At 45.7% G+C, this 102,607-nt stretch overlaps 4 protein-coding genes and 1 long non-coding RNA gene across 22 annotated transcripts; 2 read left to right on the plus strand and 3 right to left on the minus strand.

Moving 5' to 3' along the window:
• The first annotated feature begins 1,409 nt into the window (after window positions 1–1,409).
• gphnb (gephyrin b) lies at window positions 1,410–51,916 on the plus strand. 15 transcript variants are annotated; one of them, XM_052053117.1, is made up of 26 exons: window positions 1,410–1,617; window positions 19,799–19,877; window positions 24,849–24,906; window positions 24,993–25,085; window positions 26,766–26,860; window positions 27,145–27,211; window positions 28,748–29,020; window positions 29,364–29,498; window positions 36,855–36,896; window positions 39,342–39,416; window positions 41,625–41,765; window positions 42,799–42,855; window positions 44,369–44,411; window positions 45,307–45,444; window positions 46,795–46,887; window positions 47,559–47,614; window positions 48,046–48,165; window positions 48,463–48,533; window positions 48,731–48,884; window positions 49,138–49,259; window positions 49,368–49,455; window positions 49,554–49,627; window positions 49,741–49,808; window positions 49,928–50,031; window positions 50,147–50,243; window positions 50,612–51,916. In XM_052053117.1, exons 1-26 carry the CDS (start codon window positions 1,554–1,556, stop codon window positions 50,743–50,745), a joined length of 2,541 nt encoding a protein of 846 aa, XP_051909077.1. In that variant the 5' UTR covers window positions 1,410–1,553; the 3' UTR covers window positions 50,746–51,916. The 15 variants fall into 15 exon arrangements, 14 of the variants coding, with proteins under 14 accessions (XP_051909077.1, XP_051909073.1, XP_051909075.1 ...); XM_052053113.1 differs by having other exon boundaries at window positions 1,487–1,617; window positions 49,741–49,805; XM_052053115.1 differs by having other exon boundaries at window positions 1,487–1,617; window positions 48,475–48,533.
• A 505-nt stretch (window positions 51,917–52,421) lies between these two features.
• Window positions 52,422–62,746, plus strand: pals1b (protein associated with LIN7 1, MAGUK p55 family member b). Of its 3 annotated transcripts, none has more exons than XM_052053148.1 (14): window positions 52,422–53,105; window positions 54,098–55,226; window positions 55,437–55,645; window positions 56,586–56,663; window positions 57,255–57,374; window positions 57,562–57,723; window positions 58,029–58,106; window positions 58,207–58,390; window positions 59,311–59,379; window positions 59,467–59,538; window positions 60,240–60,401; window positions 60,480–60,682; window positions 61,403–61,513; window positions 61,617–62,746. In XM_052053148.1, the coding sequence occupies exons 2-14, from the start codon at window positions 54,899–54,901 to the stop codon at window positions 61,791–61,793; spliced, it is 1,953 nt and encodes a 650-aa protein (XP_051909108.1). In that variant the 5' UTR covers window positions 52,422–53,105; window positions 54,098–54,898; the 3' UTR covers window positions 61,794–62,746. The 3 variants fall into 3 exon arrangements, with proteins under 3 accessions (XP_051909108.1, XP_051909107.1, XP_051909106.1); XM_052053147.1 differs by having other exon boundaries at window positions 54,758–55,226; XM_052053146.1 differs by having other exon boundaries at window positions 52,422–55,226.
• A 7,770-nt stretch (window positions 62,747–70,516) lies between these two features.
• On the minus strand, window positions 70,517–74,690 carry LOC127592433 (uncharacterized). The gene is made up of 2 exons (XR_007960127.1): window positions 74,586–74,690; window positions 70,517–71,460 (listed from the first exon to the last, which is right to left on the minus strand). It is a non-coding gene; the product is annotated as an uncharacterized LOC127592433 (long non-coding RNA).
• Window positions 74,691–74,715: 25 nt separating this feature from the next.
• LOC127592424 (protein lin-28 homolog B-like) lies at window positions 74,716–84,243 on the minus strand. Of its 2 annotated transcripts, none has more exons than XM_052053182.1 (4): window positions 84,031–84,243; window positions 83,334–83,500; window positions 76,273–76,460; window positions 74,716–75,180 (listed from the first exon to the last, which is right to left on the minus strand). In XM_052053182.1, exons 2-4 carry the CDS (start codon window positions 83,409–83,411, stop codon window positions 74,868–74,870), a joined length of 579 nt encoding a protein of 192 aa, XP_051909142.1. In that variant the 5' UTR covers window positions 83,412–83,500; window positions 84,031–84,243; the 3' UTR covers window positions 74,716–74,867. The 2 variants fall into 2 exon arrangements, with proteins under 2 accessions (XP_051909142.1, XP_051909141.1); XM_052053181.1 differs by having other exon boundaries at window positions 83,944–84,241.
• A 9,320-nt stretch (window positions 84,244–93,563) lies between these two features.
• prep (prolyl endopeptidase) lies at window positions 93,564–98,823 on the minus strand. The gene is made up of 14 exons (XM_052053135.1): window positions 98,559–98,823; window positions 98,246–98,320; window positions 97,917–98,050; window positions 97,690–97,820; window positions 97,399–97,608; window positions 97,159–97,280; window positions 96,956–97,061; window positions 96,612–96,803; window positions 96,329–96,526; window positions 95,832–95,935; window positions 95,529–95,760; window positions 95,267–95,398; window positions 95,016–95,172; window positions 93,564–94,255 (listed from the first exon to the last, which is right to left on the minus strand). Exons 1-14 carry the CDS (start codon window positions 98,697–98,699, stop codon window positions 93,961–93,963), a joined length of 2,229 nt encoding a protein of 742 aa, XP_051909095.1. The 5' UTR covers window positions 98,700–98,823; the 3' UTR covers window positions 93,564–93,960.
• Between the last annotated feature and the right edge of the window lie 3,784 nt (window positions 98,824–102,607).

A 102,607-nucleotide genomic window follows, 5' to 3' on the forward strand; every position in this document is an offset into this window, starting at 1 on the left:
TTTGTCGTAACAACATTTGCAGTTTCCCTCTCACTGGCTCTTTTCTGTCATGACATCACCCGGGAAAAAAAGTGTTCAACTTCAAATTTGACCACTTTTTAGGTCGTTCCACTTCGGAGGTTGACTGTATATCCCCTCAGGATCCCCACCCCCACCCCCCGCCCGCCCTTTTTTTTTCTTCCTCCTGTATATTGTGGAGATGACAACCCCTGACATACAGCATGTCACGTGCCTATAGATCGGGCCCTCTCTTCTTGCCCTTGGCCTTACATCTGCATCTCGTGTGGATGGGAAAGGAAGTGAATCACCAGCGGGTAGAACAGGTTTACTGCTTCCTCCGTCAGCTGGGGGCTCTCCTTATTATTGTGATGGATGGTAAGGGGGGGGGAAAAAGGGAGAGCGATGGCCCTCGTCTCCTCATCACCTCTCGGTGAGCGGCAAGCAGCTCATTTGACACTGAGGTAATTACACCGCCATTATGACGCGCGGCCCCATGCAAAACTCCAGAAAAGAACGTCCATTTTGTGCTTAATCTACTGTAGGTTTCTTGTCTTGCAGGTTGAAATGAAAAAAAAAATGCGTCAAGCAAACCCGTCTTCTATCCTCATGCCCGTCTGATTTAACGGGACTAATGTCAGTTTCTTGGTCGGTTCATCTGAGACAACATGCATGAAGCGGGCCAATCAAGCTGCCCCATTTCTTCCATGTACGTGTGTGTGCTCGTGCTAATGAATTTTGTATATTGATACCGAAGCTCGAGCATGGACACTTTTTTTTTTTCCATGAGAACAAACGAGAAATTATACACAGTGGAGGCGTGCAGCAAGTCTATTAATAGCAGCACAGCCTTTCTAGCCGGGGGGATGCGGTTGCATTTTTTTTTTACAGGTCAGACTGTGATCTTCTCCCATATATCTCAGCTCTGGGACAGAGCAATGAAAAATGTCAATAAAAATCAACACATCTAATTTGCCTCCGACCAGAAGAAAAGGGGGAAAAAATGTTCTAATTCAGTCTCAGTCTGTCTCTGGAAAGATCATGACGTCAAATATGGAAGGTTTCGGAATCCAAGCAGGCTGCCATTGATGAGACTAATTCAGTTACTCGTCATGCTTGAACCTGAGATGTGTGTCCACCAATTATGATAAAAATGAGTTATTACAAATGTATAAACCGGTAATAAACCAGACAGGTCGCTGTTCCTCGCACAAGTAATTAAAAGTGACCGAGGTACCGCTAGCATAAGGACTGTCTTAGTTGTTCCCTCCACAGTAACGTGTCTAATTCTGGTACTGTGTCAGTGGGCCAGCTGAGTGATGCACGCCTTCATGCGGTGATTGCTCGACATTCTACTCATCTCGTCTGTCCCCCCCCCCTCTTCCCCCTCCCCTTTTGCTCCATACCACCACTCCTCGTCCTCAACCTCCTCCCTCCTCTTTCTCTTCTTCCTCCATCCCCGCTTTATCCTCTTCCTCCCTCTCCCCAGCAAGTTCGATGCGATCGGCTCTGGGCCCTGCCGTGAGTTGTCGGTGCGGGCGACAGCGCTGCTGAACATGGCGTCGGACGGGATGATTTTAACAAACCACGACCACCAAATTCGGGTCGGAGTCCTGACGGGTAAGAGGAGAAACGCCGACCGGCGATCGTGTGTCGCCTTTTTTAAAAAAAATTTTAAATCACAACCGAAGCCGCTTGAATCTTTCCCATGTTTGCTGATGTCGTTGAACCCCGCATGTTCCGTCTCTTAATTAAAGACGAGCACTTTGTACGGTACGGTCCATTCCATCCAGCGCCGTGGATTTGCGGGGGTCTCAAGGTGGGCTCGTGTCGATTCCCTTAAAGGAGCGGAAAGAGGTGGCCGGTTGATATGTCTTGAATAATTCATGCGCGGATCTGCTTTGGCTAAGCTGCAAATTACAACGCGCGGGCGTGTTGCGTTCGCGTTTCCTCGTGCGAACGTATGTGGACACCTGCCGGTTTGATTGAATTCATTATTTGGCTGGAGGTGTTGCTCAAGGTGGCGGAGCGGATGAGCGCATCCTTGGCCTGTGTCGAAAATGCTCGTGTGTGTCACATGTGAGGGGGGGTGGTGGTGGGGGGGGGATGCTCACAGGACACATGTTGGATCTGTGGGGGGGCTGCACACGCATCGTGCATGTTGGATGCCGGATAAGACGAGTATGCGTGAGTGTGTATGCGTGTGTTTGTGTGTGTGTGTGGGGGGGGGGGGATCCTCCACCAGACACGATGACTGCGCGTCTCTCAGCAATGTTGGGAAAGGGATGTGTCGGATCTGTTGGCCGTCGTCCTTCGTTTTTTTACGCGTGTATAGCGGTGCTTTGTCATGTTATCGTGGGCTTGTGCATGACACCCCCCCCCCCCCCAGACCCCCACCCCGCAGCTAAATGCTATTTCAGAGGACGCGCGATCAAATCTGTCCAGAGGAATATCCTCGCTATCGTCCCCCAGCCCCCCTCCCCCATCTCTCCCCCCCCCCTCTCCCACTCGTTCTGTGTGGGGCTGCCTCGATCAATATTTCAGGAAAAGCTGAGATCACACACACGCTGCAGACTTTATTCCCCCCCCCCCCCCTCCCGCACATGGATTGCAGTAGTGATGGCAGCGGTAGAGCTGTGGGCTAATGACCGTGTTCTGAAATTCTGCCAGGGAACCCTCCTCACCCAAAGAAAAAGAAGTGGGTGGGGGGTGGGGGGAGCACCAGTGCAGCCTTTCGCCCCCGCATCATCATCACATCCTCCACCCCTGGCTGGAAACAGACTGACCGCGCTGAAATCGGGCTGCACTGACCTTAGCATGCTAGTAGCGAATCAGTCGCGGAGAGCGCAATAAACGCCCATGTGCTTCAATTTGGATCCACTTTCACTTAGCGGAGGTGCTTTCATTGCGCGGCCAAGTAGGTTATGTTTTTATTGATCTTGCGTCGGGTGGGCGGCTGGGTATTTGAACACCGAACCTCAGAACTGTGAGGCAAACGCGCTATCCTTCCAACTCTTGAAACGCAAGAATGCACATCTTCACTCGGTCTTCTTTGTTGCGGGAAGGACACAAACAGATGGACTCAAAAGGCATGGCATCAGTCACAGAGAATCAAAATCACAGTCCTTTATCCAAATCAAAGTCTTTTGCTGCTATTTGAACACTAGATGAGAGTCCGAACAAGCCAGTGGGACAGGGGAGCACAAAAAAAAAAAAAACGGTAACATTTTTTGCTCCGTTTAAGTGACCATTTCTCTCTCTCGTGACATTAGAACACAGTGGACGCGAGGAAAAAAAAATCAGAGTAATAGTTCTCCTATAAATGAAGCAGCTTAAGGGGTGTGCACTATATCCGTTTTGGAGCCCAAAATGTTTTTTGCTTGGTCACAGCAAATGGCAAAGTTAGGTTTAATAGAGGGCGGCCCGGTAGTCCAGTGGTTAGCACGTCGGCTTCACAGTGCAGAGGTACCGGGTTCGATTCCAGCTCCGGCCTCCCTGTGTGGAGTTTGCATGTTCTCCCCGGGTCTGCGTGGGTTTTCTCCGGGTGCTCCGGTTTCCTCCCACATTCCAAAAACATGCATGGCAGGCTGATTGGACGCTCTAAATTGTCCCTAGGTGTGAGTGTGGGCGTGGATGGTTGTTCGTCTCTGTGTGCCCTGTGATTGGCTGGCAACCGATTCAGGGTGTCCCCGCCTACTGCCCGGAGACAGCTGGGATAGGCTCCAGCACCCCCCGCAACCCTAGTGAGGATAAAGCGGTTCGGAAGATGAATGAATGAATGAAAGGTTTAATAGATTTTTTTTTTCAAAGCAAATAAGCAATCTGTGTTGCATTTTCCAGCGTCAAAGCAACAAGACAAAATGATTGGCCGGTTCCCACCAAACTTTTGCAGTATGGATTACAAGCCAAAGAAGAACCCGTGCGGATTTGCATTTTCACATTTGGCAGCGTTGCGGCGAAGGCGCTTTTCAGCATTTTCCTCTCCTGATCCAAATTAGGATTGTTGGCCTTTGGTGGAGTGTTGTTCTAATTCCTCCATGTGTGGGCGGCTCTTTGCCTTCTCACCTACTGGAGGGTCTCGGTATACCCTTGGCTCTTTTCTCTCCAGGCAGGTGACATGGAAGCCCAGGGCCCCATCTCTGTTTGGACCCTGGACACGCAGTGCGGGAGAGCGTGGCTCTCGTATAATTGATCAACATCGGCGCTTGTTTGAACAGAAGGTTTGGTTTGGTCGGTTTATTTGCACGGAGGGTTGGGGCGGAGGGGGCGTGCTTTCATTTGTCAAGGAGGTGACGCTCAAATTGTGAGCTTCTCTAACGGAGGATGAAAGCCTTTTTTTCTGTGAACCTGCATGTTGATGTCCGGTCTTCTATCTGTTCGACTTGACTTTTAATGAGCTTTAATTAGGCCACGTTTATCTCCCCGGCTCTCAATGTGACATTCAGTCACCTGAATTTGTTGGCCTGCACTCGGTGCCGTGAGCTGGCGTGTAAGGAAACGACGACAAAAAAAAAAATGAAGGTGTTTGTAATGTGTCGAGGCGCTTCCAAGTCGAATGTACCATATTTATAATAACGTAGAGACAGTATTCTTAAAATGCCAAGCTGTTAGTTTGGTGGACTTCCTGTGTACATTTTACCATTTCCAAACCGTTCCTATTCTGCCTCCCTGCTTGATTTTGTTCCACACGGACTGAGCATTGAGCAGGAGGCCCACTACCACAAAAAAAAAAAATCACCTCCACCTCCCTCGCGTTCAAAATAAATATGGCTCTGATTGTCCGGTTGCATAGACAGGTTGTCAAAGTAGCGCTACGTTGGTCAGAAGCTCTTTAGCCCCCCGCCCCCGTGGAATTAATGAACATATAATTCCCCCCATAGTTTTGTATTACGCTTTACTAAAAGTGGAATGCAGTCACGGTTAGCAAGGTGCTACTGGAAAAGGATTTCTTTGGCGCTAGCTGCCGCGCTAGGTCTAAGCGCGGCAGCTAGCTTGATCAGACCACACGGTTAGTTGGCTAAATAGCTACTAATTAGCACACTGGTGTCAAACTCGAGGCCCGCGGGCCTCATCCGGCCCGCCGCGTCACTTCATTGGGCCCGCGAAAACAAAATCAAGCCTGTCGGCATCCATGATTTCTTGCCAAAAAGTTTGAACTTGTCATATGTCATAAATAATGGCGAGTTTGTGTAAATCCATCGTGTGTGTTTGGGGGGGGGGCTTGTGTTGCACGATGGCTTGATTTTTATTCCATGCAAAGCCAGCCCTAATGATGTACGGCTGCGCTACACACTGCAGACGTGCACCATTAGGGCATCGTTGTAAGTAAACTCCCAGGCCATCCTCACAAAAAGTCACATTCCAGGGAGCAACCCACCAGCCAAACGCCACACATCTTTCCCTCCCGACGATTAAGGCACTGCTCTATCACAGTGAAATCTCCCTGCACTGTACCTTCCTCTTCCTCGGTGAGCAATTTGGGGTGGGGGGGATGTCAATTTACTGCATTGTAATATCTGCGTTTTGGATCTGTGTCTTTAAGAGGTGTGGCCTCATGGGTGTTGTCAGGAGCTGAAGTTGGTCTGCATGTGAGTCAGTCTGTGTGAGTCTTGCCCCGAAGCTCCTTGCGGTTGTTCTCATTTGACTAGTTGTGTGTTTGTGTGTTTGTGTGTGTGTGTGAAAAACTCCTCCTGTTCATAAATGGCTCAAATTGTCTCGGGGGACTATGGCTCTCCTTGCCCACATTTGAAGACATCACAGCACCTTAGCTAGCATACCTTAATTGCCATCCCCCAAGGCACTGCATCATTTAGCCGGTGACATAAAGTTTATGACGCTTGCCTGTAACAATCGTTTTTGGCTCACAACACATCCCGCTCATCTGAAGACATTGTTGGAGTTTGAATTGGGCACGCTGGCCACATTTTGACCTATCACCTCACATATTGGCAAAGGTCAAATGTGACATCATAGCTGGCTAACATATATATCCCTTGTGTGCTCCAGATTAAAAAGGCCTTAAGTTACGCATTTTACAATTTTTGTAATGATGTATTTTGTGTTATAAAAACATTATTTTTTTTTTCAAAAACTCAAAATGTTCAGCGCCACAAGTCAGATTTTTGTACCTTCTTGTTCTTCTCCTCCACTCTGACGTGACGCCGTTCGTCTGCGTATCCCCCCCGAATCTCATTTCAGCTCCGTTTCCCTCTCAATGACACCCTTGCATCTGTTCAACAATATGCCACGTCGACAAGACAATGGAATCCTTCCCAAAATCTCACTTGGTGCCTTTTTGCGTTTTGCCACGAATCGAATTGGCCATGTAGTCAAACGGGGGGGGGGGGGGTGTCCACGTGAGCCGAATAGACAATGGCGAAGCAGGGACGCACAAACAGAATAAGAATTAAGTCCTCTCCGCGAAGGAATTATTTTCAGTGCTGAATCAGCCAAAGTGGAGCGGATTGTCGCTGTCGCGGCAGAGAGAACATCTCGGCCTCGGCTCCTCCCGTTTCTTAGCACGCAGCCATCACTCTCCCCGTTCTGCCACAGTCCGCGCAAGTAATCCCCCTGGCCCCAAAACCGCGTCGCAGTCCGTCACTCAGGCGAGGCGTTAAAACTTGTTAAGCTGCCGTCGCCGTAGACGAGAAGGTTGTTTGATATTCTTCTCGGGAGGTCAAAATGATTAAGTGAAGCTTTTTAGTGTCAATATCTGGCATGGTTTGATTGATTAAAAAACAAACAAACACCAAAAAAAAAAAAAACGCATTGGGCAGTTGGTGCTAGATGCTCTTTTCATACTGGTGATAAATTCATGGTGCATCAAGGAAGGAAAGGATGGTACACATATTTCACATACGTAAATTCAAAATGGAGAAAGATGTGAATGAAGATGATGTAATATGTACATTTTACATGACGCCATCACAACTTCTTGACTCCTGCTTTTACCTCTGACCTTCGTTGTACTCGGCCCACTTTTTATTTTATTTTAAATTTGTTCTAATCTACGTTAGTTAATTTAAAATCCAGAACTATATGAGGTGATCTTTTCCCATCGCAACTGTAAATGTTCTTGGTGGTTCCCTCCATGTTATTGTTGAGATGTTAATTACAAAAAGGTTCATTAATCGTGTGCCGTTTCGGACAGAGTGGCATCTCATGAGGCATTATCTGCATAACCACAAACTCCATTGTATGACTGCAACATCTGGAGGGAATTAAAAGGGGGGAGATGGGGGGGGACCCACCTTGGTAAACGGAGGTCCACTTAGTGGGTTACGCTGAACTAAAGTGAGTGTTCACTGTAGAAGTCTGTCAGGTTTAAATACGCCCGCAATTTCTTCTGCATATTTTTCTCTTCCCGCTTTCCTCTCCTCTTTGCACCGTTTGACCCGTTTCGGAAAAAGTCCAAGCCAAACTCAAGCGGAGTTGATCTTTTGAGGTGTCTGTTGAGTCCGGTGAGGTGCACCAGTGCAATATGCTGAGGATAACTCAATGTGATGTGTGAAAAATATGTGGCAGTTATATGTTAGGGGGTGGGGGGGTCCATAATGGGGGTCAAACGCTGTTTGTTCCTCTTTTTTTTTTGCTGAGAGAAGACAAAGATTGAGTCCTTTCCTGTCCCTCCCGATAACCCGCACGAAGGGGGAGAAACTGTTGAGTGATTCCGATGAAGATTTAGATAAAAGATACGGTACTTGGTTTTAACTGATTACTTCCCCTTGTGGTCTGCAGCCACGGCAGGATCCTCAGCCGAGGTGTTAATTAGACCTGGGGCGTGGGGGGGAGTGGTGGAGAATGCAAGAGGTGGTGTCAAGTCAGCGGGGTTGGGGGACTCGCGAAATGTCCGCTTAGCCGCCTTGCTGTTATCATATCCTGGTTGCCAAAAAAAATGATCGCTTTCCTCTTGACGAGAAGACAAAAATTCACGTTATCTCACTCGCGTGCGCCTTTGCTAAATTAGATACTTTGTCGAAGGGTTTGTCTACATCAGGGGTGTCCAAACTTTTTGCCAAGGGGGCCAGATTTTACGTGGTAAAATGTCGGGGGGCCGACCTTGGCTGACATTCTTTACATTGAACAACAATATTGTTCAACAAATTTTAGTAAGCCAGTCTGTTTCACATTTCCATTTTTATTTTAATTTCAACAATCTTAAGAATTTCTTTTGGTTCATTTGAAACAGGAATTTGAAATATGACATATCAGTCAATATAAACACGGAGTGATGTCTTGTTAACTCGTGAGTGATGCCCTCTAGTGTCTAAATGCTATTACTCATTTAGTGAATGCTATTACTCATTTAGCCACTAGAGGGAAGCAGTACTCTATGAAACATCACTCACCAGTCTACGAGACCTCAGTCAATGCAACACGTGTTCCATTGCGCCCAACCTGCGGGCCAGACGGCACTGATTTTATGACGGGGGCCGAGGGCCGGATGAAATTCGACCGCGGGCCGGATTTGGCCCGCGGGCCGGACTTTGGACATGCCTGGTCTACATTGTTCTCTCTGTCTAACGCCCCTCCCCCCCAAAAAAAATATTAAAGTGTAAATTAAAAAATCCGGAAATTCCTCTTTACTACAGTTTTCCAATTCTTGTATTGATGAAATGTTTCCAGATTACGATGTAAATTCCTTGCCTTGATTGTAGCTGTTGACGGTCAATTTTTGCAATACAGTAATACACTTGTCCCCTCCCCCCCACCCCACCCCCTTCCACAGAGAGTGCAAGGTAACTACTTGTATTTCCCCCGCTCGTGTTTACTGTTGCCATGGAGATCGCCGACATTGCCTTCGTAATTGACGGCGATTGCTGCAGTCGTTGGCCCGCTCACATGATACATTCGTAACATCGGTCGCCGTAATCACACCCGTATCAACGATGATTAAAATCCGGTTTGACTAATCCGAATGCATGTCATCGCGAACCTACCTCCTCCGCCCAACCCGCTTGAAAGTCCCCATTTCATCTCCTACATATCCCCCCCCCCCACTTGCTATTTCTGTTGCCATTGCCTCACTGCTCTCACCTTCCTTTCGTACACCTTTCAAACTTTTTTTTTAATACCTACTTGCTGTCTGTCTGCACTCAACTCCTTCGTGCCTATAGGTGTGAATAATGGAGGTGCGTTTAATGGATGACCTCGTGTGTTTGCACGGTAGTGCGTGTGTGTGTGTGTGTGTGCGCATGGTCCGGGTGTTCTCACGCACTCCCTCAATTATTCAGCATCGCACCTTTCCCGATTCTAGCAGCATGTCGTGGAAAGTGATTTATTTCCGGATTTCTACTTTTAAAGACATCAAATGATAGATTCTCACCTCACCGTAGGGGTTGAAGAGACTAGTCGACTAGTTGAGGAGTGGACGGCAATGTCAGTTAGAGCTTAAAGTCAGTGAAACAAACGCTTTTGTGATTTTTTTTTTTTTTTTTTGGCATCTCGGCTTGCAGTCGGATGATTTGTGGAGGACTTCCAAGTTGCTCGTGTGTTCTTTATGTTACACAGATGCAATACAGGCTCGGTTCTCATGTTTGCCATTCTAAATTTGAATTTGAATTGGCTGTCGTCTGCCAACATGACTCATTTGAAGTCCACAAAGATCTGCCCAATTCTTCCCCGTCAAACCACAAAGACCCGAAATGCACTTGCTCCCCTCTCCAGGGGGTTTCCCTCTTGCTTGTCCTTGCGCTGTCTTGTACATGTGTGAGTGTCTCCGCGGGGATAAGTGATGAGATGTGTGAAACAAAGCAAGTGGAGCACTCTATTAGGCAGCTCTTGCCTGCAGGCCACCAGACAACTCCGCTAGCCACACTGGTTCCTCGGTGAAGTCAAACGTCACAGTCTGACTTGTTTGGGCTTCCGTGACGTACGGCTACTATTTGTTATGGGCAGTGTGTGTGTGTGTATGTGTGTGTAAGTCTCTCTCTCTTTATCTATATACACACACACACGATAGCGATCATCACAAAAGTATCTCACTGGTTGTCTGCCAATGAAATGCATGACCAAGAGATGAGGGTGTGCAAGATCGAGCGCGAGTGTGTGCACTTGCTGACATTGTCCAGAGAATTGAACGTAATGAAGGGAGCTGCAATGAGGCTGCATCATTAGCACAAGCCGGCCTGGGGTTCTCGGGGTGTGTGTGTGTGTGTGTGTGTGTGTGTGTGTGTGTGTGTGAGAGAAACTTTGTATCTTGGGAAATAAGACGAGCCGAATGCTTCACGCACACCCATATGCTCTCTCTCTCACACACACACACAGACACACACACACACACATTACCAGCCACCCACTCACACACACAGCAACAAGCCTTGTAGTTTTTGCGTGCAACTTCAATCCGTAAATTTCCTCTGTGCGTCTCTCAATGACGGCCGCACTACTTTCGAAGACGGGAGTGCGCTACAAAGAGCATTGTTTTTTGCCGCGCAAAGCGACAGCGCATGGTTTGAAGGCCCCCCTCTGTGAATGGGGGCTCGCTTCAAGCGGGTATCGATGAACGGCCTTTCCGAGTGACGTATCAGACTGAAATGAGGAAGCGTCAATTTCGGGAACTGATCATTTGCAAGATTTGCATATTGCTTCGAGCTGTTTCGAGAGTGGCCGGTCCCATTGGATTGAGGAACGTTGACTCGATGGGCCGCATGCAGCGCATCAGAGCATTGAATCTGGTCTGCCATGAAACTTGGAAAAATTACAAAAATCAAACCCTGGTCGATCCAAAAATGGGGATGATATATGCCTCTTTTTTTTTTACCTCATGAATTCATCACGGCTCGCAGAAGACTGAAATGGGTTCTCAACCCCCCGCTTGAGATGTTTTTCCATCATTTGGAACCTTGCAGAGAGCCTCGTGTGAAGCAAACGTCATTTTAGCTTAGTGTCGTCTTTCACGTCAGACGGAGCACTCAAGATAATCTCGCATTAGCTGATTGGCCCCCCGTCTGATTGATTCACGCCGTCTTATCCCGGGTTACTCAAAAAACGCTTGGTATCCGACCGGAACCGTCCACCCGTCGCGCACTGCCGATAGACTTCTTCTTTTTCACGTCCGTATATCGAAATCAATGAAATGTTTCTGCATAATCCTGCGAGTGTGTCACTAACCAGCACAAAGGACATGCCAGGCGTTCTGTTGCCTCGCACGCTGCACTCCGGTGGAGGTATTTAATAATGGAGTTGTTGTTTGGACGTGACCTTCACAAGAGCGTCTTCCCAGTTTTCATCTCCTCCCAAGACGTCACACAGTCAGAAAAAGTGTGCGGTGGCTCCTCTGAAAGCTCCTGCGTCATTCCGGGCACAACTGAGTTCCCGTTTCGCTTTGTTGCCCCCCCCCCCCCCTGTATTTTACAATGTTTGTGGGCAGAGCGCTCTGAAACCTCAGCTGTGTCGGACGGGCTTTTGTTTTGCTCGGCTGGCATGAAATCGGATTTGCGGACAGTGAACCGAGGGGTGGGTGACGGGGAGGGCATTGAGTCGCTGAAATCCCACCAAGACGCGGCTGCCGTCTTTAACTTCTCACCACTGGGTGGGATTGACGACGCAGGTTTCACTTTTATCAGCGGCCCAAATTGAATTCGACATGCTGGCGGTGGGGCGGCCCGGTAGTCCAGTGGTTAGCACGTCGGCTTCACAGTGCAGAGGTACCGGGTTCGATTCCAGCTCCGGACTCCCTGTGTGGAGTTTGCATGTTCTCCCCGGGCCTGCGTGGGTTTTCTCCGGGTGCTCCGGTTTCCTCCCACATTCCAAAAACATGCATGGTAGGCTGATTTGACGCTCTAAATTGTCCCTAGGTGTGAATGTGGCCGTGGATGGTTGTTCGTCTCTGTGTGCCCTGCGATTGGCTGGCAACTGATCCAGGGTGTTCCCCGCCTGCTGCCCGAAGACGGCTGGGATAGGCTCCAGCACCCCCCGCGACCCTAGTGAGGATTAAGCGGTCCAGAAAATGGATGGATGGATGGATGGATGCTGGCGGTGACTCCGGAGCAGAACTCTCAACCCTACCGTGACCCTTGACCTCTTTCACTTTGGATCCTCTTTCTCTCCCTCCTCCTTTCCCTTTGAGTGAGCGATCACAGAGTAACCATAAGAACGTTAAGTCTCAAGTGAGGGCGGGGTAGCCGGGGTGGGGGGGGTGCATCGAAGCAGGTAGGGTAAGTTGCGTGTGCGTAATTTGCAAACTGCAGGGCTAATTCGAATGATGGTGTGGGAATTGAAAATTAGGAAGCGGGGCCGGTAAAAGAAGTTTAGGGTGTCGTGTTCAAGGTCTCCGCTTTCCCTCGCGCTGTAAATTGTCCCCGGAGCTTTGCGCGTGGCTTCATTAGTAAGTGTCTTTTCAATATTTATGGCCTTATTAATAAAACATCAATACAAGAGAGGCCTTTGTGAAGAAATGCGGAGCGCTGCCGTCTCAAAGTTGGGACGTCGGCTGGTTGTGGACGGAGGCTCCACGGCGCGACGCGGCGCTAAAAAGGATTGCCGGAGGTCATACAAAGGACATTTGGAAAGAGAAAAGCTCGGATGGGGGGTGGGGGGGGGGCCTCGTTTGTGAGCGATTGCTCGTTAATTGGGTTTTTGAATGAATTTAGTGGTGTGGGAGTGTGGATTGCTTTCGCCGGTGCTGCGTTTAAACCTCAAGCGTGTTTTATTCATGGTGGGCCGGCAAAGGTGCTGGTTGGAAAATGGAAAATGTTGTTCAACTGGTGGTCAAAATGGTGGCGACCGCGTGGGAGGTTTGCAAACACGGATTCTCTCCCTCCTTTAACTTCATTACCGTTTCCCCATCACCTGATTATGCCTTCCACTCTCATCTTCTTGGCCCCCCCTGCTTCCCCCTCCTATACATTTTTATTAGTCCCCTGTGTTACATCTTCTCTCCCTTCCCTCTCTACCTTAACCCCTTTCCAATCTTTTACCACCGATGCTGCTCCTCTTCCCCCGCTATGGTCCCCCCCCTTCCTCTCATCCACTGCCAATTGGTCTCCTCCACAGCATGCCGGGGTTCTTTCCCACACCACCCTCCCTCAGGGGCATTTGTTACCCCCCCGCCCCGCAGCCTGTGCTGGAGCTGCCTCTTCACTCTACGGTCGTGCTTGCCTGAGACTCGGCTGCGAAGAACAGAGCTGTCTGTTCCTCTTTGTCTTTCTGTCTCTGCACATCTGGCGCCTGTGTGTGTGTGCGTGTGTGTGTGTGTGTGTGTGCTGGAAGTGGTCTTGCCGGTGTGTCGAAGGTGCATTGGAGATGCCAGATTTCAGCCCGCATGAGGTTTGCACTCGGGATCTGTCTCGGGGCCACTGCTGAATCCAAATGGATGGACTCATTTGGTGTTGAAGGAGAATCCCAAAGGTTGAACGCCATCCATTTTGTAGCGCCCACATAATGGGCACATGTTAGCCTGCTCCGTTCTGCCCAAACGTATCCGGCCCACCGACCGTTTAAATTGGGAAGGATCGTTTTCATATGTGTTGCTTTCATTTAGCCTTTGTATATTTATCAATATATTTTGTCATTCGCTTATCTCATTCAATTCAACTGGTTAGTTATTCATTCATTCATTCATTCATCTTCCGTACCGCTTGATCCTCACTAGGCTCGCGGGGGGTGCTGGAGCCCATCCCAGCCGTCTCCGGGCAGTAGGCGGGGGACACCCTGAATCGGTTGCCAGCCAATCGCAGGGCACACATAGACGAACAACCATCCACGCACACACTCACACCTAGGGACAATTTAGAGCGTCCAATCAGCCTGCCATGCATATTTTTGGAATGTGGGAGGAAACCGGAGCACCCGGAGAAAACCCACGCAGGCCCGGGGAGAACATGCAAACTCCACATAGGGAGGCCGGAGCTGGAATCGAACCCGATACCTCTGCACTGTGAAGCCGACGTGCTAACCACTGGACTACCGGGCCTCCCACTGGTTAGTTAATTTTTTGTAAATAGCAAAATATCAGTCCCCGTTAAATCAATTCTAAGTCTCTATGCATGTATTTTTTTTTCATACCGCTTTTCCCAAACTGGAGCCTATCCCAGCTGATTTTGAGCCAGTGGCGGAAAACCCCCTCGACTGGTTCGTTGCTAGTCAATCAAATGGCTAATTGTAACTCATACTGTCCCAAAAAGACCCCCACCCCCTCCCTTTGCATTCAAACAAAATATTTGACTTATTTCACATTTAAACTCGTTGTTCTTCATCTGCAAATAAACAAATCGTTATGTCTGTAAATAGGACTGCAGGAAGGGCCCTCAATGGCAGTTTAAGGCTACGAATAGCATACGGCTTCAGAATACTCCCCCCCCCCCCCACAAAAAAAAAGGAGCGGAATTCTATCATAAACTGAGGGTCCAATCTACCCAACTGATAATTATCTCAAGTACTGTGCTATTCACGAATGTCTCATTGATTCCTTTCGTTGCCTTCTGCAGTGGCCGACCCACAGCAGTCGCAGTCAGGTGGAATGTCGTTCTCCTTGCGTTATGTAACATCCCCCCATACCCCCCCTCTCCATCCACCTCCAACTCCCCAAATAAGCTCCAACTTCAAATAAATGAAAAGTAACCCGCTGGTTGCCCCCCGCCCACTCCCCCCATCCCCCTGCAGATATAAATAGCATCCTCACATCTTATCTAGAAACCGTGTTGCGGAGAGGAGAGGCTTTGAAACGCGGCCCCGACGATTAGGATCCCATTGTTCCACTCCGCACCCATCCTCCCTTCCCCCGGCTGCTTACAGTAAGGCCCCTTGCGCGCGTGTGCGGATGCAACGTCTGAGCGTGTACGCGTTCATCTGCATCGTACTCTCGCGGAGAGATAGCGGCCATGATGGTGCGTGTCGTGGGTTGGCGAGTAATTGGCGTGCGAGTTGCTGCTGGGTGTGTCGTTGATGCCGGGTGCCGCGCTCGCGCCGCTTACCCCGCTGATCCTCTCAGAATTAACAAGGTTGCTAAGATACATTGGGTTTATATTGGATGACTTTATCTGCCGCGATATTTTAGTCAAGACCGTCAAGCCTTTATTAATTTGGTCATGCACGCTGCCTCGGAATGCAGATGTACCGCTCTCCTCCACCGGCGTGGAGGACGGCGCAGGTTTTAGCCCTCCAGTTAGACGACGTCCACCCCACCCGCATTTACAATCTGGAGGCGGATCCACCATACCTCACATTTATCATGACATCGTTTAATCCAAGTCCTCGGGCCCCCAGTGTTTGTATTCAGCGTGGAAAAAGCAGACAAGTGATCTCGCTCCGGCTATGAGGCTTATTGGCGTGATGAGATGTCATCCCCTCCCACCAGCAGATGTCATCTCAATCTCATGTCTGACCTCTGTAGCGGCCTGTCCGGGCTGGAGGGCCATTGGCGCCGCTGTTCGATGATAAAGGGCAGAAAACGGTACAAGTGGGCTGCCAGTGCTCTGCATGGCCAGTTTACATGGATGCTTTCATTTCCCCAAATAATGGCCCCTGACTCCAATAGAAGCGCTGTGTCAAGTTAACACCTCTGGACAAATACTGACGATGCCTCTCTTTGACACGTGCCAAAAAAAGAGCAGGTTAAATCTTCTGACCAATCGCGGTGTGAACTGAGCGCAGAGGAACCAAAATATAGCTCATCGAATCATGTCAACAGTCAGACAAATTGGGATGATTTTACAATCTTTGATGGTGGTGGTGGTGGCGAAGTTTTTTTTTGTTCCCCCCCCGCCCCCCTGAAATGGTGCCATGCAAAACCCTTTTAGAGTCCAGTATGAGTGTCCCCCTCCCGCTGTATAGGAGCATCATCTTATGACTTGCCGCAATTTCAGCATGCATTTAGCGTAGCTTGCTAGCTAGCTATGCTTGGACCCTGAAACGGCATCTTCCCTTTTGGATCTTGCACTGCTGGGGCAACTTTTTGCTTTAATATTGCGCTGTGACTTATTTGCAACTTCCAGTCAGCTTCAATTCATTACAGTCCTCCAGACATTGACATTTTGGTTTAATTTTAAACCCCTTGCTTGCCTTTGACAACTGTGTTAGGAATTGCGATATTTGACAACCCGCTCATCATTTATTCGACAAAACAGTTTAGCCCATTTCATTATATTTTTTCCCCAAATTCTTGTCTCACAACAAGACTTTTTCCACATCTGCCCACCGTGAGGAGCAGTGATGATAGACAACCGTTCAAATGTACAAAAGATGATTAGGACATTTATCTTAGGTCTCCGTGCTTAAATTTGACATATGTGTGTGTTTGGGGGGGGGGGGGATGTGCTTGCCTACTTTGAGGGGGAAAACCCCCATTAGTGTAGGTTCTCGGCAAGATAATGAGCGCTGACTGCTTTATGTCCCGGAAATGATGGAGTAGGCAAGACGTACTTGATGAATGCTGCTAGCTTGACAGCCCGTATAACTTAGCAAAGAAAACCGGATGGATAGAACCGGGGACCGTGCCCGTCAGTCAATTGTCACGGAGGACATTTCCACGCGGCAACGTTTTGTCCGAAAAACGACAGCAGCCTCCTGTAAGGTAAAGGTTGAACTTGACGGACCTCTTTGCGGTTCTGACGGCAAAAATGCATCTGGAAAAGTATTTCCGAGTGGCGCGACGCGGGGTCTTGTGTGCTCTGTTGTTGCGCAGACTTTCCGACTTGGTCGTTTAAAGGAGCATCAACAAGCTTGAGTACATCGAATTGTTTCGAACTAAGTCGGGAATCGCATTTCTCATCCAGCATATGCAAATTTTATGCAAAACTTGCTCTGTGTTGTGAGGATCGCGTCATTTCATGAAGGCCAACTTGGCAATAATAATTATAATAATAATACATTTTATTTATAAGCGCCTTTCAAGACACCCAAGGACACTTTACAATAATAGAATTTAGTGTTGATTATTTCTGCCAAAAATGACGTTGACCAATGTGATTTCTTTTATTTTTTTCACCCCCACCCCAAAGCACGCACAGTTGGTTTCTTTGCAGACGCTGCCGTTTTTTGATCCCTGCCCGCTTGCGGCCTGATCTCCTTTGCTCCGGCACGGCTCCGTGATTAACACTTTAACAGCGAGTGCGCGCTGGCGTTTTTGTTGTTGGGTGAGCATCCGCGTCTCATGTGAAGCACTTCTGGCCCGAATCGCACTTCTGACAATCAGGGCTGGCGCTCTCCTCCCACTGCCGTCGCCTAGGGATATCCGGGCTGCTGCTGCTGCTGCTGCAGTCACTCACACTCGCCGGTAGCGCTCAGACATCACAAATCGACTGGCTCATAAAATACCTCCGGCTTGGATGTTGGATGGAATTTCTCAAGGAACTCCAGAGAAATCCTCCTCCTTTCCAAAAAAAAAAAAACCCCGTTGGAGCTTCAAAGATATTTGTCTTTGGGGTGGAAAAAAAATACAGCTGATTGATAATTTGATGGCCTCAGCTGACTGATCGTGGCAATTAACAAGCTCATGGATGGATCTAACTTTTGGGATTGCGCCATCACGTCTTTCATGTATTTTCTCACAGCTGAAAAGAAAGTTGCTTCAGCGTTTCACATCCATTGGGGCGGTCGATGGCGTAAAAGCAAACTGATGGAAAAACTCAAAAAGGAATACTTGTGGACCAAAAATGTACATTGTTTTGTTTGTTTTGTTTGTTTGTTTATTGAACATAAAACATATACAGTAATAATTTGACAGAAAATAAGGTAGATAAAAAAGTTAAAAGAAAGAAATCAGTCTTCATTCAACACAGTTATTATGTTCAAGGGAGTAGGATGAAGTAAAAAACGTATCTAATCGTTATGTGTTTATATCTACTAAATCATTTTTAGATCAATCAGAAAAGAAAAAGTAAGAAGTCTCCATTAAGGCTCATACTTTACCCTTTTTACAACTTTTGGTTTGTATCGGGATTATATACATCCTCACCCTGACACTCTTGTGTCAATTTTCTCTTGTATTCATAATGGATATTTCAATACCTTTTTTTTTACATGAGATGCAAAGCGTGTTGAACAATCAAAGTAGGAGGGTGATAAGCACCCCCCCCCCACCCCATAGATCTGCCTTCTGCTTTCATGCTCCCTGCATGTTCTTTATTTTATTTTAGCAAACACTCATCTGAATATTCCTTTGAAGCTTCTTTCAACTGGAGAAAAAAGAGAGTCTGGTTCGGGGGGAGGGGGGGGGGCACTTTCTTTCGTACCTTCAGCTAGGGGTTCCCCGTGTTGCACACGTGGAAGAGGCGGTGGGGCACGCATGGCTTTGACAGAAAAACGTTGATTGGTTCGGAATGGTTGCTGCCTCTTGTAGGAAAAAAGGAAAAGGGGGCTATTTTTAGATCAAGGGGGAGCTGGGAGAGGAAGGCGGAGGAAGGGCTATACATGCGTGCGCGTGCATGCCTTCGTGCGTGTGAGGAAGACTGGAGTCATGCAGGAAGTTCCCCTTCTCTCTCTCTCTCACACACACACGCATGATGCCCCCCCCCCCCGTTTCCTCTCCTTTCTCACCCCTTTTGTTCTTCCTTATCTCTCCCTCCGCAGTCTCCCTCAGTGTCCTTCTTTCCCAGCTGGCCCAGCGTGCAAATGTCAGCACTCTCCCGTTTATTTGCCCAGGCCCCAGAGCAACATCCTGCACACTCTGTCTACCTCTACATAGCTGCTCGCTGCCACCCCCCACCCCCACCCCCTCCCATTCGCTCAATTCTCATAACTTTTCTCTTTCGACGCATCCCATCCACCCTTTTCACACCGTCTACATCCATCCCTCTGCGCAGTTTCCATCTTTTACACCATTCTTGCTTCACCTGCCTGCGCACCCCCCCCCCCCCCCCCCCCCGCACCCCCCGCCCCGGCTTCCCTTTTTCACGGATCACAGCTCTCCATTGGAGCACCGCAGCCTCGTGTACAATGTTACCCCCCCCCCCCCCCCCCCACCCGCTACACCGTCAGCAACCTCCCCTCTAGTGAATGCGCATCACCGTGCATCTATTTTGGGCCTATGTGCACATTTCACGGCGCACCTCGTCGCGCCACTCGCCCCCACCGTGTCATCTCGCCTCTTTCGGTCTTCTTTTCTCGCCGTGGTCGTCTCCCATGCTGTCGCACGTGGTGACTCATGTGGCTCACACCTGGTCCGCAACGATGGGACCACACAATGTTAGTGTCACCGTGAATTAAAAAGGGAGGTGGTGTGGCGGGACTATATTAAATTTCATGCGGTGGAGACAGATGAAGACCCCCCCCCCCCCTCCAAAAAAAAAAGTATAATGTTTCAAGGCCAATGTGACAGCGGCCCATGGTGACCATGGCAATTTTCTTTTTCATAATACTGACTCTCAGCATAAATAGATACGTATTCCACCCCCCCCCCCCCCAAAAAAAGTCCAGTACGCAGGTAATAAAATTATAAAATTACTCCACGCTGATCTACGGGGTTACCTTGTCTTACACATTTAATTTAATTCTGTTACCAAGCTCATAAATACATTTGCTTGTACATCAAATCCATTTTCCTCCTGAAAATGAATAGTGGTGTCATTAATCCGGATGACGCCGCCATTTTATTTTTATTTTTTTTACCGTTTTGACATCTGGAAGTGAGTTGTGGCTTTACTGCAGTTCCCTGCGAGTGGTGGTCGTATTTTGTATTTGACCGTTTGTCCGGAAATTTTGTCGAGGTTTCCCGTAATGTCATGTCTGATCCAATTTACGTAGATTTTGATCGGAGTTGTCTGGCTGCTCCAGTCTTCCGCAACAATCCATTTGATGTCTTGCTTGCTAAGTAGCCCATCACGTGTAGTGCTTTAGTTTCCCTCTTTTCCTGTCTGTGCAGTGAGCGACAGCTGTTACCGAAACCTGGCAGAGGACCGCAGCGGCGTAAACCTCAAAGATCTCGTCCATGATCCATCCTTGTGAGTATTAGTCTCATTGATGACTCATACAGACGGGAAAAGAAAAAAAAAAGGACACCTTAAATTAAATGGGCGCATCTCCGTGTCTGCATCCATTTGATGGAGGGAGCCTTTTTCTGAAGGGATGTAACAAAGGGACTAAAAATATCTCTCGAACGCAACATGTTGGGGCTCAGTGTCGCCCTGTGGAGGGAAATTCCCAGCATGCACGGCGACGACAAAAAGCGCTCCTCTGTCTCTCTGTGTCTGCAGGAGTCGTTCATTTCACAAAGAGGAGGTGAAATCTGCAATAAGGATGTGGAACATGAAAAGGAGCAATTAAAAAAATCAAATCATCCTCATCAAAGTTTTAGTGAAACTGAAAAAAGATCCAACGCACTAAATAATTGGGCCTGTGGTTTAATTTCCTAAAACACACGTTATACTGTAGATGGAACAGGAAGTCATGTCCTTAAATAGAATTCAAGACACCACACATTGCCTTTTTCGGTCGTAATAGTGGCGTAAGATTCCCCTCCCGTTGCCCGGGTCATTTTCATTACGTCCATTGATTGACTGGAGCGAGGGGGTCGGCATCAACGCGTTGTCCATGCCCTCCTCCTGGGAGGGGCCATGAAGCGCTGCCTCCTTGTCATATCTTTGGCTACGTGTCCACTTTGCAAAATTCTATGTTGTAGACCAGGGGTGCCCAAACTTTTTGGATCGAAGATCTACTTTTTGATCAACTAACCTCACGGGATCTACCCTTACCGGCGCACGCACACACACACACACACAAATTTAAGATTTACCTGCTTTATTTTATTTTTTAAATTTTTTTTTTTGTGAAAATGAGACTGATTAGTGTGCAGTGTATATTAACACAAAAAATATATTACTAACATGTACAAAGACAAACAAATGGTTGTTTGTTTTTTTTTTCTTCTCGACACTCCTCGGATCTACTTGGGACCTGTCTTAGATCTACCGGTAGATCAGGATCGACGTAATGGGCACCCTGTTGTAGACGGTCTGTTGTTGTGACTGAGATGAAGTTTTATGACCGGTGTGTGTGTGTGTTTTAATTGTAAAGCGTGTACAGCTGTAGCGATTGGACAGCCATTGCCTAGAAAACGCAACGGTCCGGATTTAAACCAAACCTGACAAAGGGGTTGAGAGGAGGGTTAAGGAGGGATTTATCTGCACACGAACAAAAACACACACACATTTGGGCTGGCTGAGATGTCGCAGGTCAACGATTCTAATGTCGGATAAATGTCAGTGAGTGTTTCACTTTCTGCTATTTGGCCTTGGCGAAGGGAGGGCGGGGGGTGTGGTGGGGGGGTCACCTTGCAACCCCGGATGGTGTCACACTAAAATGCACACAACCACACATCGCGAAAACTTGACTCGGTATTGGCCCAGCGGCTTATGACGCGGCGTATACAGACGCTCCCTGGCATTAGTTCAAAATGGTTAATTTCAGGATGACAAGAAAGACGTGGAGCTTAATTCATACACACGATATTTGATTTGATGGTTAAAAAAACTCAAATGGAAATACTGTTTCGTCAGATATTTCCCAACCCCATGTCGAGTGGAATCATGGGAATTGCAACCCCTCGCTGAGCACTCGGAGCTCGTCAGGGATTTCAAGAGGTGGGCTTGTCGAGTCCCTCCCTCCTTCTCTCCATCAGTGGAGAGATGACCCCTTGAGAGCCCCTCTACATATGGATGACCTTTAATGGCTTCCATGCCACGACGAGGAGCCTTGTGTGTGTTCTCGTGTGTGTGTGTGTGTGTGTGTGTTCTCGTGCGTGTACGCGTGCCCCCACAATGCACTGTCTTGCAAGCAAAGAGGAAAGAAAAGGAACAGAAGAGTGAGTGCCCCTTGCCGAGAGCTTGTTTATTATTAATAAAAATCACCCTGGCAGATGGATTTCGTCTTAAGTGTCCCACTACCACCGAGATTTTCTGTACACACACACACACACACACACACTTTCAGTCAGTGTACCCCTGACGGTGTATCTCTTGGTGCTCGCACTCCTTTCACTCTGTCTCATCCTTCCTTTATCCTCTTACACTGCTCGTCTTTTATTCATAGAAAATTTGAAACATCCAGGCTTTCAGGCCCAGACTACTACCACACGAGACCCTTTTGACGCACACCTCCCATTGAAATATAAAAAACTATTTCTCCTTTTGCTCACCCCTCCTTTGTGAGGATGTTATTTATTTTTTAAAAATTTTTTTAGACCTGCGGCTAAAAGGCCGCACCTTGCCCTTCAACGCGAGCTTTGCTCGATGTCTTGTTCTTCTGGATGAATTTCATTCGAGGGAGATTTGTGTAGCTGACACGCAATGGTGGGTTAAACGCTCAGTTTAAAAACTTGGCAGATTCTGTATTGTGCAACCTCAGGGGTGTGCGACATTCATCCACACTCGGGCACGGCGCTCCATCAGGGTTACGGGGCGCTCTCGCACTGTCACAAATCTGTCTCGTCCAGCAATTTATTTATTTATATATTTAAGTTTGAGTTTAAAAACACTGAAAAGGTTACACGTAGCCCTTATGTTCAACTACAATTCCTGTTCCCATGTTTGTGCTGTAGCTGTACCCCGTCTGAGGTCCGGGAGGGGTGGCGTACCTCTTTGAATTACTTCCGCGTCTATTTAGATTTAGTAGTGGTACACGTATTTACAAAGAACGTCCAAACGTATTGATAAATTGTAGGCTAAATGCTAAAAAGTGGGGTGTGGGGTTTGTGATATTGTTGGTCTACCTGTGTTGCTGCAATGTTTGTTTGAATAGTCTTCAAGCTTAATACCACTGCCAGAGGTGCTATTCATTAGTCTGTCTATGGCAGGGGTGTCCAAACTTTTTGCCAAGGGGGCCAGATTTTATGTGGTAAAATGTCGGGGGGCCGACCTTGGCTGACATTCTTTACATTGAACAACAATATTGTTCAACAAATTTTAGTAAGCCAGTCTGTTTCACATTTCCATTTCTTTTGGTTCATTTGAAACAGGTATATCACATGCAACTGCTTATTCACTTGACTTTTTCTTAAACAGAAGTCTCCTGAGTGCAAATTGATTGATTTGAAACATAAAATGTATCACCATGACCTTTCAATAGTCACAAAACCTTTGACTCGAACAACAGGGAAATGAACAAGCAATACACATATCCAAGGATCATTTGAAATATGACATATCAGTCAATATAAACACGGAGTGATGTCTTGTTAACTCATGAGTGATGCCCTCTAGTGTCTAAATGCTATTACTCGTTTAGTGAATGCTATTACTCATTTAGCCACTAGAGGGAAGCAGTACTCTATGAAACATCACTCACCAGTCTACGAGACCTCAGTCAATGCAACACCTGTTCCATTGCGCCCAACCTGCGGGCCAGACGGCACTGATTTTATGACAGGGGCCGAGGGCCGAATGAAATTCGACCGCGGGCCGGTTTTGGCCCGCGAGCCGGACTTTGGACATGCCTGGTCTATGGCATTTCCCATTATGTGTTAGCATTAAGCTAACAACAAAGAGATGTGTTTGTAGCCGTTTCTTGCCAACATACAGCATGTCTGTGGCATCTTGTGAACCGTGTTGGATTTTTGGAGGTTCCGCTGCATATGTAGCGTGACGTGGTCCTGTTGCCCTTGAGTGCACATGACGGTGGCGTATCATGTATTGATCACAGAGTAGTACGAGTAAAATGCGTGGGCCAATCAACAACGTCCTCACCCAAAAATAACATGATGATCGCAACCCAAAACAACGAGTAAACATTCAATGGTGGGCGCGCGCGCGCGCGCGCACACACACACACACACACACATACACACACACACACACGCACACATACGATGAACAGCGTAGCAAGTAGAGGCTTCAGATAGGAGGGGTTGCCTAGGAAACAGTGGGAAGGAACCCTCGTTATGTGTTGAGCATATTTTCATTTTGGCTGAAACAGAGCGCCATAAAACCCCCAGGAGAGAGAGAGACAGAGAGAGAGAGGTGATTTGTCTTGACAGCTCCTTTACTCTCCTGAGGTGTAACACGCCCCCCCCCCCACACACACACACACGCACGCACAAAAAAAGGACGAGTGTACATGCTTGAACATGCACGTGCACATGCTCAGCTGCACACAAACTTAAGTACGGAGATGACGGAAACCATCATCCCTCCCCAGCATATCAGAAAAAGTAAATCTCCTGTGCCATCACTGAAATGTCAGCAGTGGCGTGTGTGGAGAAAGGTGGTGGGGGGGGGGGGGGGGGGGGTAGCCAGGCGAGGGAAGAAGTGTCATGTTTACAGATCACCTTGAATGTTATTTGCAGTGTGCGGATTTTACACTTGCGTGTGACAAGTCGGCTTGTAAATTGGTAAAAACGTCTAAAATGATTATTAAAAAAAGAAAGAAATACCCCCAGAGTTGGTGGGTATCACGGCGTTTAAGCGCCTGTCAGTCACGCAGGGGTGATGCAGATCACTTCCAAAAATGACTGTCCTGTGTGTGTGGGGAGGGGGGTGGGGGGGGATTACATAAAACGTGTCCGTTTTGAGCCTTCACCTTGAGCCTCGGGTTATTTGGGGCGGAAGTGCCCTACTCAATTTGACCACTGGAGGTCGCCAGGGATCGGTACCAGCAGCAGCAACTTCCTCTTGAGTGGATTGTCCTGTGGAAAAGTCCTTCCAGGAGATGTTCAAGGGCATTGCGTCTCTCCTCTCATCTCCATTCCTCTTTTCGGGGCACATTCTCCCATTTGCTTAAGTCAGAAAAGGCGTACAAGTGTGTACACCTTGCTGGTTGCGCACATTCTCCCATTGACTTGAATGTGCCACTTACGCTAATGGATGGTACACCGTCTGGGTGGCGCAAATCTTACCCACGTAGACGCCAAACGTCGACATATTGTATCATATAAAATGGTGACAAAAAAAATGAAGTTTACTGACTTTTCTTTCTTTCAGGTTGGGTGGTATGATTGTGGCTTACAAGATAGTGCCAGACGAAATAGATGAAATCAAGGTACACTTTTATTTATCACATGATTTGCAGCAACTCCCCCACCCCACACTAAGGTCCTAACTACGTGTACGCTGGCGTTTCAACAGGAGACTTTGGTGGACTGGTGCGATGAAAAGGAGCTTAACCTCATTTTAACCACCGGAGGTACCGGCTTTGCTCCAAGAGACGTCACACCGGAGGTGGGTTCACTCTCTCGGTCATTGGAACACAGAATGCTGAGCAGTTCAGGGCATGCCGCATTTCTCACACAAAGTCAACTGGCATAGGCACCAGTTTATCCACGATCCCAATTTTTGCATGTCGGACGGCGGAGGGAAAAAAAAAAGTCAGCAAATACAATCAAAACACAAAATCCTTTTCTCACTTCACTGTGTCGCGTGATGTCATTCCGGCAAATTCTTCTTTTTTTTTCTGTGCAACTTGAGAGCTGTGTTTCCAGGCATCCTCCCCACTAGAAAATGAGACTGCAAAGACAGACAAACATCTCCTGATGTTTTGGACTTTTTAGCATTTTGCTGACACAAACGTGTTTTTGGTGTGAGCGTGCATGTGTCTGTCTGTGTGAGTGATGATTAACATACAGTGTAATTAGCCCCGAGGTCTCACGGGAAATAAATAGGCTGCAGTCAAATCCTTACTGATTATTTTTTTTTCCTTAATGTGGGATCGTGTAAGCAATTAAGAGATAATGGCTGGCAGGTGTCAGTACATGTGTCGAGCCATTCTTGGATTTTTTTTTTTCTCTATTTGTCTTCTGCTCAGGAGATTGAGTTTGTTTATTAGTGGTCAGCATTAAAAAATGGAACGGGTTGTTTTTTTTTCCCCCCTTGATTAATAATACATGACTCTTAAAATCAAAATTCAGACACATGCAAGAAATGATTGTGGAATTTTGCTCTGATCCAAAATAGGATTGTTCGACCCTGGTAGATGTTTGATATGGGTTGCGACTACGATCAAGTGACATTCTTTGTCTTTTCAAAATACAACCCTCGGTTACGCATACACTTGCTGGCGAGATGACGACAGCCCGACCGCCCCCATCCCGTCAAGCTTCTTTCATCAAAAAGCTCAAGGTCCATCGCCGGTTCTCACGGTAACAAAAGCCAGACTCACTAGAGGCCCAGAGAATCTAGCTGATTTCAGCAAAATAAACGAGTCAGAAAAAGTCGGATTCTTCAGTTCATAAGTGCCACTGTTAGCCCGCGGACTCCTTTGCTAACCAAAACCGCACCGGTTTGCTTGGTACCGATTTCCCACCGCACACTTTGGCCGTACCTGAGCTTCAATGGCCCTCATCAATCATGTGAGACAGCAGCAATCTTCCTGGAAGGGAAGCCCAGGAGGGAGAGGCGAGTGGTGGAAACGTGTACACGCTGTCCGATAATACCTTCTATCTGATTTAACCCTGAACACTGCCGATGAACACATCTATTCGTCTCAATGTGTGCTCTGAGCCTTTTCGAGACACCGTGTGACTGTCGAGAACAAAAAGCTGACAGGACAAACTTGTTTCCTGGACATTTTTGTCACAGGTACTGCTCAGCGCAGGTCTTACAGAAAGGAAAGTGTAACCGTACGCATGGATGGCGATTTCTTTCTATTGGCATTTTTGTTGATGATTAGAAATGGGCGCTTGCGCCGTTGTGAGTCTGAACACGGCCGACTTGATTCCCCAGGCCAATCGAAGCGGCCCTTCATGGCCTTTAAATTCAGCACAGGTGGGACCTGCGTTCTACTTGGGAGAAGCAAAACGGACTCGCTGGCATCCGGATCACGTGTCTGTCGTTGTTAGCGGACTTGAGATGCATACGCCGTCTGCTGATGATGATCTGTTGGAAAACATGTCATTTCTCCAGGCCACTAAGGAGGTGATCGAGCGTGAGGCTCCGGGGATGTCGCTGGCAATGTTGATGGGCTCTCTCAACGTCACGCCGCTAGGCATGCTGTCCAGGTCAGATCTACTCTTTGGCTGACTTGCTTTATTACCTCTGCCAAGGCTCTTTGTTTGCTTTAGCATGGGTCTGTTAGTGCTCACCGACATAGATTGCGGCTCTTTTTTTCTAGGATGTACCACTTTGGTGAGATATGGATGATGGGGAAAAAAACACTAATAATAATAATAATACATGGAGATGTTTTACCATATATTCATTTCCACAACTGCAAGTTTATATGCCTTGGTGGAGGTCTGTGCTGCGTTCCTCATAATCGGCCCGTGTGTTTGCATGTTTCCAGACCTGTGTGCGGAATTCGAGGGAAGACACTAATCATTAACTTACCAGGAAGCAAGAAAGGCTCCCAGGTAGGATGAGACGAGGGCTTAATTTAGATTGTAAAGATGCTTCAAAATGCAGCTGGAGCACATTGGCGTTCTTAAGAACGCTGGTAGAGTCAGACGTGTATAAAACGATTCTCTCATTACATTTCGGGGAAAGCTGAGTACTGTACTAGATTGAAAAAAAAATTCTGACTATGCAAGTGCTACATTTTATATTGGAAATCCTGTATTTAGTTCGCATAGTGAGATTGTTGATAGTTCATTTTATTGACCAGCGCTCTCTCATAACGCTTCACACTCAGACTCGCTCACCTTTCACCCTGCCTGGCACTGCCCCTTAAAGGCACATGCATCTCTCGAGCAATAACACGACAATATGTAAAGTATGTTGTGTACTTGTATGCGTGTACCCCACTCAAGGAGCTTGGAGAGTGCGCTTCTGTGTGTGTTTTCATGTTCACTGGAGTGATTCATTGACTGTTATCTCCAAAGGCATAGATCACAGTACATGTGTGGGCTTGTGTTTTGCCCGTGATGTCTCCGACGCGAGTATGTGTGAGTGCGTGCTTTCCGCCCGCTCGTCTTATTTTAATTTTTCGCACCTCCCTCTCCGCTGCGCTGACCGCACCGTCTGTCTGCATCTCATTGCGCACTAGCATGCGCGCGCGCGCTAATCGGCCTGTTGTCGTTCACACGAACGAAGTAGTCGTGGCTTCCTGCGAGCGCGTCATCTTTTCTTTCAGTTAAACAGATCCAGATTTTACTTAGCTTAGCTTACTTACTTACTTACTTAGCTCCAAGCGGAGGTACTCACGGACACCTCACAACGCAGTGAAAGCACAAAATGTGGCGGGAGGAATGTCTGTCGTCATTTTCCTTCACTCCAGACAGGACACTTGAGTTCTAGTTTTTTCATCAATGTTCAGACGGCAACGCATTTGAATGAAGGTTACATTAATCGCGACTGCTCATAAGACCATGGTGGAGAAATGATGTTGCGGAAGCCCGTTTTGCAAGCCGTGTTGATACAGTAAAGCTTTGGCGTGATTAATAATGTATCTTTCCAGTGCTTAAAATATACAAGATGATAAATAATTTCACACATTAGCTCTCGTCTTGGGAGAGAGGAGAATGGACCGTTTAGCATAGCGGCGGAACCAAAGGCACACTGACATACTAAAAAAAGTGAGGGACCAGAAAGCAAAAATGCCGCCAAGATGGACAGGCTAATTATGTTAACGCGTGTTTATTTGAAACATCTGCAGGAAGTGAAGACATTCTGTGTTAGGCATCAGTGGAATGTAAATAAGTTTTATTTATTTTTTTGTTACTGTACTGAAGTGGATGTTTCAGTTTTGTTGAGCCAAACCAGATCATATCGTTAGCTAGCTCAATGCTAGCATGATTAAGCGAAATGGTATAGCGAAACATAAACTGCTACTGCGGAACGAATAAAGATAATTCAATTTCACGAGAAATGTTTATTTTTCCAACTTTGCGCTCTGCGTCACGGTCCAATCTATGAACATTACTGATCTTCGTCGTCTGTATCCGTGACAGGAATGCTTCCAGTTCATCCTGCCAGCGCTGCCACACGCCATCGACCTCCTGCGTGACGCCGTGGTGAAGGTTAAGGAGGCGGCGGACGAGCTGGAGGACCTGCCGTCGCCGCCGCCGCCTCTGTCGCCGCCGCCCAACAGTTCGCCACGGCGTCAGACGGAGGACAAGGGCGTGCAGTGCGAGGACGAGGATGAGGAAAAGAAAGACAGCGGCGTGGCGTCCACGGAGGACAGCTCCTCCTCCCACATCACCGCAGCATCCATCGCCGCCAAGGTAGCCAAGCGAGGGCATCGATTTGACGAGGGTGTTGACTAAACGGTGTATTTTAAGTTAGTTCCCACTTTCACAAATGTGCTTTTAAAATAATGCTTTTTATAGTCTTGATTCATTTCTGTGGTTCACATAATCAAGTTAGCTTTAGCAAGTAAGTTTTTTTTTTTTTTTTTTTTGAACTCCCCTTGAGTGTGGCTTGGTATCGATTAGCGTGTCGGCTTGTATTTCAGGAAATACGGTACATTGCGATCTGTGTTTCTAACAGGTCTTTTCACCATCACGATCGTATAATTTGGGTTTTGATGGTGTGTGTGTGCGTGTGTGTGTGTGTGTGTGAGCTCAGATCCCAGACGCCATTATCTCGCGGGGTGTACAGGTCTTGCCCAGGGATACGGCCTCTCTCAGCACCACGCCCTCGGAGTCGCCCCGTGCCCAGGCCACTTCACGCCTCTCTACCGCATCCTGCCCCACCCCTAAAGTATGTCTACACACGCACACACACACACGCATTGTACACTCGCACACTCTCGGCTATGTTGGAGGGTACTCATTGCTAACGTGACCATACCTACAAACGACATGTAAAACAAGTAAGTTGCATCTCAACAATGCAAAAAAAAAAAAAGGATAATTAATAGATGACAGATGTCTCCTGCAGGATTAAAAAAATATAAATACAAAGTCAATGGGCATTCCCTGTTTCTCGCACGCTGTCCTCTCTCTCTCTTTCTCTCTCTCTCTTTTTCACCTCATGTGTCAGTGTCACGACGCCATGTGTCTGGCGGACAGCAGGCGGGCGCCATGGGAATGGGTGAGGGGGTTGCCATGGGAACCATGGAATGGGATGTTTGTAGTGGGAGGGCATGCGCTTCATCTGACAGAAAGTGACTGGGGGGGGTGGGGGGGGGTCGCTCTCGCTCCTTTCTGAGGAGTGTTCCCGTAGTTGTGCGTGGCGAGCAGGAAGCGGTCAGCCCAGCTCGTCCAAACACATTATTTTGATTAATATTCTCTTTGTAAAGGTATGTTATCTGAGCCCTTAGCAACTTATAGTTGTCTATTTGCGTGTCTGTCAGCGATCCGTTTTTAGCCAGCCTCCAGGACATGGCCCCATCATATACTTGCGTGTGCTCATGTGCACCTCGGTGCTTTAATGGCAACAGACGACTCAAAGACATTCGCCGGTATAGCTCCCAGCCTTTCTTTTTAATCGCAGCAACAAGCTTGACATATGCTTGTTGAAAATTCCAACATTGCAAGCTGCTGCTGACAGTATGTGCAGAATGTCCCCAGAGAGGGAGGCGTTGTCGTTGTTCGCCACCTTGAAGTGTGGTTCTTTTCTTTGGACCGTTCCGGGGCGGGCTTGGCAACGCCAGACCACGCGATGCCGATACGCAAAGGTCGCACTCCGGGGTCAAGCGAGGTCACACAATCGCAGCAGAAATGCCAGACATGTGCGATGCTGCTTTTTTTGTTTTGTTTTGTTGTGTCATGGTGTGCATGAAGCTTGTGTGCGTGTTTTTTCAACAACCACAAAGCGATACTAAATAAGACTCATATGGAGCGCAGCAGCTTACAACCATTCACATAAAGCCCTTTTCTTTTCCTGTCGCACTGTCGGAGGGTGGGTGCGCCTTTCCGCTCTTGTTAGCATTTAGCGCAGTTATGTAATGGGCACGCCAGATTAATGAAGCATATGGGTGCACAGGGCTTGGACACGGGATGGTTCGACAGCCTGACGATGCTTTTGGGTTTGACGTAAACCATTTAAAAGTTTTTTCTTGAGCATATCCAATGCAACACCTTGATAACAGTCTTAAGGTGTTGCATCAGATGTCCTCATGAACTCAGTCTGCTCCCCAGCCACTTCTTCACCTCCCATTTGGACGACCTTCCCGCAAAGCGCTTGTAGCATCCCTTGTAAACAAATAGACAACACAATCTCCGCTTCTGCAATCGGCTCTTCTAATTTTTATGGAGGATAATTCCTCCGTGCTTTGAACAAAGACCGCTTTCGGTCGTGCTTGTACTGAGTAAATATTGATGCGAGTCTAAAAGAATAATGATGCGCGCCTCTTGCCCTTTTGATCAACTTTCATTTTGGCGAAATTTAGAGTGGTTTTAGAATTTTGGGATATGTCTTTTTCGACGTGCCTGTGGATGATGTTGCCGTGTGAGTGACTCGGAATCTTTCGCCACCCTCGCCGATCGGGTCGCGGACGCATAAACTTAGTGTGGCTGCATTTCTTTTGTAAATTAGCACCGCTGGGTGACGCATTGTGGCGGAAGTGCAGGAATGCTCCCAGATGTATTTTCACAACTATTCTGACAGCAAAAGATTTGCAGTACGTACTTGCTTCTTATTTTTCCCCCACACCTGATTAGCGGTCATTCTCAGAACTAATCAATCCATCCTCATGTTCCGTGTATTTTTAACTATTGTGCTTTTGGCAAGAAAATTGCTTTGAGCGATTGACGAGAATTCAAGCGTTCAAGGGATTCCAGGAATTCAAGTGTACCGCGAATCATTTGCAGCAATTCCTGTTAGTCTTTAATTCCCAGAAATATATTTTACCAAACGGACAAAATGAATGCACACCCAGCTCGCCCATGTCGTGGAATCTTTGATGTGAAGAAATCGGAAGGATTGACTGTGTGATAAGATCGGGCAGATGGCAATGAATGATTAATGAATGGACAACTAGCTGCAGTGTGAGCGTTTATTGATCTGCCATCTGCGGCTCCTAATCCGGAAACGGAACTTGTCACTGTCCCTTAGATGTCTGTAGGAGTGAATTTTAGCGTGAATAAATTATCTATATGTGCCCGCCCTTTACCTGAAGATATCCGAGCTAAAGCTCCAGCTCAACCGCGACCCGAATGTTTACAAGCATTTTCGAGAATGGAACAATGGATGGCTAAACTTTTATTGTATTCCTTTTTTGGACATGACACTTGTATGCTGTATTTATTTGTATAGTCTGTCATTTCCAGCGACAAAATACACATCTGTCTCAAGGTCAAAAGGATAAAGGCTTCATTCTCGACTCATACTTTTCTTTTGTATTGTTGTGTGTGTGCCCTCGCCGTTTGTTTGTTTACGATGCATTCCCTGTAATTTGGCGAACAAGCAGATCAGGTTTTATGATAAGCTCCAGATCACTCGCGACCCTGAAAAGGGTCAGCAGCACACAATAAATGTATGTTCAGCAAAATATTCATTACAAATAAAAATATTTTTCAGTTCCAGGATCATTATTGTCCCACTGATGCATGCAAAAATAATAATAATTTCGAATTTAGCAGCACACTTCACAAACATGGCTCAAAAAGTCATGCAGCTTATTTCATCATTCATCTATTTTTATGGGTACGATAAAATCTGGATGGATGTAAATATTGCGGCAAATGTTTTGGAGCTTCCAAAGAACACTTCTAGGGTTTTATTTGTTTTTAGAATTGCATTCTGGGTGGGATCAAATGCTTGTTAGGCGGGCCTTGGTAGGTTCCCCACTCCTCATTGAACGGATCCGTTTTTTGTTGTTGTTTTGTTTTTACAGCCTGTGTCATCATCCCTTGAAAGTTTTTATCCCCCTCTCGAAATGACAAATGGCAACCGTTACAAGCTTTTGTGTTTCTTTTTCCGAAATAATGTCACCTTTGTTTTTTTGGGCCTGACAGTATTGATCTCCTTTTGCGGAGTCTTGCGGAGTGTCTGGTAAGCGGAGCAAGCGTGTACGTTCTTGTCGTTATCCCGGGCCCATAAAGAGGCTCGCTCGTCTCCTGGCCCGCTGGAGGCCGAGAGGATTTATGAGATGGGAAGAGAAAGAAAGGAGAGAGCGTGGTTGAGAGTTAACGACGTAGAGAGGATGAGGGAAAGGAAGGAAGCTAATTCAGGGGAGAGCGATGGCGACAAAGATGGAAGTCGAGCAGACGGAGGTTTGACCTCCGCAGCTTGTCTTTGCGATGAGTCGACGAGCTCACCTCTCTGTGTATTCGTCACCTCGCAATCATGAGGGCGAGGGAGACAAAGCCACATCGTACATGCAGAGCCGCTCATCCGAAGCTAGAAGCCGCCGCCTCTGATTTTCTGTCATCGCTGTTTCGATGCTCCTCTCTCTCTCTCCCACTCTCGCCCCCACCCCCCCACCCCCACCTCGTCGCACAGCCATGCGCACTTGCCCTCTCGCTGTAGAATGCGCGTCCTCCCGGCGTGCGTGTGCCACCGCCCGAACTCATTCAGTCTCGAGTTCAGGCAGGAGATGGTAAGTGTTGGTTTTTTCCCGCCGCATAGCGTATAGGCCGTTTACAAGTTTTGAAGTCGGCAGAGAGGCGTGGTGTGTGTTGCATGTGCGTTTTCTGTTATTCGGTAAACATGCCGGATGCATTGCGTGTGCATAGTTTGGTTGGGTGAGCCTAATTTGGGAGGCTTTAAATATCAATCTGTGTGCGTGTGTGCCTGTAAATGGTTGTGACGGTGACGACGCCAGTGGGGAGATGATGCTCGCGGGCCCTGAGTCAGACGTAGGAGGTTGAGTAATGGGCTCATGTGACCGCACATCCAACTGGAGGCAAAAGGCTGCGGGATGAGGACGGTAAATCTTTACTTTCCGTGTTGTAGCTCGAGACGGTTGGCGTTACTGGGGCAGCGCGGCAAACGCGGTCAGCGTCTTGCCTCTCGTAGCGCGTGGGAGCCAATCGTGCGTGTTAGGTCAGTTAGAGACAAAATAGCCAATAGACGGGAATGTGAGTGTTGCTGTGACCAGTTCAGGGAGTACGTCGGATGCGCTCCAGCTCGCCTGCTAATGGAATGAGGACAAGCGGCATAGAAAGTGATCAGATGGATGATTAAAGATGTGGGGGGTGAAAAAAGATGCGTCGAAGCAGCATCTTCAGGATTTATCGTGGCTTTAATCAGCTGACAAGCAACACAATCATGATGTCACTCAGAGCTGGAGCCATAATTCATCAATATAAACGTCATCAATGCCTCGACACTACTACCATTGATTCTTTCAAACTTGTTCATGCGTCTGACTCGCACTCTGCGCTTCGTTCGTGGATGGCGGGGCCCTCTCTGTCCTACTCTCGCGCTCTGCAAAGAATATTTCTTCTTGATTCAGATTACGCGGGGCATAACCTGTGGGACGTCTTTCTTGGCAAGCTGCCGGCCTCTCGTGGAGCCGTTCACCTATCTTGCCACGAGGCCAATTTGGTTGTACTCTGAATTTGAATGGGAGTACGACCTTATTGGCCCGTAACTAAAAGGAGCAGATTGGCGTGGGTGTTTCGCAACTGACTTGATGCTGCTTGTCTGACGTGATCAGTTTAGACCAGTCTGCTTTTCTCTGGTGGGTTTGAAATGTTTTTTCACTATTCGGAAAGAACGTACTTCTAGATATTTTATTGGATAAAAATAAGTCAAACATTGGATGCGCATTAAATGAAGACTAACTAATCATTAAAAAAAAAACTCGCATGTTGTAATTATGAATATTTATGGGACCCTCCATTTCTCCATTGCGAAACTGTGTCGAATACTCTTCATTTAAGACGGAAAAAAAGAAGACAAGCGATTTTTGTGTGTCCCTTCCCTTGTCTGGCTCACACGAGAAAGACCATTTGGGTCAAGTTGCTCCGGGCTTGAAGTGCAAATAGCTGTGTCCTCATTCATATGTGTGCACTTCAATGGATTTGTGTTTTTCTTACAAAAAAAGTCAACGGATACCTACTTATTTATTCTTATATATATATATATATATATATATATATATATATATATATATATATATATATATATATATATATATATATATATATACATTCTTGCTGCTGGAGGCTGTAAATTTCCCCAGTGTGGGACGAATAAAGGATATCTTATCTTATCTTATTCGTACGCCGCCATTGTTGTTTTTGATGCGTGTGCACGTTTATAAATAGATCGTGCCACGTTTGTGTGTGCCTGTACCCGGTCCGTGTTAGCTTTGCATGTGTCCGCGCGATATTACTCACGCTGCAGCAGCTGAACCCGAACCCTCGAGGCATGATGCAGAGACAATGGGAAGGAGTCTGAATATTGAGCGGCGAAGAAGGAAGAGAATGAGGCGCAGGAGGGACAGACCGGAAATGAGAGCGCCTGACCAGCTGGATGGGAGCGCGCTCATCGGCCGTATGGGCTGCGATGGCAAGTGGAGGATGGGAGGGGGGGGTTGTCAAATGTGCTGCGTTTGCGCCCGCTCTCTCCCATCGCTGGCAAAGTCGCTCAGGAGCTCATTAATTTCTATTTTCTAACTCCCCTCTAATACGTTGGGATGTGGAGACAGCCGTAATGAATCAAGGTGCTGGAGGATAAAGCGCTTGTGCCTAATCAGCTTTGCTTTTTGGTTTGCTTGGCTTACCTGCAGCTGCTCCATTGACGGTACCTCTGCCAAAGATGAAATTACAAAGACGAGAGGTTAGAGGTTTTTGGGAAATATCAAAACACTGTGCGTGAGTAAGATAAGATAAGATATCCTTTATTCGTCCCACAATGGGGAAATTTACAGCCTCCAGCAGCAAGAATGTATGTAGAAAGAAGAAAGAGAAAAAAAACCAACAAACGTCCTTCAATTAAATACAATATGAACACAAATGGATAAAAATTAGATGACTAGTTTATAATTAGTTAATAATTAGATTAGTAGATGACGTGGCGTACCGGAGACGACCAACGCGGGGTTCCACTTGACAATCCACAGCGTTGTGATTTGCGAGCGAGCGATTCTTATCTCTTTGACGGTGCCTTTTTCTGAAAGCCATTTGTTATATAATCTAAAAATGCGACAGTGTCATAATGAAAGCGCTGGTTTGAACTAATTGCGTCAGTCGTAATTCAAAGTGAGCTCGCTGTCCGTGCTGGCGATTTTTTTTTTTTTTTTTTTGCCTGAAACGGTGTTTCTTTTTGAATGTGCCAAGAATGTGTCAGGTTTGGAGGAAGGTGCTTTATGAGGCGAGCAGATGTCTCGCAGAAGCCGTGTTTATATGTCGCTTAGCACCTGTCACAAACGTACCGTCTGTCACCAAATGGTGATACGAGGTGTGAAGCTGTCCGGCAATATTTATACAGAACAGTCTGTGGTTACTATTAACACAACAACCTGTCGCATCTTGATAAGGGAAAGGGGAAAATGATGACTGTAAAACAAAAACGTTGTGTCAATCCTGAAGAGCGAAACTCTAGTCGAGATGGAACGTGCTCACATTTCCTCAATGTCCACATTTTGATCTTTTTTTTTTATTGGTTGGGGCATAATACAAACCATTCCAACTTCAATTCACACATTTTGAATGTCAACAATTAATTCGACAGCACTTGAGTTTAGTGGATTCTTTGGTTATATACACACACTGGTTGAGCCCAGAAGAGTAGAGTCCTGCCATAAAAGTGGGCATTCTTGGAAATGTTCTTGTTCCCCTGTAAATGTTTTTTTTAATGCAGGTTTCGTGAATAGTCTCTATTGTCTCAACTTGCACGTGGTACCAATTGGATACAAAACATGTTGGGTGTGAGACCTCTTTTCTGCTCCTACCTGCTGTCCTGACCTGACCTCCTCTATCCTATCTCCTGTCCTGTCCTGTCCTGTCTGTCCCCCTCTCGGCTGCCTTGCCTCATCTAAGGCAGTCACAGAGAGACCGATCGTCCCGATGTCCGACCCCCCCCCCCCCCCTCCGCCGCCCCTCAAAGACAGGGGGTACTATCCTCACTTGCACCCATCAGTCTCTGTTTGCTTCTGTCCCCGCCTGCTCAAGTCCGTTAACCCTCTTTCTCTTCTCCTCCTCCTTTTTTGTGTCGCACCAGGCGCGGCTCCCCTCCTGTTCATCTACCCTAAGCATTGCCGAGGTACTCCTGCATGCGTTCAGATGCATCGTTACGGGCCTTCATCATGTCTAATCTCCTTCTCCAAGCTTACATCTGGCTGGCATGATTTCCTCCCTCCTTCAGTCCTCAATTGTGTGTGTCTGTGTGTGCCGTCCTGCTTGTTTGTTTACTTGCCATCCTCCTCTTGTGTTTTTGTGTGAAGACGATGGTCTTTAGGTACCGATGCCTTCAGTCAGGATCAATCTGACCAAATCTGCCTCTTAAAACCCCACAGAGATTGAAATCTGATTGGAATCAATCAAACTTGAATTATTACAATTTCACAAATATTAAAACTTAAAATAGATTTTAAATGTAATTCAGAACCCCTGGTAGTGTTTCGAGAAGGCTTGCTGTCAATTGACAGTCCCTGCCAGTGATGGACTACAGCACGTATACTTTAAATTTAAGTACGTACTGTTGCCGCAGTAGGAACCGAACTCCGTCATAAACCGATGACTCACTGTACAACCATTCACATAAGTTTGAAAGTTGAATATTGACTTTCTCATGTATGCACACTCCGCTCTGTCAACCCCAAAGAGCAGCTTAGGCCTTGTGCTAGAAGTGCGCAGCAGCTCGTCAGTACTCTGGCCTGAAGCCCGGTGATTGTCATCCGTAGCTGATAAAAGGCATGACCGCACCGACGCTTAACAAAGCCGCTATCACAGTGCATCGATTTTCCTGTAGCCGTGCAATAATGAGCCTTTATACAACACACACATACATACGCGCAGTCGTATATCCATCCATTATCGGAACCGCTTATCCTCACGAGGGTCGCGGGCAGGCCGGGGCCTCTTAGGGCACGAGGCTGGGTACACCGTCGATGTAGGTGTATCTAGGGGTGTTGGTTTGGTTGAGTGAAAAGTAGTCCAAGTGTTTGTGCCAGGTTTCAGTGATGCCCAGTCCAGGTTATTGTCAGTTATGAATTTGTGTAAGACGAGTTCTTTGGTGTTTGACATTTTAAAATATTTTCTCTCATTATTGGAGTGGTGAGGGGGTCTCGCTGTGATGATGGATTGAATGCGGTAGATGGCAGCACTGAACAGGAGTAGACGGTGACAGCTGGGGCCTGTAGAGGGAGCTATGGCAGTGCTGTGAGGTGCTAGTAGAGTAGAGGAAGAGGAAGGCTCAGGTGTGCAATTTGTGCTTAGTCAATTTGAGGAGTGGTAATAGGTAATGATGGCAAAATGAAGCCCCATAAAGCAGTGAAGCCCTGCAGGGAAATACTTGACCCACGCTTCGTGGCTTCAAGATGAATCATTTCCTCGACTACGCCATCATGTGGACAAGAAAATGTAAAACATGCATGGTGCATGCAATAAAATGGTGGTGTGTTAATCATGCTCTGAACACATACTGTAATAATATATGTTTGAGGAGTGTTTTTACATGAATTGGTCTGTCTTACTTTGTCTATGTTTGTGCTTATGCAACAAGTAAAAATGTAAAATGAGGTAAAATAAAGTGCTTATTCGTTTTTATTTAAAAACGATATTTTATCCAAAGTTTTTGGACTCGGGCGGTTTCTTTTTTTGCTGAGAATTTCACCTGCTTTTGAACAAACTCTTTCACATGGTACTGATTAAGCAGGGGTGCATAGATATGTGATAGCAAATTGGTAATAAGGGGAATCCATAGCGTTTCTTTGTAGCTTTTATTTTGAACACTCGAACCTATCGTATCATTTCCTGAATCAGTCACGTGGTACGCACTCTTCGCGGGGGTTCAAACGTCACCACCGACGTCATCAAAACGCGCTTCGACTCCCCATTCAGGAACCACTCATCTAATTTACTCGGTACACGCTTCAGGGATTCGAACCGTGGAGTGGTGGTGAAAACCATCCGCGTTTAAACAGGATGGGTGGCGGAGAAGTTATAGGCACCCCAGCAAGAGGTGAGAGGATGTCAAATGGTGTTTTTCAACAGGATATTGAACTGTGGGGCGGGTGGTCGTTTGCCTAGCATCACGTGGTTTGGCTAGCAACAGGTGGTTTAGCTTGTAGCTCGTGCAGGACCCTGTGGGGTCGACCGCCACTTGCCTTCCACTGCTGAGGCTCGCTCGCTAGCTCGTGCTCTCGCTCGGCGTTCGTCGTGTCTCTCTGTTGCGCATAATAACAAACGGAGTCAATAATCCGAAATAGTTAGACACACGCAGGGTCCTGGTTCTGTTTACTGTGTTGCCGGCTTATTGGCAATTGAAACTGAAGTTACAGTCGATTTGCTTTTGATTGTGGCTGTATGTGTCGTATATGCGTACCTGTGTTTGGAAAATAACAGCTTGTTCCACGTACCCCCCCCCCCCCAAGGGCTTTATTAACACTATAGTGTCGGTTGTCCAAGCTGCAAACGGTCATGCGTGTTCCCTGCTCGTGTGTTTGTGTGACATGAAGATGAGTGACTATCCTGTGGCTTCCCCCAGGCCTCACGGAGAGAATTCAGGGCTCACCTGGATGAGGTCATCACGCTCAAGTCAAGGTACTCTACCTTGGACCAGGTAAACCCGCTAACCTTCTAGCAACCTCTTGTCCGATCTCTCGGCATGCAGGCCACTGGCATCCCACCGTAGCACCCAACATGCTCATAACACGCACCGATGCAGCATTTGGCATCTCCAGCGCTGGTGGTGGTGGTGGGGGGAATGAGTGTTTGGTGTCCTGCTGAATTTGTAAGTTAGCTCACTGACAAAGAAATGGTCTCTAATTGGTTTGATTTTATTGGCGTAATATTTATATCGGTCAAAAATGAGTCAAACAAAAATTGACGACAAACCACATAGTAATTAGTATTTGGAGGCGAAGCCCTAGATGGGAATCTCATCAAAGAGTTATTCAGCTAGCCGACATGGTAGCGATTTGGTAGTATTTATAGTTGCAATTGGAGACACTTTAAATCTCGTTGCTTGTTGCAAACATTTCAAGTCGGCACTATCGTATCACAAGTATATTAATGTTACCTTTAATTTGTCCAAGAGGGATGGGTGGCGCTGATTTTATCTTGAAAGTATGGCCTCATTAACAGGAACTTTTCAGAACCACGTTTCTTATAGCCTTCCTCGCCATTTTGGACGAGCGTAGATGTTCACTTAACCTGCACAGAAGACACATACGCAACCTACCTTTGAGACGAGATTTTAGCAAAGTCGACGAATAACCATACAAATTGGTGAGGATTTCAGTTTTTTTAATCAAATTTACAAATTTAGCTGGCGATCAAATTTGTTCCTGTACATCTTTAATGAAGATGTGCCCCTTTAGTCGGTGTAAGTAATTTCGCGAAGGTTTACTATCCTTACACCTGCTGTGGGTTATGTGCTCTGGAGATGTTTTGGTTTTCCAACCAGATGCGCATGTTGGCACCAACTTTAACCGGAGAGCTTTTCACAAAACGCATCACAGAGGGGTGGTGTGTGTTGCTGGTGATGCACATGGCATTTAAGTGAGCAGGACTTGAAATAAAAAGTTCTACAATTGCAGTCCCCTTATGGAGATTTTTTTTCCCTCCCCAAAGCTGTCATGTGCATCCCCCGCCACCTTTCATGGTCAACGACACTCCTTCCCTAAGCCTGACATTAAAACTACACCATGTGGACAAAAATCCTTTTTCACACCATTGTTTTGTGAGGGCTCCAGCTCAAAAGGTGGTTGTGCGACCTCTGATGGTTTTTGTAATGGCGGGTCACATTTATCAATACAACCATACAAGACTTAATTATTTTGTCCACATCGTGTATCTCTACTCGCATTTATTTTTCAGTCATCGCCATCCCCATCCCTGTTCGGTCGGTCGATGTCCTTTCTGCAGTAGCGCTTCTGCCCTGAAGTTTAGTTTGCGTTGTTTCCCCTCCTGGTCTGTTTTCGCCACTTCCGAGGGAGGGCAACTTGGCTGCAGATCGTTGTCATTACACACGTTGTCCTCCATCACTCCCATTCCTCTCTCTCTGAGTGAGGCCGCTTTAAAAGAGCACTTGCTGAATTGTCGTACACTGGCCTCCTTTTCCTCCCGGGCGAACAAATAAATCCCCCGTTTTTGTTTTTTTTGTGTTTAAAATCTGTTTGGCAGTCCCTTTAATTTTGTGCTGATCTTAGCACGGCTGCGGTTACATCTCATCATTTCCTGCAGCATCTCCTCACTCGGATGGTTATTAGCGCCATCGATTTCTGTGAAACCCGGCCACCTCTGTCTCCCTGACCTGGCCACGCTCGCTGTTTTGTATTCTACGAGGTAGCTGCAAAGGGCAAATCGGAGGGACCCTTGAATCACATTAAACAGAATCGTTAATGGGGCCCGGTACTATGGGTCCAAAGTCTTTCGCCACCTTTGGGCTCTTCCTGGGGCAATTGATTGAGGTTGACATGCTGCGGGATGAGCGTGCGTGTGCACCGCAGCATGACAAACATGCTGCAGCATCCCGTGAATACAGGGCGAAGGTTCCCGAGCATTGTCTGAATACAATCCCACACGCTCGTAGGTAGCAATCAACTGTTTCCGGTGATTTCAAATCATTTTGCTCACTCGTGAACTTTTTTTTTTGTGTGCATGGTGTGTGCGTGTGTTCACATTTGCATCCCCACTTTCTCTCTTCTGATACTTTATTGAAACGTATTCCACTTGTTGGGGGGGGGGGTTGCTCCAGGGTTAATTAGTAACAAGCGTGAATTTTTTTTCACCCCCTCTCTTTATGTGCAACATCACATCCTCACAGCGACACGCCATATTCGAGCCACGGCGTCCATCGTCCTACGCCAACTGTCTTCCCCTATTTTCATGGCTCTCCGATGGTGGAGTCTTTGTCGTCATCTCTCCGGAGCTTTTGTTTGTTTCATCACATCACCCGTGCACTGAGGTTGTCTTGCCGTGGTCCAGCTGAGGGCTTGACTTTCCGATTACCCTGAGGGGGGGGATGTATGAAGTTGCTTGCTTAGCGTAGCTCTCATAGTGAGTTTGCTTCTGATGCCATTTGCTCCACTCTGTAACCGTGGAGCGCAACGCCTGTGATCGTGTCTGTCGCAGTCGAGTGTCTGCATATGTGATCTGTGTGTTGCTTTTTGTGTTTTTAGCTCCCCCCCTCCCCCATCCTCCTCTCATTCCTCTTCTCCTCGCGATTTACAGGCTGTGCTGGTGTGCCTTAAAAAAGTCTTTTAGAACACAGAAAGCAAAAACGCGGTGGTGGTGTGAAACGGGTCAATATACAGTATACATCATTAAAATTGGTGTATGTCAGTGCAGCGAGAGCTCGACGAGTGGGATTTCATAAATGCATTGCACTGAGGAGAGACCACAGTTTGGGAGTTTCAGATAAGCTAGTAACAGGGCCTTTATTTTATAAAATTCATACTGTACAAAAGTGTAGTTTTAACACGATGGCAAGTCCTTCACAGCAGGTCCATGGTTTATGACAGAGTTGTGATGGCGAGTTCAAGTATGTATTCGATTTTAAACAGTCTAACAAGTTCTCCTGGGATGGCCCAACAATTGTAGCTGGAGAAGGCTCCCAGCCCGACTCCGTCTCCGCGCTGAGGGTTCAGCACATGAAGCATTCCGACTTTTTGTGTCCCATATTTAGAAGAGGCTTTTGGTCACCATGTAACATTTTGGAGACTCATCTAAGCTTTCAATAATATTTGATACGGTGCATCGTAATCAGGACTTCGATTTGAAATCATCATTCAGCACCATTCTGATTGTTACGCAAAGCGCCACCAGTATGCAGTCAATCCATCCAGTCCAGCCTGCTCCTCTTCCTCCTCCTCTATTGCTCCTCCTGTAGGGTTGTCCTGTCTGTATGTTTGTCCGTCCGTCTGTGTGGGGGTGGTTGGTGTTACGGTTGCCGGAACAGATGCACTGATGCCTGTGATTCGATGCTTTATCTCCACTAGCTCCAGTGTAGGTTGGAGGGGCTTAAAGATGATCGCAGGAGGACCTTCAGCTCTCGAGTAACTATCCCGCCCCCACCCGCCCCGCTGCCCTTTGCCTCACCCTCCTGCGAGGAGCGCGCAAAACAAACGCCCCGCTCTGTCTTCTTTTTTCTTTCTCTCTCTTTCTGCATCTGTTCTTTCCTTTCCATGCAAAGGCTGTCTGAGTGTCTCTGTCTCTTTGTTCGCTTTGTCCATCTGTCTCTGCGGTTAACGTGAGTCTGCTTTTCACTAGCAATGTCTGGTGTGTTGGATGTCTGTCAAGTAGTTGCCATCAGGCCACTCCAGTAGTCTTTATTTCCTCCTCTTTCCAGTTCTTTACTGCAATGCCCTCGGCTCTGTGTAGTTTTTAGCCAAGTCTGTCCACTCTGCTTCTTGTTTGTGCTTATCGACCTCTACGGGCCGTAGGGCCGCGTCACGCTCATCCCGCTCAACCCGACCAGTCCGACACTGTCTGCGTCTATCCATGACCTCTCATTCCTCATCCCAGCCATCCTCCCGCCCGCTCACCTTGGCTGTTTGGTGCCCAGTTGGATGGCGGTGAGGGAGGGGAGGAGAGAGGTAAAGGGTTGTTATAGCTGGAACAAATCCACCTCGCACTTCACTGTCTAACTCATCCAGTTGATGTCACTCTCGGGAAGTTTTACATCAGTGAAAAAAAAAATCTGTTAAACGGAGAACTATTTGCATCGTGTGGTGAGAGAATGACAATGAACCATTTCAAAAGAAATATGCATATTGGTACATTTTCCCCTTCCTCCCAATTCAATTAAAATGTATCCAAACTTCTCCAAAGATGTTAAAATCGACGAATAATTCATGTTAGTAATTATGAGCCGTATTCAGCATTGTATATTGTACAAATGCCTGCTATGATTTTCGATCACCAATACTGTAATTGGATGTTAAAGGTGGCACTAAGCCAAAATCAGACAGGAAATCCCTCCGAGTGGTTAACTACCCATGAAGTAGCTGTTGATGCAGGGCCTTTTGGTAGTTGGATGTGATGACTGTAGCTACTTTAGTTTATCACTTGGGAATTGCAATTCACACAAAAGTGGACTTTAAAACAAAATAAGGAATTTTGGGGTGAAATGTAGAAAAACGGCAAGAACCGACGCAGACTGTTAGGTAATGCAACACACGAGATTGAGAAGTCTGGATGACAATTGTTAAAAGATTCCTCCAAATTTGGAACCAAAATTGTGCAGACTCGAACCGAGGGCAGCGGTCCACTTGATGCGCACAGCCTGTCCTGCCGTCGACGCACGTAGCCCACTGTCCTCTCGATGCGATGTGAACGTATTATGTATCGTGAAGACATGCGCGGTTGTTCACGGTAAGCGCTGTGCTACTACGCCAGTGACGATGATGGCGATGCAACAGTGTTCCAACAAGCGGGGCAAAGGGCACGGTTTATCGTTGACGTGACACCTCGAGCGTGTCGAAATAGCACCACTGTTTATCTCCAATTTCCACTGCTCTCCCTCTCTCTCTCTACCCCCCCACCCCCCACCCCTCCATCAATCTCTAGGTGCAGTCGCGATGCAGCAGCAAAGAGAATATCCTAAGATCAAGTGAGTGCCAATCTTTCCACTTCAGTCGCTGCCAGTCATTTGTGTGTCCCCTCCCTACGCGGCCTGTTCTCTCAAAAGTTGAATACAGAACATTATTTTTGTAATTGTTCTCAGTTTTGAGCATTTGACTTGGTAGAGTCCACTCTAAGTCTGTACAAATGTTCATTTATAGCCTCTGCACTTTAAACCAACTCCAACATGAACACGTGAGGCCCACAGATCTCAAGATTTTTTTTTTCATTACGTTTTTTTCTTCGCCATTGGATCATGCACAAATTGCCGGTGAGAACATGTTGCTTTTTGTTACCGTGTGTACTCTCTGTATGGCTTTTATTTGCGCTTGTGATGTGACAAGCAATGCGTAATTTGGCGGGTTTGTCACGCCGTGCATGTTTCTCGCCGATGTGATGTTTTGCCAGGAGGTTGTTAAGCCTCGCGCCGCGCGGCAGAAGCGTAAGTGTACGTTTAAAGGCAAGAAATTGGGTCAAGGCAAATCAAAGCGCTGCTCCGATTCGGCACTGAGGGAGGGAGGGAAGTGGAGGCAGGGAGAGGGAAAAAGAGAGCCCCCAGACCTCATCCGATTGCTTTGTTATATGTTGCGAAAGCATACTCAGATTCAGCCATGAAAGGAATATGCACACATAACGGAAGCCCAGTCCCACATAATTTCTGCAATTTGAAAATGACATAATTGATGGATCATTAAAATCTTCCCCGTATAGTGAATATATACTGTAAAATATACAGTATGAGTTTCCCTTTTGAATTAAGCGACGGAAATCCATTCCTATCCTGCAATCTTGTCATGCATTGAGATGCACCTGTAGATTTCCAAAGCTTTGAGTTGCTTACAAAGTCGGGTCAAGGACCAAAAGTGATGTCACACTTATTTCAGGTCACAGTGCTGTGGACATTACCAAGGTGGCCCGGAGACACCGCATGTCCCCTTTCCCCCTCACTTCCATGGACAAGGCCTTCATCACTGTGCTGGAGATGACGGCCGTCCTGAGCACCGAGATCATCAATTACAGAGGTGAGCACCCATCCATGTCAGGTTTTTTTTCCCTTTCATCAGTTGGCAAAAAAAAAAGGTCCACAATCTCAGTCATGTTTGTTTGTTCTTGAGCGCGCTTTAATATTTGCCGTCAACCCTCTCAGGGTGGCGTAGCACAATTTCTACGCACACCCACATGAATATAGACTTGACAGGAATCTGAGAATCTTGGGAATTTCATGATCTCATTTTTTAACTTGTCAAGCACGGCAGTGTCATAAAGAAGTGACTAGTATCTGCTGGGAAGAGTTGTATTAGTTTTCAATGCATTCCTAGTTTTCATAAAATTACCAGTAGTTATGTAGTTTTTTTTTTTGTTTTGTTTTAAACGAGCTGGGGAGCAGGATACACGCTGGATTTGCAGGAGCGCAGCTGCCGAGGCGACAGAGCAGTGAGGAAAAGGAGATATGAGAGATGAAATATTTAGACAGGCGACAGCTGGAGCAGCTACCCTTCTGGAATGCTGTGTGGGTGTGTGTCACGTCATAATAATTACAATGACTTAAATTTAAGGCGCATAATTGATTGCTTGGTGCCGTTGTCAGCGCGGTTGCACTCGTGGAGCTTGGTGTCCCGTCACCACATGCTCATTGTGTAGTGTATGAACTGCCGCCTCCCCGAGTCAAAATGTTTTCTATATTGCCCGCGCTCCTTTCAGCATGACAAGAAATGTGTGTTAAGCGTACGCTAAACTCAAATGGGGTAATGTGTAACTAATGACGCACCCCACTCAAACGCCGTTCAAAAAGAAACCGCTTTCCCTTGGGTGGCGGCTGTGAAGCAATAAACATAAAGCTGATTCGAAAAGCTTCTTGAAATCGTGTCAGACACCTAACTGCTCCGTCTTCCCCCCCCAAAAATAAATAAAACTATACTATTTACATTCCCAAGTCTTTGCCATGGTTTTAAAAAAAATGCTGTAGAATTTGCGCCACTGAAGGAAAAAGGGGAAAATCCCTAGTGATGAAAGGTCGTGTGGTGTATGACAAACGTGGGTAGTAACTGCAGTGTCATGTCTATGTACATGTGCTCATTGGTATCAGTGATCAGAGCTTCATATTACCACCCTCGTTTGCATAAAGCCGCTCAGAAAAATGAGATGCAGTCCATATATAGCCCAGCAAAGCAGCGTTTGGTTCTCCCCCCCACCACTTTTTTTTCCTATCTTTGCACGTCCCTTTTTCTCTGAAATGCTGCGTCGCTTCCATGCACGTGTGTGTGTACAGTAGCAGAATATTTGAATCAATAATTCCAGAAGTGCAGTATTTTTATTTTTTTTCTGGTGTCATGTCAATGGAAGGGCTGTGTTTTGATTGTTGTCATTGGCAGACGGGATGGGTCGAGTCCTCGCTCAGGACGTTTATGCCAAAGACAACCTGCCGCCCTTCCCTGCCTCTGTCAAGGATGGCTATGCTGTGAGAGGTACCGCAGTTGATTCCTGCTCCTTTTGCAAAATGCTAATTTTGTGGCGCCTGCATGAAATGATGAAATGAATGATCCACAACAGTGCTAGGCCAAAAGTAGCCAAATTGGGTGAAAGAGCTTACTCAATGTTGGGTTCAAAAAGGGACTGAGGCAATGCTGGGTCAATCACGCCCAGTGCGTTGTATTGACGACTTGACCCAAAGTTTTGACGTGTCTTATATTTAAAAAAGAAATAAATTGTGCGATGCATCTGCTGTCAGCGCTCGCTGGTAGAGACGAGAGAGTGCGCACGCCACAGGTTTTCTATACGTTTTGCGTTTCCGTCCCGAGGGCCTGCAAAGGCATTCATGTGCACTGATTTTTAGTGCTTGGAAGGTGACAAGAAAAGGAACAAAACTGGATTTATGTCTTATTACATAAATAAACGAAACACCAGTCATTACACTGTTTGTCATTCCACAATCAAGGTTGAATGACACAGTATCGAAAAATGACCAAATTCTACACAAGAGAGATAATCCACTCTACTCGCATTCGCTGTCCTCTTGATTGTTCCTTTTGCAGCCCACTGAAATACAATGACTCAACTCAATTAGACCCCTCCCACACTGGTGGACCCACATCAGCACACTCTTGATGGATATTTTTTCTTGCTTTTTTTTTTTTAGCCGCCGACGGCCCGGGCGACCGCTTCATCATTGGAGAGTCACAAGCAGGCGAGCAGGTCAGCACGCTCGGCATAGCCGCACTCAAGAAGCACTTGCGTCACTTTTCATGTCTGGAGCGCCCACCTTGCCTGTACGTGAGATCAGCTACTTTTGGCCGTCACCTCAAGTTGCTCGGGAAGGAGCCCGACTCCTCCTTTTTTGCAACCCAAGAAGACATTTTGTCATTTTATTGCGCAATAGCCGTTACGAAGCGGTGCTGCTATTCACATACAGTACATTTGGCAATAAAGTTTAATCCAAGCCAATCCAATTTCTATGAATACTTGCCTCAGCATTCACACCTTCCTAGCATGCTTTGCTTTATTTTTGACGGGCATCTCTCACATTTAACTGAAAGTAAGACGGAGAGTCAACTTTGGAATGACTCAAATGACCTCACAGTGAAGACGAGTCCTCTTGCTTTGTCCCTGTGTGTGTCTCTGTGCAGCCCACCCACACCGTGATGCCTGGCCAGGTGATGAGGGTGACAACCGGCGCTCCTATCCCCTGCGGGGCTGACGCCGTCGTTCAGGTGGAAGACACGGAGCTCCTCCGCGAGTCCGAAGATGTAAGTTTGACTCTGATTGAAGGGAATTGTCAATCTCGGCCTCAACAGAATTGACTACGATCTTTGTCGTTAGATTGATGCCTTAGCAGATGCTATTTGTAGCACCCGTGGTCAAATCATATCTTTTTAGAAATGGCAAAAATGCACACATGCTGATATATGCACAATGGTAATATTCATGAATTCAAATTGAAAACTGTCCACCCCAAATAGAGGAGTAGAACCGAGCTAAACCGGGACTGTGCAGTGAAAAAGCAGCAGATATGACTGTCGTTATAAAATACTTCTGTCAACTAGTTTGTCTTTCAGGGCACCGAGGAACTGGAAGTACGAATTCTAGTTCAGGCTCGGCCAGGCCAGGACATCAGGTTAGTTACCGGAAATGGATTTCCATCTGCAAAAAGAGACAAAATGAACCCTTATGGAACAAGCTACAACACCAACCTAAATCGTCTTTGGTGCTATTTTTCCAAATGACTTCTGCATCCCCACCCCCTTTGTGTCCTGGATTCGGCATCTACGTATCAGCCTCCAAAGGCATTTTCCGTCCTGTCTGTTCCATCAGGCCTATTGGTCACGACATCAAGCGTGGCGAGTGTGTGCTGGCCAAGGGCACCCACATGGGCCCCTCTGAGATCGGCCTCCTGGCCACCGTGGGAGTCACGGAGGTGGAGGTGCAGAAATTTCCCGTGGTGGCGGTCATGTCGACAGGAAATGAGGTAGGTCATGGGGAATTTGATTTTCATTTTGGAGGATTATATCTCAATCCACTGTAATAAATTCACATTGTCTGGATTTCCAAAAAGCCTTTGCTGAAAGAAATAATTTGGCAGAGTGCCATGCTCATGTTTATGCACAGTCATCGCTGTCTGCTTTGACCGCAAAATTCAACAGTCGGTGGCGGAATACAATCCCATTTATAAAATTGTTCACTTGTGAACGGCTGGATCCAGTATTTTTCTTCTCACGTAGTTGCTGAACCCAGAGGATGACCTCCATCCCGGGAAGATCCGGGACAGCAACCGCTCCACCCTACTGGCCACCATCCAGGAACATGGCTACCCAACCATCAATCTTGGCATTGTGGGGGACAAGTACGCCTCCATTTTTTCTGTCTCGCTCTCTCTCACCATCAACAGTTTCATATTCGGCTAAATGAGTTGCTATTCAACACCGTCGGTGCGTTTGTGTGCATCCCACAGCCCCGATGACCTTCTCAATGCTCTGAACGAAGGCATCAGCCGTGCTGATGTCATTATCACCTCAGGCGGAGTATCCATGGGAGAGAAGGTATCAATTAACTCCAAGCTGATGGCTTCACTGACACGTTGTGGTAGACATTAAGTACTGCAGCATAAAAAAAAATAAAATAAAATGTTGATTTGCAGGACTACCTAAAGCAGGTGCTGGATATAGATCTTCATGCTCAGATACATTTTGGTCGGGTCTTCATGAAACCAGGGTAACCAGCAGGTTCTGCAACATGTTTGACTGCCGCGTGGATGACTACTAACTACGAATCAATGTCAACTGTTTTTTTTTTTTCCTACCCCCACCCCCTCCCTCCACCTACAGGCTCCCAACCACCTTTGCCACGCTGGATATCGACGGTGCTCGTAAACTCATCTTTGCCCTCCCAGGTAGTGTGTGAAGTTGAGAGAAAGACGCGATTTGCTACACTTTTACGAGGAGTTGGTCTTCATCTATCTTCCCTCTCTCTGCCCATCCGCCATCCATCCTTCCTCGCGGGCTTCTGTCCTAGGAAACCCCGTATCCGCTGTCGTCACATGTAATCTTTTTGTCATCCCTGCCTTGAGGAAGATGCAGGGCATTTTGGACCCAAGGCCGACCATCATCAAAGCGAGGGTAAGCGCGGGTGGAGCCACAGCACATTCACCGCCATGTTTTGGGTTTGAACGCAAAGGTATGGTGTCATTTTTGTCTCGAAGAATACCTAATCACTTTCTATGATCAATTGCAGTTATCTTGTGATGTGAAATTGGATCCTCGCCCCGAATATCACCGCTGCATCCTTACGTGGCATCACCAGGAACCTCTGCCGTGGGCCCAGAGCACAGGTAACATCAGATGCGTTCTGAGGCTAGCCGCACGACACGCCGTCTCGGTGTGCCTTGAGGGCCCCCCGTTGACTTAAACATGCTCGGAGTGCCTCACCAAGTTGCCACCGGGATCGGCACCTCTCAATAGAGGAGTGGTTCCTTACTGTCACAATGTGGCGCAAATATATTGACATGATTAATGTATTGGAATAACTCCTTCGCGATTTTAGGGGCCGTACGAAGCCCTCTTACACCTCAGGCATCTGACGACATGCGCCTTACACAAACTGTCCCGGAAATGGGCCGCGGCAGAATGTGGTGGGGAGCACTTTTCCGCGTAGCCCTTTGATCTCATTTGAAGCTGCTCGCCCTTGTGCTCCCTGCAGGGAACCAGGTGAGCAGCAGACTGATGAGCATGCGCAGCGCCAACGGGCTCCTGATGCTACCTCCCAAAACCGAGCAATACGTGGAGCTGCACAAAGGGGAAGTGGTGGACGTCATGGTCATCGGCCGGCTATGATGTCGTGGCGGCGGGGGGCGGAGGGTCGCCGTCGTTTCTCGCGAGGGTCGTTCACGGGCGGTTCACAGTGCATGTCCACATATCATCGACGATTCTGTAATATGCAACGGCACAGCTAGTTTTTGTTGATTCGGAGAACGTTGAGATATAGTCGACATCTCGATCACAGCCTAGATACTGTATAAGAAAAACTTAATTTACGGAGAGTATAGTATTTGAAAGAGAAAATACAACTTTTAATGGAGGGGGAAAAAAAATCTAATGATAAAGAGATTTATTCTGTAATATATTCTGATTATTCTTATTATTATGATTATTCTTCTCATCATTATTATATTAAGGCAACTTTGTTCCTTTCATTGCAATTGCTTTGTGTGTTCAACGCTAGACCTTATCTATAGCAGTAGCATTTTAATAGACAGCTGTAGGTGCCTGCCAGGACTTGGGGGGAGAATTCTCATCTTTAGTGGAAAAATACCCGTACCCTGATTTTAATTTAATTTATTTATTTAGTTTTGAAAATGAAGAAAAATAATGAAGACTCCAGATTTCCCATGGTGCTGCAGTTCGAAGGAAAAGAGGGGCACATCAAGGTCTTTTTCGCTTTTGAGCGCCAATCAAGGTGACACTTTTTCTCTCGTTAGTATGCATCATATTGGCTTCACAAAGAGCTTTGCTTGTCGTTTATCTCGTGAGTCTTGTTTATGTGCGCGTGCCAAATGCCTGGGTGTGGGAGGGAGTCAGAGAGGGGTGTGGGGTGCAGGGTGCGCCCAAGCTTTCCTTAAGTTTGCGGTAACCAGGTGGAACATTTGCTCCCGCCCTGCCCACCACCCTGACTACAACCCCCCCCCCCCCCTGCCCAGGGATCAGCTTGGGGTGGGGAAGGGGAAATATATTTTATTTGAGCAACTATTTAAGAAAAAAAAGCAAGAGAAGAAGCAGCTTCTTTAATTGCTGACAGCCTTTTTAACCGACTTCACAAAATTGTACAGAAAAAAGAAAATAAATAGAACCATATTGTACAGATATGTGACCAGCACTCCTAAGGCAGTTATTACAAAGCAATGAGGAGACATTGAACAACGCTGTACTATAAACATTTTCTGTAATGATGCTGAAACTGATGGAAGAGACTACGAAAATAAAATCCTTGATCATTATGTAAAAAAAATGTTGGGTTTCCTTTTTTAATCATTTAAACCACTATAAGAGAACTACATTTCTTTCACCGTATACAGTAGTAAGAAGGGAACTTGCTCTTCCTCAAAGCAAAATTGGGACTGCAATTTATTTAAATGATACAATCAGAAGTGATAGATAATAGAGGGCATTTGTTCGAGAGCAAGTAAAGGCCATGTTCTGACCAGTGATTGCACTGAGGAAAAAAACGCAAGTTTGTTGAATTTACCCGAGTATCCAGCAGTTGCACGAAATAAAATCTGGATCCATATACTTTTTTTTTTTAAGTAGACCAGAAAAAAAACACATTGAAATCCAGATTTGATTGTGTGTACCCAGCGCACAAAATAAAATAAATTCAACACACCATTTGGTCATGGTGTGACTGATTTATTTTCGAGAAACTGAACACCCAACTAAATATTCTGTACATTTATAAATTATTGTAACCTCCCCTCCCTTTCATATTAAAATGATACGAAACTAAATTTTGCTTTTCAGCAGTAAACTGACTATTTTGCGTATGATTATTTGTCATGTGCAGTCAACACTATAAAAAATATTTTGTCACTTGCTGTCGTTTGAAAATGACAGCAAAATTACGCATGGCTCAGGTAACGACCAACCGCGGCTCAGCTTGCAAACGTGGTTACCTGAAGATGTGATGTCAGTCTTGGGCAACGCTGCCTCCCTACGGATGGAGAAGGGATGGCCTTTCCACACGTGAATATCCGAGACCACCGTGTGCGTGCGTGCGAAAAGCATGACGCTGATCTGACTCAAAAATAAATGGACGTGCCCGCTGATCCACAAAGGCACACCTCGACAAATTGATCGTGCGTCCCGATACTTTTGTCCCGAGGCTCACTCCGTTACACTCCGTAGGACGCGCGTGACCGCTGGGTGGCGCTGTGGTGCCTCGGTGTTGCCAAGGGAGACCGCATAAAAACACCTCGTGCAAGTCTTCAATGGCTTCAAGAGTCCCTGAACTAAACTCTCACTACGACAGGCTGGACGTGGACCACCGGGACCCCAACAGAGAAAACGTGTGCTACTGTTCTGATCTTCTACCGTGACTTTTCCCCCATTTCTTCTTTTTTTGAGGTAAAACGAGTAGCGGTGGAATTTAAAAAAAAAAGATCGGCCGGAGGCATTTTAAGCCGTATTCACGGACTCCAGTGGTGAGTATTCGCCACGGTTCACGGGACGAGGCTACGTAGTTGATTTAGGTGTTAGCGGCACCTTGGTCCTTAGCTAATCTGTGCCGTTTAAACTATAGGGAAGGAAAAAATCATACAAATGCGGCGTTTTACTCAACGTCACCCAGCCTGCTCAAACTTCCTTCGAAAACTAAATTCAAGCAGCCATTCTCGCCAAAACTGACATTTAACTGCTTGTTAGTCGCAAAATAGTTGCACATGACGGCTTTTTAATCTCCTCAAAGCAGCAGTTGGAGCGACTAACGGTAACATTTCCACCTTTAGAGGTATCGGCGGTTAGCAAGTTTAACCACGCAGTTCGATGTATAAAAGTGACTCTTTAGATGTTGTAGTTGTCGATTAGATGCTAACCTCGTCTCGGCCATTTTTCATCACTTAATGGTTACGGTATCACTCAAGCACAGCGCAGAACACATACATTTTCATAAGCTACGTTATCAATTGTAACATGACACAAGCACGTCCATTATTTCCCTCGAGTATGTGACGGGACTTGGTCACAAACGTGGCTGTGAATATACTGTATTGTCATGGTAGTGTTCCACAATAATTAAGTTAAAGACTCAAATGTACTCCTTGATTGATGATGGGTGAAGAACTGTACAATATATACATCGACTATCAAGGGTCCGATTTAAAACAACAAAAAAAGCCAATTTAAAGTCTCAGTTGGGGTTCTCTGATTTGGTCGCCGAGAAGACGTTAAAATGAGAGACAGCGCATGAAGTGTGAGGAAGATCCATAGAATGAGGACCAGTCTTCCTCTAAGTGGATGCTTGCTCATGTTATTGACATCATTTCATGCACATATTAAAGAAGTTAATTTCAAGTGATTATCAGGTCTTTTTTTTTGGTACGTGTGTTAATTCTTTATCTTGGTCATTTGATTAGGTTATATTTGATCATTTCACCTCCTATTCTATCCTATACACATAACTGACACTCCTGTTCAGGTACCTCGGCCTGCTGAGATATCCAAGGATTAATTAAGGCTGTGGCGACAGATGGCCCTCTCCTAGTCTCCGCTGTTTGTCAGCCGCCAGTCTAAACTGAGATAAATGCTTCCAGGGCTTGGAGCAAGAGATTGTGTGGGGAGGGGGGTTGGGGTGCTGCCAATTGTGATTAGCTGAGGCAAGTCAGGAGTAAAGGGGGAGGGCTGCCAGGAGTCTGATATAAATGGCTACTGGACATAAGCAAAAAAAAATAGACCTTGTTGTCAAGGTACATATGTACCTGCAGGATAGGATACCTTACAAGATAGCCTGTACAATGTATAATAAGCCTTATGGAGCTGACCGCTTGCAATTTCAATTAGAGGCGAGTGTGCTATTTTAACATGTAAAAATATCAAAACTATATTTAAAAGATGCATGTCAGGAATGATATGAGGGAAGGAATCACTAGGGACATGTTGGGGCCTGTATGAGGGCTTTTGAGAGTCTTGATTAGAACAAGAAGGTAAGAATGTATTGGCGGGATTAAAATTGAGCAAACGAGAGCCTGATAATGGTGTTCTTTGATAAACTTCTTGTGAGACGAAATATTGAACGCTCCGGTTCGAGTCTGCCTTTATGTGGGTATTTATACGACCTTCATGTTTGCATGCATTTCAGGATGAATGTCTGCCCCCTCATCTTCATCCCCTGTTGGAGTAAAATGGCCCCAGATGAGAGACTCACCAACCCGTCCTCTTTACAGCTGAGCTGAGTTCAGCCAAGACTGAGGTGGTCTGAGCTTTATGCTGGGGGGCAGTGATGATCACGTCCCACATGAACGGTTACGTACAGGAGGGCGCTGCCCAGGCTATTGGCCACAGGGAGCGGGCGGTGGACTGTCCCGGCGACGAGAGTTGCCTCGTCCAGCCTGTTCACTGCAGCGCCCAGATGGAGAGAATCCAGCACTACCAGGACGAGCTGAGAAAGAGGAGGGAAGAGGACGGCCGGGGCAGGCACGACATCGACCCCGACGCTTCGCTGAGGCTCAAGAAGCTGGCGCAGAACCTAAAAGTGGGCGTTGACAATCCCACCTTTGAGGGGAAGGAAAATGCTACCAAAGATGCACATTCCCAGGTTCCTCTTGCCGGTGAGTTGACAGGAATGGATATCTCGGGGTCTTTCAAAGGGGCTCACAGATGAATGCGGAAGAACCGCTTTCAGGTTCCTTCTTCCATTCAAATTCAAACTGAGCATATGTGTATAAAATGCGCCGTGTATAAAATGAGCCGAATGACATCGGAGGGCAGGTAAAATCGTCATCCGCGCAACACGTGTCCCGCGTGTCCGCCTCCATCAGAGCTGGAGGAGCTGCTGCAGGCCGTCAAGTGGGCGCAGCAATGTCTGACCGACGCTCAGAGCCAGCAGGATGCCGAGCTGCTGCTCCAGCTGCTCGCCAAGGACGACTTCAAGTGCGCCTACAGCATCTACACCGTCGTGTCCCAAAAGATGAACCGAGTGACCCCCACCTCACCCCTCACGGTGCAAGCGCAGGAGCTATGCCTAGAGGTATGCCGTGTGCACAAACGCAACTCGCTCAGGCTGAAAGCAAAGCGGGCGGTAATAGACTTATGTCCACCAGGGCACAGTTGAGCGTGCGTTTGTTTTCTGTCACACAGAACCAGAGACGGGCGTTGTAACCCGCTTTGCTGTTACTTAGGTAAACAGGCCCACCGTTGGAGTTGCGTCAACTCGGTAATCAGAATGAGGAGGGGGGTGGGGGTAGAATAAGCCTTTATCACGTATGAAACAGGCAGCCTTGATGTGTGTAAAGTTCATTGAAAGGCCACCAAGCAGCACCGCCGCTATTCCAGTCTTGCCTTGAGACAACCCGACTGAGCCGGTCTATTTTGCTGTCAGACGTGGCAACGTGGAGTCCTCCCGTGTACGCAGTAAACCGGCGTGTGTGAGAGCGCACACCGGGCACAGATCCCGAAGCGTTTTAACAACCCCGAATAGCCGCGGGCGCGCCGCGGTGGACCCTGCCATTGGCTAAACTAATCTCTTAGCAAGCCCGCACGGTGCCGCGCAGTGCAGCGGGGAGCAGGCCGGAAAAAGAAACTCCAGCGGCTTACTGTAGTGTGCTTGGAGGAGCGGCATGGCTGTGGGAGGGAGTGAGGGTGGGAGAAGTGCGTCACCTTCTTGGTGAGCTTGATTTGTGTCATGGACACAGCGGGCTGCTAACAACACACCAAGGACATTTTGTAAGACTCAATTCCCTGCTTTTTTTTAATCCACAAGCACAGTTTTATTAAAGCCAGTGACAAGCATTCCTATTCACATTCACTGTCACTGAGGGTTTTTTTTCCGTCAGAAAAAAACGTCTATTCTCACCAAATTTTACATTCATTGAAATGATTCAAACTGGGGGCCGTGGGGAAACTTGTAGCTCTTCCCTTGGAATTTCAGCTAGATCTTGATGTGAACTTTCGTTGCTGCGTGTATTCAGGTCCAGAAGATCCTCCAGTCCAATCAACAGAGAGAAGGCTTGGAGCTCAGGGCTCTGTTGACCAATCCTCATCTCCAGGTCAGGTGCCTTGTGTCCGATTCACACCCGTCGACTTGGTGGCTCGCGATTTTGCTCCAGGGGTTCCCTTTGCGGTTGTGGAGTGTAGCGAACGTTAACAGCCTGTCGTGTCAATTTTGTCATTTGTTAACGGTTTAGTAAACACGGCGGGACACGTGCTCCAGTCTGCCACGGACACCCTCAATTTGAACATACGTGTGAACGTATTTGATTGACAGGCGAAGGTGGAGGAGAGTTCCAGTGCATTCGGCATGACTTTGGGGACTTAATTGAAATATGTCGCTATTTTTGGTGCTCACATCTTAAATAGTTTTGCTGGCGTTAACTTGTCCCGAATGCATGAATGCATAGTCCAAGTACCCATCCTACAAAATCCCCATATTTTCTGGGAGAAACCAGCGACAATTGTCACTCTCCCCCCAAAAATGCAAAACTGAGAGGAGTTGGGGCAAAGACAAATGGCATGACTCCTTCTTGTGACAGCATCCAGGTCGGTCCCCATATGTGGCACTGGATTTTGTTTCTCTCATTTCAGCAAAAGCGTGATCGAACCGTACAGATGCATCCTTACTCTTTGCTTTGTGCGCACAGGCACTGATGCAAGCACATGACAGCTTAGCTGTGCAAGAAATGGCAGAGGACAACGTGATACAGTATTTTGGAGAAACTGTTAAAATGGTGCGGCTGCATAAGACCCGTGACACTCCGCTGGTGAGAGGCCGTCTATGTTCTTCAATGTTCAACTCAATAGGCAATAGTCAGTGGGAAAAAACGCAAACGGAGCGTAACCTCTTAAGCCACACGGAATACCTCGGTGGCTTTTGAGTGGAAAGGTTTCATGGCAGAGGAATCGCCTGCGCCCTTGAATATTATAAACGGTGTGTGCGTCTGCCTCTAGGGTGCGACTGTGCGGAACGACATGGACAGCGTGGTGGTGAGCCGCGTAGTGAAAGGCGGCACCGCAGAGCGCAGCGGCCTGCTCAACGAAGGGGACGAGATCCTGGAGATCAACGGCGTGTCCGTTCGCGGGAAGCACGTCAATGAAGTTCACGACTTGTTGGTGAGAACCGGGGTTGCAATTGTTGTCATAAAAGTGTGAAAAAAAAAAATGTTTTTCCTTTTTTTTTTTTAAATTCAATTAGTTTTAGGAGCAGGTTTGTCCGTTTTTTATTTTTTGGAGGAAAATGCTTTGTTCTTAGTTTTTATTAGTTTTAGTGTTAGTTTTAAAAAAATATATTTATCAAGCGCAGAAATTTAAAAGGAAAAAGAAAATCACAGTTGTTGCATGAGCACTCAGGTGAATGATGACTTCATGGTGTTTTTTTTTTTTTTTTTTTTACTGGACGTTCCTCTCTTCTCGTCTAGCAACAAATGCACGGCACTTTGACCTTCCTTCTCATCCCGAGCGCTCAGATTAAACCTGCCCTACACAGACAGACCGTGGTAAGTCTCTAAGGTGGACCTGCGTGGCCTGTCTGCACGCACACACGTAGCCAAGGGCAACAAAGCGCGTGTCCAAACGCTTCCGCCCCCTGTTCCACAGATGCACGTACGAGCTTACTTTGACTACGACCCCTCGGATGACCCTTTTGTGCCGTGTCGGGAGCTGGGCCTGGCTTTTCAGAAAGGAGATATTCTCCATGTAATAAGCCAGGACGACCCCAACTGGTGGCAGGCCTACAGGGACGGAGATGAAGAAAACCAGTTGCTGGCGGGACTCGTTCCAGGTTGGGCAAATCCTAAATACGGATTTTTTTGTTGTTGTTTACTTTGATTTCCCTCGTATGACATAAAAAAAATCATGACTGCACAAATATGCTAATCATCTCAGCATTATCGGGCAATTTCAAGTGAGACCCGTCATAACTGTCTGTTGTCTTCACTTTGCGGGAGCTGTGCCGCATTATGTCACGTCAACAACGACGGTCTGGATTTTTATTTATTTTATTTTTAGACTACGAGGAGTGAAAATAGGTCAGATGCATTTGAATGAGCCTTTTTGTTAAAACTAGATCCCTGTAATTCTTTAGTGTCCAACTGGTCAGCAATGGACCTAAGTGTGTGCAGATTTGTTAGAGTTGAACTTGGTGTTTTTGTATTCCGTCACTCTAAGACTTTTGGAAAAGACTTTGGGTGAATATGATGTTACCCTAGTCCCTTGAAGAGTTTTTTTCTGGTTGCAGGGGTTGTCATTGTGCCGTCGAATCTGGTAGCAGTATATAATATAGTGGAATACCAGCTTGAACCATGGCTCTTTGGTTGATACAGTCATGGTGGCATGTTTTTTTAATTAAGGCAATAATAATTGGAGGTTGGGTGGATTCAGCCAGACAGCTACAGAATTAAAATGAATATTTGTGCAGTTCAACCAGTGGTATGGAAATGCAAACCATATATTGTGGCAGGCAACCAACGCAGCAGCACTATCTGAGCCAAGCGCCACTCGTCTGGCAAATCCAGCAGATTAAATCAAACACCTGAGAATTATTTGAGATTACTCTTTGGCCCGAGGCCGAACCTGCTACAAAAGGAGTTTAAGCGGTGGAAATGGAAAGTGGGCCAACTCAAACTGAAAAACAAAAATGGCCGAGTTTGAAACAAAGCAAAGTGTCTTTGCGCACAACAGTCACGTCGTCGTGTTTTTCAGGAAAGTGCTTCCAGCAACAGAGAGAGACCTTGAAGAGAACACCGCCAGACCGGAGTAGGGAACAACAAGGTAAGAAGATCACGTTGCTCTGCACTTTGAAGCTTACACATGGGCAAGGCAGGATTTTGCCATTGCAAGTAACTGCTTCTTTTTCAGGGAAACGTTGGTATGTGAAGAAAAACAAGAAACCGAAGAAGAAAAGCACATCTCCTCTGAGCAAAAACACCGGTAAAAAGAAAAAGACTGTCTTCCCTTCGCGCTCCACTCTCACCATCTTGTCTGTCAAACGTCGTCCGCTTAGATGCGTCACAAAACTCCTCTAGCGATGGCGCACATGACCCGACCTCTGCTTGGCCCAGATTAGTCTTCTCCTCACAGACGGGATCAGAGGCACCAAAAGGTCCCCAGCGGGGGCTTAAATCACTTGGAGGGACCCTGCCATGTGGTGCGCACCTTGCCACACAGACAAACACGAGCGACTCGCCTCGTGAGCTTTTGAGTCCCCAACTGGAGTTACGAAGTAGATCTGTGGCCAAAGCAGCCCATGACAAAAAGCAGCGACAATGGGCCTCATTCAAATTTATAAATCTCTTTGCTCCTTTTAAATTACCATCAAATTGTGGCATACTCTGGCATGTTTTCATTCTATTTATTGTTTTATTTGTTTTTTAAGGGGCAGTCCACATTGATGAACACTGGTACAAAACCCGCCAGTTAGCTTAAAACTCATTTACATTCGTAGTCGTTGGACAGTTGACTAAAAAAGGAGACAAGATTTAAAAAAAGTCTGAGGCGCCTAAGTGCACATAGGAAAGTGCTTTCAGTATTTGTAGTCACTCAGGATTCAAATTTCAAAGACAATCCCCCAAAACCCAGATCCGTTGGTCCTCTCCTGCCACATAAACATGACAATGAAAATTTCTCCACAGAACCAGATGAAGTCCTGACCTATGAGGAGATGTCTCTCTATCACCAGCCTGCCAACCGCAAACGTCCCATCGCTCTGATCGCTCCGACAAACAGCGGCCACGACGAGCTGCGGCGCAGGCTGCTTGCTGTTGAACCGGACAAGTTTGCCGTCGCCGTCCCACGTAAGTTACCGAAATTCACTTTAAAAAAAAGAGACTGTAAACAGATTGTGATTTCATTGCAACTCTTCGGTCATGTAGACACGACCAGAAGCCCGAGGATACACGAGCGAAATGGGCGCGAGTACCACTTTGTCAGTCGACAAGGCTTTGAGGCCGACTTGTCCGCGGGGAAGTTCATCGAGTCCGGGGAGTACGAGAAGAACCTGTACGGAACCAGCACGGACTCTGTGCGACACGTGGTCAACTCTGGACGCATCTGCTTGCTCTGCCTGCACACCAGGGTACAGTAGCGTGCTTGTCTCGCTATGTCAAGTCAAGTCAAGTCAAGTCAACAGTATTTATAGAGCACTTTCAAACAGCCATCGCTGCATACAAAGTGCTGTACATGGAGCGATTTAACATATACAATAAACAAATGTCAGAATATATCGATCGTCGAGTCTAATTTGGGGCCAGCTGCGGCGCACGCACGACAAGTAGCGCCAGCCTTCCGATGCAGTACTTCAGAGTTTTGAGTCACAAACGAACCACTTAAGAATAGATTATTCTATCGATTACGCAGGTAAATTAAAGATAAAACACTTGGAACTGAGCAGTGCTGCAGATTGCTGTCAGTAGGGGGACCCACTGTTCAAATCCCAGTCAAAAAACATCCAAATTGGTACTGCCTGTGTCAAATTCAGTGGGATGCATCAGGAAGCACATCCGCCATACACAATTCCTGTGGCGGCCTTTACAACCAGACGTGCCGCTGTGGGGTTGGGGGGCCTCACTGCCTGCACTGCCGTGTCAACTTTCCACCAAAAGTGGGTATTAATAGACTATAAAAGTGGTCATGATTGTACAGCCCAGAAATCCTCGGGGCAGAGGGAAAAAAAAAAGCTTAACCATTTGGTCGCCTTTTTTCCCGGCCCTTGTTTTGAGGCCATTTCTTCGTAGAAAATGCCATCAAATAGTGAGGGAAGGAACTACTGTCTAATACTTTTGTGACCCTTCGACAGTCATTGAAGCCCCTGAGGTCCTCCAACCTCAAGCCCTTCGTCATTTTCATTGCGCCTCCTTCTCAAGAAAGACTGCGCACCCTGCTGGCTAGTGAGAGAAAAACACCCAAGGTACGATATATAGTCTCCCGGTCAGGTTCATGCAGATGACCTGAAGATCGATTGACTTGATATTAAATCTTAAACTCAAATTCACCTTCTGTGTCCCGCACAGCCGGAGGAGCTCAAGGAAGTCATCGAGAAGGCTCGCGAGATGGAGCAGGACTTCGGCCATGTTTTTGACGCCACAGTCGTGAACGTTGCGCCAAACGAGGCTTTCTTTGAAGTGCGCAAACTCATCGAGAAGCTGGACACAGAGCCTCAGTGGGTGCCCACCTCCTGGCTCTGCTGAGCTCCTCTGGAGGAGCACATGGACGTTGTGGAAGCCTCCAGTTGAAGGACAGGTGCAATATTTTTCATTTGCACATTTCCTCAGAAATGGACTCGGGTTTCTTACAATTCTTTGTATGTCTACTTTGTTCATCCCCTCCTCCCAACTTTAGCCGTTTATGAAGCATAGACGTAGCTGAATATTTATATTTGTACATACAAATTCTCTGTGAAAGATGTAAACATCTTACTCCAAAATTGTATGTCTATAATGGGAGCGTCAAAATGATATGCCGTAACAATTTAAGAGTCTGCAGTTCCATTTGATAATAGATGTGCGGGGTTTTTTTCCTTATCGCAATCAGTATTATAATTATTATTATTATTGTATTTTGCTTGATCTCATTTATCTTTTATTGAAAGCCCTCAAACCAAACTTGTATATAATGACTGGTTATCATTAAACAGTATATTATAAAATACAATACAATACATGCTGATTTATATAGCGCTTTCACAACAGCGGCAGCTGTAACAAAGCGCTTAACAAAACAGTTAACATAAAGTAAAATAATAAACAACACATAACATAAAACACGGACAGTCGTGCAGTCCTAACCACTTTTCCGTCACTGCAAACCCCCCTCCCCACCACCACCCTTAACACAAATAAGCCCGTTATTCATACCTGTCCACAATGTGGGAAAGGCAACAGTGTGGTGCAAAATCTCCGCCACGATTCAGGTGAGGTCCCAAAAGAGAAGAGTGCCGAGACTCACTTATTTTGGACACTAGCAGCAATTCTCTCACACTGGCCAGGAGATGGCGACAAGGCAGCGGTTACCGTACTTTGTGGCATGTGATTTTTGGATAAAATGTAATAAACCATTTCTCCGGCAAGCCAAAGCAGTCATGATGACCGGTCACCAGGTGGCGATAGTGTGCAAAGCGCAAATAAATGAGCAGAAAATATTGGCTTGGATTGCTGGATGTCATGTCTGCCCTGCGAGTGATTTGGTGAAGGGGCACGAGGGGATTCGTCAAGTGTGTTGCACAGGTGCGGCAAGATGGCGACCATGCACGTGGCCGTTTCTCAGATGAGTGAGCACACTCGAAACTCGCCTGACCCGAAGAGATCTACCCCCCAGGTCACTCCTTCCAATCACAAATCACGTGGCAGGGTCAGCCTTCAGCCATTATCAACAAAGCATCTTGAAACATTTGTGACTGTGTGTATCGTAAGGCGTTTTAACGACCAAGTAGAGTATGCCGGTTTTAGCTGAAAAAAGACAATCATTTATAGTAAGGAGTTTTTCACCCCCCCCCCCCCCCGCCCCCCAAAACAAGCATATACAGAAAGGTGTTTTTCGCATGCAAAAAACACCTTACTGTATAGTAAGGCATTTTTAACCCCCCACAAACCCGACCATGTATAGTAAGACGTTTTTAGTGAAAAAAAAATGACCATGTATAGTCAGACGTTTTTAGCCCCAAAAAACGACCATCTATAGGAAGGCCTTTTTAGCCCCAAAAACGACCATGTATCATAAGACGTTTTTTGCAGGAAAAAAAAAACGACCATGTATAGTAAGGCATTTTTAGCTGACAAAAACAACCATGTATAGTCAGCCGTTTTTATCCCCCAAAAACGACCATATATATATATAGTCATGCGTTTTTACAGTTTTTTGGCAAAAAAAAAACAAAACGCCCGTGAATAGTACCGGTAAGTCCTTTTTTGCTGGAAAAAAATGACCATGTTTAGTAAGGCGTTTTAAGCTGGAAAAAAAACACCACGTATAGTCAGGCGTTTTAAGCTGAAAAAACTACCACGTATAGTCGGGCGTTTTTACCAGAAAAAAACGACCATGTATATTAAGGCGTTTTGAGCCCAAAAAAACGACCATGTCTAGTCAGGCGTTTTGAGCCCAAAAAAACGACCATGTATAGTAAGGTGTTTTTTGCCGAAAGAAAACGACAAAGTATAGTAAAGCCTTTTCAGCCCGAAAAAAAACGACATAATACAGTAAGGCGTTTTTGGCCCGAAAAAACGACATAGTATAGTAAGGCGTTTTTAGGCCGAAAAAAACGACATAGTAGTAAGGCATTTTCGGCCCGAAAAAAACGACATAGTATAGTAAGGCGTTTTTGAGCAGAAAAAAACGACATAGTATAGTAAGGCGTTTTTGGCCCGAAAAAAAACGACAGCATAGTAAGGCGTTTTTGGCCCGAAAAAAACGACATAGTATAGTAAAGCATTTTTGAGCCGAAAAAAATGACATCGTTTCGTAGGGCGTTTTTGGCCCGAAAAAAACGACATAGTATAGCAAGGCGTTTTTGAGCCGGAAAAAATGACATCGTTTCGTAGGGCGTTTTTGGCCTGAAAAAAAAGACATAGTATAGTAAGTCGTTTTTGAGCCGGAAAAAACGACATAGTATATTAAGGCGTTTTTGGCCCGAAAAAAACGACATAAGATATCCTTTATTCGTCCCACACTGGGGAAATTTACAGCCTCCAGCAGCAAGAATGTATGTAGAAAGGAGAAAGAGAAAAAAAACAACAACAAACATCTTTCAATTAAATACAGTATGAACACAAATGGATAAATCGCAGTACTATTTACAATTTTCCTTCACATCATTTGCTTATTATCATTATTATGATTATTTTTTTACATACAGCCGAAAAAAACGACATAGTATATAGTAAGGCGTTTTTGGCCCAGAAAAAACGACAGTATAGTAAGGCGTTTGTGAGCCGAAAAAAACGACAAAGTATAGTAAGACTTTTTTAGGCCGAAAAAAAATGACCATGTATAGTAAAGCCTTTTCAGCCCGAAAAAAACCGACATAATACAGTAAGGCGTTTTTGGCCCGAAAAAAACGACCATGTATAGTAAGGCGTTTTTAGCCCGAAAAAAACGACCATGTATAGGAAGGAGTTTTTGGCCCGAAAAAAACGACCATGTATAGGTGAGGCGTTTTTGGCCCGAAAAAACGACATAGTATAGTAAGGCGTTTTAGGCCGAAAAAAACGACATAGTAGTAAGGCATTTTCGGGCCGAAAAAAACGACATAGTATAGTAAGGCGTTTTTGAGCAGAAAAAAAACGACATAATATAGTAAGGCGTTTTTGGCCCGAAAAAAACGACATAGTATAGTAAGGCGTTTTTGGCCCGAAAAAAACGACATAGTATAGTAAGGCGTTTTTGAGCCGAAAAAAACGACACAATATAGTAAGGCGTTTTTGGCCCGAAAAAAACGACATAGTATAGTAAGGCGTTTTTGGCCCGAAAAAAACGACATAGTATAGTAAGGCGTTTTTGAGCCGAAAAAAACGACACAATATAGTAAGGCGTTTTTGGCCTGAAAAAAACGACATAGTATAGTAAGGCGTTCTTGGCCTAAAAAAACGACAGTATAGTAAGGCGTTTGTGAGCCGAAAAAAACGAAATAGTATAGTAAGGCTTTTTTGGCCCGAAAAACACTAAATAGTATATAGTAAGGCATTTTTGAGCCGGAAAAAATGACAATATAGCAAGGCATTTTTGAGCCGAAAAAAATGACATAGTTTCGTAGGGCGTTCTTGGCCTGAAAAAAACGACATAGTATAGTAAGTCGTTTTTGAGCCGGAAAAAACGACATAGTATAGTAAGGCGTTTTTGGCCCGAAAAAAATGACAGTATAGCAAGGCATTTTTGAGACGAAAAAAATGACAGTTTCTTAGGGTTTTTTTGGCCCGAAAAAAACGACATAGTATAGTAAGCCGTTTTTGGCCCGAAAAAAACGACATAGTATAGTAAGCCGTTTTTGGCCCGAAAAAAACGACATAGTATAGTAAAGCGTTTTTGAACTGAAAAAAACGACATGGTATAGTAAGGCGTTTTTGGCCCAGAAAAAACGACATAGTATAGTAAGCCGTTTTTGGCCCGAAAAAAACGACATAGTATAGTAAAGCGTTTTTGAACTGAAAAAAACGACATGGTATAGTAAGGCGTTTTTGGCCCAGAAAAAACGACAGTTATAGTAAGGCGTTTGTGAGCCGAAAAAAACGACATAGTATAGTAAGGCGTTTTTGGCCTGAAAAATAGTAAGGCGTTTTTGGCCCGAAAAAAACGACATAGTATAGTAAGCTGTTTTTGGCCCGAAAAAAACGACATAGTATAGTAAAGCGTTTTTGAACCAAAAAAAACGACATAGTATAGCAAGGCGTTTTTGAGCGGAAAAAAACGACAGTTTCTTAGGGTGTTTTAGACCTGAAAAAAACGACATAGTATAGTAAGGCGTTTTTGGCCCGAAAAAAACGACAGTATAGTAAGGCGTTTTTGGCCCAAAAAAAACGACATAGTATAGTAAAGCGTTTTTGAACCGAAAAAAACGACATAGTATAGCAAGGCGTTTTTGAGCGGAAAAAAACGACAGTTTCTTAGGGTGTTTTTGGCCTGAAAAAAACGACATAGTATAGCAAGGCATTTTTGAGCCGAAAAAAACGACATAGTATAGTAAGGCGTTTTTGGCCCGAAAAAAACGACAGTATAGTAAGGCGTTTTTGGCCCGAAAAAAATGACAGTATAGCAAGGCATTTTTGAGCCGAAAAAATGAGTTTCTTAGGGTGTTTTTGGCCTGAAAAAAACGACATAGTATAGCAAGGCATTTTTGGCCCGAAAAAAACGACATAGTATAGTACGCCGTTTTTGGCCCGAAAAAAAACGACATAGTAAAGCGTTTTTTAACCGAAAAAAACGACATAGTATAGTAAGGCGTTTTTGGCCTGAAAAAAACGACATAGTATAGTAAGGCGTTTTTGGCCCGAAAAAAACGACAGTTTCTTTGTCGTTTTTTTCAGGCCAAAAACACCCTTAGTATAGCAAGGCGTTTTTGGCCTGAAAAAAACGACATAGTATAGCAAGGCGTTTTTGAGCGGAAAAAAACGACAGTTTCTTAGGGTGTTTTTGGCCTGAAAAAAACGACATAGTATAGCAAGGCGTTTGTGAGCCGGAAAAAACGACATAGTATAGTAAGGCTTTTTTGGCCCGAAAAAAACGACAGTATAGTAAGGCGTTTGTGAGCCGAAAAAAACGACATAGTATATATAGTAAGGTGTTTTTGAGCCGAAGAAAACGACAGTATAGTAAGGCCAGGAAAATGTAACTAAGTGTAGTATTTTCACACAGAATTGATGCAGGGTTTGAACCGGGGTTGTTTGGACCAAATGCCTAGCCAAACAGTATACCTCTACACTACAATTGACTGTGACTTATCTTGCACTATAGGCGTATTTGACATGCATTTTAGAGGGTTTCCAGAAAAAGGTTATAAAGTGTTGCATTTTCACATATGACTTATACAGGGATTGAACCGGGGTTGTCTGGACAGGTGCAAGCATCTATACCTCTACACTACAAGTGACTGTGACTTGCCTTGCACTATAGGCATAATTTGACATGCATTTTAGAGGGTTTCCAGAAAAAAGTAATCAGGTGTTGTATTTTCACACATGACTGATACAGGGCTTGAACAGGGTTTGTCTGGACCAAGTGCAGGCATCTATACCTCTACACTACAATTGACTGTGACTTATCTTGCACTATAGGCGTATTTGACATGCATTTTAGAGGGTTTCCAGAAAAAGGTTATAAAGTGTTGCATTTTCACATATGACTTATACAGGGATTGAACCGGGGCTGTCTGGACCAAGTGCAGGCATCTATACCTCTATACTACAAGTGACTGTGACTTGCCTTGCACTATAGGCATATTTGACATGCATTTTAGAGGGTTTCCAGAAAAAGGTTATAAAGTGTTGCATTTTCACATATGACTTATACAGGGATTGAACCGGGGTTGTCTGGACAGGTGCAGGCATCTATACCTCTACACTACAAGTGACTGAGACTTGCCTTGCACTATAGGCATATTTGACATGCATTTTAGAGGGTTTCCAGAACAAAGTAATTAGGTGTTGTATTTTCACACATGACTGATGCAGGATTTGAACCGGAGTTGCCTAGACACAATGCAGGTATGTCTCCCTCTACACTACTAGTGACTGTGAGTCGTCTTGCACCATAGGCGTATTTGGAGTGCCTTTTCAAGGTACACCTTACTATACATGGTCATTTTTTTCGGCTCAAAAACGCCTTACAATACTATGTCGTTTTTTTCGGCTCAAAAACGCCTTACTATACTATCGTTTTTTTCGGCCTAAAACGCCTAAGTCGTTTTTTCGGGCCAAAAACGCCTAAGTCGTTTTTTTCAGCCTAAAAAGCCTTACTATACTATGTCGTTTTTTTCGGGCCAAAAACGCCTTACTATACTATGTCGTTTTTTTCGGCTCAAAACGCCTTACATGGTTGTTTTTTCGGCTAAAACGCCTTACTATGTCATTTTTTTCGGCTAAAAATGCCTTACTATACTATGTCGTTTTTTTCGGCTAAAAAACGCCTTACTATACGATGTCATTTTTTTCGGCTCAAAAACGCCTTACTATACTATGTCGTTTTTTTTCGGGCCAAAAACGCCTTACTATACTATGTAGTTTTTTTCGGCTCAAAAACGCCTTACTATACTATGTCGTTTTTTTCGCCTCAAAAACGCCTTACTATACTATGTCGTTTTTTTCGGCCCAAAACGGCGAAGTCGTTTTTTTCGGCCTAAAACGCCTTACTATACTATGTAGTTTTTTTCGGGCCAAAAACGCCTTACTATACTATGTCGTTTCTTTCAGGCCAAAAACGCCTTACTATACTATGTTGTTTTTTTTGGCCCAAAACGCCTAAGTCGTTTTTTTCGGGCCAAAAATGCCTTACTACTATGTCGTTTCTTTCAGGCCAAAAACGCCTTACTATACTATGTCGTTTTTTTCGGGCCAAAAACGCCTTTACTATGTCGTTTTTTTCGGCACAAAAATGCCTTACTATACTATGTCGGTTTTTTCGGCTCAAAATCGCCTTACTATATATACTATGTCGTTTTTTTCGGGCCAAAAACGCCTTACTATACTATGTCGTTTTTTTCGGCTCAAAAACGCCTTACTATATATACTATGTCGTTTTTTTCGGGCCAAAAACGCCTTACTATACTATGTCATTTCTTTCAGGCCAAAAACGCCTTACTTTACTATGTCATTTTTTTCGCCTCAAAAACGCCTTACTATACTGTCGTTTTTTTCGGGCCAAAAATGCCTTACTATACTGTCGTTTTTTTCGGCTCAAAAACGCTTTACTATACTATGCCGTTTTTTTTCGGGCCAAAAACGCCTTATTATACTATGTAGTTTTTTTTTCGGGTCAAAAACGCCTTACTATACTATGTCGTTTTTTTCGGTCAAAAACGCCTTACTATACTATGTCATTTTTTTTAGGGCCAAAAACGGCTTACTATACATGGTCGTTTTTTTCGGCTAAAAACGGCATACTATGTCATTTTTTTTGGGGCTAAAAATGCCATACTATACTATGTTGTTTTTTCGGGCTAAAAATGCCATACTATACTATGTTGTTTCTTTGGGGCTAAAAAGGCCATACAATACTATGTTTTTTCTGGGCCAAAAACGCCTTACAATACTATGTCGGGTTTTTTTCGGGCCAAAAACACCTTACTATAACTGTCGTTTTTTTGGGCTCAAGAACGCCTTTCTATCCATGGTCGTTTTTTTTCGGGCTAAAAACGCCTTCCTATCCATGGTCGTTTTTTTTCGGGCTAAAAACGCCTTCCTTTACATGGTCGTTTATTTTCAGCTAAAAACGCCTTACTATACATGGTCGTTTCTTGGGGCAAAAAACGCCTTACTATACGTGGTCGTTTTTTTCGGCTACAAACGCCTTAGTATACTGTACATGGTGTTTTTTTTCAGGCTAAAAACACCTTACTATACATGGTCGTGTTTTTCGGCTCAAAACGCCTTCCTTTACATGGTCGTTTATTTTCAGCTAAAAACGCCTTACTATACATGGTCGTTTTTTTCGGCAAAGAACGCCTTCCTACACATGGTATTTTTTGGGACTAAAAACACCTTCTATACATGGTCATTTTTTTGTAGCTCTAAACGCCTTACTGTACATGGTCATTTTATTCTGCTAAAAACGCCTTACTATACATGGTTGGTTTCTTTTTTCGTGCTAAAAACGCCTAACTATAAATGGTTGTTTTTGTAGGATAAACGCCTTAACTACACATGGTCATTTTTTTCGGCTAAAAACGCCTTTCGATACATGGTCGTTTTTGTCCGGCTAAAAACGCCTTACTGTACATGGTCTTTTTTGTCCGGCTAAAAACGCCTTACTGTACATGGTCTTTTTTGTCAGCTATTTTTGGGGGCTAAAAACGCCTTACTCTATACTATGTCATTTTTTCTGCAAAAATCGCCTTACTCCATCACATGGTCATTTTTGGGGGGCTAAAAAAATGCCTTACGATAGATTTTTTTCTGGCTAAAAACACCTTACTATTCATGGTCCTTTTTTTCAGGCTAAAAACTTACGTCTACAGGTTTTGCTGCACTCTGGCCACGTAGATGCTATTTTTTTTTCTTCAACGGTTTGGAGAATTTTCCAATTGTGTCTTAGAATTCAGCTAGTTACCTTCAATACAATCTTTGTTTTAAATACGTGTTAGTCACATTTTTTCCCTTTCGTTTGACAGTCAATGCTCACTACCACGAAAAGTGTTTGTGTCAACGAGATTCACTTGCAAACCGTCGGTCATACCACCCCTTTGTGGCCAGCTCCTCCTGGCTCAAGGACAGACAAAACAATCTGTTTATTTCACAATCAAGTCAAAAATTTTAGACATAGACAAAATATTTCAAAATCTAATCCAAGATTTACAGAAATAAAAGAAAGGCAGTGCACTTACACTCAGGGTTGAAATAAGTCATCTGCATACAAATAACACGTTTCCCCACTCGATCAGTGCTTCAACGTCTTCCAAAAGAAAAGAGACCACAGGACTCTCACTGGCAATGTCACGTTTAAAACACACACACACACACACACAAATGAGGTCATTTGTCCGAATGAGGGGTGACACTGTCCATTCGTTGTATGCCCCAATCGGAATTATTTGACAACACAGCTTTCAGGATGATTTCATGTACAGAGACATAATGCGACAATCACAATGAGAAACCAACTGCAAACATTCGATTCATTCTTTTATGTGACGGTAAAGCCGCAGTTGAGGTCCGCAAAGGTAAATCAACACGCATCGGTGTTGATTTACTTTTGAGTGAGAAAATCAACACCGTTCAGTATAGCAAACCAGTATCAGCTTTGATTGGCGTTAACACAAGCCTGAAAAAGTAAAACCAGTACCTTGATATTAACATCTTGACATAACGCACAAATCGCATATACAATGCCCCCCCACCTCAAAAAAAATTATTGCAGTCAATAATGAACTTTGCATCGATTTTATTTTTCCAGCAGTTGTGCTAAGGTTAGCGAACCAAAAGCTGTGTCTGTAAAAACAGATTTTAAAATGTTTACTAGTTTTAAATCTGGTTAAATTAATCGAGTTACTGAGTTGTGTGTCAACTTTGCCGCACTGTCAAATGATCACGTCAATATTTCATGACATGATGTAATGTCACATTCAGCAAAAGAGTACGTACGTCGAGTGATTCGTTTCACCGCTGTTGGCTCAGCGCATGGAAAAGCAAAACTGCAGCACACCTCGTCAGGGGAAATCTGGAACGAAAACCCTGAACATTTTGTACGCTTGAAAGCCCTTGAAAACATTCGTGCAATTTTTACTCGGCTGCATCCTTCCATCAGGGCTTCAAGGATGTGCTTCAAACGTTACGTTATAATTAAGATCAATCATTAGTTACATTGATTGGAAAAACTAAGCCAAAAAGTTCTACAAGATCTTTTTTTTTCCCCCAAAGGCGTGCAAGCACACGAGACGGCAAGCCCAGCACAAGTGATCGCAGTCTAACTGTGTGCATGGGTGATGTTTTCTTTCTTCGCTACATTTTCTTCGACAGGTCCACTTTGAAGTGGGCGTCTGCGCCCCTGTGGGAGTGAACGTGGCTGACTTGAGTCACGGTCGATCGAAGCAAAGCTTTACCGTCAGACATAAAAGTCTGACATTTTCTCCAAAATGGGTGATGGCGGGGGCTAAAAACGCGGTTGGGGGGGGGGGGTGAATAACGGTTGGCTTGCGTTTGTGCCAGAACCAAACATGAAAATACATCAATCGTTTTGATTGTTATCAATACAACCCCTGATGTGATCAAAATTTCAATATAGATTTTTATTTTTCTTACATTGATGCATACTTTAAGCAGTTTACATTTTTTTTGATGAATCATTACATCTAAAGTCTAGTCTACTTTCTGTCACCAAATGGTATCATTTTTTAAAAAACAACAATTAAAAAAAAAACGTCCTCAGTGTCGTAACGCCAAATTCCCCAAACACGGTCAACAAACTTACCCCGTGCACTAAATGAAGACGCGCCAGTTCTTACATCGAGCACAGGCGGCGCTTGTCTATGAAAATTCGGGCCCCAAATGTTTGGATTCTTTGACCAATGAGAGTGCTGAAATAACACCCGTTGTTCAACTGAAGCAAAATTTGCCTGCGTAGGTTCTGGCCACTTTTTAATATCCATCTCACGGAACGTCGGAATGAGTTCTTGTACCAAGAGAATCGCCTACTGTATATTAGGTCAACATTAGTAGAAAAAAAAAATGAGTGCCACACAAAAGGGCACATCATCTCTGATTATCGTCAGCTGTTTAAAAAAAAAAACGGTACAAACGGCAGCGCAATTATTGATTTTGGTCAAAGATCAAACGACATCATTCCAAAACGCCGCCGAATCCAGCTACTGTGTGACAAACGGAAGGAGGAGGTAGATATGGGAGGTCAGGAGTTGTTCCACAGAGTGATGTTATTTAAAAAAAAAAAAAAAAACAACCAAAGTTGAACAGATGAGGTAGCTGGATTCAAACAAACCAAACGCATATGAAAGGAAGATTTTGGAGTATGTGGCAGGAAGCAACAGGTGAGGAAGGGGGAAAAAAAAAAGCAAAAGAAAAGTGAACAAACAGAAAGTCAAGAGGTAGATCACGGATATCGGTACACAAACCAATTCCTTCCGTCTCTCCTATCTGTTGAGTGGATGACTCCTAAAAGAATACAATTGTTGGAGGTTAAATTCCCTGAGAACATTTCATCATCCTGAGAGAAGAGTCATGTGATAAAAAAACAAAAAAAGAAAAGGTACAAATTCAGATCAAATGAATGTACATTACACATCCAGAGAAAGAAGAAGAAAAAAAAGAGATGGATGGCAACCACACGTGAGCACAGGCTGTTCTTTGCGTGGTTTTGTCATTCATCGGTACTTTGCATTGATGTCATGAGAGGCGTACATTCAAAATAACAGTTGGACATTTAAGAAAAGAAAATAAAAATCCTCAACGAGAAAGGTTAGGGAGCCCTTTGACAAATCATGACTTGAAAGGCCTTCGACATCAAATAAAGCCAAACTCTTTGGGGTACAAATACTTTGGAATATATTTCCTCATATAGTTCCTTTCATGATTATATCGGAGCACAGCGGTCCGTTTATTTTTTTTTCCTCTTTATATTGCGAGCCCAAAAATTGTCTCCGGTGCCGTTTGACATTTTACAAATTCGCAAAAATGATCGACTGTCTTTGGTCAATTTTCATCGCAACAAGATGACGTCTTTCCCGGGTTTGGTCACGTGATATTTGCAAGGAAAGCCCGGCCGGGCACTTTGACGTCAATTTCAGTCGACGGTTTTAGGGGGCGTTACAACATCAAATGTTAGCCTCCTCTAAGATGTCCAACAATGCCTGGATTAGTCTTCACCGCCTTTTCTACAAATGATTTCATGATATTCCGTGTTTGCAACATTTCATTGCAAAAAAAATATACATTTTTGACTTGTCTTCCGCTGAAATTCCAAGTTGGGAAAAACCTAACGGGAGAACGGAGAAAACGAGGCACCTATTTGAGGTAAGGCGTTCGTTTTAGTCAAACCGACGCACGCGCGGCCGCTACTTGCCGCTATTTTTCAAGGAAATGCGCCAATTTGTCGGTGGTTGGCATTAACGACGCGACCGTCGTACAAAGTGGTTTGATGTGACAAAAACTGTAACTCAACTGTGGGGGGGGGGGGTTGCTTATTTCACATTCAATATGGTCGGAGGAGTGCGACGAGGTCACGAGCTAGAAAGCGTCGAGGCACAGTCGGACAAGAATTTTGAAATAGGACATTCAATGAAGGTGGGCCTGATACTCCGAAGCGCCTTATCGTGCGGAAAATATCAGTAAAGCATTTTTCATCCGTCCCCATTTTTCCACAGTGCATATTTTCAACAAATGGGGAAGTTACCCCCAAAATGATCTGCAAATTTGTGAAAGTACAAACTGCGGTTCCCTAATATCGTATTTCTGAAAAGCGTCTTATTAGATTGCGCACGTCTACACAATGTTGTGGGGCGGCTGAGTATAGAAACTCATTTTTTAATTGTCAATCCAAAATGTGGTTTTAGCATTTCTTTTGGGGGAGGGGGTGACAATTGCACCTGGAATCCAATCAGTGTCCCTTAAGAGAGCTTTGAACAGTCATTCGTGTGCGGACAATAGTTTCCAAGTTACGACAATTTAAACATCCTCCCCTATAACCCTGATTAAAATAGGCGCTTAAAAATTTAGTAATTAATTAATTAAATGGGCATGATTACATTGTTTTTTTTTTAAAAAAAAAGATCATCTTAATAAAAATATACAAATAACACTTGAGGTGTGTAAGGAGGAAAGAGCAAATCAAACCATGATCCGTGCACGTTTTGCCTCCTGAGCTGCACTGATTGAACGCCAGATCAGCCCCCTTGCGGTCGACGTCCCGCGGCACCGGCCGCAAGCTAGGCCCGCACGTCCGCGGCCGCAAGCTAGGCCCGCACGTCCGCGTCCGCACCCGTCGGGTGCTTGCCGTATCTGCATGGGTGGACAATAACATAAGACACGCGTAAAAAGTTGAAAACGAAGCGCTCCCATTTTGTCTCAGGCGTGAGGTAGATGAAGCGATGGGATGAGTCGTGGACGAGAGTCTTTCTAGGATTTCCTCCACCTGCGGGTCCGGGGACCGCGCTGACCGTGGGGCTCTTCCGGGGATGAGGACGAGCCCCCAAAGGGAGAGGCGCCGCGGCGCTCCTCATCCTCTGGGGGGCCGAGGTAGGCCGACGACCCCGGGCTGGAGGCCGAGGTAGACGCGTGTTGGTCCTGAGAGCCCGCGGGGGGCGCCAGCGCCTTGTGGGGGCACTGGGCCACCATGTGCGTGATGCTCTGGCAGTAGTGGCATTTCTTTGGCTGGGGGGGCAGGCTACACTCCTTCGCGTGATGGTCCAGACCTCCACAGTTGTAACAGCTGGAAAAGGCGGCGAACCAAGACAGATCATGAAAACCAGAGGGCGGAAAGCGGCCCTCGACGACCGGCGTTCGACACCGACGTGGTACCCCTGTATGTGCAACAATTCGCCACTGGATGGCAGTCTAACAACAGGATTTTTTTTTTTTTTACTGTATATTAGGTCAACATTAGTAAAAAAAAAATGAGTGCCACACAAAAGGGCACATCATCTCTGATTATCGTCAGCTGTTTAAAAAAAAACGGTACAAACGGGGAACTCGGTCGGCCCGCTCAAGATTGTAAAACTCCTGCACGTGCAACAATTCGCCACTGGATGGCAGTATGACAACAGGATTTTCCAGTGAACTGGAACATCAAGTGAAAAGACGTTGAGAAAATATTCATCAACCAAAGCAACGCTGCCAAACAAGTCGGGGCAAAGCAGACTCTTCCAAAACCGCAAACGAATGTGTTTGTGGTTAAATCGGACTGACTGGTGTCTCCGCAGGTGAGGGGGGAAAAAAAAAAAACACCTGAGGAGGATTCTTCAGTCCAAGGCAGGCCAAAGCTGCTTTTGGTACAATTTCATTGACATCGGAGTGTGTAGGGAAGACGAGGCAGTGCAACACAACACAACACACTGAATGACTTTCATCTCCATTCTCGATATTGATTTTCTCTTCTTTTTTTTTTTTTTTTGGAGTGTGTTTGTTCTTTTTGGTCCCGATAGAAACATGATGCAAACACTGGATGGGAAAAGTCTACACACCCCTGTATTACTGAGGTCTGCAATATTAATTACTGTATTTTCCGCACGATAAGGCGCACCTTCAATGAATGGCCTATTTTGTCATTTAATGGACGCACTGGATTATAAAACGCAATCTACAATGCATCATCCACTATTCCGTTCGACTCGAGAGCCGTTCATGAACGTTTCCGAAAGACGTAAATTAACGATTACTTCACTGAAACTCCGAAAATAATGCATGAAAACAAAACCCCTAAATAAATTCTATAGCCCCCCTACAGAATTTATTTCTGTTCTTTCAAGGACAGCGGTTACCACAGTTGGACAGCTTCTCAGGTACACTTGCGTGAATTACTGACCGGTCTCCTTTTGGTTTGCGCTTCTGGAGCGGCACCTTCCCTTTGGGCCTCCTCTCGCTGCCAGGGCAGGGCCCTCCACCCGGTCCGGTCACCCGCAGGGACTCCAGGCCCTTGCAGGACTTTTTGTAGGTGAACTCCACTGGCACGCCCTCCTTTAAGCTTCGGAAGCCCTCCATCACCAGCTTGCTCTGAGGGACAAAAAATAAATGTGTGAGATGCGGCCTTCAACAGGTTTATGCGTTCGGGGGGAACAAAGAATAGTTTTTTTTAAATAGGCAGGGCAAAGAAATGCAGCAAGAGGACAGAGGAGCGCCTCGGCTCAATGAATGTCGGACAACGCGGCTTTCGAGTACAATTTCGCGCGGCGAGGCCAACGTGTTCATTTGAAATTGCCCATTTCGTACGCAAGGCAACTCAATGTGCTTCACAAAAGCATTTGCACGCGGGAATCAGCTTCAGGTCGTCCAAGGCAAAGCCACGAGAACAAAAGCGGCTTTTTCAACCAAGCGCCAAAACGTGCCTTTATTTTGACCATTGAAAGAGCTTCAGGCCGAAATCTTACAAAACTTAACGACGAGGCTCCTCGATGACATTCACTTTGGATCAACTGCCACGGCCTTATCTCACACGAGCCCGCGGCATTATGTTTATCTGCTTTTTGCAGCGACACGGCTTCCTAGTCCGTCCCCGCTGAGAGGAAGAAGAGGAGGCGGCGGCCATTTAATAAATGCTCTCCCGTGAATGATACGCACCAGCCGTTCTATCTACATGACTGCCCGTCGATTGATTTAGTCACCGTCGAAACTGCCGAACAATGATTCGGGTCCTCCTGATGTCCTGATGGCGGCTGATATAAAAGGGGGCCGCGGCATCTGTGACATTTGTCCAGCCACGGCGGAGCGCGGCGGCGCTGCCGGTAAACGCGCGGGGACAAAACACGCGATGCCTCTTTGCAGGCGCCTGCCGTGTGTGCGCGTGTGCGTTGTGTGTAGGAGACACACTAAAGGGAGATGGTGATGTCCAATGTAAAAAAAAAAAAAAAAAAAAAAGAAAAATATGCTCAGCGGCGTTCCTCCACTATGGCAGTTACCATGACGACGGTACACTATACATCAGCAAAGGGTCCTCGATGGATGCTTTCTATAGGGGGGAGAGAAAAATCATTTATATTCAAAGCTCTTTTAGCCTCTCTGCTCGATATATAAAAATTCTTTCAAGGCAACCTCTCTTTTTTTTTCCATGGCCGCCTCCGGGTCAAAGTTCAGTGGTTTGCCACCGCCATCCCCTGACAGCAATAAAGCAGCAGCACCCCCCACACCCCCACACATACACACTCCCATCCCAACCGCGAGCGATTTCCACCACGCAGTAGCACTGAGGAAGCCACATAAGTACTTTTGTTCAGGGGCGATGCACAGCCGCCGCAGCGCCGCGACACAGGATGTGGAGAGGATCTCTTCTTCCTGTCTGTGCTGACTGCAATGGCCCCCGAGGCCCGTGACTGATACGGATGGCCAAAATCGATAGACATTCACGCAGATCCTTGCCTACGCCTGACATTTTTAATGAAGATGAATGCAGGGGGGAGACGGTGATCTTAGCTTAGCGGCTAGCTAGCCAGGCGCCACCAAACATGGATGACTGGAAAACTTAACCAAAAGCGGGGAAAAAAAAACACATCCGGGGGACCGGAGAGACGTGATCTTAGCTTAGCGGCTAGCTAGCCGGGTGCCACCAAATATGGATGAATGGAAAACTTAACCAAAAGCGGGAAGAAAAAAAAACACATCGAGGGGACCGGAGAGATGGTGATCTTAGCTTAGCGGCTAGCTAGCCGGGTGCCACCAAATATGGATGAATGGAAAACTTAACCAAAAGTGGGAAAAAAAACACATCGGGGGGACCGGAGAGATGGTGATCTTAGCTTAGCGCTAAGCTAGCCGGGTGCCACCAAACGTGGATGAATGGACAACTTAACCAAGAGTGGAAAAAAAAAAAACACATCGGGGGGACCGGAGAGACGTGATCTTAGCTTAGCGGCTAGCTAACCGGGTGCCACCAAACATGGATGAATGGAAAACTTAACCAAATGCGGGGAAAAAAACCACATCGAGGGGACCGGAGAGACGGTGATCTTAGTTTAGCGCTAAGCTAGCCAGGTGCCACCAAACGTGGATGAATGGACAAGTTAACCAAAAGCGGGAAAAAATACATCGGGCTCTGTTTCTATTTTGCAATAAAGGTTGATCAAGTTCAAAATTAGATTTTATCCCCCCCAAAAATGACTTCCCCGGTGTTGGACAGTGGGAAGGGGAGATTGAAAAAACAAGAAATCAACACCTAGCAAATCAAGTGCTGTCCTCTGAAACGACCTGGCGGGTGTCGTGGAAGTTGACACGCAGAGGTCAATGAAAGGGCGGGGGCGGGGGGCAGAGGAGTAGCCCGGTAACCGCAGCGGAGGCGAGTGTGGAGGAGGGCGCTCATGGAACGCCTTCCGGAGCATTTTGATCGGCTCCAGCGGAGGAGCATCGTCTGATCAGCGCTAGTGAGGGTGGACTGCGTGGAGGGGAGGGCGGGATTGAGCCCGGGGAGAACAACCCCACCCCCATTTGATCAGAAGGTCAAAAGTCAGAAGCCTGGAAAAGCCCAACCCCCCTCAAGCCCCCCCCCCCACCCCAGAAGCTTCTTGGAAATGAAATGAAAGAAAGACAGCCGATAGTGGCGCGGTGCATTCTGCCGTTCTCAAATAAATGCAAAGCTGTGCGTTTTGACCTCCAACCGTGAGCGCGCGTGTGGGAAGAAGCGAGCGGCGATCGATAACGGGCTCCGGCACGCCGGGCTAGAAATAGCCGTCCTTTTCACCAGCCGGGCCCTCGTCATCACCGGAGCTGCCAATCAATACAGGAAGCGGTAAGGTGAGGGGGATTGGTGGGGCTGGGGGGACTGATGTGGAAGCGGAGATGACCGCCATTACCCCCGCCACCGTCACTCTCCTTCTACGGCAACCGCCGATGCGTGCATTCAGCGACGGGGACGGTGACGGTTTGCGGCTTTTCGCACAAGCGGTTGAAAATCCCACCCACAAAGCAGCCCTGAAGAAGCCGCGGCAACATTGTCATTAGTGTGGGTGACCCCTGAAGCTGGCCCAACCCCCTCCCCCTCCAATCCGACCCTTCAATAGCCTCAAATCAACAACATCCGAACGGCTGCGGCGTCAGCATCCGCAATTCATTATTTGACTCCCGGATGAGTCCGTCAGTGATTCGGATCTAGTTCTGAAAAGTTTGAATTTCCATCCCTTTTGGATTCAAAATTAGGACATTATTGGAGACGGACCGCGCAGCGCCTGACGCGGAACTTGTCAGAAAATGGGCAAAAATGCTGATCCGGGTAAAAGCTAATGCTGGAATCGTATTTTGGAGAAAGGCAACAATGAGCGGTCTGCTTTCATGGAGGGCTACGCAAATCAGAGACGATTAATTATTGTTGAGACGTTAGCAAACGACTCAAAACCAGAGACGGATTGATTATCGGCCGGGCTGATTATCGACAGCGATTATTTTATGCATAACGGCGTTGGCCTCGTTATTATTAATTTTTTTTTAAACCTCCATGTATGCATGACATCCATTAAAAATAAAAAAAGTTACAAAATTCCCATGGAGATCACCTGACTACATATTTCTCCTTGAGGCCCCCCCTGACGAGAAGAGGGGCGGCGCAGCCCTGGGTAAGATACAAAACCCGACACTGGCTTTCTGGAGGAGGGAAAAAGGGGCATGGCCTGCATGCCAAACAGTGACATGAACCAGAGGTTAATCTCACTCGGCCCCCCCCCCCCCCCCCACTTTAACCTCACAGCACAAAACGCAGTTTGGGGCACTCTCTCTCTTTGCGGTGCACGCAAGCGCACGCGCAAAAAGCCGACTCGGCTACTGACACTTCCCACGCATCCTGGTTAGAAGTTCATACGTGCGCGCATGCACGCACCATCCCCCCCAGTTCCAAAACACATAGCCCTTTACCTCAGCACACACACACACACACACACACACACACACACACACCCCACCCCCTGCCTTTTTGTCTTTCAAGAAATTCCCTTTCCCCCCCCCAAAGAATTCCCAAGGAGAGTGCGCACCCCTTCACGCCCCAGCAGGGGCTCACACACACTCACACACGCACTCGCACACCTAAAAGGAAGTGATCAGATAGAAGAGCTCCCGATGAAAAGACCTCCCGCTCTCTGACACACACACACACACACACACACACACACACTCATCTTTTCTTCCCCCACCTATTTCCCCCCCCCCTCCTTCCTGCCTCAGCAACTGTTTTTTTTCCTTTCCCAAGACAATTACTAATCGGTTGCTGCTGCCAGCATATGAAAATAACACACGCTCGAAATGAACATAAAAAGCATGCAAAGTGATGTCAAATATGATTTTCTAAATTAAAAAAAAGGGGGGTGGGTTCGTGTGTGTGCCTAATCAAGTGTGCGAGGGTGATTTTTAATCGCCCAGCTAATTATTTTTGGTGGGTTGCGGTTTCTGTGCTCAATCAATTCAATCAATATCCAATTTACAAGACTTTGTAAAAGGGTGGGGGGCCGGGGGGACGGGGGGAGTGGGTTCATGGGCCACGACACCTTTGGTTCAGAATGGATTTTTGTTTTGGACAGAACATTTGCACAGGTTCCTTTAGAAAGATAACCCAGCCCAAAAAAGAATATAAAGAATAGATGAAAAAAAAGAAATTAAAATACACAACGTTGAAATAAAAATGAAACTACAAAATGGCCACATGAAGAAAATACAAATACAATTAAACCAATTTTTTTTAAAACACGTTTTAAAGAAAATTATCCAACCCACATTGCAATTTAAATTTTTAACAATTAGCACTTGTTCCATCATATTTTCCCATAAATTCAGCTTGGCCCTTGGAGGGGAAAAAAAAAAGATAATTGTGCAAGTGTTCCTAATATATTCTCCGTCAATTCTTACTTACATTAGGAGAGTGAAAAACAAACATATTTTCCGTGTATTTGTATTCATTAAAACGACAGTCCCCAACTCCCCCCCTGTCGATAAATAAATAAATACATAAATAAATACAAAGTTCCCACCCACATAAATCCCACGCCGGGTCCCGTTTAAATGAACATCATGGAACACGGAAACGCAAGCAAATGGGGCAGATGGCATACATGAATGCAAACGACGTGCTTCTCTCGCCGGGCCCGCCTTCTATTTTTAGCCACGCGCTCCATTAGGAGGACCTGCGCCGCGTGAACGCGAAAGGTGGCCGCTGGCCCCCCCCACCCCCAACAACAACAACAGCATTTATGCTGACGCAGGATCCTACAGGCCCTGCTGCTTCGCCGTTACAAAACGTGTGATTTGACGCCGCATGCATCGCGCTGGACTTGACTCGCAAGTGTCATGAGATGAAGATGATGATGCTGACGCAACAGTGTGGCTTCCCGCCCCCCCCACACCCGACCAAAAAAAAAAAAAAAGAAGTCGGGCAAATGAAAAGGAAATGGCGAAACTGCCTCTCAGGATCCTTTCACCTTCCTTTTGTCGTTTGCGCTTTCAAAACGAGGCCGTAAAAAAGGGGCAATTCAACAGAGGGGAGAGGATGCGCTAAGATTAAAAAAAAAAAAAAAATGTTGCAAGTGAGAAAAAAAAAAAATCCAACTTGAGGTGCAACGATTCCTATTTTTCATAAGCGATGAATCGTTTGGATACATTTGTCATTTAAAATTGTCCTTGAAAGGACTTGATTCATTTTTGGGCTCCGTGAAAGCGGACTAATCGTCTTCGTACCGAATCAAAATAAAACCTTCGGAAAAACAGCGAGCGATATTTTTGTGCCTATTTTCTGACATGCTAACGGTCCAAAGCAGGAAGTGATTGCTCACAGTAAGACATTTTGCCGACGTCCGCTTTTACTCCAGACAAATTCTAGGCAACGTTTCGCCGATTTTCTGACGATTGTCACGAATCAAACACATAACTGAATCCGAACCAATTTGTTTATTTTCGTTTTGTGCGGACCATTTTCAAAGAGAGTCCCAAAAAAAAAGCGATGGAAATCACTTTTTTTTTTAAAATTCCGACATAGACAAAATAATCAATGATACCACAAGGAAACACCAACTAAATGCTTCATACTTAAAAGTCAAATTCAAATTTCATGGCACCATAGAGCTGTCGCAAGCGACCATATTTTCCGATTGTACGCCGACTTGAAATGATTCCTTTCGCGTGTCATTTCCAAAAATAAAAAACGATAAAAAGCTACAATAGCAAATGCGGTTTCATCCACCTTTCCAAAAACTTTGTTGCGCCTTTAACGCCAAATTGCAATCTTTTCCAGCACCCTCATCACAGATTTACTCCGCTCAAAATGCTTTTTTCCTCCCCAGCCGCTTCATTTTGCACTTTTTAACCACCATCAAGCAGCATTAAAGGGCATCTTTTCACCAATGACACCCAGTCACACACAATCAAATGAAAGATGGTAATGGACATAAGCAAATAATGTATCTTTTTTTTTAAACAGCAAAGAGGCGTAGAAATGAAAACATTCGTTTAATAGACCGTTTTATTACCATGTACGGCATTCAACGTCTCCATCTACTACGCAACCGACTGCGTCGTAGCCAAGTCAAAAGCACTCATTCCAGCTCCGAGACTATTCTTTCCTTCAAAAATTCCAACATTGAAATTCAAGCATTTCCAAGAATTTCAAGCACCCGTGGGAACCCTGTGGGGCCAAGTGGGAGACACTTTCCCCTCCCTCTGCAGGCAGGAGGAGGAGGAGGAGGAAACTACACTTGCAGCATGTAGCCAGGAGAGGAAATAAGGCGTGTTTTGTCTCCTCTTTTCTTTTCCCCCCCCCACAGGCCAGTGGACAACGCGTGATCACATCACACATTTGCCTGATGCAAACCATCTGAGCTTGTAGTAAATGCTATTATGATCTTGAGACCGCCACGGTGTGTGTGTGTGTGTGTGTGTGTGTGTGTGTGTGTAAGAGAGACCACCTACTTGGTGCACGAAAACATCCAGGGGTGGGTCGACGGGGGTCCCCTCGCTGCTGGTCATGGAGATAAATCCAAAGCCCATGCGGACATTGAACCATTTGCAGAAGCCCGATCCTGAGCGGACGTGGGGTCGAGTCCGCTCCTCCTGCTCAGTGGACCTGGAGGGTCCCCCTGGAATTAAAAAAAAAAAAGCAGAGTGAAAGTGAGTCATTTTAATTAACCGGAGGTGAGGAGGTCGAGAGAGGTTCAAGGCCGGTCGTAATTTCCGAAGGTAGGGCGTTTATCTTCAATAAAACAGTGCGTAAAGTACTAGTTTGAGCAAACGGCCCAGTTAAAAGTAACTCGTTTGTTTTGCACACATTGTTCGTATTCCTTCTGGGGAGTTCTGGGAGGTGCTGGTCCGAAAGGCAGGTGTTCTATACACATAGTGGACGTGCTTTAGTGGACCGCGAACGCACACTTTAGCGCGCTCGTTCAAACGCGAACGCGCACGTAGAGAGAGAGAGAGAAAAAAAGGACACGCGAGTGGGCACTTTTGTGCATCTCCAAACTCAATTCCTTCACGTTAATCAGTTTGAAAAATGTGGAGGAAATAACAAGTGTCGTGGGGGAACCTTCGGCCATGTTTCCCCGCGGACCCTCTGCGGCCAAGTTGCGGTTGAGAAGCTTGTGGAGCCAGCGAGAGCAGCTGCGGCGGTCACCATGAAGCCGACGTCGTCATGCCCGCGTCGGGGGCTCGCATGGCGCGGCCTGCGTGGTTCGGCCGTGTGTCAGTGTCATGTCGCCCCTTCTGGCTTCCCTTCGAGCCCCCCGCTTTCCTCCTTAGCAAACTGCACCACCTCCGCTCTCTGCTAGCGTCGCCCCCCGCCCCCTACATCCACAACCCACTCTCACTCAGTCGTTGGCTCTCTCTCTCTCCGCAGCCCCCGCCCCTCCACCGAGCTCGCGCGCTCTGATTGGCTGCCGACCTGGCTGTGGCCGTTGTCGTCGTAGTAACACGTGACCTTGCCGATTGCTATGTTTGTTTTTTGTTTTTGTTTCCTCCTTCATTTTGCAACGGTCTCATTTTGCCACTCGCTGGAGGAATCAAACTCGCAACCTTCTTTTAAAGGAAACCCGTGAGTTGAGTTTGTTTTTTGGCATTTGTTTTTTAGCGTTGGGGGACGTGACTGAATTTTAAATGATCCATGTGCTGGATTTAGCGCAACAAATGTGTTGGCAAAAAGAAAAATTCATCTTTAGTTTTTTTGGGGGGGGGGGGGTGACTATCTTTAAGAGCTGAATAAAAACATCTTGCGAGGTGCAGTGATGAAATGATTATTTGACAAATAATTGATAATCAAACATTTGTTTTGATAATTGTTGAAAAACTGTTGTTGTTTTTTTAATTAAAACTGCCTCAATGCTCTGACTTCAGCTTCTCAGTAGTAAATATTCAGAGTTCTGCATTTTCTGCATTGTCAATTTGAAATCATGTCTATCTTGAATCTTGATATAGAAATGACAATACCTTTATCTGGTTCACAAAATCATTACAATTATCTTTAGTTGCAGCCTGACCCGTTTGTATGCAAAAACAGCATACATTGAATTAGAGCTCTCACAATAAATCGATTAATCAACCTCTAATTAATTATCAAATTAATCAATTATTTTGTTCTTAAAAGGTGTCCACATGGTCGTATTTTTGCATCGTAATGGTAAGCTCTTTTAGATTCCTGCAGTTCTTCGTGAAAACAGACCGATGAGCTCCTGTGTCGAATCAAAATAAGACAAACATCTGCTTTTACTTTGGAAAACACTGAGCGAAGCAACTGAATCAGTTTCCCAAAAGTTAACCAGTATCAACACATCAATTCCTGTCGTCTGAGGTTTTTTTTTTTCCCTCATCAATGAAGACCACCAAATGACAAGAATTTGCTGATAAACAGAAATTGGGGGGGGGATCGTGGGGGGGGGTGCCTCTGTGACACACTTTCGTGTTAAATAACATTTTATCCGATGAACTGATGGAATAACCGATTCCCAAAAAAATAATATTTGCTCTCGACAGCCCAATAGTGAATGTGAGACCACAGCATTCTCTCAAGATTCCAAAGGGGTGATTGGGACAATAGCAGTCACCACTACAAACAAAAAAAAAAACAAAAAACAATTCTAATGATGACTCAAAAAGGTTGAACAACATCGCTGCGCGGAAATATATAATCTGTTGAAGCAAACTGAAAATCTGTCCGAATGAAGAGCCGCAAATAAGGAGATGGCGATTAATTGAAACACGCTTTTCTTGAGCTCAAGCTGGAACGATTCCACATGCCTCCAAATGTGGCTTGCGTTAAGTGCCTAGTTGGAGGGAGCCAAGCGTTTGGGAGAAACATCCATCAGCCTTTTTTTTTTTCGTACTGGTGTCTTCCCACCCGTACATTATTACGCGGGTGCGCGGGCTCATCCATTCAGCGGCCGGTTTCAAATGATTTCAAATGCAAAAACAGAACCTGAACTGACACAGGTTACTCACAAAAGTACTTCAATATGGTGGATGGAACTTGCAAACACCCGCGCGTGATGTCATGATGTCATACTGTTATTGGGGCTAATACAGTATATCCACGAAAAGGAAACGAGGAAAACCCAAAGCATCCTATTGCTTATTTTCCTTTCAATTCCTTCCTTAAATATCTGCTCCGTTTCCCCCCCGACATGCTCTGCGTGTTGTTTTTGCACTCGCTCAGCACGCTCCTTGTATCTTTTTAGTGGGCACTGCAGCGGGGAGCTGAACTCACAACTCTGGAATGTGACGGGAAAACCCAGAAAAACCTAAATGGACTGCAACCCCCCCCCCCAAAAAAAACACGGTGACGTTCGTTCGACATCATCTGCTAGTCAGTTGTATATTCAAACAATATTGATTAAACCTTTAAATCGACTGTGATTGTATTTTTTTTTTGCGACTTGCAAATCCCCCCCAAAAATCAAGCCAAGGTGCTCTCAAGCTAAAGTTGCCCATCCCGCTCAGGAGAAAGTCAGTACGGAAATTGGATGGGGTCCGCGCGGAAAAGAGGCGTCTTCTCGCCCGTTGAGAATCGAGTGCGAGTGTTCCCCAAGATGTGCGAGGAGAAACCAGGAGGTGGGACACGCTACAAGGAACGGGAGAGTCAAAACAACAACAAGCCCATCCCCACTCGCCATAGACCTTGAAAGCCCACCCTCCGGAATTCGCAAGTTCAACCCCCATCGACCAACTACCCGCCCACACACACACACAAACACGCACACACATGGAGTCAGGCCCCGGCCAGGGCCTGAGCCCGCCTAGGCCCAATCCCGGGCCGGGCCCCCGCACACGCAGACGTGTTTTGGAGGATGCCAGAAGATTACTGTGTGGGTCACAGGGCTGTGGATGCCAATGTCACATGGGATCGCGTCCTCATCGCGTCGACGGCAAGTCATCGTCGAGGGTCGCCCTGGGTGGGCCCAGTCAAAAAAACATAGCAGAGGGGGAGGGGGCACTCAAACAAAACGCGGCGGCGATGTTTAATTGGGGAAACCAATGTTTGATGTAATGTCGCTGATGGAAGAGTGCGACTTTTGGAGACCGCTTCTCACTGCATAAAACTCTTGTTTATAATCTAGTTTGAACCAAACGGTGCTTGAAAAAAAAAAGCTATTTTTCAACGTGAAGCTTTGTGACACGTTGAGGCCATTTTAAATAACGCTCTATAATGTTTCGCAAATGAAACGGCATTTAACTCATTCAGTACCAGCCAATTCTGGACCAAGTCTGAAAAGACGTTTAAAAACGTCATTGGGAGTGAATGAGTTAAACTTATTCGCCCGATTTTGACGCTTGAAGGGACAAACTTGATTCCGGACTGCGATTTATCCATTTGTGTTCATATTGTATTTAATTGAAAGATGTTTGTTGTTGTTTTTTTTTTCTCTTTCTCCTTTATTCTTTCTACATACATTCTTGCTGCTGGAGGCTGTAAATTTACCCAGTGTGGGACGAATAAAGGATATCTTAACTTATCTTATCTTAATTTCATGAGGATTTCTTGAGGCCACGCAAGTCAATCAATGATTTGTACATCGTGACATCAGACTGAATTTGAATTTAGTCTCTACCTATTTGAAATTATTCGATACATTAACTTTACTTTCATCAAAAGGATACATGCCATTCATTCTTTTGTTCTTTCACAAATATTGTTCACGAAGCTCATGAAAAATGTGTATTACACTGTTACAAAAAAAATGCATTTTGGGGGCTAAAACAGTCATTTAAGATGGCTCAACTTTAAAATAGAAATTATTAACATTTATAGCACAACAAAGGAAAATTTGCTGAGTTGTTTGTTCTTCTATTTTTATGTTGGGGACAATACAAGTTCTCTTTTTTTTTTGGTGTTGAAATGCGGGAAGGCCAATTTTGACACAAGTCAAACTTTAAACATTTTATTGAATTCCCCAACTTGAAATTCTATCAAAGTTTGTTCCCTTGAAATGTTGAGTTTGCTGAACATCGATGAGAAATTCAATTTAATAATAATAATAATAATAATAATAATAATACATTTTATTTGTGGGCGCCTTTCTAGAAACTCAAGGACACCTTACAACAAGCAGTTAAAATCACGAGTACAATGTTAAAAACTACATCAAATAAGATAAGAAAAAATACAACAAAAATAAATAAATAAAAATAATGGCTTTATGGTCTGAGTGAATAGGCTTGTCGAAACAGATGTGTTTTGAGGCGGGATTTGAAATGTGTTAATGAGGCTGTATTACGAAGGTCAGCGGGGAGTGAGTTCCATAGCTGGGGAGCAGAGCGACTGAAGGCTCTATTTCCCATGGTGACGAGGCGAGCAGGGGGGACAGAGAGGAGGACAGAAGAGGAGGAACGAAGAGAGCGGACAGGCGTAGGAATATGGATGAGGTCAGATAGGTATGGAGGGGCTAGGTCATGAATGGATTTGAATGTGAGGAGCAGGATTTTATATTGAATGCGGTGTAGAATGGGGAGCCAGTGGAGATGTTGAAGGACAGGTGTAATATGGTTTATGTATGGTGTGAGTGTGATAATGCGGGCGGCTGAATTTTGGACCAGCTGAAGCTTATGGAGGGTTTTTTGAGGGAGACCAAACAGAAGGGAATTACAGTAATCGAGTCGCGAGGTGACGAGGGTGTGTACAAGTATAGCAGTGGACTGAGGAGTGAGAGAAGAGCGGAGCCGGTGGATGTTTCGAAGATGATAATATGCAGAACGAGTGATGTGGTTGATATGTGAGGTGAAGGAGAGGGTGCTATCAAGGATGACACCCAGACTCTTGACCTGAGGGGAGGGGGAGATGGAAGAGCTTTCGAAGGGAATGGAGAAGTTGTTTATTTTGTTTAGATTGGATTTAGTGCCTATAAGGAGGAATTCAGTTTTATTGCTATTCAGTTTGAGGAAATTTGAGGTGAACCAAGATTTTAATTCCTGCAGGCAGTTGGTTAGGGAGGATGGTGGAAGTATGGTATTAGGTTTGGTAGAGATGTAGAGCTGGGTGTCATCCGCGTAGCAATGAAAATGAATGTGGTGTTTCCTGAAGATATTACCAAGGGGAAGAAGATAGATTAGAAATAGCAATGGGCCAAGGACAGAACCCTGAGGAACACCTGAAGTGAGGGGAAAGGGGTGAGATCTAAAACGTTTGAGCTGGATAAACTGGGTGCGGTCAGAAAGATAGGAGCGGAACCAGGAGAGGGGGATGCTGGTGATGCCAATGGAGGAGAGTCTGTCGAGGAGGATGGAGTGAGAGATGGTGTCAAAGGCTGCACTGAGGTCAAGCAGGAGGAGGATGGCGAGTGAACCGGAGTCAGCAGAGAGAAGAAGGTCATTGCATATTTTGAGGAGGGCAGTTTCGGTACTATGGAGGGGACGGAAGCCAGATTGAAATTGTTCGTAGAGCTTATTGGAGGAAAGATGGGTGTGAAGTTGAGCAGCTACTGTTTTCTCTAGAAGTTTGGAGATGAACGGAAGGTTTGATATGGGACGAAAGTTGTTCAAGTCGCAGGGATCAGAGCCAGGTTTCTTCAGTATGGGAGTGACAGCAGCAGTTTTGAGATGAGATGGTACAATGCCAGTAGAGAGGGAAGTTTGAATAATGTTAGTGATGAGAGGGGAGAGGGCCGGGATAGAAGCTTTGACTAAAACAGTAGGGAGAGGGTCAAGTTGACAAGTAGAGGATTTGGACTTCTGGATTAAGATGGAGACTTGGTGGACAGATGGGGATGTAAATGCAGAGAGTAGGTGGGTAGGAACCGGGGAGAATGGAGAAGGAGGGATAGGAGCAGCTGAAGGGGTGAGTTGCTGGTGGATAAGTTGGATTTTGGATGTAAAAAATGAGGCCAGAGTATTACAAAAATCAGTGGAATAGAGATGTGAGGGAAGAGTGTCAGCAGGTTTAGTGAGTTTAGAAATGAGTGAAAAGAGTGATCTGGGGTTGCCTTCATTGGAACTGATTAATCCAGAGTAGAAGGTTGATTTGGCTTTGGATATTGAGTCCTTGTAATGGAGAAAGTGGGTAGTGTACATTTCTTTATGAATGGCGAGTCCAGTTTTTCTATATAATCTTTCAAGTTGACGGCCTTTTGATTTAAGTTGTCTGAGGGTAGGGGTAAACCAGGGTGCTGTTTGGTTGAAGGAGACAGTTCGGGTTTTGAGTGGGGCCAGGATATTGAGAATGTTATGGAGATTTGTATTGTAGTAATTTAATTCAGTTAAATGAATGATAACGGATGTGCTTTTATTTTGTTTTTACATATCTATGTACGCATAGTTAAATTCTTTTTTTTTTTTTTACAAAATGTTATATCGCACGAGCAAGCGTCAAAACTTAAAATGGTTCTCATCACATATACCAGTAGTTTGATGTCTTAATTGCTCATGTAGTGTTTTGTTTTTTTTCGGGGGCGGGGGGGTTACTAGTAACATGATCCTGATATACACATTTTTTTTTACTGAGACAAGGCACCTCTAACAATCATACATTAGTTGTTCCTTATTCCTATCAATTAAAAACCAGAGCCAATAATACGGTGACGTCACCTAATCCAAAATGCTTGTTAGATGTCCGCTTTTAGCGAGTGAGTATTGGGGCACATGGGGAGATTCCTGAGCTGTTTGACTACGATTCCAACTTTGACCTCCCTCACCCCAGTTAACCCGACCCAACCCCCACATGCATGCAGGCAAGCCTGGGTAGGCTCCCAGAGGAAATGTGTCTTTTCGACCCTCACTTGCTGTCAATGCAGTTCAAAGGGGTTCATTGAGTTCGCCTCCCGCTTTTCATTTTTTAAGTGAGCAGGGGTGATGGGGGGGTTGTTTTTGTCACTTATTTCATGCATTCCAGCCACCAATCCCTCAACTTTCTTACATCCACCACAAGAGATGTGTAAACAGTTCAGGGGGGCAAAGCAGGTACCATTTTCCCCAGGGAGAAATAGGAGCACTTTATATAAATATTTATTTTTAACCATAAAGCTCTGAACACTGTCTCAGTTTTGATGAGCATCAACTTCTGGCATGCCTTTTTTTTATTCGTACAAAACTTTTCACTGCCGTTTCACACGTCACCTCGTCAGATTTCGTTGATTACAAATTGGAAGGAACGAAAAATTTGCATACGTCGACGAAACCACGCATGCGCCGTGCTCGGATACGTATTTGACCATGCGTGTGTATTCAAAACTTTATTGCACATTCACAATTTTTCAAACAAATACTTTAAACGGACCCTTTAAAATCACGCCTGATATTTGGAGCTTTTTTTAATTTTGCGATGGTGAATTGAGAAACCGCCCCCGCCCGCCCCCCGCGCTAACCGACTTTGATTTAAGTGGCCGAACTCCACCAAGAAGAGAGAAAGAAAAGCTTTCCTCGTATACTAAATCGTAATAACAAACACGATTAAACGGGATTATTAGGCGAACGCAAAATATGTGACGTCATAGGACATAGAGGCGTTTCAGGGCAAATCAGCGAGCAAAAAAAAAAAAAAAGACCAACCGGCGAACAGAAAAAAAATGCGCACAATGGTTCACAAAATAACCACTTCCGGCTGACTAAATGCATTTTTGTTTGTAATACTCATCTTGAGACTTGCTTTTATTCCTCATGTTTTTTTAATTGTTGGGAGGAAAGGGAGCCCCACAAATCTGGTAAATGATTGATTATGGTCTCTCTGGTGTTGGATTGCTTCCTCCAAACCATCTTTTAATACACGCACGTAAAGTTGAGCACGATCTCGACGAGTCTATGGTGTTTTACCGAAACAGCACATTTGTTCCATTGGAGTATAATTGTAAATGATAAAAGTGACTTACCTGCAGGAGATGGCACCGACATCTTCCCTGTAGCTTGTTGCCAAGCGAATAAAAGTGCACGAATTCGCTTGGACATCCCAGCCGCGTTTTGCATTGTGCTGGTCGTCTGCAATTAAACACATTTTCCATGCATGAATATTTAATCGTCACATTGGAACGTAAGATGAGCAGCGGTTTACCACGACAGTACCATTTGTTAAGATTTTTTTCTTTTAAAGGGCGGGTTGCCTTTAAAAAAACGTCCTGTTTTTTATTGTACATCTACAAATATGACAAATGTTTTAACAGTGACGCAGTCCGTAAAGGGAACTTGCTTGCAGATAACGAGGTGCAAAATAACTCCATGTTGCCCTGAAAGCCCTTCGCCCTCTTTCCTCACAAACGAAAGTAAATATCACGTTTGTTTTTTGTTTTGCCCCCCCAAAGTATAACTCACCATGTGTACTTCGGTTGTTTTGCATGTATTTCATGTAGCCGGGTCTTTGGAAAGACTGGACTGGACACAAAATAATTTTTAGGTGGGCTTTATTCCCGACTGAACAATGAAGAATTGTTCAGCATTAAAATGAAAGACTGAGATCTTAACTGAATTTTAAAAGAGGTCGAACAGGGATCTAAGAGATCAAAGGAAATTATTTAACAGATTACAGACAATAACACCACAATAGACAACAGCAGTGGCTTGCTTAAGAGGAAAACAGAAATAAAAATACATTGTTTACAAGCCACAATACTTCTTAGTGCAGAACAAATAATCATTACAACCCAATGTTTTGAGATGCAGCCACACTTACTCGATATGTTCCGGTGTGTTGGGTGTGTACAAAGCACGTGGTCAAACATAAATGATCTCCCCTCTAAAGAACAGATAACAGTTCATATAATTTACAGTAAAAAAAACATATTTACATCTTATAACATTGCAACACTTACGCTGTACAGTTGTTCACACGACTCACTAGTGGTAGATGTCAAACTCCAACCCAAACCACTCCAGATATTGTGCTCTACAAATACCATTCAACTAATTAATCATCTGTCCAAAATTAACACCTAACATGCGTCATGGTAAACTAGTTACCAATTACCGATTATGAATATCGCCAGGGTTACGAGGACGATCATGGGTGTATCAAGTTGGGCACAGTTCAGCGACTACCCTCCTTTACGTGCATGTCACCCTTTCTGGTCTGACTCTCACACGCTGCATATGTTCCCGCGTGTTTTGATCTAGTGTGGCTCTTAAAGTGACAGTGCTACATTTTTTAAACAAGGAAGCCTTCACTACAAGCATCTAAGTAAGGTTCACCTGGTTACACATGTATTTGAATTTCCCATTCATACTCTTTTTACACATTTTGGGCATTGAGGCCGAATTAAATGAAATAGCGCCCCCATTGGTCGCATACGGCCTCGTCACTTTAAAGTTGCAGTTGGGGCAAAAAAAAAAATACATGTCGAATTTCCGGAAGCGAATTGCTGCCACACCAGGTCAAGTTATTGCTATACATGAACGTTATCACGTTTTGACATGCTAATTTTATTAAGACGTATGGATGGATGGTCGGGGTTATGTCAAAACATGACAAGTTCAATGTAAAACCGTGGTAAATATCAAATAAAATGCTGTAACCACACAATCCTCCTGCTTCCGGGTGCTGCAACTCCCATGCATGAATTCGATTCTGTGCTCTATGGCACCATCGCGAGGCCAGGTCTTGAAAAGTTGCCTTACGCCTTTTGCTGAAATGGAATGTTGTCTGTTATTTTATATGCCCTTCACATGCAGTGATTCATTTCTGTCATTTTAACGCCCCTTTTTACGCGTTAGCATTTGGAGAAGAACCACCAAGCAGACTTCTCATTGCTTTAAAAAAAGGTTTATTGTGTTTTGCTCCCTTTCAAATGGTAACAATCAGCCTAGGTCAAGAGGTAGAAAAATCTGTGAATTTGTGGGGCATCATACATACCGTACATACTGTACACACACACACACACACACAAATCATTTGAACGGTGCGAAATGTGCAAGCTGAGATATCAATAAATACGCCGGCGGAGCGTCCGCCACGCGAAGGGTTGTGACACTCAAGCCTCATGACAGCAGCTGATTGGATGAATATTGAAACCCCGCCCACATTGATAGCCTTTTTGCACATTAGCTTGTGGTTCTTTTGATTAAGTGCAGGAGTTCTTCGAGAGCGGAGGGGCGCAATAGGTTGGGGGCAAATATGCATGCATGCGTCGAGAGGAGACGCCCGTCATTTGACCCATGCGATTTTGAGACAGCGAGCGATGAAGGCGTAGGTGTCCGCCACCTCCTGGATGACCTTGCTGGTGGGCTTGCCGGCGCCGTGGCCTGACTTTGTGTCCACGAGGATGAACAGGGGGTTGGATTGCTTGCCGTTGCGGCCCACCGTGTGCTGCAGGGTGGCGATGTATTTGAGAGAGTGGAGCGGCACCACCCGGTCGTCGTGGTCGCCCGTCAGCAGCAGGACGGCGGGGTACTGGACCCCATTGTCCTCTGGGACACGGATGTTGTGGAGAGGGGAGTATCTGGCATAGACACATGTTCCAAAAGATATGGAAATGGTGTAGGGAAAGGCATCAAGGTTCGTCGCCTCATGTATGTACGTCAAGTCCTCGTGAATATCGGCGCATGAAAGGCAATTTCTCGAGATTGGGAGGACACGCTGGAGTTGATTGCAAAACAACGTTTTTACGGGATGCAAATACAGTATGTGTCCATTCCCTCCAATGAGAATCTCTCATTCAGTCCTTCAGCACAGCAACTAAACGCAATTCAGTTGAGTGCAGGTCAGTTTAAGGAATCCGGAAAGGTCTGCCCGCCCCTTCAACCTGAACTTGTCCAATCAAATCCGCAGCGAAGGAAAACTCAGACGTGTGAGCTTAAAATGCATTCATGTTAAATAAAACATATTTCATCACCGAAATGCATAGATGCTTTTTGTGCTTCAACATAGGTTTGAGTGGGAATCAGTCAATATGATCATAAACAAAAATACATCACAAGAAAGTAAAGTCTTGGGGGTCTTGTTGACTGTTGATTTGTGTGCACTACATGTCGACAGCCAGTGGAGGCGCTGTTGATTCCTTCAAAGTATTTGCTTTTTAAAGTTATGCCCCGATGCAACTCAGCATTCATTAGAATCAATATGAAATCCGTAGTTTTTTTTGGTACTTTTTTTTCCATTTAGGACAATACTTTCATTCTAGATGTGATGGATTTGCATCTAAACAGTGCCGTGGTAAATAAAGCAGAGAATTATAAACGCGATCGCACGTTTTCACTCACTTGATGAGCCATTCGAACTGGTCTTTTTCTTCCGAGCAGCCAAAGTCGGTGGTCCAGGCATGGCCGATGGTGAACTTGTGAAATTTAAGCATGTCCATGACCCCCACCTGAGCCACGGCGCAGCCAAACAACTCTGGCCGCTGGTTCACGCACGCCGCTGCGTAGGAAGGGTGGGGGGGGGGGGGCATTATGGTCTGACTCAGCAAAAAATGGAGCACGTTGTTTTGTTACCATCTTGGGTTGACACCTACCTACAAGCAAGCCGCCGTTTGAGCCTCCGTTGATGGTGAGCTTGGACGGAGATGTGTACCCCTCTTTGATGAGGTACTCGGCCGCACATTGGAAGTCCGTGAAGCAGTTCTGCTTGTTGGCCAGCATGCCAGCTAAAAGAAGGACAAGCTTCACACTTAAGTGGAAACGCACTCATTTCTGGAAATCGTCACTTCATTCCATCCATTCCCTGTGGAATTTGCATCCTGAGAGCAACGCATCGCCCCCCTCGACACTCGTCACCTTTGTGCCAGGTCTCGCCGTACTCCCCACCCCCCCGAATGTTGGCGACGGCCAGGACTCCGCCAAGGTGTCGCACAAAGATGAGTCGCGAGACGCTATAGCTGGGCGTGATGGAGATGTTGAAGCCGCCATAGCCGTAGAGGAAGCCCGGGTGGGAGCCGTCCAGCTTGATGCCCTTTTTGTGAACGATGAACATGGGGATCTGAGTGCCGTCTTTGGAAGCGTAGAAGATCTGGACGAGGAGTGGGGAGGTGATGACCAGATGGGGAAAAAGATGAACGGGGAGATTGAAATTGATGTTACCTGGGTGGTCTGGTAGTCGGACGGGTCAAAGCCTTTGACTGTGACCTCTCTGAAGACGTGCGGTTGCAGAGGCTCCTTGGTCAAGTCGCAGTGATAAATGATGGCTGGATTAAAAAAAAAGCTAGAGTCGTTAATAGGGCAAAATTCCGGTTGTAGATTTTTTTTTTAAAGGCTGGGGTGGGAGTCTTGACAAATTTCTCAATTATTCAGAATGTTGTGAATCCGATGGAATTTGATTGGTCTCGAGTATGTTTCACCATCGTTCTGTTCAGTTGTCAAAATGTTCCAAGGCAATGAAGACAGCTACCAGTAGAGGGCGCACAGCATTTCATGCCTCAACAGGCTCAACATGTTCCTAATGATTAAATCAAAAATGACTTCAGAATGACATTCTTACCCTTCTTGTGGAGATAATCTATGGAATTTGAACAACAGACACCACCACCCCCGCCCAAAGTCACACAAAGTCTTCAGAGTTCAATCTAGTCACACTTTACCTGGCGAGAGGAAGGAAGTAAAATAGTAAAAGATCTCCGAGTCGCGCTTCCTTCCCGTGAATCCGACAACGGAGCCGACATCCAGAGGAAAAGTTCGGAGCTCCTCCCCGGAACTGAGACGATACATTTTCAAGACGTTCTTCACGTCGTGGAGGAAGCACACAAACAGGTAGCTGGAGTAGGTGCAGGTGGCGAATACTGTTGAGCGTTAAGACGGCGCGAGGTGTATGAGATAAACAAAATAAACGCATCCTGAGGACCCAAGCGCGCCGCCGCCGCTCACCAATGACGTCCTTGTCATGCTGAGGGATCAGCTCCGTCCATTCGCTCTGCGCCGGCGAGGCAAAGTCAATGTTGATGAGGCGGTAACGGGGGGCCTCCAGATTGGTCTTGAATGTGAACACTGTGCCCTCGTTGGTTACGTACTCGTACTCGGCGTCAAAGTTGTCGATGAGCTTCACCCAAGGCAAAAGTCCTGGATTTGCACAGTGGAACGAGGGCAAACTTGGAACACGTGACCACATGATCATAAGAAAAACTGTCAATGGGTACATTGATAATTATACGGGCAAGACCAAATTGAGAACGCAGATCCATACAATGATCAGAGAGTCCTGTCAAACATGCCTGCAATGCCTTGAGGGGTCTTCTTGAGGTCACAATACCACAGTCTGTTGACAGGGTCACACCCTTCCCTGATGGACAGCAGCACATAGCGGCCATCATCTGAAACCTACACGTCACGACATTTGTCCCCTGTCAGTGGGTAGAAATGACAAAGCAAAAAAAAAAAAAAAAACGAGTTCAGCCTCATTTGGGGGAGAAATGACCTCGGCTCCACTCATCCACTTGGGGTGATCGGGAAACTCAGCGCACAGCACGTCGTCAGACTGCGGGGTTCCCAAAACGTGGTAGTAGAGCTTCTGGTCTAAGTTAGTCGAGGTCTCGGTGCCTTGAAAAGAAAAGGTTTATTTTCAATCGTGCGAATTAGTTGCAGAAAGAAGATAATTTAACTTGGAACACAACGTTTACCATAGTTGAGTCAGATTGACCTCATCTTTTGACCTCACCATCGCTCTTGCCTTCCTGCTCCGGGTACGAGTTGTAGAAAAGGCCTTTCCCATCATGCGTCCATGACATACAGCTAAACTTGACCCGCTCCAAACGGTCCTCCAGTCGCACAGCACCTTCCACTCGCAGGAAGTGCATCTCCACCCAATCCGAGCCGCTGGCACTGGTACCGTACGCCAAGTACTCTCCGTCTTCTGAGAACGCGTAGCCTTCACGAGGACACAAAATGTTTGTGAATTTGAAATGTCTGTTCAGAATTCAATGTGAAGTCATGAAGTCTTAGTCATTACCTCGCAAGGCAACTGTCCCGTCGTCAGAAAACGTGTTGGGATCCAAAAAGACAGAAGGCTCTGCATCCAGGCTCTCCTGCACGTACATCACACTCTGGTTCTGCAGGCCAGTGTTGTAGAAGTGAAAGTACCTGGAGATGAGGACAGATAGACATCAGAACATGATAACCATTGGCTTGTCATACAACTAAGACGAAATGAGCAATTATTATTATTATTAGTCTTACCTGTTTCCCCTTTTGAAGGGACAGCTATACTTGGGATAGTCGTACAGCTCAGTCATGCGCTCCTTGAACAGATCCCGTGCCTCACAGCGCTCCAAAAATGGCAATGTGAGTTGATTCTGAGCACTGACAAACGCCTATTGAAATCAAATTGTTTTTGATAAATGATCGGAAGCATCTTTCTGGTCAATTGGAATAGTCAAACGGGTGTAATCATACTGCGTATGACATTGAGATCATCCAACAATTTACGGTAATTCATATTTTGTCAGATAGACATTGGACACCAGTGACGGATTTGCTTTCGAAACAATCTTCTCGCGTTTGTTTACCTGTGTCTTTTCGCTGTCGGGGTCTTCCAGCCAACTGTATGGATCTGGTATTTTGTAACCATGATAATCATCCACCTATGATACATAAACACCACTTGTTAGACGTGATCACGTCGTCAGAATGAGAAAGGAACGGTCGGCGATTCATCCAGAAATAAGCAGTGCGCTCATTGGAGTCAGTGTCGTCAACCCCGCTAAGCTAACTAGCATGCTAACAAAAGATGCCGTTCGCCCCAACGAATGAAAGAGCACAATGATAGCAGTCCGGTTGATTAGCACGTTAAAGCTTATCGGGCTAACACACAATACTTACGACTGCATCGTCACGATAAGCGGCGGGGTATTGAAAAGCCATTCTGGACGTCAGTTTTCGGGGATCGCGTAAGAAAAAAAATAAATGCCCCTGTGCTCGAAGTGGATATTTGGATATGGCTCTGTGGAAGACGGAGAACATTAACTTGATACAATCACACGCGCGCGCACACAAACAAACACACGAACACAAAATAAATTGTCTCCGGAGAAACGCTCGCAGATTCGCTACCTCGCGGCGGCCAACGAGCACTGTTTCAAGAGGTGCGTTGGATCAAGTTCCTACCTGCGCGGAAATGTTAGACCGCCCCCTGTGACGGGGAGGAAGATTGCCACAGTAACAATGCGGTTCAGTCTTCGAAAAGTAAGATTCCCTCTGCTAATTTGGAGGGAAAATGATTTTATACCACACAGATAAATCAACAATAGTCAAGGTGACCTTAATATATTAAACAGTGTGAGAATAATTTCAAAAGGTTGGTGATTTTAAAGTTTCTGCGACTGCGACTGACTGGCGACCAGTTCAGGGGGAGTCGTCTGACTTCTGCCATAAGTGAGCTAAGATAGGCTCCAGTAACGACTCGCGACGCTGTTCGGGTTCGTTCAATCAGCGTTCAATCAGCATTTACATTGTGTCAACATTTGACTTTTGATTTTCTGAAACAGTATTTGCTGTATATTTGGGATGTTCTGTATCATTTTTTTTCTCTAGACCGATACCAGTATTCACTCTTGATACAAAACATCACGAGTACTTATGATACATAAAAATATATATTGTAAAACTTTTCTGTCGTTTTGACGCACATGTGTCAAGTGACCACAGCATAGTGCCAATTACTGACAAGGAAGACTTTCTCAATGTCAGATATTTTCAAGTATCGGTGACTGGTATCGGCATCCTTCGCGATTCCTGATACCTCGAATTAAGGCTGGTAACGGCCCGATACTGATACTTGGCCATCCCTGTTATTTCTCTGCCAGGCCTTATTTTCCTACATGTATTGTTTATTCTAAACCGTTTCCCGTGAGTGCATATAGTGTGAAGAGTGCAGTTGTAAATGTTGACCTTTGCACCTCTAGCTAAAGGCTATGTGGGTCCACCGGGAATCTCCATCATCAACTCTTATCTACGTGACAGAGAAGGAGAGACCTCAACCTTTCCCTCCTCTTTCTTTCTGCTAGTCTTCACCCTCCCCCCCCCTCCCCCTTCCCTTCCGTCCTTTCCTTCCTCGCCTGACTTGATCAATCAATCTTGATTTGGCTATAATTATCAATGGCGCCCATTCTTGCACAAGAACGATAGCATGCAGATAAGGCAAAAATGAAGCGACACACAACTCGTGGCCTTGAGGAAACAAGTCGGGGCCCCGAAGCTAAAATAAAACGGAGTCATTGTTCCAAATTAGCTTTTAACTTGGCGTGTCGTTGTTGGCCACAATCAAACGGCGGTTTCCACACTGCGACTTATCGACTTTCTTCACGGCTCTATCGATAAGATCCCGGAACCAGGTTTTTAATAGAGTGGCGCTGTCTCGCCAGTAAAAAAAAAAAAAAAATGGAGCGCGTTGTTTGGATGCCGCAGCTGATCAGACAGTCAGATGTCGTTCCGGACATTCCGCAGTAGTTCTTCACTTTCAGATTTAGCATCACACGCGTCATCTTTCGGAAGAAAAGCTTTCGTCTGTGTCGTCTAGAAGTATGCGAAGCGAAAGTGAGGCAGAGTTGCAAGGTGAGGGTCACGCGTGAACAGTTTTCTGTCCTGTTTTATTGGAGATGAAATTAAAAACTGGGGAGGGAAGGTTAATGGGTGATAATGGGATAAACGTTGGACCTGGTTGCCACCCAATGCTATTCTTTTTCCCCTAACTTCAAATCAGGAATACCCCACAATGCAAAGAGGATGTTTTCCCTCTGTGGGTCACGGAAACTATTGTCCTCTCACGAGGGAGAGACAAACACTGACACTTTGAATGAGTGTGTTTGCATTGAAGAAAAAAAATTGACCTCTTAGTTTCATACGGTGAGTAAGTGGGGTGGGCCGGGGGGGTATTGAAGCATCTTTTGACATGAGCCGGAGGCGTATGAATTAAAGCTCCTCCTCCCTCGGTTTTTTGAACGCCATTATCCGGCGTCTACAATGATGGTAGACCCCCCCCCCCCCCACCACCACCACCACAGGAGGAAGCACCTGTCTCAGTGGGAGCGGATGAAGAAGGACGACCACCAGTTGTGTTTGTAGGCAAGGGGTCATCACGAGGTTACCTTCATATGCTCACTCCAATTGAATTTAGTGCAATTTGGTACCAAAAAAAAATGCCAAGTTGGAGTGTCCTAGAGGCGGAAAGTTGATCAAAACCATACACAGACTAAGACTAGGTGGCTAGCGCAGGATGACCATTTGTTGCTGGGCAGAATTCATAATGCCCTGGAAGCAGATATAACAACAACAACAGGCAATAGGAACAGGAAGCTGGGAAAAACATCCAGGAAAAAATGAACTAATCCCCAAAACAGGACTGTTTCGAGTGATCGAATCAGAACTTTGTATTAAATATAAAATGCACTGGCCTACCGAAGAGTAGGAAGTACTGTGGAGTGATAAAACATTCCACAGAGAACCAGAATGATTTGCATACCTCTTCCAGGGAAAATAGTCAACAATGCAAACAAAATACAATTTAAACGCTGTCCATTGTACGACATAAGCACAGATGACACAACCTCGGCTAAAAACCTATTTTAAGTTGTCCTTTTATCCTAATAATAATAATAGTTGTTTGAGGGGGATGCCAAGGCACAACAATGCTTGAGGATGCTTTTAGGTGCAGAGATCACAGAGGACGGCTTCCTGCCCGTTTGTCTCATTGGGTTGTTATTAACCGCCGAGAGCCGGGGGGACAGTCTCCGCTCTGTCCTGTCCTGCCGGTGCGTGACGCGGTCGATGGTCAGGACGACCTGTCCCATCAGTTGTCAACAGGAAGAGGGAAGTTCCAAATTGCGTCATTGCGGGTTTGGATGTATGGCGCATGAGGCAAATATTTTATCGTAAAAGGTGAAGTCAGTGTGGAGATATGCGAGGTCAACCAGGGTGGCACGATTGCATGGAGTCATCTCGGTTTTGAATTTTTATTGCTACTTGTCTGTGTGTGTGTGTGTGTGTGTGTAATTAATGGAGGGCGGCAAAGCCGTAGGGCTCCAGTTGCCAGGGAAACTAAATCAAAGCCAATTGTTCATTGGGATTTGGGGGCAAAGCTTCACATTTTGCCAAATAAGAAGAGTTGCAAACTTGCGATGTGTCCAGTAAAAATAATCTCTAAACATTTTGATACAGAAATAATATGTGACCTGGACATATTTTTAGATGAGCGGAAAAAAACTACTACTTTCTTGGTAATGTTGCTAATGAAAAGCGATGAAACGCATGAAGTCATGCAACTGTACCACTCCGGTCTTACGTCGGAAGAAAAACATTACGAGAGCTACAAGAAGAACCTGCCAATTAGTCAGAGTGGAAGGGAAGTTTGTCATTGTTTGCGCCGATAATGTTGAAAGGAAGACACTCGCGTGACTCAACGGCGGACCGCTGAAAGATGCCAGAATAAAAGGACAGTCTGCGCAAAAAAAACAACAACTGTTACTTCCAGATGTGGGCCACATGCATCACTGATACTTACACTTGCATTCAAAAGACGTCATGGTTGAGAAAAAAAACAAACAAGCGATTTGTATCTTGTGCTATGGCGGCGCCGTGTTTTCCTACTCGTCAAACCAGCCAGGCTGCCCACGCAAAACTGTCATTGCGGGCATTTGTTTGTCCTCATTTGGGAATGTATTCAAATGTATGGTGAGAGGTCAAAACGTAGCCGCAGTCACATTTGGCTTCTGTTTAGCATCTCTCGAAGGGTGAGAGGTGTCGTTTGGATTGCTATTTGTTGCATTGCGTATTCATAACACAGTTATGGTGACTTGTGGTTTTTGCCTTTTCATGCTATTAGTCATACCGGGCTCTTCCGCACCGCCCTCCTCACCCCAAAACACTCATGGTAG

This window comes from Hippocampus zosterae, chromosome 19 (assembly GCF_025434085.1).
Source record: "Hippocampus zosterae strain Florida chromosome 19, ASM2543408v3, whole genome shotgun sequence".
NCBI lineage: Eukaryota > Metazoa > Chordata > Actinopteri > Syngnathiformes > Syngnathidae > Hippocampus > Hippocampus zosterae.

Bases quoted from the DNA above. Each gene is read 5' to 3' on its own strand.
- prep (XM_052053135.1), bottom strand. From the start codon at position 98,699: ATGTTCTCCGTCTTCCACAGAGCCATATCCAAATATCCACTTCGAGCA. The intron at 95,936-96,328 runs GTAAAGTGTGAC...TTTTTAATCCAG, and splicing joins TACTTCCTTCCTCTCGCCAG to CCATCATTTATCACTGCGAC. The intron at 95,173-95,266 runs GTAGGTGTCAAC...CTTCCTACGCAG, and splicing joins AAACGGCGGCTTGCTTGTAG to CGGCGTGCGTGAACCAGCGG.
- LOC127592424 (XM_052053181.1), bottom strand. The intron at 76,461-83,333 runs GTAGGTGGTCTC...TTTGTCCCTCAG, and splicing joins TGGATGTTTTCGTGCACCAA to AGCAAGCTGGTGATGGAGGG. The intron at 75,181-76,272 runs GTCAGTAATTCA...CGCCTTTTCCAG, and splicing joins CGCAAACCAAAAGGAGACCG to CTGTTACAACTGTGGAGGTC.
- gphnb (XM_052053117.1), top strand. From the start codon at position 1,554: ATGGCGTCGGACGGGATGATTTTAACAAACCACGACCACCAAATTCGG. The intron at 19,878-24,848 runs GTGAGTATTAGT...TCTTTCTTTCAG, and splicing joins CTCGTCCATGATCCATCCTT to GTTGGGTGGTATGATTGTGG. The intron at 44,412-45,306 runs GTGAGTGCCAAT...CACTTATTTCAG, and splicing joins AGAGAATATCCTAAGATCAA to GTCACAGTGCTGTGGACATT.
- pals1b (XM_052053146.1), top strand. From the start codon at position 54,899: ATGATCACGTCCCACATGAACGGTTACGTACAGGAGGGCGCTGCCCAG. The intron at 58,391-59,310 runs GTTGGGCAAATC...CGTGTTTTTCAG, and splicing joins GCTGGCGGGACTCGTTCCAG to GAAAGTGCTTCCAGCAACAG. The intron at 59,539-60,239 runs GTAAAAAGAAAA...ATTTCTCCACAG, and splicing joins TCCTCTGAGCAAAAACACCG to AACCAGATGAAGTCCTGACC.